The sequence below is a fragment of the Felis catus genome, chromosome B4, assembly GCF_018350175.1.
Source record: "Felis catus isolate Fca126 chromosome B4, F.catus_Fca126_mat1.0, whole genome shotgun sequence".
Classification (NCBI taxonomy): domain Eukaryota; kingdom Metazoa; phylum Chordata; class Mammalia; order Carnivora; family Felidae; genus Felis; species Felis catus.
The window spans coordinates 73,363,839-73,508,017 of NC_058374.1; the positions used below are offsets into that span (position 1 = coordinate 73,363,839).

General features: G+C 40.7%; 2 protein-coding genes across 4 annotated transcripts in view; both read right to left on the reverse strand.

The window, feature by feature from the left end:
- Positions 1-20,795: 20,795 nt before the first annotated feature.
- SLC38A1 (solute carrier family 38 member 1) lies at positions 20,796-90,636 on the reverse strand. Of its 2 annotated transcripts, none has more exons than XM_011283882.4 (17): positions 90,487-90,636; positions 77,692-77,806; positions 73,774-73,987; positions 62,401-62,476; positions 61,997-62,112; positions 40,855-40,928; positions 39,355-39,447; positions 38,967-39,048; positions 37,867-37,949; positions 35,661-35,719; positions 35,422-35,538; positions 33,971-34,050; positions 32,259-32,359; positions 30,062-30,180; positions 28,719-28,860; positions 28,521-28,618; positions 20,796-26,777 (listed from the first exon to the last, which is right to left on the reverse strand). In XM_011283882.4, the coding sequence occupies exons 3-17, from the start codon at positions 73,893-73,895 to the stop codon at positions 26,676-26,678; spliced, it is 1,464 nt and encodes a 487-aa protein (XP_011282184.1). In that variant the 5' UTR covers positions 73,896-73,987; positions 77,692-77,806; positions 90,487-90,636; the 3' UTR covers positions 20,796-26,675. The 2 variants fall into 2 exon arrangements, with proteins under 2 accessions (XP_011282184.1, XP_006933698.2); XM_006933636.5 differs by lacking the exon at positions 90,487-90,636 and adding an exon at positions 90,150-90,423.
- Positions 90,637-139,782: 49,146 nt separating this feature from the next.
- The window catches only part of SLC38A2 (solute carrier family 38 member 2), a 13,859-nt gene continuing 9,462 nt past the window's right edge, over positions 139,783-144,179 (reverse strand). For both annotated transcript variants that reach the window (XM_006933638.5, XM_003988588.3), the window contains 3 exons: positions 144,062-144,179; positions 143,843-143,940; positions 139,783-142,786 (listed from right to left, as the gene is read on the reverse strand). The exon at positions 144,062-144,179 is cut by the window's right edge and continues 27 nt beyond it. In XM_006933638.5, the coding sequence (XP_006933700.1) occupies positions 142,688-142,786; positions 143,843-143,940; positions 144,062-144,179 (315 nt within the window). In that variant the 3' untranslated portion in view covers positions 139,783-142,687. The remainder of the gene's footprint in view (positions 142,787-143,842; positions 143,941-144,061) is intronic.

Genomic DNA, 144,179 nt, shown 5'->3' on the forward strand with positions numbered 1-144,179 from the left:
AAATAATGCCTCCTCAGACTCTGGAGTGGGGAAGAGTAGGAAGTACTACATGAAGGAAGGAGAAGAACATGAGAAAGTAGGAGAGCATGAGAAATGATCAAAACAACCAAGATGGGAGAGGAAGAGACTGCCACAAGGTCTTGCCCCAGACTTCTGTTTTATAATCACTACCCAATTCCATAGACTTTTTAAAACTAAAATTTTCCATGTGTCAAATCCAGATTATGGTATAAAATGTAGTCAAAAGAATCACTGTGAAGATTCTCATTTAATCAGAGTTATGGGGGAGAAGAGGGGAAGGGATGGCTATTGATAATAATCCTAGTAGATAGGATTATAAACTCAGACTAACTTTTCCCTAGGACTTTTTCAAAGTGACAGTTTTATATATATCTTGCTCTCTGTGTAAAAGAACTTGGAATTATCTAAAATATGGATCTGAAAGTATCTTCTATGAAGTGAGGACTTTGTAGTGGGGTTTTTTCCCCTCAATGATGAAAAACTGGATAGAACCATAAACACTTCAAACAATCTGAAATCCTTGTGGGCTGGACTCATAACCAGAGTCCCCACGAGGATCTCTCTCCTCAGAGGATTCTCATGCTCTTCCTTTCTTTAGGGAATGCAATTTCTTAGGCAGTTCAGCCCAAGATGTGCTACAGTTACAGTACTGACTTTGGGGCTCAATGTTAAGAGGCCCAATGAGAATCGATAATACTACAATGCAATGGATACAGAGATTTCCTTCCAGTGTGCTTTCAAATGGGTTATAACAGATGGCCTTAGCTAAGATTGGAATTCTGTGTTTTACTTCTTGGTTAAAATAATTCTTTGCCAAAACGTTTTCTTTACTAGTGTGAAAATGTCTAGCTGAATCAAAATGATGCTGCCTGCATACAGATTTCTTATGTTGGCTGATTATTGTTTTTTTGTTTGTTTGTTTTTTTTCTTTAGGAAGGAGAGAATATTTGAATATTTGTTTCCCTCCATTTTCATTCAGGGATTATTTTGTCATACAGGTTTCAGCATGGTTTACCCAGCCCTCACTCACTATTCATAAAGGATGAGTTTGGTCCAAGGTTTCCTGTATTTTAAAGGGTGCCTGGGTGGCTCAGTCGGTTAAGTGTCCGACTCTTGATTTCAGCTCAGGTCATGATCTCATGGTTTGTGAGTTCGAGCTCCACATTGGGCTCTGTGCTGACAGTGTGGAGCCTGCTTGGGATTCTCTGTCTTTCTCTGCCCCTCCTCTGTTCTCTCTCTCTCTCTCTCTCTAAGTAAATAAACTTTAAAAAATGGGTTTTTTTAATTAAGGAACCTAGTGATGGTCAGGATTCAGGGAGGGAGTGGATTTAATAGACCAGAAGGAGGACAAGAGACTGGACTCCATCTGGGGTCATTTTCAGCCAGATCAGCCAGATTGTTATTAACCTAAAGCTGGCAGCTTTTCTGTGACCTGCACAGTATGAATATACTGAGCTCAGCCAATTCTCAACTGACTGACTCTCATGTTTCTAGGCATTCCAGCAGTGGTTCCCAGAATGTAGATTATATGGACAAGTGCAATTAAAAAAATAAAAGAAATATGGAGATACATAGAAGACCAAAATCTTGGAATAAAAGTCAGCCCTTTAAATTTCAAATATATAAAAATTTTCACTGTAATATCTTCCATTTTCTCTTTTTTTTTTTCTTGACCAATGAAAATCAGATCTTGGGTCAGTACTGAGACACACAAACAGATGTGTGAAAACCCCTGTCCCTAGTCCATGGAGTAGCTTGTAACTTTTCAATCTGCAAATCCATTCCAGATGTTTAAACAGCACCTACTATGTGGGAATATGAAAGTGAACAAAAGCTCTCCATTGTGAATACACTTGTGCAACTAATTACTCAGACCACTTCACCAGTAATGTCTTATTTGAGTTCACTATTCTTTCAAAAATATTTGTGCAATTATAATCACTCAAATAGCTGTTTTTGGCTATTACTTCAATCACAAATCTGAATGATGCTGAGGCGAATAAAAGGCTAATGTTTAAAAGTTAAAAGTTTTTTGGGAGCACCTGAGTGGCTCAGTCAGTTGGGCATCTGACTTCGGCTCAAGTCATGATCTCATGGTTCCTTTTGGCCCTGTGTCCTGCCTGAAATTCTCTCTCTTCCTCTCTCTTTGCCCCTCCCCGACTTGCACTCGCTCGCTCTCTCTCAAAATAAAATAAGTAAACTTTAAAAGACAATTAAGAGTGTTTTTGTATTTGAGCTGATGATTTTAAATATCTGCTTGCTGAAAAAGCAAGAAAGGGGAAGTCTGAAGAAGCATGAAGTATGAAAATGAGTATGTATATCTAAGTGAGCTCATTTCTTTGGTGTTAAGTCTGCGTGCCTAAGAAGCTAGAATTTAGATAAATGAATTGCAGTCTTAATAGCATGCTCCTGGAAAACCAAAACTGCATTTCTCTTTTGTCAGGAATGGAAATATGCGTTGTTGCCCAATTAAGGAAAGGTTAACTGAAGGGGAAGAAGGTTTCACTCTTCTGCCCTTACTGCTCAAGGAGCTTGTTTAACAAGCTAAATGCGGAGCTGGGGTGGGGGGACTGCTTCACTCTCAGTATTATTGGGCAGTTGCCAAACACAGTTTAAAAAATAAACTGAAATAAAATTGCTCAGGCATCTAATGCCGTGGAGTACAAGATTGACGTGTTGGGGCTCGCAGTTTTAGTTACAGCCAACTAATTACCACATACGTAATTTCTAGTTATGGATAAGTGGCCATTTGCACAGCATCTAGTACTTTTCATATTATCTCACCCAGGCATCTGCAAATTAATAGGGGTAATATATTATTATGGGAAAAGATTGAATCTGACGATGATCTCAGGCACTGAAGGAACAGGCTGTCCTACAGCACATGTGAATTTTTCATGTTTCTTGGAGACTAGTGTCCTTAAACTTCCACTGGCATTAATTTTTACTGTTAAGCTTTTGCCCTTGTGGCCCTGTTTCTATGGCTCAGCAGACCACAGATCTGATGTTACAGTGTAAGTCTCCCTGTCCTCTGCCAGGAGTCTCTGCTCTGTGCACACTTTCCCAATAAGATTCTACACTGCTTTGACTTTTGACTGCATCAGTCTCTGCCAATTACCCCTGTGAAAAGAACTCCTTCAAAGCGAGCGGTGTGTTTGGCTTTTATACAATGGTCTAGTCACAAACTGTGACAACTCTACCTTGAGTAGCCCATGTGGGAATCCAGAAGAGCTAGGGCTGCATTTAGACTCTCTTTAACTACAACATTCTTTTGGCTTTTCTTCTGGCCTCAAACATGGTATACACAGTGATTTTGTTCTTGCTGAGTAGAGTTTTCTCACTGGTTTCTGCCAAAACGTGGAATGCAGGCCCACAGATAAGATCATCACAATGATAACAGGTAACCTTTGTTACAGGCTTACTATGTGACAGGTACTGCACTGAGCAATGTACAATGCCCCCTCTCTTCCTCACAACCACTCTGTGGAATGGCTATGATTATTCCCATTTTATGACTGAGGAAATTGAGACTGAGAAAGGTTAAGGAAACCTGCCCAAAATCACATCGCTTGTATGTGGTAGAGGCCTGATCCCAGCTAAGGTCAGTCTGAGTTCAAAGCCATGTACAGTTTCTCCAAGGCAAGACATTTGTCCTTGTTCTGTGTGGGTAATTCTGGAAGAGAAGATCAGGTATCACACTTACACACACACACACACACACACACACACACACACACACGAGTCTAGGTTTGCTCCCAATCCAACATGGGATTAGTACTTGTAGAGTTGACTGAGGGAGAGTCTCCACTCTGCTTAGGGCACCAACTCTCTCCAAAAGACAGTCCTTTCCTGAAGCCTCTGCTGGTGGTGGGTGGCCCTGATACACCATTTTGTTCAGGGCAGTTCTCCACCCCAAGAATGAAGCTTTTCCCCTACCCAAACCACCTAAGGACCACTTTCCAAATGGGAGACCCAAGCCAGTTTTCTAAAAAGCAGGGTCTCATGGATGCCTCTTTGGCAACATGGAAGACATGTTTCCTGTGTTATTCTCGTTTTCTGTAGAGGTTTGATCTAAGGCTTCTTTGGAGGCAGTATTGTAGTACTGATATGTAGGCGACACTGCCTTATGAGGACAACCTCCTTTGTCAATTAACAATTCTCTTTACCAATTTGCCATATAAGATGGACCCTGCCTACCAAATTCCTCTCTGTAGTAACTAGTGTTATGCAACCCTAGATTTAATAAATTTACAAAGTATTCAACCACCTCTCCCAAAGAGAAGAAAATTTTGAGAGCTCACAACTGAAACGTGATACAGAAATAGGGATGCCTGCCTGGCTCAGTCGGTAGAGCATGTAACTCTTAATCTTGGGGTTGTGAGTCAGAGCCCCACGGTGGGCATAAAGATTACTTAAATAAATAGATAGATAGATAGATAGATAGATAGATAGATAAAATACTAAATAAATAGGAATTCCAAAATGGCAAACATTTCAGTGTACTCTTCTGAAATGGTGATTAAGAGAGCTTTTCTTTCTCAAGACAACTGGGTTCTGCAGAAACAGGGTATGTTGAAAGTTTCCTATTCTCTGAAAGAGTTTTGGTATTCTGCTTGATTGCCAGAGGTAGTTGGAGTATGATTTAGATAGTGAGATAACTCAACACCAAAAATGGGTCTGTTTGGAATTATCCCAGAATCTGCTAAATTCTCTTCAGCCTCAAGGATAAGAGAAATGAACTGGGCAAAAAGAGCTTTCTTTGAATGTCTCTTTGATGAAAGCTGACTTGTTTTATTTTAGAGAAAAGCTGGAATGATAGGAATTTTAGTACATAAATTTCTTCTATTGAACTTCTCTTTAAGAAATATTCTGGAGGATCTTAAGATTATCCAATTATTTGCTAAAATAAAATTGAGTGATAGCTTTTGGAGGAACTTTCTTAGATATGACCTTATATCTGTGCTGCTCAGTCCATGGGTTGGTCTGCAAGGGAAGCATAGCCAAGGACTGTGGTTCGTGAATACATTGTCGTAAATAATGGATGATGTCACAGATGACAGGCTGCCTAGCATAATTTGATCTTGAGCTAACTGATATCTGGAGTCATATTTTAGCTTTAGTTTCTTCTGTGTTCTTGTATTTGGTGTGAAGCTGTCCACTTTCTCCAAGAGGCAATCCTTAAATTCAAAGGAAGTATTGGTCTGGAGTTAGGGGCAAGGCAATTTAAAAGTTCAACCAGAAGAAAAGAGTAATTTGTATGCCTGGTTAGTCTATGGATTGGTGCTTCTACTCCTCCACCTTCTACTCCTCCACCTAATAGTAAGAAGAGCAGAATAAAATGGGTCACAGAAATTATTGAATCAAGTCAATTTCATCCGTTAAGTTCCTAACTAATCCCAAACATGGGTTCTTTTCAAAATAAATTCTTCTTTTTTATGTTTTTAAAAGTGAAATAAGAAGTGTGAAATACCAAATAAAAAATTAAACAGCCTAGACACATTAAACTAGGGCAAAATAATCCCCTTCATTTATAGCAGTGTTTCTCAAACTTCAGTATGAATCAAAATTATGTAGGGAGCTTATTGAGTGTACATGTTTCTGGCCTTACCACATGATTTAATAAGTTTGGGAAGGACTCAGGAATTTACATTTTTAAGAGACATCCAACTATTCTGATTCAGGCAACCACAGATCGTACTTTGAAAGACATTGAAATCATTCAAGAAAAGATTAATGTCTGTAGATGCTAATATAGTCCTTCAGGGAGAGAAGCTTCAGGGAGAGAAGGCTGAGCAGAGAATCTTGGGAGCAGAGATTTAGATTCCTACTCTAAACCAGCAGGATTAGATTCTTGGGAACTGTCTTTGGTTCATTCCCTCTGGATTAGATAAACCACATCCAGGAAAAAATGGGAGCAACATCAATACACACACACACACACACACACACACACACACACACCCCTACAATTTCTAGACTTATTAATATTTTCTACAAATATATTCTAAGGTACTTATTTCATCATTAGCAAAGTCTTTCTTTACATTGAATAAACCTTTGACCTTTCTTACTTTCTTCATATCTGGACCGTGTAGAACTCTGCAAACTCCAACCAGGACTGATAAGGGACCTCTCAGCTAACACTTCCACTTCTTCTCCAAGCTTGTGGGGGTGTAAGGGAGCTGCTGACCTTTTTTTTTTTTTCCTTTCTGTACACCTACTCCTTTCTTTTTTTTATAAATTTTTTTAATGTTTATTTATTTTTGAAGGAGAGAGAGACAGAGTGTTAATTGGGAAGGGGCAGAGAGAGAAGGAGACACAGAATCTGAAACAGGCTCCAGGATCTGAGCTGTCAGCACAGAGCCGGACGCGGGGCTGGAACTCATGAACCACGAGATCATGACCTGAGCTGAAGTCAGATGCTTAACTGACCGAGCCACCTAAGCGCCCCTCCTTACACCTACTTCTGCACTGATTAGACTCTCTTGTTCAGATCTGTCAGGTAGACTTCATCTATAAGCTCTGACCTGGCCCAGTTCCCGATCCCATTTTGTCTGAAATAAGCAGGATGTTAACAGATTTAGGTTCCTACTCTAAACCAGCAGGATTAGTTTTTAAATCACTTTCAATTGATTCAACAACATATGAGTGCCTACTCAATATCTGACTGCCTACTATGTGCTAGGCATTGTTCTAAACATTTGGGATACATAGTGAACCCAGCAGAAAGATCGCTAATCTTGTAGAGTTTATATTCCAGTACAGGAGACAGACAGCAAACAACATAATTAAGGCAATAAGTGCTATGAAAAAATGAAAAAGTAGAGCAGGAGGTTCACACATGTGTGTGTATCTGTGTGTTTTCACATGTTTTGCATGGAGTGATGTGGGTCATCCTTATTGAGAAATTGAGAATTGTGCAAGGATTAAAGGATGGGAGGGAGTTAAACGATATTTGTGAGGAAAGCACTGTAGTCAGAGGGATGAGCTAGGGCAAAGACCCTATGGCAGGGGTGTGCCTGGCCTGCTCAAAGAATCGTCAGGAAGCCAGTGCCACTGGAACAGATTGAATAAGAGGCTAATAGAAGGAGACAAAATAAGAGATAATGGTAGGGAAAGTCAAGAAAAACGTCAACTGTTTTCTGCCAGTTGCTAGAAGACTGGAGTTGACATCAGCTGAGGCAGGGAGGGCTATGGGTAGGAGGGCTGACATGGAGTGAGTTTAGGGAACAGGGAGAAATCAAGAGGTTTGTTTTGGAAATGTCAGACCTCCAAGTGGAGACTTTGAGTAGGCACTCGAGTTCTTGAGCTTGGAGTTCAAGAGCAATGTAAATATGGAAATCATTAGCATATAGTTTTTATTTAAAGACATGGGACTGATTTAAATTATCAAGATAAAGATAAAGAAGAGGTTCAAATTCTGAGCTTTGGGGAATTCAAACATTAAGAGGATAAACTAAGCAAAGCAAACAGCAACGGAAAGGAAGAAATCAGAGAGATAGGACACAATGAGAAAATGTGGTATGCCAGGAGAATATTAACAGAGAGAGAGCACCATAAGCTGCTAACGGGTCAAGGTCTGAGGTCTGACCATTGTAATTAACCACATGAAGGTCATTGATAACGCTGCCAAAAGCAATTTCTGCAGAGTAATCGGGGTAAAACCTGATTGGAGGGGGTTCAAATGGAATAAAAGTAAGAAAAGTGGAGACAAATAAATATACACAATTCTTTCTAGGAATCCTGCTACAAATGGAAAGGAAAAGAAATGAGGTAGGAGCTCATATGGGGTTAAGAGAGGTGTTGTTATCACCATTGTTTTCAAGTGGGAGAAATATAAATATGCCTATATGACTAATAAGAACGATCCAATAGAGAGAAAAGGGTTGAAAGTGTGGGTGACACAAAGTAAAATTGCTAGAGTAACATCCTTGATTAGATGAAAGGAGTAGGAATCCCAAAGCCAGAGGGACTGGCTTTGTAAGAGAGTTCACGTAGTTCATCTATGGTAATGGGCAGGAAAGCCAGGCATGTAGGAGATGATGCCATTTGGGCACATGAGATGGTATGAGTTTGGGGAAGTTCTCTTCTGATACTTCCATTTTCTCAGTGAAGTAGGAAATAAAACCATCTGTTAAGAATGAAGATGAGGATGAGGTTTTTGGGGTTTAAGAAAAGAAGAGAAGGTGTGAAAATGTTATCTGAGCGGGAGAATGAGTGATCTTGACATATATGGTATGATTGCCTGTAGGTGTCAAGGGCCCAGTTGTGGTTTCTGGGTATGAAGTTAAAGTACAACTTGTCAGGAATTTGTGGTTTTTCTCCAGTCATATTTAGCTACACAGGTGTAGGCACAGAATAGACTGATGATTGGGTTTAACCCAGGGAGAAAAGGGAAGGCACTTTCAAGAGGAGTTGATTGAAGAAAATGTAACGGAGGGACAGTTTTCAAAGGCTCCAGCAATGTGAAGGAAATCAGCAAGGGTGGTGCAGCACCTCAGGGTTAACAACAGTAGGAAGCCATTACCACCTCCAGGCTGAAAGGGCAAGAGATGAGTAGTTATCTGAACCCTGTGAGAGGTGCAGTTGCAGCAGAAGGACCTGTCAACCCAGGGATGCGGCCTTAGAGAAACACAGCCACTGCTGAACTGCAGCCTGACCTGGAGGGAGCAGAGGATTAATACCTCTTCTCCTTTTTCTCCTCCCCTTTCCTGCTGGCACCTCTCATTGGCTGAACCCAACTGGTAGCTAAAGGGTAAAGGAGCCTCGTGGACCCATCTGTAAAGGGCAGCTCTTAACAGACAGAGCAGAGTGGAGAAGGATGGAGAGTGGATCTGGAGGAGCAAACACAGCTGGACCAGAGTTGTGCTTTCGCTGAATGAGTGCACTGGACTAAGAGAGGGGCAAGTGAGTCAAGCCAATATGCAAGGGAGTGATTTTAAGAGTTGGCTATGGAATTCAGATGGGTAAAGAGGGAAAGGAGGACATCAAGGGCATGAGGAATGGTGAGAATACAGAGGAATTGCCATCAGTGAGAGTAAAAGATAGCTGGCCTCCAGGTAATAGAAGGAGTAAAGGCAGGAAATAAAGGTAGAAGGTGGGTGGCGTTCAAAAAGGTCAAAAGTGAGATCATGGAGGTATTGCAGGTATTGACAATGAGATGGTCTGGATATTGTGCTGTGAGTGAGTGGTTAGGGTAGGGTGAAAGACGAAGTCATCAAGGGTGGGGATGTCAAGGAACTAAGAGGTCAGACCTGGGATCTGGCGTTATATTGGCCACTGGGCTCAAGAGCTACTCCCAGACCACTGCTTGGTATTATCAGATATGACAGCGAGGTCCTCCCGTTGCTCTGCCTGCTTGCTGCCTCAACCAGTGTCACCTGTTTTTGCCTAAGTACTGGTTTCTAAGTTCCAACCAGTACCCTGTTTAGTACTCTGGTCCCTTCTTGGAGACTTGCCCTGAAGTCCAGGACAGTTGACTCTGGCTCTGTTTTCTTTGGAAAGTTTCCTGGCCAATGCCCATAGTTGTCCTGACCTGGGAATCACTTCTGATTTCCTGTTGTAGAGTTGCACCACTAGGAGGAACCTAGCCACTTTCCTCTTGGACTCCGTAGCTTTGACAGATAGCTGATCATGACTGAAACTGGTACAACACTCCTTCTGGGCCTCCCTCACCTCCCCAAATCTTCAGAGTCAGTTTTGGCAGCTTGGGTATGTTCCCTCAAGAGCCTATCCTCACGCAGAACCTCTTAACCTCCCTGCCTGTTCAGAATGCTACCAGGCCATTTTATAACTTGAGTCAGAGGACTGAGTTGTGAAATACTACCAAAGGGGAGATCTATAAATGGACACAGGGAAAATGGCAGGTACTAAACACATAACAGTCTTTTTCAGAGGAATCCTAGATCCAACTCCAAATCCTCCACACCTAGAAATCTTTCTCATAAATATTTGGATCACATAACATTCCTTTAGTCCATGGCTAAAAACTAAGCACTATGTGAAACCTTTCTGGTAAAGGAAAATCATATGAGTTATATATAAAGCACGTAATATAAAGCAGAAATAGCTTACCAAATGTACTATAGATTTTCAGATCTAGAATAATGATAATGCTAAAAAGAAAAAAAATGTCAGTGATAATTTGACAATGCTGGGAATGAGGTGCTTCTAACTGACATAATAAAACAAAGCATCTGGAGTCTGCTAATAATCAGAAATAAGGACAGAAAAATACTCAGTTTAAAATAGTGACAAGGACTATAAAATTCTTAGGAATTAACTTTTTTAAAAAGGAAGGTACAGGACCTATATGAGGCAGACTAGAAAATCCTGCTGAAAGATATAAAATAAGATTCACATGAATTGGGAGATATTTTTGTTCTGGATGGGAGGGAGACTTACTATAAGAAAAATGTCTATTCTTCCCAAATAAATAAGAGTCAAGTATTGGCATTCCAGCTTGAATCCCAGTAAGTTTTTAAAAAGCTGGGCAAAATAATTTAGAGTGAAAATAGAATCTAAAAGTGACCAATAATGTTTTTATTTTTTTCTTTCTTTTTAAATATTTTTAATGTTTATTTATTTTTGAGAGAGAGAGAGTATGCTAGAGTGAGAGCAGGGGAGGGGCAGAGAGAGAGGGAGATACAGAATCTGAAATAGGCTCCAGGCTCCAAGCCGTCAGCACAGAGCCCAAAGCGGGGCTTGAACTCACAGACTGAGAGATAATGAACTGAGCCAAAGTCGGACACTAAACTGACTGAGCCACCCAGGCGCCCCATCCAATAATGTTTTTAAAAGAAGGACTGAGGGGGCATGCCTCACTGGTTATTAAAATACAATATGAAACAACTGTGACTGTAGTTAACACTGTATTGTGCAATTAAAATTTGCTAAGAGAGTAGAAATTAAATATTTTCAACAACAACAAAAAGATAAATATGTGAGTTGATGGTTGTGTTAATTAACTAGATGGGAGGACCCCTTGCGCAAAGTATATACGTATCAAATCATCATGTCGTACACTTTAAATATCCTACCATTTTGTCAATTACAACACAATAAAGAGGGGCACCTGGGTGGCTCAGGCGGTTAAGTGTCCCAACTCTTGGTTTTGGCTCAGGTCATGATCTCCTGGTTCCTAAGATCGAGCCCTGTGTTGGGGGCTCAGCACTGACAGCACAAAACCTGCCTTCAGTTCTCTCTCCCTCTCCCTCTCTCTCTGCCCCTCCCCTAGTTGTGCTCTCTTTCTCTTGATATAAATAAACAGACATTAAAAAAAAAAAGTACATTAAGTCAATTGAAAACCAAAAAATAAAAATTTAAAAAAGACTGTAATTCAGAAAATTTTAGCACAGGACTACAAACATTGATAGGAAGAATAGAGTCCAGAAACAGATCCAAATACAGGAACTTCATAAAAAATGGACAAATCGTGGTTTATATAATAAGTGGTGCTGAGTTAATTACATATTCATCTATAAGAAAAGTTCTAGTCCCACCTCACATACACAAATATACTACAGATGGATTAAAACCTTGAATATTATAAATAAAATGATAAACATGTTAAATGGAATTAGGAGGATATGTTTATTACTACTAAGAGAATTTCTTATAAAGACTATAAATATAGAAACAGGAAAACCAAAATCCATACAGTAAAGGTAGCTTTATTTGACTATGTGAAAGCAAAAAAAAAAAAAAAAAAAGGATTCCAGATATCATAAAGTCCCCAAACAAACATGATAGACTGGGGGGAAAATTAATATTTTACAACACATGCTGTCAACAAAGCATTCCTTTGTCCCTTTTACACAAATTAATAAGAAAGAGACAAACAATCCTATTGGACAATGGATAAAGAATTTGAATAGGCATTTCATAAGAAAGGAAATGAAAATGGCAATGAATAGGGGGACCTGAGTGGCTCAGTCGGTTAAGTATATTCTTGATTTCCACACAGGTCCTGATCTCATGGTTTGTGGGATGGAGCCCTGCATTGGGATCTGTACTGACAGGTCGGACCTTGCTTGGGATTTCTCTGCCCCCTCCCCTTGGTCATGCACCCTTTTTCAAAATGGAAAGGTAAACTTTAAAAAAAAATAAAGAAAATGGCAATAAATATATGAGGACAATGATCAATTTCATTGGTAGTTTAGCAATTTAAAATAAAATAAAAGCAATATCCCATTTTTTGGTCATCACTTGACAAAAACTTTCAAAGTGGCACAACTTCCATTTCTAGTGAAGAGGCCGAAAAAGGGGCAGATTGTATATGATTTGTGGGTGTGTGGATTACTACTAATAGTTTAGAAAGTAATTTGATAATTTCTATTAAAATTCAGTAACAGACCTTTTGGTCCAGCAATCTTAGCTTTGGGATTTTTATCCTAGAGAAATAATACACCAATTTACAAGGTCCTATAGTCATGGATATTTATTGTAGCATATATACTGTAAAAATCTTATGTCTATCATAGGAAAAAGATTGAAAAAATACACATCCCTGGCTAATTCATACCAGGGAATGCTAATGTACCTATTCATAGAAGGAGTTTAATCTGTAGGTACTGTGTTGGAGAGATATCCAAGATCTATTGTTAAATGGGGAACAAACTAGATAATTTGCTTAGCATTTACATTATGATGTATACTATTGTGAGTTTCTGTTCCTATTTTAATTAAGTCAGTTAATCCTCACAGCAATTCTCTGGAGAGGTTCTGTTATTACTTCCATTTTACAAAGGCAAAATCAGGCATTAAGATACTAAAGTAACATGTCTGAGCTTTCAGATCTGATAAATTTGAATCCACGCAGTCTGACTTCAGAATCCGTGTGTCCAACCACCATGCTGAAAGTCATATTTTGGATGTTTAGTATATCAATCTAGTGTTCCAAAAGGAAACAAACAAAGCCATTCCTACATCTATGTACATCTGTATGAGCATAGGGAATAAAGGTGATAATTTTGGCTACCTCAAGGTGTGGGATTATGAGAAGATTATTACCCATTTAAAAATTTTGAGTTGATTTATTTTTCTTTAGAGAGAGATAAAGAGAGTGTGCACCCGTAAGTGAGCATGAGCAGGGAAGGGGCAGAGGAAGAGGGAGAGAGAATCATTAACCATTTCTATTTTATTTTATTTTATTTATTTTATTTATTTTATTTATTTTATTTATTTTATTTATTTTATTTATTTAGAGAAAGAAAGAGGGCACAATCTGAGAAGGGGAAGTGAGAGAGGGAGACAGAGAATCCCAAGCAGACTCTGTCCTGTCAGCACAGAACCCTGTGCGGGCCTTCAACTCCTGAATTGTGAGATCATGACCTGAGCCAAAATCAAGAGTCAGACACTTGACTCAAAATCAAGAGTCATACTGAGCCACCCAGGCACCTGTCATTAACCATTTCTTAATACATCTCTGTAATGTTTGACTTGTTGCAAGGAGGGGTTTATAAGTTTTTAAAACCCTTATAAAGAAAAACATCTTAAAATTAAACTAAAAAATTTTAAAGGCTTTTAATTGCTATTTTGTACACTTGAAACTAATATAACACTGTACATTAACTAAGGGGAATTAAAATAAAAACTCAAGGGGCGCCTGGGTGGCGCAGTCGGTTAAGCGTCCGACTTCAGCCAGGTCACGATCTCGCGGTCCGTGAGTTCGAGCCCTGCGTCAGGCTCTGGGCTGATGGCTCAGAGCCTGGAGCCTGTTTCCGATTCTGTGTCTCCCTCTCTCTCTGCCCCTCCCCCGTTCATGCTCTGTCTCTCTCTGTCCCAAAAATAAAGAAAAACGTTGAAAAAAAAATTAAAAAAAAAATTGGAATTGCAATATTTGTCTGCATATATCTTGCACCCAAAGAATGTATCAATTTATTCTGTGTTCGGAGTGTTCATTTTATGAATAAAAGGCTGAGAATCAAAGATATAAAAGAAGCAATGCTGGTCTGGGTGGCTCAGTCGGTTAAGTGTCTGACTCTTGATTTTGGCTCAGGTCATGATCCCTCAGTCATGGGATTGAGCCCCAAGTGGCGCTCTATGCCGACAGCGTGGAGCCTGCTTGGGATTCTCTCTCTCTCTCTCTCTCTCTCTCTCTCTCTCTCTCTCTCTCTCTCAGCACATGTGTGTGTGTGTGTGTGTGTGCACACATGCTCTCTCTCAAATAAATTTTTAAAAAATCCTTTAAAAAAAATAACCTATGCTAGGGGACAGTGAGTATGGCAATATAAAATATCACAACAGAGATAGGAATTTCACATCCTTCAGATAGTTTCCTTAAAAAACATAATAAGCCAAAGGTAACACACAGCCAACCTGGAGTAAGATGGTGAAACCAATTTAAGGGGCATTTTGAGGAACTGATTGTTTATTGGCCTTTTAAAAGGGGTGATAGAATAAGATTGCTAAAGTAGATACTAAGTTTTTGAGGTTGTATTTCACTTGGACAAAATCATTTGCATCTCTGTTAGACAAAAAACGAGAAGTAAACATTTAACATGCAAAGTACACATCCTAACATGTAATATTTACATAAAAACATATATGTAATTATGTTATTACATATTACAAACCACATATGTAAATATGTAATTACATATTACATTTAAGTATTACAATATGTAATATCACAACATATAGGTTTATCACAAAACCTGGGCCTTTAGTCAATAGTAAACAGTGCATCAAACAAAAGTACATTCCTCTAGGGGCGTCTGGGTGGCTCAGTCTGTTAAGGGTCCAACTTTGGCTCAGGGCAGGATCTCACAGCTGGTGAGTTTGAGCCCCACATTGGGTTCTGTGTTAACAACCTGGAGCCTGTTTCAGATTCTGTGTCTTCCTCTCTCTCTGCCCCTCCCCTGCTCGTGCTCTCTGTCTCTCAAAAATGAATAAATGTTAAAAAAATAATAGTAAGTTTAAAAAAAAAGTACATTCCTCTAGATGATTAAATAATGTATGGGTGGGATTGGTAAATAATGTCCTGGTCCAATATTATATCCTTCCTTTGTCTTATTTTTAAATTTGGGGGTAGTTTTTAAAACATTTCTGGCCATGCCACTAGAGATTATAATTTAATTGGTCTGAAGAAGGACCCTGGCATAATTATTTTTTAAAAGTTATCCTAAATTCATAAAATACATAAAACCCTACCCACCACCATTTTGGAACTGGCTATGAAGAGCCAAGCTGTGGTTGAGCAGGGATCTACCAACAAAAATTTTCTGATGCATAAGGCCAGGAAATGTCTCCAGTTTCTATCTGTGATATGGAGCTAAGCTAACTGGGAGTCTGAGTATGGAAAATAAGGGCTGGGGGCTGGGTTTATGTGGGGGGAATGTTAACATACGGACTGTCCTAGGGCTTATTAAGAGAAGAGATGAAGAAACAGAATAAAGGACAACAGAAACAGTAGAAGAAAGACCGGAGTATGAATTGAGATAAAGAGAGAGGAAGAGAATCTGACAGTATATTGTTCACATATTTTTGTACCTTCTGAGTTAGAAAAATTCACAGACAGAATTGATAGGGCAAAAGTTAAGAGCATTTACAATATTAATAGATTTTGCCAAGTTTCTCTCCAAAAAAGTTGTAACAGTTTACACTCCCATTGGCCAAATATGAAAATGGATGTTTCTTAAATCCTTACCAGAACTATAAGAGCAACAGTTTTGATTTTTGCCAATATGAAAGGAATAATTTTAAAAGGCATACACAGATGTTCTAATTTTCATTGATTTGATATAAACTTTTTTAAATGTTTGTTTATTTTTGAAAGAGAGAGAGAGAGAGAGAGAGAGAGAGAGAGAGAGAGAGAGCAGGGGAGATACACAGAGAGAGGGAGACACAAAATCCAAAGCAGGCCCCAGGCTCTGAGCTGTCAGCACAGAGCCCGACGTGGGGCTCAAACCCATGAGTGTGAGATCATGACCTGAGCTGAAGTTGGACATTTAACCAACTGAGCCACTCAGGTGCCCCCTCTAATTTCCATCTGTTTACCTATGACTTAGACTGTTAGATTGAACATCTTTTCAAGTGTTTCTTTTTCTGTCAGCTTTTTATATCTGTGGATCCCATTTTTCTACTGGGCTTTAAATTGCTTTTTTCTTAGTGATTTTTAAAACTTGATTTATTAAGGAGATTAGCTCTATGCTGTGTAGTCAAGGACTGTGTGGGCAGAACCTTAAGAAGCTTCTCAGTACTTCTTTTTGAAGACAATTTAGTCACTTTTAAACAAGGAAGACTCAACTGAATGGCCCTTCTTAAGTTCTATATAGGAGCCAAACTGGCAGGCATCACCCCTAGGGAAAGATGTAACTGGAACATTTTGTGGTTTAACTATGACTGTCCAAAACCACACATCCCTTGGTGTGTTGACACAGGAACTGTTGAAAGGGTCAGGCAAATTTGCAGAGGCACCAGGAAACCTCCTGGGAAGATAGTGTTGTATCTTCTACCCAATTCCTTCCCTTTTGAGTTTTACTAGTTTTCAAACCCCTCTTATAGATTGAGATGGTCTCAGAAGGGGCAGGAAACAGTCCTAAGAGTCTCAAAGGGAAACTCACCACAAGGAACATTTGGAATTGAGACCTGAGATCAATATCAGGTTTAAATGCCCATGGATTCCGAAAGGGGAAGGGTTGGCTCTGATACAGTGAGCAGCTCTAATTGGAGCCCCTTTTGAGCCAGATGGCCTGGAAGGCATGAACTGGGAGGAGATTTCTGGCAAACTGAGGAGCTATTCATTGCTTGAGCTCTCAAGGTGACAGCTACCATAGCACTGCATGGATTAAAACCATCCTTCCTCCTTCCTATGAGGTGATGGAAGGTGACCTGTGAGGGCACCATTGTTGCAGTAGACACATGTGACAAACTGTGCAGTGCTGGTGTTCAACAGTGACCCCATGTGGCAGCAACAGAAGCTGCACTGCAGTGGGGAAAGGGGCCTGATGTGAACGGATTAAATTTACCAGTTCTCTTTTGCCTGGAATTTGGAAGCAGGCAACTCTGGGATCAAATGCCTCAAGGGTTTTTAGACAATTTGGAGGTAGGAATATCAAGAAAGAGATGTTGAATAATCTGGTAATTTGACCGAGGGAATATTTTGAATAATTTTGACCTTAAACTTGAGAGACGTCTTACCTAGTGCAGCATATGTGTGGCGAATGTGTTTCACCTCTAATCTGGGATTTTTGTTTTTGTTTTTGTTTTTGCATTTTGGCACTTTTATAATCGTAGAGAGTTTTAAAATATTTATTAGTCAGTTACTTCCTTTGTGACTCTTGTGTTTTGTACCAAGAAAGGCCTTCCCTTCTTCTAAGATTTTATATATATGAGATACAGAATGATAGTGCCAGGAAAATTGTGAAAGACCTTGAAATGAGTAAAAAAGATTACTGAATGATCTTTCAGTGGCACATTGCCCGGCTTTTCAAGGTGATGTGGAAGAATACCTATGATAGAATGGATGCCCATTAATTATCATAGTATGTTAGCCATAGCATTCAGTCTCATTATCATATAGGTTTCTGCTTCCTGAAACTTTGCCTGAAGTTCTGTAACTAACTACAGGCCAAAATCTGGTTCTCAAGCAAAGACAGACTCCCCCAGAATCTCATGGAGTTGGACTGTACCAAGTACATTAAATTATTGATGCTTCAAAGAGTAGACCCTTGGGTACAAGCTTGAGCAGCCACAGCTTTGACAACTTTCAGTCTGTACCTGTGGCAGGAGTGTGGACATCCAGGACTCTATTCCAGAAGCGGACAACTTGAGCAGAATGCTGAACCCAAGATCCCACGGAATAGAATTTCACAGGATGAAATGAGCTGATGAGGGAAATTTTATTGTGGTCGTGTTGAGGCTGTTTCAATGCTCTATTTTCTGTGTATATGAGGAGGCCATTCCTCTTCTTAAGAGATTTTTAATCTACAATCCAGTAGACTCAGCTTTTGTAAAGTGACATTAAAATTTTTTTCTGCCTCTCACTGAACTTCTTACCACTCCTAAATTAAAAAGCTCTGAGTTCCCTTACTTTTTCACAGCAATACACTTATTTGCATAGGTTCAACAAGAATATTTTCCTTTCTACTGGTACATAATTGGAAAAAATTGATGGTATAACCATGGCCTTTCTTGGAATGTCATTTTTGAGAATGATGCACATGTAATCAGTTATGTCCAACAACTCAAAGGAACAAAGGTTGATTTTACTTATGGAGCCAATGCCTACAAAACCATTCCAGGAAAACTGGCCTAGTACCGCCCTTAAAGGTGGTAAGAAGTAGGGGGGTACTTTTTTGAGGGACTAAAGTAGAGAGGAATTCACCCAAATTTACAGATACTGCAAGTGAAATATGGTAGAGTTTCTTGGGCTTGCTTCCCAAGTCTTGAGCTAGCAAACAATAGACACTTTTAAAAGTGCAATTAGCTGTGGCTCCAGTAGCTGTTCAATACTGCATTGGCTCTCAGTTTTCAAAGCAAAACCAGGGAATCCTATATGATTAATTAATACTTGTTGCACCTATGAAAATTATCAGGCCAAACCAAATGAGTCCAGCCTTTTTTTATGACCAAAAATAATCGTTGGGATTTTTATGGTCACAAAAGGAGAAGTTGTTAGGAAAATTGGAGACTTTGAAAGGGGCAAAAAAAAAAAAATTACTGGGAATACTTTGATGGTATACCAGATATCTCTTCTGGGTTATCTGATTCTATACACATTTTGCTTTTTTTTTTTTTTTTTTTTTTTTTTTTTTTTTGGCCTTGAAGTTATTTTATAGCCCTGTAAATTACAGAAAATTGATGTAGAAATGAGCATTGCCCAGAGAAGTAAAAGAATTCTGCTGGTGGAGATACAATTGATTTCACTGTGGAGGCCTGTTTTGCATCTATTAGCAAATTCATTTCAGCTCCTGATTGCTTATGTATGTGTCTGTTCTTTGAATTCTCCTTTGAACCATTTTGTTAAACATCTTGTTCCTTCATTAATAATGAGCTAAATAAAATTTCCAATACATGGCCGCTTTATGAGAGTCATAGATTTACACTTGTGAAAAGACATATTTAATGCATGTGTTGTGTTTTAAATATTTTTTTTTCAACGTTTATTTATTTTTGGGACAGAGAGAGACAGAGCATGAACGGGGGAGGGGCAGAGAGAGAGGGAGACACAGAATCGGAAACAGGCTCCAGGCTCTGAGCCATCAGCCCAGAGCCCGATGCGGGGCTCGAACTCACGGACCGCGAGATCGTGACCTGGCTGAAGTCGGACGCTTAACCGACTGCACCACCCAGGCGCCCCAACATGTGTTGTGTTTAAAGTCTTAAATATATTTGAGCTCTTTAGATATAAGGGGTAAAACAGGGACCTAGATTTACTTTTCTTCTAAAAGCTAGTCCTTTTTTCAGTATTTATTGAGTAACCCTTACTTTCCCTACTGATTTAAAGGCCACTGTTCTGATGTTATTTGGGCCATTTATGTGCTATTATGATCCAGTCATTTATTTCCACATCAGTAAAAATCTGTTGTAAATGCCGTAGCTTTATAATACGCTTTGATAATCTGACAGGTTATTTTGATGTTGCACTGAGCCCATAGAGGAAGAAGAGATTACCCTGCCAATTTGGATTAGCCTAAAATGTAAACCATTTAAAGATAAAACATTGGTATACAAAAAGTTGGCCCAGTTATTTGGGCCTCATAACTCCTTCCAGACTATCCTACTCAGACAGAATACAACTAGAGGTCCAGAAGGTAGGCGAACAGGTCTTCTGAGTTGCAGGGTTAGTAAACCCATAGTTTATTCCCTAGGGGAGGTAGAGAATAACTCTTACCCCAACAATTATATATAAAACAGAGCAGACTAGAACGGTAATGGCAGACATTCATGGATAGTGGAAGAAGTCAGAACTATCAAAACCACTAGTGGATTAGACCTTTTGATTTAGAACAAAACCTGTTCGTGCACTCAATGGCCTTTTCGGTGTTCATACTTTTAACGACTGCTTGAGTTTGAAAAGTAATAATTACTTACACCCTTTACCTTTGGAGTTTTGATCAATTAAGACATAGAGACAAGAGGCTCATATGCATAAAAATATCAACTTTATTGTTAATGAAGCTAAATTGGAATGCACAGCTTGGACTCCTGTGCCCCAAATTTCCACCTTGAGATCCACATGTGCTCTGCAGAATTGGCTATCAACCAGGCAGCTCAGGGAGAGTCAAGAAGGGCCTCATACCCAGTCATATGAGGTTGTTTTTGCAGTAACCCTGTCCAAAAAAGGAATTTGGGTATCAGACTCTGGCCATGTTGCTGGTCTGATAAAACTTTCCTAAGATCATGGAGAGGAGGAGTCAGTGATGGACAAAGCAAAGGCCAGGCTGCAGAAGCTTTTCTCTTAATAGTTCCTGGAGAAATGGAAGTACTGATAGAAGTTTCTGTTTTATGGTGGCTACAATATGAGTAGAGGAAGACTAAAGTCTCGATTACAACATACCACAGAAATTAATATTCATAAAGAAGAACCTGAGTTTAAAAAGAAAGAATTATGTTCAACCTACTCTGATTACAAGGAATGGAGAAATATGTAATGTTTCAGATCAGATAGATTTCTATCAGAAGTACTTTAAGTTTGGGGAGGTAAATATAAGCTCTCATGAACATACAGTGTTCTAGAACACTGACAAATGTGTGCAAATCTGTCTCCAACAACCAAATGCCCCCCATTTTAGTATTGCATCCCAAAAGAATGAAGGCAAGTTCAAAAATACTTTTAGTTCACATTTTTAATGTTTAAAAACTATGTTAACAGAACAATTATAGAACAGAACTTCTTATATTTCTTTATTTACACCACATCCTGGGGGGAAAATAAACTATTTGATTAACCATGAATAGCAAAATTTTGTGACTTGTGACATTCACTTCTATCACCCATCTGAAAGTCATTTACAAGTTTTTACATTAATAAAACTGTGGTGTGCTACATATATTGGACTTATATGAAGTCTAAAATACAACTGGACTCTGGAGAGTGGATTAAGTACCAATGATCAAGATTCAAATGTTTTGGGTAAAAATGGCTTCAGACAGTCTATGTTGGCGTCAACACTGAAAATGAAAGGCAGACATGCGAGATTTTCAAAAACTTGATAAAATGGTCCTTCCCCCCCCCCCCCCGCCCCTTCAAATTTGTGTTCATAGTTAATGTGCAGGTTTTTCCCCCCTTTCAAAGATCCCAAAGTTTGGGAAATGCAGCAATTCAATTTTGGAAAAAATTCTCCCCAACTTCTGTTTTTATAAACACTGTATAGTGGTATCAGTGTTAACAGTGAAAGAGCAGTATGAAGAAACAATTTGTCATTTTGAGTATATCTATATGACAATAACTTGGGTTTAAATATTCCTTATTTGTAGCTCAGAGGATTATCTCTTAAATAACTGAGCTTAATACCAGTATAAGAAATCAATACAGCTATTTCTCAGACATTTTGCTTTCTAAAACAATTAAGATTTTTAGATTCCAAGTTTACACTGAGAGAACAATGTTACCTGGGAGAGAAGGTAAATTTGTCTAGTTCCCAAACAAAACCACTAATATCTAGGACAACATTTATTCTTGATATGTAGACTAGATTCTTGATATGCAGACTTCTATTTCAGTGTGGACCAACGACTGAAAAAATATACAGCCTCCTGTTTATTTACAACATATTTACATACAAACGAAGTACTTCCTACAATAAACCTCAGCTGCATAGATTCTTCCTTTTAAAAACACAAATTCAAACTTGTAGACAGCCAGGCCCAGTTCAAAGCCCTTCCTCTGAGAAAACCCTAAAGCCTTCTTTAGAGTGTCTGAGCCTTGTGAATTTTACAATTTTCAAGAACTTTCCCTTTTAGATTTAGTGATATTTTTCAGTTGTTAGCCACCCCATTCCCAATTTGTACCTGAAAGCCCTATGTCATCATAAATAATCCACTGTGTGTATTTTAGAGGAAGTGTGTTCTTCGCTAAAGGATTCTCAGATCTGCCATCCCTAAGGAAAACCATGTATTAGCATTGCTAAATGATATAGTCTGTACCTTCTTTGTTTTGAGAGCAGCTACAAGTTTACACAACCAGAATGGAGGAATTCTATTCTTAAAGCTTCCGCCCTTTCTAAGCCTCAAGCCATTTACATTGATAAACTGAGGGAAACTAATGGCTTTTGCTCTAAGGCATAAAATCAAATCTGATCTTATCAACTTCCTCCCCACTCCAATAAATGTGCCCTTCAGCATTCCGATCTATTGAAATGGAGCTGGGCTCTACACCCTTTTCTGAGCAGCTTGGAGATGCTTATGAAGTGCAGAACTTTCTAGAGAATTCAATTTAAAAGAGGGACAGAATGGGTCATTACACAACGCACACCAACACTGTGGAGAGCTTACTCATGACACGAATTCAGTATCCAAGAATGCATGTACAGAGTGTGTTTTCTTTTCATTCTACACACACACACACACACACACACACACACACACAAACACCTCACCTCCTTCGCAGCTTCAAAAAATGTAATCTTAGCGTGCCTCAGCCCAGATACCCCCGAGTGCAGGCAGCCTTCCTTTATGATTGTACACCTGCACCAGCGTTTCCTAGGTAACATACTCTGAGGTAGGACTAATGGGGAGAACAAGTGAAAGACAAAGTGACCTGGAGTGGTTCTCAAACTTGATGTGCATCAAGATTGCCCAAAGGGCTCATTCAAACCCAGACTGCTGAAGGCTTCCACCTTGACAACTTCTGATTTCATTAGTTCTGGGGTGGGGCCCAAGAACCTGCATTCTGACAAGGCCTCAGGTGATGCTGTCACTGCTGATCTGGGGGCCATACTTTGAGAACCACTGGCTTAGAGGCCTGAGTCCAACTCCAGAAAGAAGTCCGTTGCAGGGCAACTGTCTCACGTGTCCCCTGAGACACTGAGGAATCTTACCACAGCTCCTTGTCCACCCCCAGCCCCATGACCATCACCCATGTGCACCTTTCTCAACACGGTCTGGAAGTATAAAGAAGGAAGGTCAGCAGAGAGCTTTTTTACACCGATCTGATTACTAGGCAGTCAAACAATGGTTTGTTAGCACTAAACCCATTAAAAGTGCTGTGTGCTTCAACGACTGGCATATAGGAGAAGCTAGGCAGCAACATCCTGTTCTGTAATGGGCAGGGAAGGAGACAAACGATAGGAGCAACAGGTCCTACGAACAGGAGAGTCAGGCCAAGCCTGAGAACTCCAGGCAAAAGAAAGGATAGCAGGGGAGGCACGTCCCTGGTGGTTTCCAGCCCACAAGAGGTCCCCTCATCCTCCTTCATCCTCCTTCTACCACCAGGCTCTCTGGTGGCCCTGGATTCATTCTCCCCCTCCTGTGCTGGACACCCTGCTTCAGGCCACTGTGGTCACCACTAACTGGTGGTGGCTCTACCCCCACCACCCAGCAGCTGGTGTGTGGCTGGCGTGGGCAGTCCAGACTTCATTCACAGGAATGACATATTCTTGGCAACTCTGAACAAATACTCCTTAGAAACAATATTATTTTTGGTGGTTAGGCTTTTTAGCAATCATGTTACATTATCCTATTCTGCTAAACCATGGGTCTGATCATCTTTCCTAGCTGCTCTGGGAGCCTAAACACCATGTATAACATAGTTCCTGGAGGAAAATACATTCTGGCTTGCAAACAACCAACTAACAGGGCTTTGTAACATGATCTGCTTATAAATTGGGGACAGCCCGTGTTTAACAAGACTAGATTTCTTTCCTGTACACAGTTTACTACTCCACTCCCAGTAAGTAACGTTAAGTAAATTAGGGATTTACAGTATATTGTGTTATAAGAACTAGAGAACAGTTCTAAATCCAAAGTATGAAACTGGCACTGTTCACTAGTGTTAAGGTTCTATCTACCAAAGGAAAACGTGCTGCTCCCAATGGCTAAGGTATAATATTCTTTAGTCTACTAATTTAGCAGAAAAAACTTCTATAGCACTTGACTGTTGTTTAAATTCTACCTAACATCTGTGATACATGTATTTTTGGCTACCAGTTCACTATTCTGAACAAGTATTATTGCAGTACATTGACAGCTAATCCCACACAAATGATGTAATTAATCAGTGGTATATAACAAATGAACAGTGGGGTCTATTATATTCAGTAGATAATGAACTTAGATCACACACAAAGAAGATTTTAAAAACCCATGGTATCACAGACATCAACAACGTGCCTCCTCTAAATAAATATTTTAAATAATAAAAATTCCTTGTGCTGACACATAAAATCCAGAGATCCAAAAATACCACTACACATCCCAAGAGTTCATGATAATTTTCTAAACTGACTTTGTGAGTGTAAAAGAAATTGTTATAATGAGGAAAATACAAAGTAGCCTAATATTGCTTTGTAAACTAAACTGTGTATTTTTTTATGGAGGGTCAGTCCACTACCTGGCTATTTCACTACTCGGTGCTCTAGACAAGCCTCCAAGGGCCAAAGGACTTGCTTTGCTTTTCATCCAATATGGAAGATACTGCTGAAAGGGACAGAGGTGGCTGTGGATTTTACTAGGTTAGGTATTCATGTATAGGTAGGCATTCATACCTAATTACCTGGACTCTGTCTGCCCTAATGTGGATGTAATTCAGGAGCATTACATTAAAAGCTATAATGATCCTACCAGGAAATGCAGGAAACAACCTTTCCTTCTCCCAAAGAGGATCACAACAAGGTACTTTGATGATGCCTTTTCTATGGGACATTAGTCTGTAAAGGCGGAGCGGACAGTTCCTTGTTACTTCCAATGAATGGTGAGCAGAGGCCTTTGGGGATTTGAGTGAAGGAGGAACAGAACTCAGAGCTAAGTGCTTGGAAATCCTGCTAAGAGTCTGCAGTTAGATTCTGATCTCTGGATAAGAAATCCGTGCTCGGTGAACTTAGGTGTTTGAGAAATTCAACCAGAATATAAATGAAATACAAATCCTGTTTCAAGAGACCAGCTCACAGAACACAAACATTTCTTACTGTGTGATATAGACTGTCCAATCACAGGTGATTGTCCAGCTTAGGGAACATGTGGTTCTAGGTTTCCTTACTTTCCCCCAACTTTCCAAGCTGTGTGACTTGTCCCCAACTCTCTTCTTTTTCAGTCTCTGTGGATTTTCCCTCTACCCTGTTTAGGGGACAGTGGGGCTGGGGTAAGAGTGTGAGGCAACTCTGTCCTCTGTGTGGGTCACGTGAGGCAGGCAGTAATGGCCCACTCCTTGGTTAGGGACAAGAAGAAGAAACAGCACAGGCACCAGAGTCCCCATCTGAGGGAAGGAAGGTACACTGATTTTGTCACAAGTTCTTCTCAAAGGCTATTTCTGAGGGTGCTATGTTTCTTTTCTTTTTTTCGTTTTTTTTTTTTTTTTTTCAAGACTCTGGGTGGATTGTTAATGGAGAAGAAATAGGAATGAGGCTTATATTTAAGGTACAAAAATCTTGTATTTGTAATAACCTAAATTTATAGATATAAAACAAGTCTTTTAAAGACCCCCCTAAAGTACCCAATATAAAACAGGAATTACTTCTCTTAGATCGTCCTTGGCTAGATACACATTATTCCCTGTGCAAAAAGCTGGTGGACATGAGTAAAAGCTGCTGGGTTCATAATTTAAGAAAATGTTTTTTCTCCTTTCAACAATACAGGTGTAGGGTTGAAGGCTATTTGTATCAGAGAAATATTTTCTTAAGCATTTTGGATACTCTTGCTTCTCAATTTATTACAAAGGTGTCATGGGTCTCCCTCAGTGGAAGGTGACTCAGCTTAGAGTAACTTTGACACAATTTGCTAAGAGGGAAACAAAACTTCACTTGCTAGGTAACCCAAATGTGTGGTTTAATATGTTTACCAAGGTAAGAAGTCATTCTCACCCCCTTCCCAGCTGAGAACACTCATTGGAGAATGTCTCTGCATAAAGCAGGATGTAGTACCAATGAGGCCACTGGACTGCTAGAGCCCCCCGGCTGCCGGGTGATCAGAGCCACCTCAAATATTGGGCAGGTTCTGATCCAGCAATGGCACACACCCTGTCACTCTCTTACAAGTATCCCTGTGTGCTATGTTAACCAAAGTAGGCAAAATACTTATGAAACCATTTTTTTTTCTGTAAAGCAAAATAACTATATACAATTCAAGATTCTTTTCTAAAAAGGTACAGATGATGTGAGTGGAACATCGGCAGGAAAATTATTACAGAATCTGGATGTGTAATAAATAAACATGATTGATGATCATGTTTTCAAAGTTTTAAGGGACCAGGAAGTCACAAAAAAATAGAGTTAGAAGAGTGAAAAATAACTGTGAAGAGCACGGAGATACACAACTGCATGAAACTTAAAAAAAAAAAAATATCCACAATCCTTAAATTGATCTGAAATCTTAGAGGGACTGGAACCATTATAGAAACTGGTTTCTGTTTTGCTACCAAAATGTTATTCCATTTTAAGTTATGTTGTGAATTTCTGTTTGCTTCTGTAAACTTGCAAAAGAAGTGATGAAGATTGCTGATGTGGGGTGACATGGCCGAGCAGCGGTCTGGAAATGTCTCCTGTCCTCAGCTGGTCTCAGTGGCCTTCGTCACTATTTGATGAGCAGGCCCAGTCATAGATGACCAATGGGATGCTGACCAGGGAAAACAACACCCCCAGGCCCAAGAAGAGGGCAGCCTGGAGCAACACAAAGGCAAGGGTTATTTTCAGTGAAGCCAACCACATACACCTGGGAAAAAAATAGAAATGCCTTCCCTCTCTTTTTGTGTCCCCTTGTATTTGGGGTTTGTTACAGCCATTGCTGACCTGTGAGAATCATTCCAAGGCTGTATGGATCTGATTCTCCAAGGATGGGGAAACAAGGACTAAGCTATGCAGGGACATCCTCTCCATTCTAGTTCTTTGACTTCATGGTCACCTCAGAATGAATCCATTCTGTAACACACTGGGTATCCTTACAGTTTCTTTCAAACTCAGACTACAACTAAAAGGGAAAAATGGCCTTTAAAACCATACAGGTCATTTTGTTGCTTTTTACCAACCAACCTAGGTTATCGCTGGCAGGCAAACATTTCTGTTTGAAAAAGTGGGGGGAAAAGATATATAAGAGCAAAGTAGATTTGGTCAAGTGAAATAGGAAATGAGTATCCACAACTAAATTAACTAAGTTATTTTAAGGATTGAGGAAGGCCAGCGTGGGGATAGGTTACTAAATCCAGAATCTGAAGAACATGAGGTTAGAAATTGCTTGGCCTTAAAAGTGTCCAATGAGAGCTTTGCAGGGAGAAGGATAAAGCAACAGAAGAGCCAAGGGGCTGGACTGGAGCCTGGAGGACAGAGCTAAGGGAAGGAGAAAAGGTGAATGGTGGAGTTGTACAGACTTCACCGTCAGAGAGCTGGTCTGACTCCCAGTGGGGCCCCACATGGACAGGATCCCTTGTCTAATGCTATCTGGTAGATCCTATGACCAGCTTTAACATGGGAGCAGGGTTGGGGAGGCCCAGCGAATTCATGGGCAACAGGCCTCTACCATTTTCTGATTTAATCTGAGTATATTTTACTGCTGTGCCAAAGTGACTGCTCCTTCTCTGTCCTTGTGAAACCCCTACTGGGAAGGTTTAGAAGGGTTTGGGACATACGGCTTCAGGGATAATCCTGTTGGGGAGGTAGGTGCTGTATCAGCATCAATGCTGCCTCTCCTAAATGTACAAGGATCATCCCTCCTGCCTACATCTCTGCTGACTCTGTAATACGTGCAGTTGGAACGCTTACACTATTTGGGAGGGCAGCTGAGAAGCCTTCTCCGAGGCCAAACAAAATGGTGCTCCAGAAGGTACTCATGTAGCAGCCACTTCACCCCTGCTTCCCTCACTTTCTCCAAGTGCACCACCTCCAAGATGCCTTTGAACTCCACCAGACCTGGAAACAAGAATCCCAATATAGAAAGGTAGTTTCTGAATCCAGGTCTGTTGTTCCAAAGCATTTTTGTCAAATCATAAAAAGGCTCTTTAAGCTAACTCAGCCACCTTAATTAAGGTGTCCCATGTTCCCTGGGTTGTCGGAAGGAGTTGCATGACTAGGAATTCTACAGAAAACAGTGGGCTACATGAAATCTTTGAGTCTCTTTCCCTTTCCTGTCTTGATAAAGACAAAGCATTGCCTTACAGAGAAATAGGATGACAGCTGGCCCTAACCCTAGCTCAGAGCAAAAGCTAAGGCACAGTAAGAGTAACACATTTTGAGAGAATAGAGAAGATTCTGATGTGATATTTTAAATCTCCCAAAGGGGAAAACTATAGGACTGGTGTCCCCTTTTCAGGTCACTAACAGTAGGATTAGGTGGTGGAGATGGACTATTAACTTGGTAAATTTAAATGAAAAACTAATCAGAAAACTTAGAGTGGCCGGCATGAGACATACCCAAATTCTTTGAGTCCCTTTATCTCCATCCTGACTTGTGATTTTTAAATAAAGAGATGAAGGAAGAATGAAAATAAGCATATTAGCAGATGTAACTCCTGTAAAATAAGAAAAAAAAAAAAGTTTGAAGTTGTTACGGTGAAACTGTAGCATTCTAAGCAGCTGTTGTAGAATGAGGAGCATAAAATAAAGCCATACCTACGACTCCAAAAATATCCTTCATGGAGGGTATGAAGATCACCAACAAGTTGATAATAACCAAGAGTATGAAGGTAACCAAGACATGACGACATAAATTAAACTTTGTTTTCTTAGCCAGTTCAAATAAAGATGAACGAACCTACAGGATCAAAAAACAAAGACTCTGTGAGGGCCTCTGGCCCGGCAACCCTCACATTCTCAGCAGAAACGAACATACTGGTGCATGGGAATCTGTGAAGTGTTTTCTAAGACCTTGTGCAGTATTACAACCAGGGGTCTTGATTTCAGGCAGGTATTTTTATTTATAAATAGGTAGTTTTCTTTTGTGGGGAATAATTTCTGTGTGTGTGTGTTTTTTAAGTTTATTTATTTATTTTGAGATAGAGAGAGTAGGGGGAGGGGCAGAGAGAGAGGGAGAGGGTGTGAGCCTCATGAGGGGCTCAAACTCATGAACCATGAAGTCATGACCTGAGCCGAAATCAAGAGTCAGAAGCTTAACTGACTGAGCTACCCAGGGGCCCTGATAAATATATTTTTTTAATGTTTATTCATTTTTGAGAGACAGAGTGCAAGAGGGGGAGGGTCAGAGAGAGAGGAAGACACAGAATCTGACAGGCTCCAGGCTCTGAGCTGTCAGCACAGAGCCTGATGTGGGGCTTGAACCCATGAAGCACGAGATCATGACCTGAGCTGAAGCCAGACACTTAACCGACTGAGCCACCCAGGTGCCCCCCACTTTTTAAAAAAATTTTTTTAATGTTTGTTTATTTTTGATAGAGAGAGAGACAGAGCACAAGTGGGGGAGAGGCCGAGAGAGAGAGAGAGAGAGAGAGAGAGAGAGACAGAGAGAGAGACAGGGAGGGAGAGGTAGAATCCGAAGCGGGCTCCAGGCCCTGAGCTGTCAGCACAGAGCCCAACACAGGGCTCAAACTCACGAACCATGATGAGATCATGCATGACCTGAGCCGAAGTTGGACACTTAACCGACTGAGCCACCCAGGCACCCCTGGGTGTTTTTATCTATGACTAAGTATTCTCTTCTGGTCCTTTTATGTTCTCTCATCATGACAATCAAGATTCAAACATTCTATCTACATTTCTCTGTAAAGGAGGAACAGATTAATTAGAATTAAGATTCATTCCATCAAAGGCTACCCTATCTCACTGATCCTACTTTCTTTCTGAAGAGCCTCAACCGAGTCTCGGGGTCCTTTCCTGATACAGTTTCAGTGACACAGGATAGTTACCTGCAGCAGGCTTTCTCTGGAACAGCCTCCTTAACACAGAAGGAAAGGCGAGACCTCAACTTTTCTCATATTGCACCGAGGCCTTTTACTCACCGTGAAGAATAACACCGGCACTGTGAGGATGACAGCAACAATTACAGCCAGCCGCACTGTCAGGATGAGAATGTCATCTTTACTCTGGTACTTGTGAAGGAGGTCTGATTGCACATTTTCTAAACCGAGGAAAAGAGAGTATTAGAAAGAAAGCACATGGCCGAATGACAGTTTTTCTGAACATCAAAGAATTTATAAACTAAAGGGCAAGGAAAGCAATGTTCTGGGTTTTGAAATAACTATTAAAACAATTTATAAAGTTGAAAAGAAAAATCCCCGGTGTGAGACATGCTCCACCTGTCCATATGTAACTTCAAAAGGAATTTATAGTAATCACTAGAAAGAAGCTACACAGTGTAGGGATGCTTAATTTATACTGAATTCAACCTAGGTGTGAATTGGGATTAAAAATAACATACAGCTGAAGAATAAAACCCTTCTGGAGCACCTGAGTGGCTCAGTCAGTTAAGCGTCCGACTTTGGCTCAGCTCATGATCTTAGGGTTTGTGGGTTTGCGCCCCGTGTTGGGCTCTCTGCTCTCAGTGCAGAGCCCACGCCGGATCCTCTGTCTCCCTCTCTCTCTGTCCCTGCCTCACTCACACGCACTCCCTCTCTCTCAAAAATTAATATTTAAAAAAATGTTTTAAAATGCTTTAAAAACCCTTCTAATAATCTAGATTTTCCCTCCCTTGTTGCCACTCATCAAACAATGCCAAATTGCTGCAGTCTTGCTGAGGGGACTATGGGCTACATAGAGCGTTTTTCAAACCCTCCTCTTTTCACACAACTTCCAGTGGCCAAGCAACAGAGGTTCTAATGGAACTTCACCACAATCAGGAAGTAATTCTCTTTCATGTATGGTTTTCTTATTTAAAAAAAGTATTTAGCTTCGGTACCACTTTGAACTTTTTCTTAACTCTGAGCTTCTGAATGTTATTTCAAAGACAACCAAAGCTAGAATGAACCAATCTCAAGAGTCTGGGGGTGGGATTCCAATTCTATGCTGGGCCATAGACTGGCCTCAGTTTTGGAAAAAGGAGCCTAGGTTGTAATAAAAGTCTCATTGGTTTTAATTTTCTTGATTTAAAACTCATAACCATCTAAAAATAGCTGAGCCTTTCGCTTTAACCTAAGAGCATGAAAGGGTTTGTATTCTACTTTATGTGGAAAAAGAAATGGATTTGCAAAGAAAACTCAAAGCTTGAACAAGATAACAGTGAGACTGTTCAACTAACACGAAGGTCTCCCTCCCTCCCTTTACCACCCCCTCTCCCAGGCCTGCAACTCTGCAGGAAACTTAGAAACACCATTTTTATGCAAAAATTTAATGTGGCATTTATGGATTCATCAGACAATGCTGTCTGCCACTGCTTGTGAAAATGGTAACAATACAACTATATAATCAGGGTAGCCTTTCTCTCCAGGCTGAATTAATCATCTCTAAACATGTTTAAATTTTGAGGCGTTTGTGTTTATGAAAAAAAAAATGCCCCAGAGAAATATTATTTAATAGAGAACAATGTGAAATATATGTATTCAAATTTAAATCAGGTCCCAAATTATAATAATAATGAAACATGTTAAATACAGCTGGAGGATAATTTGAATAGGAGAGGATGAAGACTTAGTAAAAGAAGGTAAACTATTCATACAAGGTCAATAAATTACAAGTGAAATACAGTATATCTCTTTTTCAGGTTTCATTCCTTTTAACCTTCTCTGCCATTCCTTCAAATCTTTGCAGGGCTCCAAATTGCAGTGAACAGTCAGGCGTTTTATTTTTAATTAACACAAGTGTCAGGAGGGTAGCGCCCTGCTCTTTCTCACTTGCAAAATCTGTCTCTGTCTCTTTTCTATTAATGGAATCTGACCCAATTCACAATAGCAATTAAGAAAGCCTCCTCTGGTATAGTTTTAAACTTTCCTCGGTAAAGGTGGAATACTTATAAAATGCAATTTCTTTTAAAGACAGTAGTAGGAGAAAAAAAATACAGTATCTTGTTTCAGTAATTATTCTACTGTGCAGTCTGCACAGATATATAAAGGAGTCATCACCATTTGTATAAGGAAAGACCAGCAAAATCAATGGGTAGATTTGTGGCTTTTTTGGGCTATCACGTTAAAAGTTATTTGGATACTAATTTTCGCTGATTTATTTACAAACACCTCTATTTATGTGCTAACAGAAGCCACTTACCATAGAATGTCAAGTAGCCAAAAATGGCAGTCAGGAAGTACATAACAAACATGGCGAAAAAGGAGATGTTGGAAACCATCTGCATCTTTTTCTGTGATCGACTATGAACAAAGATAAAGGAATTTTAAAAATTAACAACCATGTTACTGAATTTAAGCGCCAATGTTAATACTGAAGAATAATAACAGCCTTCTATCAGGCTAGGACAGATCTGACCAGCTGAAATTACCTCCCTTTCCCGAACCCTCCCCTGCCCCCTGCAATTTCGCCAGCTTAGAATAACTTCTTTTATACCAAATGGGTATTGTGACAGAGAGATTCATGGAACTAACAATCCCTTGAGTGTTCTTCCCCATTCTTTTGAAAGAATATCAGGTTCTCATCTGAAGGGCAGAGAATATTTTTTAGTATTTGTTTTTGATATTATCTCCATACTCAGCATGTACGAGGAAAAGGGCAGAATAAATTCAGATGCTGTTCTCCCAGCCCCAGAGATCAGGGGCAAAGCTGGAACTTGACCTCAGGTGTTCTGTTGCTAAAGCTGCAGTTTAGGTTCCTTTTTTCCCACTGAGTAGCCCAGGATGCACCAGAAAGTCTCCGTTTCCAGAGCGATTAGTACACAAGTGGTCATGGATACGATGATGAAGGGCTCCTAACTCTTAGGTCAAGTTTACCCTGAGAGTTTGGACAAACCTGTAAGTTGCTTTAATGGCCCAAATAATTAATCTACAAGACTTGTGCTCAATAAGAGACCACGACAGTCCTAACTTTTGTTTGTGTCATAACAGGAAATACGGCAAACAAGAAAAATTAAGAATTACACACATCAGAAAATTACAAATTAAAAGCTGGACTATTAAATTTAAAAGATGTTAAAGACATATGTAAATACCCTAAGTATAGGATCATAAAGTATGATTGATGTACATTATGATTGATGTACACATAGGTAGCTGTAGGTATTTCAAAATTTACCCATGTATCAATTAAATATGAAAGAGTCCTGAGTGAATCAATGCTAAATGACATCTATTTTATTCTTGTTTCAAAATGGAAATAGACAGCTATATTGTATACATTTGCTGAGCTTAAGACTATGCCATGATGACTATTTTTGTATGGAAAGTCTGCTGACAGTGGGCTAAAAAGAGAACCCAGGATGGAATTTATAAGCAGGACTTTAATTTTCTCAAGAACAGCAATCAAAAACGTATCTATAGAATCATCTTAAGAGTTTAAAATGAATAATAATATACTTTTGTCCAGTTTGTGGCCTTAACATTAATTTCTTTCTGCCTGATTGAGCAGCCTTTTCCATCTAAACCAAGAGGCAAATCAGACACAGCGCATTTTGCAACCTGATTATTATTATACACTTATAAGATAAGCATAAGTTACGTAAAGCAACACAAATACTTGAACTCGCCTGAGTAACACAGTATCTGAAAAATCAATTTAACAAAAAGTCCACACACTTGGCCACTTCATATATTTATGGTCAAAATATGCTGCAGCTTTCTTATGTTTCTTGCTCTTTTTTCTTTTTTTAAATATACTAGTTGCTCAAGAATGTGAGAAAGTAAATGCTGAAGCTGGGTGATGAGTCTGTGGGGTTCATTATACAAGTCTATTTATTTTAATATAGGATTTTCCCATTAATGAGGGAGATTATGGGGAGAAAAATGATTAAGGGGAGAAAAAAAATCTCTTACTCTTTAAGTTCACTGTAAATCGGCAGGACTGATGGGTGGCAGACAAAAGCAAACGCAATGGTTGGCAAAGCATACACGGTCTATTGGGAAGAGAGAAATAAACATTAAGAAAAAGCATTCTTACCATAAACATTATTCAGCTCCAGTATTTTTTATTATTATTAATATGTTTAGTTATTTTTGAGAGACAGACAGAGAGTGGGTTGGAGAGGGGCAGAGAGAGAGGGAGACACAGAATTTGAAGCAGGATCCAGGCTCTGAGCTGTCAGCACAAACCCGACCCGGGGCTCGAACCCATGAATCGTGAAATCATGACCTGAGCCCAAGTCGGATGTCTAACAGACTGAGCCACCCAGATGCCCCTTTCTGAGCTGTCTTTTTGTCTGATAGCTCTTCAGAATCCCCGGATTATTTGGTTATTAGGAGGGCTTTGATCTCTAAAATAGAAGGAGCTTTTCTAAGAGGTCTTATCTAGCTGGAGACATTAGGCACTTGGCACAGAGGGGTTCAAGGTTCACCTCACCTATAGCATATTTCACATACTTCAGGCATAGCATCGTGCTGGCTGGTCACACAGCATGTTTCCTACGTTATTTCACTGAGTCTCTACAACCACACTGATTAGTAGACAGACCACTGCTTTTCTCCTTACTCCCTCCAACAGGTTAGGTGACATGCCCAGGACTTCCGCCTCTATTTCACTGCTCTTTGCTTTATAGGGCGTGTCAATCAGACATAAAAGATGGCTCTGAAAAGAAAACTACTTCCACATTCACTACTTTGGCTGTATCATTAGAGATGAGAGAGAGAGATCTATTTAGTTTTCTTAGATAAGACTTTTTAAAACTCAAACTCAGTGAGACTTCTTATGCAAAAAGAAGGAAGAAAAGTAACAATATGTCATGCTCCAATTCTGCCCGAGCACTATACCAGGCACATTCTAAAAAATCCCGTAAGATACAGAACAGAATCCTGTTTTTCACAGGGTTTGGTAACTTGCCTAAGGATTTAGATCCAAGCCTGACTGGTTCTATAGTCCACTGTTCCCCCACACTATTAACAATATCTCAACAGTATGCAAGTTTCTTAAGCGCCAGTTTGTGGTGGTATCTGTATTTCTGCCACCAGCAGATAAGGCGCAGTGGGCTAAAGATGTTATTTATCATTTTTCAAGATCTACAAGCAAGAGAGGAGCTGAGACAATTATCCAGAGAGAGATTTTCGCAGAGAAAGCTTAAAGTTGCCCTATGTGTAAACTGGACAAGACAGAGCATGAAATATAATATTTGTCTATTTCCCAAAGGTCTCTAGATTGTGGGAATTTGGAAGTACTGGTATGCTGTTCTATCGAGAATGAATATTTTCATCAAGGCAATTTAACTACAAATATGAAAAATATAATTCCCTCAATAAAATGCTCTTTATTATATTTAAAAGATAGGGAAACTTACCTTTGAATTGAAGGTAACATATTTTGGTGTACACATGTCAGGATTGGTTAAATTAGCACTTGTTGTTGAATTTAGCTCTGGAACAATGCAGGGAATTTGAAATTTCTTGTAGATAACCTGGTATTAAGAAATATGGGAAAAACAATATAGACTTTATCAAATAAAGCCAAACAATGAAAAATTGCTGTGTGGCCTTGTACTATGGCAAAACCAAGCCAACCATTTTCATCAGCACTTACCACTATTAGGAAAAAAACCATACAGCTCAAAGAAAAGCCACTGGTATAGCCAAGATACCCTAAAAGAAAAGTTGAAAAAATTTATTGTTATTATTTCACACATCACCTTGTTTCCTCCAATGCATCATTTCAAGCATAGTTCCAATAATATACAAATATGCTTATGTAAATATAAGACTTATTACTTGAGAGTGCTACTTGATTTGGCAATATAATGGTGACTTTAAATAAAAACATCATATTAATGTTCTGATTCCAGTTTTCGCTGATAACACCAGACAACGCAGATTCCCAGATCTAGGGAAAAAGAGACTCCCAAATGTGGCCATTGCTCTCTTTTGCTATACTCTGATGGATTCCTATTGCCAAATCCATTTACTCTTTGACTCTGATCTACTCAATAGTTCTTTACTATGCACCTATTGTGCACGTACTGAATATCAGCTATAATGCTTCTCTTCTCTGATGAGGGGGATGCACAGAGGAGATGAAGTGATTTCTAGGAATAAACTGAGCATCTGGGGATCTTCACACTGGCTGCCTTGGAATCTCCCAACCCCTATAACCTCCACATGGGCAGAGTTAAGTTGTTTCTGGGAGGATGTGCTATTCTTATCCCTGGAGAAGAAGAGGCCTTCCCTCCTTAAACTGCAAACAGCTATGTGTATATACATAGACAAGCCAAAACACAGACCTCGAAACCAGAAAATTAAGTCACTTTTTAAGAAATATACCTATTTATAGGGGCACCTGGGTGGTCAAGTGGTTAAGCGTCCAACTCTCAATTTTGGCTCTGGTCATGATCTCACAGTTCATGAGATCGAGCCCTGCAGTGGGCTCTGCGCTATCAGCAGATTGGGATTCTTTCTCCTCTCTTTCTGCCCCTCTCTGGCTTTCGTTCTCAATCTCTCTCTCTCTCTCTCTCTCACAACAAATAAAAACATTAAAAAAAAGAGAGAAATATCTGTTTATAGATTTTACAGAACAGCTACAGAGGCTTGATATTTTTCATACAAAACACTATGGTTAGCAATCATTTGGGGAAGAACGTTAATCTAAAAATGTCTGCCTTGAGGGGTGCCTGGGTGGCTCAGTCGGTTGCATGTCGACTTTGGCTCAGGTCACGATTTCACAGTTCGTGGGTTTGAGCCCCGCGTCGGGCTCTGTGCTGACAGTTCGGAGCCTGGAGCCTGCTTCAGATTCTGTGTCTCTCTCTCTCTCTGCCCCTCCCCTGCTCACACTCTGTCTTTCTCAAAAATAAATATAAACATTAAAAAGAAAATGTTTTTAAAGGTAACTGTCTGCCTTGAGTTAGCCCAGAATTAAAGGAAATGCATTTTGGATCGGATAGCAGTTTGGCCACATTACTCAATGTGTAAAATTCCCATAACATCAGGCATGTTTGTCTCTGAATACACACAAAAAAATGTCAGAACCAAATGGATGGGACTTAGTGATTATCTATTGAGTTTGACTTCACTTCTCCCTTCCTCTTCAGTAAAGCAAATAATTGAAAATGGTTAGACTGATAATTTAAGAGTGATTCATAATACTTTTGGGGATAAATATAAGCAACTTTCTGTCTTGATAACAGATTTTTTTTTCTTAAAAATTTTTTTTTAACATTTATTTATTTTTGAGACAGAGAGAGAGACAGAGCATGAACAGGGGAGGGGCAGAGAGAGAGGGAGACACAGAATCGGAAGCAGGCTCCAGGCTCTGAGCCGTCAGCCCAGAGCCCGACACGGGGCTCGAACTCACGGACCACGAGATCGTGACCTGAGCTGAAGTTGGACGCTTAACCGACTGAGCCACCCAGGTGCCCCTTGATAACAGATTTTAAAATCTACGTATCTAAATTATCAGGATATATAAGATCTTGTGTAAGGAGAATTCCATTTTTGGAACTTTTCTCAGAGGAGCCTGTAGGTTATGCTATTGGACATAGCACTGTGTGTGTTCCTGACCCCAGAACCTCCCTTTTCCCTCCACAGCCTGGTAGAGGGATTGCTGAGGAGGTCACATATTGACCAGTGTTTTTATCTCATATTAAAGTAAAGCCTGATTAATACTTGTAATTTATCACTCACTTAATCTTGACCCTACAAGGGAAAGTAGAGGGCAAAGTTGTTCATTTGTATTAGGTTTCTGATTGATCTGGGTTGGGCACTGTAGAGACTATGATCAAAGCAAGATCTTTCCTTACCTAAGTTCTTCAAGAGACACAGAGGGAGGATTATGCCAAAGGTAACTACCACCACCAAAACACGGCCATCCACATACCAGGCTCTGAAAAAGGCGTTTAAGTGGTTGGGTCATATTTTCTTAGAAAGTATTATTTTTTCTCAAATGTAACATTTCACAATTTTACTAATTTTTTTGCTATCATTATTTTCTATTATTGCTATTATTATTTTGCTATTTTTTGCTGTTATTAATTTTTACCATGAATTTCTATCATTATTCAGGCTTACCCAAACACTATAACCCAACCAACCACTCCTGTTTACTACAGTCTCTCCCAAGTGATGGAAGAAAGGGATTATTTCCCGTCACCCCATCCGCTAACTGTGGCATTCCTTTTGAATTATTTACCTGGTTTCAAAGCTGAATGCATACACTGCATTCAGTCAGATTACAACATGTCTGATCAATTATTTAAGGAGAAGTTCCTTTTTGTTGTGTTTGGCTAATTCCATTGAAAAACAAGTCACCACAGGTAGGCATTGCTTTCTCCCTAATCTCTTGTACTTGACCTTGAGCCCTGGTGCTACACCACTAGGAACTCTGACTTCTAGGATTCTCCCTTGAAAGAAAACAGAGAAACTAAGACTAACAAGAGCAGTCAAAGAGAAAGTCAAAACAAGGGATATGTCAGGTGCAGCTGTAGCGTTTTCCAGTTGGCTCATGTAAATTTCGCTCTCCAAGACAGAGACTAGGGTCTTCATGTTGTTACATGTTCCACTTCTGTGTTAAATATACTTCTGTGTTAAAAATACTCCCTATCTGTTCTATTTTCTAGAAACCAGACATAGATTTTAGGCGCTTGGGGAGATGTAGCATCTATTGTTTGCAGCGTGACAGATAAATCTACCTTTTAAATGTTCATATTCAAATAGCTTTTCCTGCTTCTTTCATTTACATAACCCCAGGGAAATTTGTTGGAGCTAGGAAGAAAGAGAAAAACAACCTAGGGAAAGCTAGGGTTTCTGCGGTTTTCAGAAGACACAAACTTTGGTCAGTCCACATTTAAGTTAAAAATATTTTAGTTATCTCACAAAGGGAAAAAAATGGTCCGTAACTTACGAAAATGCCTCTTCCTTTCCCATCAGAAACTTTATGGCAGAGGGTAGTTCATTTTTTACGATGAAGAGGTAGCTCAGCATTGCTAGAGGAAGATGAGAACATTTTTAGAAAGGAGATACTAAGGCTCACGTTGCAGGCTGCATAAAAGGCTAACAGCCTGTTCTTACACTGACCTTCAATAGGACACAAAGACAGTTTTAGATACTCAGTATACTTGGTTTTGAGTAAGTGCTCTCTCTGCTTCACTTTCCATGTGCCATTTAAGCAATGAGAAGGACACTGCTTCCATTTTGTTAAAATTCATGTGGCCACCCAACCACCAGAATTAGAAAAGATAATAATATTCACATACTTCAAAGTTATGTATAGAAAAGCGAGTTCTTTTTACCTCCAGTGTTCTGTAGAGAGGTGGCTCCGAAGATTACGAGCTTCCCTGTGGTGCCAAAGACCTGTTCTCCCAGCTTCTCATAAACCATGCAGCCTATTTAAAAATCATAGTTGAGGACACAAGAAATGACAGTGTTCTAAAAGCTAAAGAAAGCCAAGATTTCATCGTTCTGTTGACTATTCCCCAAGTTATTCTGTGTCTTTCTCAAAATTACACAAATGGCCTTTATGGCTTTGCAAGGGTTAAGGTGTTGCAACCTCTTGACATTTTAAAATGTCAGACATGACCACTATTTCTCCTTTTTCAGGTTGGCTACAAAAGATTCCAATTAAATTGTTAGGTCGTAAGGCTTATTTTTGACTATCTCAAAGAGTCTTCCTACTTTACTGGGGGGAAATTCCTACTCTGACCTCATTCTCAGGTTTGGTGCATATCATTAAAATAAAGATTTGATTTAAAAATAAAAATCCTGATGACTGGGATGAAAGTTTCCTTTTGAATTAATTACATGAACTGATTAGGCTAACAAGGAATTATCTTAATAATATTCCATGAATGCCTCATGTGTCCTAAATAGAGTAACAAACTTAGAAACATAATAGTCAACACCAGAACTTTGATCATTTGTAAAATTTACTTCAAAGATATGCCACTCACAAAAGAGACCAATAGATAAATCTGTCAAAAGAATAATTTGGCTACAGCAAAATCCTAAAGTGTTCAACTGGCTCATCTCAGTAAATACTAAACTGTTAAACCATTCATTAAAAAAACATGTTTATATTTCTTTATGACGGTTCAGCTCATGTTTTCAAAATGTTTACAGAAAGCAATATGGGTCAGACTATAATTAAACCTTTGTTTAATCCTTCATAAGACTGGTGTTTAAACTAGACAATGGTAGATCCTCCATCTATTACAAAATGTCCCAGTTAAATGGAGCCGTCTATGTACAATAATAGCTGGCCAATGTGGTTTTAGCCAATGTAAAAGTCAGAGTATTACAAACAGAATCCATTCGTCCCAGGAATAGAAAATAAACACTTCAGGTAGGACACTGCCCAGAACTTGGAGCCTTTCCACAGTACCCTCACTCCCACGTTGCCTTGGGAGTAACATTTTCTCCTTGGAATATACACAAAAAAAGAATGAAAGCTCTGTTTACTTTTAAAATCGTGAAGGTTATAATATCAAAACATGGGATCCTTGTTCTGAATTTACAAAGAACTAAGGAAAAACTGAAGCCTTTCACATGGAGTCATCTTAAACTAGAAAAACAGGTATAATTGAGGGTTCACTTTAAATGGCAACGCTATTTTCTCAATGTTCATGACAATTTAATTTCTATGGTGCTGTATCTATTTCTCTGGGTAAATACCACTAGAGGTTTTCAAGTGACTGTAGGCCAAAGTGCTCTTCAATAATCAGTGGCTGAACTGGGAGAGTATCATTTGTTCACAGTACCCTGGCTTTCACAAAATAGACGTATTATCAGCTTACCTGTTTCCTTTGAACAGATCAAAAGAAGGTTTATTGAATATATAGACAGCAGTGTCACAGAAGTCAAAAGTATCCTAAAGCAAAGAAAATAAGTCTTGTAATAACTATAAAAGAACATACTCTGACCTTACATTTTTTAGAAGGGCAAAGGCTTGTTTATATTGTTAACACTATTCATTAGTAGCACCCAAATTTTGGGAACTATTAGTCATGCCCTCTTTAAAATCCTGAATAAAAATGTTCTACCCAATAAAGAACTGCTATTTAGAATCAGAGTAGCCCTAACAGTGCAAATCCCCTACATAATTCAAAGTCTAAATAGCTCTCTGAGGTCATTTCAGTTGAGATGACTTTCAAACAATATTATGAAAGATAGCTTTTATGGTCTATGATGCACTTTCCCTTACATCCGAGTGAGAAAGTGTGAGAAAGGGGAGAGGGGATAGGGTGAGGGTGGGGGCTGAGGAAAAGGCTTTTGTGACTCTTAGGTCAATGACCATGTGACTTTAGGCAACTTGCTCAATTTCTCCCATCCCTAGATTCCTTACCTATAGCATAGACACAGGCTCAATGATGTCTAAGGTACTTTTCATCTAATTACTCTAATTACTCTGTGGCTACTTTTGAATCTATACACTGGACCACAAAGATAATCCACTGTTTTTTGCACCTGGTACCTTACTCTTAAAGAAAAAGCACTTCTTTTAACTGATGGGGAAACTTTGATAAGAAAAATAAAAAGACTTTTTTGAATGACTACCTCATGTTTTTGTTTTAGTACATCCGGCTCATTATCAAACCCTCCTCAAGAAAAAGCACAGTTAAAATGATGCAGGAGATTACACAGATTATTTCTGAATCATCTGGTTCATATTTAGTAATTGAAAATAAAGCCTATTTACTAAAAAGAAAAAAAATTCTAGTCCCCGTAGTGAAACCACTCACTTTCCTGAGGTAGGGAAATATAACCTTAGAACCATACGTTACTGCAGTTGATTCAACGTTTGAGTAATTAAGGCAATGATTTTTCTAGCAAGTGCCATTGAGAGGTACTTGGCACATCATGTGTGGGCTCTCTCTTCCCAACCCTTCCCCCACCTTGCACACCCTCTGAACCACTGCCCTTGGGCCCAGCTCAGATGTCACCTCCTTGGGTGCCTTCCCTTGCCCCAGGCAGAAAGACAGCTCTGTGGCTCTCTCTTGTCTTATATCTCTCATGGCAGTTTGCTTCTCTTGTGTGCAGTGTGGCCATCAGGAGATAAGTGGGGACTACAGAATGGTTAACTGCAAAGTAGATGGAATGCCAGAGATTGGCCACAAAACATAAAAGAGGGACAGAGCTCAGTAGAGGTAAAACAAAACACTGGGAGAAATAATAGAAAAACCTAACACTTTGGGTGAAGACCAAACTGACCAGCCAATAAAAAGGGGAATTTAGGTTAAGATAGGATTGTAAGAAAGTGCATTCAGACACAGATTGACCTAGCTAAGATCCTTGAGTAGGAGGGTGATTAAGAGGGTAAGTCCCTTATTATCTATTCTGGCTGAGGGACTCGAGAAATAGATAGTTTCTCAAGAAACTGAGAGCAAGCATTTATTAACCAATCCAGTAGTTTTGAGATATGGTAATGGAACATGATTTTATATGCTCTGTCAGATAGGAAGATATGGGACACAATTGTGGTATGACTTTTCTTTCATCTTGAAGAAATAAACAATATTTATTTTAAAGAAGCAAGCTATGAAATTCACTCAGAGCTCACTCATACTTTTTGGGACACTGAACACACACTGGCAACTCCTACGTGAGCATGCAACAAGCCACAGAGAAATTCTGTGTGACACAGAATAGCATGGACTTCCAGTTGGGGACAGGATAGATGTCATTTTAGGAATCGCCATGGAGTGACCGACATGTCCCCCATTGAGTCTGTTCTCCCGCAACTGACCTGGGGAGGAGAGGGGATATTGCCACTGAGCCCCAGGCTAATGAGTAAAGAGCATGGCCTTGCAGGAACTATGTGCCTAGCAGGCGAGAGACTTACCAACGTCTACATAATGATTAACCAAAGGCCCTAAGCCTAGAAGAACTGGGTATTTATTAGCAAAAGAAACATTATCAGGAAACATCGGTTACTCAGCTAAGTAGCCCCTGGGACCACATGGTTCTCACACATGGTTGCCTCTTAACATGTTCTACTTGGTTGAATCTCTTTGTAGGCGATGCTCGGCTGGCCTGTGGCCCTTGGCAAGAAGAAAAGAATTTCTTCATAAACTCCTATCACCTCTTTTTCTTTTGCAAGTGGGAGAAAAGTGTTGGTCAGGGAAGATATTAGCAGGGAGTTCACCTATTTTTTTCCCCACACTGAACAGCAGCACAGCGAGGTCCTCCCATGGTGAAGGAAACGACCCTCCCACTCCCATGTTTAAGAGACATAGCATTGCACCCCCACAAAAAGACCTGTAGTAAGAGCCTGACAACCTCTGCCTTTAACCACCCAGTCTCTAAGACTATCTTCTCCATTCCTCCCAAAATATAAATCTTCCCTTCGAAAACTGAAAACTAACATAAAACAAAGCCCTTTTTCTATCAGGTCATAAGAGACAAATTCTGTATGTAAAATGTTAAGACTGCTTTAGGCTGTAAGAGAATCTGGTGGTATTCACAGAATTAAAATTTAGAGAAGGACACCTTCTTGTCTAGATTCTTAGAAACACTAAGTTGTATAACTGGCTGTCATAGATCCTAGAATAGTGTAAGGGGATCCAGAGATGTCAAAGACACAAAACATAACATCAACAAGAGTAGGAAGAATGAGTTGGGAGAGAATGTAATGACTTATTTGAACATTTCTCCTGTCTTGAGCATTGTGATTGTGCCTCTGTTTGTCCAGTTAGATATTTGTATACAGTTGTGGTTTGTTGGAAGAGAAATATAAGCTGGAATTCGTGTTCTGAGAGGAACATGTGATGCATTGTTTTCGTCTCATGTGGATATCTAGACACACTTCTCATATTGACCAAAAGTTTTAACATGGTTATGGCAAAAGCTGCATGCTGAAAAAGGTGTTCCGGTGGGAACTAAACCTCAGCAATAGGAACTGAGCTGTCAGTGTTGATATTTCAGTCTTATGTTTAGCCTTGAAGAGAAGGGGATTCAGAACATGTGACTGGCTGGACATGGGCACTGGGGAAGCAGTGGCAGGAGAGTTCTCTTGTTAAGAATGTGGTCAGGAACTTCTGAGAACCCTTGTGTCATTAACACTTTGAAGATATGTATGGTGTGGGGACATCCTCGGAGAGTTTGTGTCCCCTGAGAAGAAAGAGGCCTGTTAGGAAACAATTCTAGACTCCTGGATCAGGGAGACAGCTTAGAGGCCACCCTGTCCAGCTTTGCACCCAGCACAGGAAACATCTATGCTCCATCCAACACACAGACATCCAGATCTATAGAGTTATCTTACAGGGGACACATATGCAACCCATCGTGTTTCTGGAAAGTGCCATGCACGGGAACTGAGGCTGAGCTGAAACTACCGCTGCTATTTCCACCCTTGGGTCCTCATTTCATCCTGTAAACCTACTTGAATCTGCTTGAAACCCTCTCCCACCAAACGGTCCATCTGATGGGCACTCATTTTAAGACTGTACCCTTTGACCCAAACCTCTCCAGTTCTTCCAGCTTTTGTCCTGTGATGGAGTGCTCAGGCTCTACATCTCAGTCATGGTCCAGTTCCTCCACTGTACTTTTTAATGGCTGTATGCCAAGAAAAGCACAATGCTGTCACCTCAGTTTCGGGCCCAACAGTACAAAGCATGTTAAGATTATTAACTTGAGTTGGACATCATGCTTTCTTTAAGGCAACCTATTTCAGTGTTTGTTTTTATGGTGGCCATGCCACATTCTTCATTCTTGAGCTTCTGCTGTAAACTGCTATTAGGCTACTCTTCCTGGTTCTATCCTATGTACTTTTTTTGAAAGCTAAGTGCAGGACTCTGCACTTATTTCCACCACATTTTAGCTTTCCAGTCTTGTGACATCTTTTAGAATCGTTGATCCTTTCTCCTTATGTGCCAACTACCTCATCAAGCTTCATATCTTGAATTTGCCTTCATCCAAGTCACTGGTACCAACTTTGAATAGAACAAGACCATCTAGAAAATGGCCCACCATCCAGTCAACTGCTCAAGCCAGAAACCTGGGAGTCACCCTTGATCTTTTATCTACCCTCTTATCCCTCATACCTAATTCACTGGCAAATGTCCTATCACTTCTACCTCCAAAACATATCCTAAATCCATATGCTTTTTCCCCCCAATCTCCATGGCCACTACTCCAATCCAAGTCACTATCACCCATAATTTCTGGGCAATTACAGTAGTCTCTATCTGTCTCCTGTTTCTTCCCCCAATGATCCATCCTCTACCCAAGCACCCAAGTAATCTTTTTATTTCATTGCTTTATTATGTTCCTCCATTACTGGACAGGCCATGACAGTTTAATCTGGAGTCATGGCCTATCCTCTTTGCCTGTTTACATACAATACCAAACGAAGCACACTCTCAGCTAAGAATAAGTGCATTTACAAAATATTAGAATCTCATTTGTAAGTCATGTGAGATTATGCCAAATGTCCTGCTAAAATCAAGATACACTTTGCCTAAGACAGTCCTGTGACCTACTAGTTCACTGTTGTCTCAAAAGATGAAGCTAGTTTAACACAACTATTTAGGAAAACACTACTGGCCTCTGTGGAGCAATATTTTCTGCGGTATTTGCACATAAACAAGCTATTTAATAAATTGCCCTAGAATATTACTTGGGATCTACTTTTTACCACTTCTGAAAGCTGGGATGAAACTTGCCTGTTTCTAGTTCTCTGGCAATACTACCGTTCTCCATGGTCCACGATATATTTACTGTATTTGGTGCAAGAAAATTTTGACTCCTACCTTAAACAGTAACATCTAAACATCTATTTCAAAAACATTTATTGATTGTTTTGAATCACATTGATAAGACAGTAATTCTTTGTTCTTCCATAACTTACCCAAAGATTACATGGGTGACCTTATAATAATTTCATTTCTTAAAGCACTGTATGCTTAGAAAATGGAAAACCATGAGAATAAACGGAACCAAAACATTCAAGGCAATTGAAATGTTCTATCCCATGACTGTGGTGGTGATTTCACAACTGGATTTGGGCAAACTTATCAAATCCTATCCTTTAAATTGGAAAATTTTGTTGTATATAAACTATACCTAAAACAAAACAAAACAAAGGACCAACGCCACATCACTTTAAGGATGATGAGATTATCTTTTAAAAGCCTAGCTGAATAACAAGAAATCATATGACACACTCCCCACCCAGCACCAGAGCCCTGGAAAGAGGTGGAGATGAGGCAGCAGTCACTGCTGCGGATCCAGAAATAGCACTGATGGGGGTGTGCAGAAGGGGGTGTTCGGGGCTGCCGTGCAGGTGAGCGCTTTCAACTCCTCCAGGACCCACCCACTCCTCTTAAAACATAAGGGAACCCTTCCCAATTACTCTCCCCACATTACTCTCCCTGTCCTCTTCCCTTGCCAAAGTTTAAGGCAGCTGTCCTGAGACTTTAATGCTCTATACAGATCTCCTTAGGATCTTGTTAAAATGAAGGTTCTAACTCAGTCGGTCTGGGGTGGGACCCGAGATTCTGCATTTCTCCCAAGCTACCAGGTATTGTGGATGCTGCTGGTCCAGCACGTATCTAAATCTGCAAGCTCTGGCCCTGTGGCATACACCATTCAGCGTTTCTGTTTCTCACAACCGCTGAACTGGTGCTGCATCGCCTGCCACACTGTCTGGGTGAGGGGCCATGCCAGCACCACAACGTGATTAGCTGTAACACGGACCCCATGGCTGTCCAGGTGAGACTGCAATGAAGGGAAGCATTTACAGCTGAATCATTATTGTTCCCGTGGGACACTGACTGGCTCTCAGTGTGAATGCAAGGTCTGGTTGACTTCCTCAGGGCATTAGGGCACCACTTACTTGACCAACATGTGTATTTTTAAGTGATTTTCAATGCCAGACCTCTCCCCCCGACCCCACCCCCCAGCCAGGTCTCTTTCCTTCCAAAAGGGATCTGAGGCTACCACACTTTTTAATTCTTCCTCTTCTAAACCAGGTTAAAAGTATAAAACTTTTGGGGCACCTGGGTGGCTCTGTCGGTTGAGCGTCCGACTCTTGATTTTGGCTCAGGTCATGATCTCACCTTTTGAGTTCGAGCCCCACATCGTGCTCTGTTCACTGACCATGTGGAGCCTGCTTGGGATTCTCCCTCTGCCCCTCCCCTGATCGCACTCTCTCTCTCTCTCTCTCAAAATTAATTAATTTTTTTAAAAAAGCTTAAAACTTTTACTGTCCTCATGGCTAGAACAGTCCATATAAAAACTCCCAGCACTGGAAGAAAAGTAGTCTTTAGAATTAGTCTTGCTTTTACCTACCATCATCTCCCGCCAAATCCACAGCCCCTCTCTCCAAAACTCAGAGACATGTAAGCTGGTTGAGGCAGAATACTTACAAGAAAATTTAAAACTCCAATACAAGGGAATTGGACAAACTGTAGGAAACATATTGTTTTCTGGCCCGCCATCTTTCTCCAGTCCTTATCCTTATTACTGGTCTCTCCCTCACTCTCTTCTACCCCTTCCCTTGGTCCTACCTTTCCAAACTGTCTCCCCCTTCCTGTCTTCCCCCTCTCCACTTTTCCCTCATCTCTAATCTCCACTAACTCTCCCTACTCTTCCATCCCCTCCCTGCAAACTCCTCCGAAGGGAAGTATCAAAATGAGGTGAGTAAGGATTTAAAAACACAGAGAGCAGAGCGCTAGCTGGGGATGAGGGAAGGGTTGGGCAGCATGGAGAACCCAACTGAGGAGGAATTGAAAGTGTTACCCATCTGTGTGGTTAGATAGAGCTCAGTTTCGGGGGGTTTCCAGCTAGTGTGACAGAGAGCCAGTGGAGAAGGGAATTTTAGCGTGTGGGAAAGAGAGGGGTTTTCAAGTGAAGGGCTTGTGACAGCTACATGGGACAGGAAAAGCAGCACAGTCCAGAGGTTCTCCATGACAGTAGAGGACAGGCACAGTGGCAATATCCAAGGGAGGAGCCTGGAACTGGAGGGGGCTGTGGTCAGTAGTAGGATGTCCGGCGGGTAACTGCAGAGGTAGGGTGGTGCATGCCAGCAGAAGGAGACAAGAGGAAGGATTGTCTATTTAATGAGAGCCCAGATGGAAGGAGACATCCCTGAAAGTGAGGAGAGAAGAATGAGGTGTCTGAGTCCCTAATTCAGTGAAAATTTTAAATATTTTGGAAAATTCAAAATTATCTTTCGTATACAAATGCATTTCCTAGAACTTTAATAGGGACTCAATATAATTACTAAAACACTTCACTGATCATTACCAATAATAAATTTAGCATATTTCCACTATGCCAGGCCTACACTAAGCCCTTTTTTTATTAAATATTTCACTTATGGGTAGTACTATTACTACTTTACAGATAAGGAAATCGAAGTTCAGAGAGGGTAAATATTTGTCTAAGGTCACACAGCTGGCATCAGAGCCCCAAACCCTCATAGTCTGATTCCAAAGTCCTTACCCACTATGCTATATTGTCTGCCAAAGTCAAATGTCCACAGAAGAATGAGAGTATAAAAGGTAAAACCTGGGGCGCCTGGGTGGCTCAGTCGGTTAAGCGTCCGACTTCAGCTCAGGTCACGATCTCGCGGTCCGTGAGTTCAAGCCCCGCGTCGGGCTCTGGGCTGACGGCTCAGAGCCTGGAGCCTGTTTCAGATTCTGTGTCTCCCTCTCTCTGCCCCTCCCCCATTCATGCTCTGTCTCTCTCTGTCTCAAAAATAAATAAACGTTAAAAAAAAAATTAAAAAAAAAATAAAAGGTAAAACCTAAGCAAAGACAAAAAAACTTGGAATGAAATATGCCACAATGTTACCAGAGCCTGTTCTAACAGTGAGACTCTAGGTGATTTCTTTACACTTAATTTATTTTATGTACTTTCAAAATGGTCTTTTTTTTTTTATTTTTTTTTCAACGTTTTTATTTATTTTTGGGACAGAGAGAGATAGAGCATGAACAGGGGAGGGGCAGAGAGAGAGGGAGACACAGAATCGGAAACAGGCTCCAGGCTCCGAGCCGTCAGCCCAGAGCCTGACGCGGGGCTCGAACTCACGGACTGCAAGATCGTGACCTGGCTGAAGTCAGACACTTAACCGACTGCGCCACCCAGGCGCCCCCAAAATGGTCTTTAATGATTATCTTACTTTTACAGTAATAGTATTAAAATGAAAAATATTTCAAATGATAGTATTATTATTCGAAACTTTTTTTGCGAGGGAGGGGGAAGAGTTGCATTTGTTTAAACCCCCAAGGTCATTCATTAATATTGTCCCTATTTCATTTAAAGAGCTCACAAAATACTTTAAAGGAGCAGCGGGGCTCCTGGGTGGCTCAGTCAGTTAAGCATCCAACTCTTGATTTTTTCAGCTCAGGTCATGATCCCACAGTTCATGAGTTCGAGCCCTGCACTGGGCTAACAGAATGGAGCCTACTGGGATTCTCCCTGTCTCTCTCTTTGCCACTTTCTTGCTCATGTGCTCTCTTTTGTTCTCTCTCTCTCAAATTAAATACATAAACATGAAAAAGAAAAGGAAGGAAGGAAGGAAGGAAGGAAGGAAGGAAGGAAGGAAGGAAGGAAGGAAGGAAGGAAGGAAGAAAAGAAAAGAAAAGAAAAGAAAAGAAAAGAAAAGAAAAGAAAAGAAAAGAAAAGAAAAGAAAAGAAAAAGAAGCAAAAATGTAAATATTCAATCCCAAAGTGCACTTTTTATCATTAGATCCTGATTGACTTTCAACATTCTAAGGAGCAGAGGACCAGCACACCAGGTCTGATAGCATGCAACTATTTGTAATATTTACACATTAAACTAGGGAATGAAAGGGATGGTTTTTAAAGGCTGAGCCAGGAACAGGCAGGGATAAATTCTTTGTACAATTCCTTCCATTTATTTCCTCGTAGGTAAGTCTAAATTGGTACAAAGTTGCTCTTAAACTAACCTCACTGCTGGTTAAGTATTTTGTTTTGTCTAATGAAAGAAATATGTCTCACTGATGACCAAATCAAATAATATCTAGTAAAATCCTAAAAAAAAAAAAAAAGAAGTATTGAAAAGAGGTATGCAGATAGAACTTGTTGGTTTAGTTAGTGCTTTAAGAGGTAAAAAATTTAGGAGGAGGTCTGACTTTAAATGAGGAAGCTGTACTGGTAAGAAAGAAAACTGTGCACCACCACCACTTCCTGTTTTTGCCTCCAGTCCTTAGAGGGGGTTGTGGGTTTATGAGCTCTCCCTTTATAACTTGACATGTCCTCCTTCCTCTTCTTCCACTCCACAAGAAAAACTAGCTTCCTTTCCCCTCAAACCTAGATCCTTACTTTTCAAAGTGATGCCCTCTTTATCACATTCTTAAAATGTATCTCCTGAGTGACAGAAAATGCCATTAAATAAAGGTGTGTGCTGTTTTGGGTGGGTATTTTGGACTTCCACTCCAGCAGGAATGGTGGATCTGGAGCTTCATTCATACTTTCCTACTCTTTTTTTTTTTTTTTTTTTTTATGTTTATTCACTTGAGAGAGTGAGAGAGAGAGAGAGAGGGAGGGAGAGAGGGGGAGGGGCAGTGAGAGGGAGACACAGAGTCCCCAGCAGGCTCCAGGCTCTGAGCTGTCAGCACAGAGCCCAACATGGGGCTCAAACCAATGAACTACAAGATCGTGACCTGAGTCGAAGTCGGAGGCTTAACCTACTGAGCCACCCAGGCGCCTCCCTCTCTTTTTTTTTTTTTAATGTTTATTTCTTTATTCTGTAAGGTGGGAGTGAGCAGATGAGGGGCAGAGAGAGAGAAAGAGAGAGAATCCCAAACAGGCCCCACATTCAGGGCAGAGCCCTATGTGGGGCTCTATCCCACGACCATGAAGTCATGACTTGAGCGGATGTCAAGAGTCAGACCCAAGGGGCGCCTGGGTGGCGCAGTCGGTTAAGCGTCCGACTTCAGCCAGGTCACGATCTCGCGGTCCGTGAGTTTGAGCCCCGCGTTGGGCTCTGGGCTGATGGCTCAGAGCCTGGAGCCTGTTTCCGATTCTGTGTCTCCCTCTCTCTCTGCCCCTCCCCCGTTCGTGCTCTGTCTCTCTCTGTCCCAAAAATAAATAAACGTTGAAAAAAAATTAAAAAAAAAAAAAAAAAAAGAGTCCCAAAATAGACTGAGCCCCCCGGGTGCCCCCCCATTATTCTGTTTCCTTGGTAACAATTCACATTTAAGGAGAGATGGAAGAGTTCAGAGGACTACACCAGGGGCTTGTTCCCCTCCCTCCCCAGCCCCACCACCAATCACACTGTCATCCTAACAAGTTCCTTAGCCTCGTGAGTTCTTAAGTTTCTTTACCTATAAAACAGGAATGATAACTAGGGGTTGTTCTAAAGATCCCATGACACACGTATACTTTATAACTAGCTTTTTTTTTCTAACTCTTAAAAAAAGTAAAAGCTATTCTCAGTCAGCAAGCCACGCAAAAAAAAGAGGCTGCAGGTCAAAAGAGGTTTTGGTCAGTATGTTGTAGTTTGCCAACCCCTGGTTATAGACGTAGATCACTGATACGAAGTACCTGATGTGAGGTGAAGCTTGTGGTCATAGAACAAGGCAAAACTAACTGGACCCACACCAGGGCGGTTTTCCACTCTACTAAACCAACTACCACTCTGAGTAGTAAAAGTTCAAGCTAACTCGGAAATCCCAATTTCTGAACTATGCTGACCTGCAGTGCGGGTACACATCTGGGCTACTGCAACCCAGGAAAGTGAATGAAAAGGCCGTGTGCATCATGAAGGTATTCACACCGGTAAGACCTTAGAGAGTACACTTAAGTTGCCTCTTGCAGGCTACGAAAAACACAGTGCTACAAAATAGAGGCCATGCTCTTCTCCTTGGGTCCTCGTCCTTGCCCGACAGCAGGTGCAACTCAGCGTCGATAGGACGGAGCCCACTCTCCGCACATACTCTTGCGCCCGCGTGCTGCACACACACGCCCACCTCTCTGGGGCCCCGAGAACTGCCTTCTCGGAACCCCTTATCAGACACATCTTAGATGACTCACCAACTAAGCATAACTGCTCAACTTTTAAAAACAATGGGTGGGACTCCTCTCCTACGCTTGCCAACGCTCTCCGTTTAGAAAAGAGGCACTCGTTTTAAGCACAACATTAACCACTTTCCTATTTCCCTATTTCTGAAAAGCTTCTTAATGCAGTGCATTTCAATAGAGTTCAATGGCACTGCCACTGTCCTTTCTACATGTATTTCAAATGTTGGCAAGCCTGAATGTGCCACTTCGCCCCTTCCAGCATTATTATTCCCAAACAAGAGGCTCTGATGCCAGTGATTTTCCCTGCCAGCTGAAGGGCAACAATTTTCTCTTCAGATCATTTCTAAGGAACGGTGACTATAACTCAAAGAATTTTAAAAACAAGTAACTGATTGACAAGAGGGTAGATGAATGTGACTATACGGATGGGCCTCCCAGGATCACTGGAAGAGCAGAGCTTCCCTATTGACTTCCTCTTTAATCGCATCATTTTTGTATCACAAGATCCAGCGTTGTCTCTCTCCTCAAGAGGCAAGGAACTGCCGGCTTAGGAGCGCACAGGGGAAGACAACTTAACATTTACAAGGAAGAACCTGATAAATAGCCACACAGACCATCTTCATTACTGCTAAGAGCAAAGTGACCCTCTTGGCGAGTGTGATTCATACTTTTGGGAATCTACATAAAGTAACGAAGCAATGGCGGTTCTTGAACGTGCAGAGTACATATTTGTGAAGCTGTGCTGCAATCTCACCCGACCTCATAGAATTTGCTGGAAAAGATGCAGACTTCAGAGCTATGCTGAGGCACTTATGTAAGCCTTATGCAAGCCTCCTGATATCAGGAGAAGCCCATTTTTGGTGACAGGATAATAATGATGAAACACCTGTAAGACATGAACAGGACTTAGGGCACTGTGCTGATGGGTCTCTGGTTCCAATTCCATTTCTGTCTTCCTTTATGTAGGCGAAGGCCCCTGGAAGTCTGATCTTGGTTTACAGAGATCCTTATATTTTAGATTTACCCTTACTGGCATGGCTATTTACTGGTATGTTTGTAAACACTGTAATTATAGGTAATACAACGTTGCATCTTTTTGGTGGAAGGATAATGAAAAAAACGCTCCACAAAGGTAAATATTAAGAAATAGACAGAGAGAATTCACCTACAATTGAGGCAAACACTCAACCACAAAGTGAAGGTAATTGCTGTAAACTAAAAATGACAATTACTGTCCTTTTTGCAAGTAGCAATTTAACAACAAATGCCCTTTTAGCAACGCAATACCAACCTCTTACAGTATTTAACAGCCTCTGAACTATTTAGAATTTTCACATGAAGGAGGCAATCCCAGGAAAGTAACCAAGTAATCACTTGTGGTGAGTCCCATGCTAACCTTGTTATTATCATTACATCTCCAAAGCCCATTTCAAATTTGAGGGTGAACTAAGGGTTTTGGTTGATATTTTCCCTCTGATAAGTCTGCAATAATTATGAGAGCCCTTGTTTTGCCCTAAAGCCTTGTTTTTTGTTTTGCAAAATCTAATTCTTATATATTCATTCATTCATTCATTCATTCATTCATTCATTTCAATGAAACTTTATTGAGCATCATCTTATATGCAAGCAACTATTCTAGATCTTGTCGGGGCAGAGGGGATGTTTGAACAAGGAAGAATTAGACATTAGTCCTGCTCTTGTAGGGCTCAGAGTTCAATTGGGAAGGTAAAATATATGCCTAATTAATGGAAGTAATACTTGTAATTAGAAAGGTAGAGATTACACTGGAAACACAAGAGAGGGAGAGCTTCCCCTACACATAGGAGGATCAGGAAGACATTTCTGGAGATAGCATCCAACTGGGCTTTACAGGCCTGCCTATTGGCATTCAGCAGCAGAGACGGGCACGGGAATAGGGAGGTGAAAAAAATCAAGGTGACGAGGACAGTGCAGGTGACCTTTACAGAAAAGAAGGGGATTAGTGTAGCTGAAAGGGAGGCAATCTAAAGGGAGATGGGGTTGAAAATATAGTTTGGAACGGGTGGCACAGCACCAACGGCTTATTCTCGCTCTCGTGGTCTAAACATCAACACTGAAAATCTGTTTTTCCTCAAGTTTTCTGTAGGCAAGAGGGAAGAAAAAAAGCCTTATTGCATTGGTTTTAAGTTCTCTAAAACACAAAGTTTTTTTCCAACTAGATTCGTCCCCCAAAAACACATGGTAGAAAAGAGAATACAGGGGCATCTGGGTGTCTTAGCTGGTTAAGAATCCAAATCTTGGTTTCAGCTCCAGTCATGATCTCATGGTTCATGAGTTCAAGCCCTGCATCAGGCTCTGTGCTGACAGCTTGGAGCCTGCTTGGGATTCTCTCCCTCTGTGCCCTTCCCCCACTAGCATTCTCTCTGTCTCTCACAGGATAAATAAACTTTACTTTAAAAAAAAGAGAGAGAGAAAGAAAATACAAAGAGTGTAAACTTTGCACTTCTGCTCCACCCTAGACCCCGTGTCACTCTCCAGAAGTATCCCCTGTCCACAGCTTGCTTATGTGCCCTCCCGACTAGTCTGTAAGGTATATACGTATACAGTCTCCCTCTCTGCTCACTTCCACCCAGCATTCAGGTTTTTTCACATAATAATATTCCGGGGAAATTTTTCCACACCAGTACATATAAATCTAGTTTACTCTTTGACATAGTAGCCTAATATTTTATTTTATAGAACTACTATGATTATGTAAGCAATTCCCTAATAATGGACTTGGCATCATCTGACATTGCTAGTCCTTGTGTTTTAATTCTCAGGAAGAAAATTTAAATCTTTGGAAGGAATTAAATCCAAGGGCTCATGAAGACAGTGGGGAATCTTAAATAGCCACATGAGACCAAGTCAGGTGTAGATATGACAAATATGAAGCAGTTCAGAAGTTATATTGGTTTTATAATATACTTTAGGCATATATTTTACTGGCTGTGACCAGGAACTTGACCACTGCTGACCTATAATTTGGTGCATTTGATATTACAGAACTATTTCCATTACAATGGTTCTTTTCGAAACAGTAAAATAATCCAGGAATACTGACAGATTATACAAGATGACTTTATTTTTTTTCTTCTAAGATTTTATTTAAATTCAAGTTAGTTAACATATAGTATTGGTTTCAGAAGTAGAATTTAGTGATTCATTACTTACATATAACACCCAGTGCTCATCACAACAAGTGCCCTCCTATACAAAGTGATTTTAAAGCTAAAATATTAACTTGCTAGTATCTATTGATAAGAATAAAATTTCTCTTGTGATGTACAGTAATAATGCAAATTTGGTTATGGAAGAGGCATCACTAAAAGGCAGTATAGTGTTTTGTCCCTTTTTGTTTTTAATGTTTATTTTTGAGAGAGAGAGCACACAAGGAGAAGAGGGGGGTGCAGAGAAAGAGGAGGACAGAGGGTCCAAAGCAAGCTCTGTGCTGACAGGAGAGAGCCTAATGTGAAGCTCGAACTCATGAACCATGATATCATGACCTAAGCTGAAGTCAGACACTTTAATAACTAAGCCAGCCAGGCACCCAAGCAGTATATAGTTTTAGTTTTATAGTATATAGTTTTAGATCACACAGGTTCTAGAGTCAAGAAAGCCTGGATGGAACCCTGGTTCCCCAACTTGCTAAGTAGTTATTAAGCCTCAGTAAAATGGAGCTAATACTTCTGAGTGGTGATGAAGATTAAATGAGATAATATGGCAAGTAGAATAGTGTTCAATAAATGTTAACCATTATTTAGTGACTACCTAATTAATACTTCAGCAAATACTTACTATATAGTGCTACTGAATACCAGGTGTTACATTACTGGTACTCTCTTCGTCTCTTTCTCTCCCTCACACACACACTCACAACATACACACCCACACCCACACACCCACACACTCTCTCATAGCAGCCCTATGAGGTTGGAACAGTACATAATCTTCTTGCATGCCACTTTTCAAAGTGTTTTTAGCTATTTATCTTTTGTATCCTTACAGCCATAGAAAATAGAAAACAAGACTCAAAAAAGTCTGGAGTTGTAATGAACCATACTAAAATTTAAACTATTGTCTACATAGATTGTTATGTTGTTTTAGAATTATATTTCAAACAGATGGTTTAAAAACGCACTGTTTACAATAAATGATGACATCATTGAGCTCTCAGAAGTATCATGAATTACATTCTCCTTTTTCGTGGTTTTATACCTAAGGGCTACATTATTAAAATAATAATAAACAATAACACCTGCTAAGAAGTTATGGGAAAACATAAAGCATTTATTGCTTTGTCAGATTCTGTGTAGTTTAATAAACCTCTCATTTACCTACTACTATGAGATGATACGTTCTAAAGACATTAACTTTCTATATAATGTATGCCTTTAATAGATATCTTTAGAAATGTAACTTTCCCGTTTTGGGCCAGAGTAAGGGAGACGGTAAAGTGAAATAAAAACAAAACCTGCCATTCTTACATGCCAATATTTACTTTTGATGCCACTTTGTAAGGAGAAACTATGTAAAAAAAAAAAAAATCAGTGGTAGAACAGGAAGTTACGGTGGAAGATTCTTCAGCACCCATTGCATTTTCCTAGGATACCCACTCTTAGGAAAACTCAATTCAGTGGGTGCCTTTTACCCTGAGATACTTGTGCCTCAGCACATCCCCAAACGGCTGCCTCTGGGTACGGCCCCGTTTTGTTTCCAACAGAGAACACCTACTGTCAGAACAACGGTCAGCTGAGATTCCCCATTCCCATACCTCCTGTTCCTCAGATGGAACTGTATTCTTACAACAGGGCAGAGTTCGCCGAATCCAACTGAATCAGATGTGTGTTAAACAGGGATGACAGCCATTATGGTTAGGTCAAAAAAAAAAAATGAGCCCCAAACTCATCCAAGAAAAAGAAATCACTCCCGCAAGTTTTCAGATGACTCCAGTGAAGAGCTCCGCACCCAGCCTCAGGGAGACTCGGAGGAGCCTTCCGGGTGCTTTTCTAAAGAAGTTTGGACAGGCTTGGACTCTTTTTCCATGTTGGCTAATATGAGTCTGGAACAGGGCCTTGTACCAGATGAAATATCTTGATCCTGCCAACTGCTTCTTGGCTTTGAGCAGCTGTAGGAGCAGCTGGTTTTACAACACAGAGTGAGTCCTTGTTCTACATTTTGTGAAAAACTTTAAGTTTGGGTCTTTATACAGCTACCTTCGTGAGCTTTCACTTGATGATTTGTTGCGCCCGCTTTTCATGCATCTTGCAAATAACCAAATGATCTATAATAATTTTATGTAGGGCAAGTCTTCCTGCAACCATAAGAGTCAAGTTTTTCCAGTTCTTTGCTTCAGTTGGAAACTAAAGAGTCATGAGACAAGAGATCAATTATCCCTGAATCACTATAATTAAAAGTCAACTGAATTCTAGGAATGGTAGATTGAATACAAGAACTTACTCCTGCTCCCTCCTAAGAGCATGAGAGGACAATAATAACAAAATTTCAGAACTGGAAAGCAGACAAAGCTGAACCTTAAATTAGCAGTGGAGAAAGCCAAGACCAATCTAATTTTCACCACAGAATTCTCAAAAGGCCCTGAGGGCATTACTGGAAATAGGGAACACTGGAAGGGATGAGCTAGAATAAAGGGGATCCTCAAGAGATAGTGAGATTCCCCAGACCAGGCCCCTGTTCTGTAAAGCTATGATTGCTCCCCCTCCATCTGGCAGAAGTATATACGTGAAGATACATTCTCTGGAAAGTATAAAATATAGGTCTCTGGGTGAGGGACTCAATACAACTTGTTGGGGAGTGGGTACTGTCAGGAAAGCTGGGATTCGGTGAACACATGCAAGTGAGATATTCACCACAAGCCCTACCCCCACCTTGGTTCCCAGAAAGATGGCAGAAATGCTCAGACCCTCCGGCAGGAGACAGGAAGATGCTGGGCAATCTGAAACAGCCAAAGAGTTACTGACACTGGTGGTTCCCCAAGTAAAGGGCTGTAGACAACCCCTTTAAGTGAAGCTATTGCCAACAAGCTCCCACTCACCTGTGCCGGGCTTGAATTAGGCTGGTTTCCCCCATCCCTTATTTTTAAATATAACAGACAAAGAAGGACCACCTGATATCTGAGGAAGGATTCCAAAATGAAAGATAGAGTCCAAAGCCAACAAACAAACCAAAAATGAACTTGCAACAGAGATACAATCAGCACAATTCAGACTGTGGGACCTCTATAGGACAAATGGCCCAGTTTCTTCAACAAATATATGGAATAGAATACAAAGGAGAGAGAGAATTGGGGGAACCTATAGATTAAAAGAAATTAGAACACATGTCAACCAATTGCACTATATGGACTTTATCTGAGTACTGATTTGGAAAATCCAATTGGTTTTTTTAAAATGAGATAAACAGGTGATTCAAATATTGTTTGGCTATTTGATGATATTAAGGAACTGTTGATAATTTTTAGGTACGACTATTATGGTTATGTTTTAGTAGTCCATTATGTATGTGTGTGTGTATATATATATATATATATATACACACACACATACACATATACATATATACACACACACACATATATATGCAATACATATATATATATGCAATAAATATACATATGTATACGTATGTAATACATATATGTAATACATATATATATATATAATGAGAAATATACTGAAATATTTATGGATGAAATGATATGAGAGCTGGGATTTGCTTTGAGAGAATCTAGGTGAGGTGGATGATTAAATAAGTGAGGCCAGGAGATGACGGGAACATGGGAATCTCATACTATTCTTTCTACTTTATGTTCAAAATTTTTCGTAAAAGAGGAAAACTGTCATTAGAATCCTTGGAGAATACACTGAAATCATAAAAAAAAATAACAGAATATCAAAAAAGAACATTCCAAGAATTTTTAAAAAGCTCCTATAAATAAAAAAATAATAGCAGAAATAATATTCAGTAAAGAGCTGGGAAAAAAATTTTCCAGAAACTACACATATTCCAGAAACTACAGAGAAAAATTATCGAAATGAGAATTTAAGAAAAGAATAAAAATTAGAGGACAAGTCCAGAAAGGTCCAGAATCTGGGGAGTAGTTCCAGAAAGAGTAAAAAGGGGAAAGAGGAGGAAGAAATTCATTAACACAATAGTGTATAAGAAAATGTCCCCTGGGGCACCTGGGTGGCTCAGTCAGTTAGGCTTCCTACTTTGGCTCAGGTCATGATCTCACAGTTTTTGAGTACAAGCCCCATGTCAGGCTCTGTGCTGACAGCTCAGAGCCTGGAGCCTGTTTCAGATTCTGTGTCTCCCTCTCTCTCTCTGTCCCTCCCTCCCTAGCCTCTGTCTCTCTCTCTCAAAAATAGATAAATGTTAAAAACATATTAGAAAATGTCCCCAAACTGAAGACCATGAACTTCCAAAAGAAAAGGATGTACCAACAGCCTGACACAATGGATGAAAACAGGCCCACATCAAGACACATTACTGTAAAGCTGCAGAACATGGGGGACAAAGAGATTCAACAAATTTCCAGAAACAAAATAAAATAAAACAAAAACCCTGGCTATACAAGGACCGGGAATCAGGAGGATATGGGACTTCACACCAGAAGAGACCGGAAAACAAGGGAGCAATACGTTCAAAATTCTGAAAGGAACTTACTGCCAATATAGAGTTCTATATCCAGCCAAACTGCCAATCAAAGGTGAAGTCAGAATAAAGTCATGTTGCAGACATGGAGGCCTCAAAAAATTATTTCTATTCATCCCTTCTCAGCAACAAAAGGAAGAACATTCAGAAAGAGGAAGAAATGGAACATGGGGAACAAGGGAAGGGATCTAGCAGAGAAGAGAGGTGAAGGGGATTCCCAGAATGGTGACAAAGAGAGATTCCAAACTAAAAGTCTGTTCTCTCTGTCTTGGTTCCCTCACCATCAAGCAGGGAAGTACTAATAGGACCTATCTCACAAACTTGCAAGGATTCAGCAGAGAACACTTAAGAATAGTACCTGCTACAAAGTAAGAGCTGCAAGAGTTGCTGTTGTTACCACCATCAAAGAATGGATCCTTCACTATGTTAAACATAGAACTAACTACTTGATATACTGCAGTAACTAAAAAAAAAAAAAAGTAAATCAATGTAAAACACATTTCTGAGCTGAACATATTTCCAGCTTTGGAATAACTAAAATTAGTCACAGAACCATAGGGTTTCGGAGGTTGGCAGGGTTCTGAGATTTTTCTAGGGCAATTTCCTTGTTTTACAGAATAGGAAACTGAAGCTCAGAGTGGCCAAGTCACTTGCTTAAGACTACACAGCCATTTAGAAGAGGAATTGGGACTAGCAGTCAGGTGTCTCCTGCCACTGCTCTGAAAACCACAAGCGCAGCTGCACAAGCCACCCCGTGGCATCCTCAGAGGGTCAGAATTCCACAGATACCAATAAAAAAATCGCCAGAGAAATATTTTGTCCAACTCTTATCATTTTACCCTAAAACCTGGCACCTAGCTCAAGATATACATAAACAGAAAGGCTACATAGAAAGATCCACCCAGGGCAATAAAGAGAAGAAGCTACAGTTGGATTTACTGAGTTGGATGGACAATAAAGAAGAAATGCATTGAATTCACTGTCCTATACAGAGTTTTAAGTCTAGGAAGGCCATCTTTAGTGATTTACACATAACAGTATTAATCACTAGAGGCACCTGGGTGGCTCAGTCGGTTGAGCGTCTGACTTCGGCTCAGGTCAAGATCTCGCGGTTCACGAGTTCCACGAGTTTGAGCCCCGCATCGGGCTCTGTGCTGAGAGCTCAGAGCCTGAAGCCTGCTTCGGATTCTGTGTCTCCCTCTCTCTCTGCCCCTCCCCAGCTAGTGCTCTATCTCTCAAAAATAAATAAAAACATTTTTTTTTTAATTTATAAAGAGTATTAATCCCTAGTGCTACTGACCAGTATGGCACAGCATGGCTGGACATCACTGATCCCTGAGTAATGGAATGGGTAACAATGTACTTTCACTGCAGTTTTCTAAGTCTTTCTAAAGGTATATACACAATTTGTAGGATTACTAGCCATTTCGGTCACTGCTTCCAAGCATAGATGATGCTCCTATCTAAACGACCCAGGGATACAGACTACTCAGCAAGGCCAACAAAGACGTGAGTGTAGTCTTGTGGGGAAAAGACTGGAAGAAGAGAATGTCCTCCTTGCCTCATCAGGCAAAACACCCCTGACACTCCTTAGAGGTTTGAGAAGGGAATCAGGCTGGGTGAGAATTTTCCTGGTATAAATTCTATGTCTGTTTTCATCTTGTTCCAACTAAAAATAAGCTCTCTGTACATTTGCAGAAAATCCCATTCAACAGTGTGAGAAAAAGTTATTTAAAAACAAAATTGCCTAATTTCTTTTAACTAACTCTCAGAGAAAAGTACATGCTAATTTCTCATCTGTGCTTCTTGGCTATTTATTACAAACAAATTTACAATCACCTTTGGATATAGTACATGTTCCACTGCAATCCAAACACCAAAGTGGTGAGTGGTTGGATTAAATACCTCTTAATATTTTGACCTTTTAGCTGAGATTTAAAATGACAGATAAAGAATCCAAAAATACCAAAAAATGCTATCTTGAAATCTTTTAATCCTTTTTATAAATGCTTATTTTGGTGTTTTTGATTAATGAAAAGATTTTCTCCTTCCATTTTCTTATAAACATTAGGTGCAACTTGGAAAATCATTCCAATAAACAATATAAAAGTATGTACTCACAACTTAGCCAAGTTAGTAAAAACATAAAATGAAATAAAAACTACTTGGAAATATTTCCAGTGTCTTCTGTACATGAACAGGAACATACAGAAAATACAGTTTTAAAATGGAAATTACAGCACTGTCAACACTCACAGAAAAAGTAGAATTCCGGTGTTTGCCAGGGCAAAGGCGAGTCCCAAAATCCCACTGCCCATAATGGCATTGCTTAGGTTAAAAACAGACATGCCTAAGGAGGTTGTTCCTGGAATCTAAACACAGAGACAAACATAAGCAAAACCGTCCCCAAGAAAGTTCATCATGTCAAAGTCTTTAAAACACTATTAGGAACCAGTGCAGAAATAAAATTCAAGAAATACTTATTTAGTGGTCTGGTTATTTTCCAAAATGGGTTTCAGGAGAAAACACACAGGGTCCATGGAATATCCTGGGGAATATAAATAGCTATACTTTTGGTAGGATGCTACATGCATTAAAAACATCTGTCCCAATTTATGGGATTCAAACAAATAAGCAAACTTCATTATAATGACACTTACATAGTCATCACATTTCTTTTTTTCCAAGTGGCTGTTAGTGAGACTTCTTCTACTTTCGCGATCAGAAATAAATTTGCTGTAAAGACATGCAGAATAATTTAATTTCACAATAATGATTGAAGGTTAACATTATTACTTATCAAAACATCACACAGGGAAAGTTATCAGTCAATTACTTAAGAATTTACAGCCCTATTCAACCACCTTTCTGTTTTATTTTGCTTTGTCCCTTGCCAGTATTAGTTGTTTACACTCTTGTTTTACCAAGTGAACTATGAGTGTCCCAAGGGCAGATACTTTGCCTCATTTGTTTTTAATTTTTTTTTAATGTTTATTTATTTTTGACACAGAGACGGAGCATGAGCAGGGGAGGGGCAGAGAGAGAGGGAGACACAGAATCTGAAGCAGGCTCCAGGCTCTGATATGTCAGCACAGGGCCCAACAAGGGGCTCGAACTCACAGACCACGAGACCATGACCTGAGCCGAAGTCGGACGCTCAACTGACTGAGCCACCCAGGGGCCCCACCTCATTTTAATATCCCTCACTGTACTTAGTACAAAACACTATTAACAGCAGGTGCTCATCCTGAGATGAAGTGAAAGACAACCCTAAATCAAAAAGAACTATAATCTCGAATCATTCAGATTCGAATCATTCAATACTAATAAATGACTATACACAATACAAGTTAACTTTTATGTAGATTTTTCTCTAACTGAAAATTAGGTAATGTCAAGGATACTATAAAGCTGGCATTTATTTTTTTAAATGATTATTTATTTTTGAGAGTGGGGGAGGGGCAGAGACAGAGAGAGAGAGAGAGAGAGAGAGGGAGAGGGAGACAGAGGGTCCAAAGTGGGCTCTGCACTGACAGCAGAGAGCCTGATGTGGGGTTCGAACTCACAAACCATGAGACCATGAGTTGGATGCTTAACCAACAGCCACCCAGATGCCCTATAAAGCTGGCATTTAAAAGAATACTGGAGCGGCGCCTGGGTGATTCAGTTGTTAAGTGTCTGACTCTTGATTTTGGCTCAGGGCATGATCTCAAGGTTTGTGAGTTCGAGCCTTGTGTTGGGCTCCTAGCTAACAGCCTGCTTGGGATTCTCTCTCTCCCTCTCTCTACCCCTCCCCCACTTGCACACACACACACACACACACACACTCTCAAAATACATAAAAACATTAAAAATAAAAATAAAAATAGGGGCGCCTGTGGGGCTCAGTTGGTTAAGCGTCTGACTTTGGCTCAGGTCATGACCTGGCAGTCCAAGGGTTCAAGCCCCATGTCAGGCTCTGTGCTGATAGCTCAGAGCCTGGAGCCTGCTTCAGATTCTGTGTGTGTCTCTCTCTGCCCCTTCCCTGCTCATGCTCTGTCTCTCTCTTAAAAATAAAAAAAAAAACTTGACCCTCCCCCACTCATGCTCTGTCTCTCTCTGTCTCAAAAATAAATAAACGTTAAAAAGTAAATAAATAAATAAATACAACTTTAAAAAATTAATAAATAAAGTTTTAAAAAGTATGTTTTAAGAAATTGAAGCAGGAATTCAGAAAGCTCTAAGAATCATCAAATATATTCAGGGTTAATATGAGAACTTTATGGCCTAAATTTCTAATTAAAAAAGAAAATTCCCCATTAAGAAAACAAATGTTATTGTCAAAGAAAGGGCCATTCATAGGTAAACTGTTGTATGTATTAGTAAAACACGTTAGGGATGCTTTTAGGCTCTTCTTCTGAAAATGTCATTGTCCGGTCTCAGCAAGAACTAGTCACAGTGAATTTTTTCACTAATAAACATGAAGCCGCTTGAACTGGACTATTTTCAAGCAGGTATCTTTAAACCGTACACTAGATTTTCATAAGCTGTTTTGAATGATGTGGTATTTCACAATAAAACATTTTTAAACGAAAGACAGATATCGTCAATGTTGGTTTACTATAGCTACCTACCTTTTTCATCTTTAATCTAAGAGGTCTGGCTTCTCCCTGGCATTACTTCTCCAAGTTTGCTTCATTTTGCCCTGACAAACTAAAGACAAGCAATATACATACTATGAACTTCCTCTGGGACCATCACCTCATATAAGCAGCACAATCTCTGGCTTATTCCCTTCAGCATCTGCCTGTGTCTACAACCTGTCCAGTTACCGTGAGAGCGAAAGGAGGTAGAAGGAAACCTCGGTCTCCTGAAACTCAGGAGAAACTGTGCCACTAAAACCAGAATAGGTTTGACTGTGCAAACCTGAGATGAGATCAGGAATCCAGAGAAGGAAACGCTTCTTCTATTGGGTGGGACTAGCCAGAGGAAACTTAAAGGCAGACGCCTGAGAAATAGTATTGCAGGCTCTTAGCAAGAGAACGACATAATGAAAGTATCTTTGGAGACCAATCTGGCAGCTGGATAGCATTGTTATTAATGATTGGTGTGGCCCTTCTTTTGCCCTTAACATTTTAAATCTTTACACAGAACTGAGGTTTACGGATCTGGCTGAAGAGGGGCAAGGGAAAGGTGTCTTCCTTTTCACACGGGCAGCCCAAAGAAAGTGGGTGCTGGACTTGCCAGGGTGAAATGGACTCCTATTTAGCGTTGCTATTAAGTAAAAGGCTCTATTTAATCAGGTTAATTTTAATAACTCAATTCTAACCAAATCTTCATCTAGAAGCTCCCTCATTTGCCTTTCTTGTGGAGGGACCTGTTTTCCAAATAGAATTTCCATTATTTTTTTAATGTTTACTTATTTATTTTGAGAGAGAGAGCGCGCGCACGTGTGCGCAAGTGAGCACACAAGCAGGGGAGGGGCAGAGAGAGAGAGAGAGAGAGAGAGAGGGAGAGAGAGAATCCCAAGCAGGCTCCGTGCCATCAGCACAGAACCCAATGCAGGGCTTGAACTCACAAACCATGAGATCATGACCTGAGCTGAAATAGAGCCGGATGCTTAACTGACTGAGCCACCCAGGTGCCCCCAAGAATTTCTATTATTTTTAAGTCAAAAGAAAAACCCCAACATTTTCAAAGAAACCAAACCAAACACCAATAAAACACCTGTGACAGCAGATCTAAGTTCCTAGCCTGGCGGCACTCAGAGCTGGTGGCAGAGGACTGGTGGGCAGGGGATAGGCCGCAGACACCTTGACACCAGGGGCCTTCAGTAGGGTCAAACATTGTGCAACGTAAAAGGATAAAGAATAAAGTCCCTGCATGATTGCTGGGTCTTTCTTACGGAACTTCTACAGGGGGAGTATGATAAACTGACATACAGTAGCAAGTAACCATTAAAAAGCACATTAGAAAACATTGTGTATCTGAGGCACCTGGGTGGCGCAGTCGGTTAAGCGTCCGACTTCAGCCAGGTCACGATCTCGCGGTCCGTGAGTTCGAGCCCCGCGTCGGGCTCTGGGCTGATGGCTCAGAGCCCGGAGCCTGTTTCCGATTCTGTGTCTCCCTCTCTCTCTGCCCCTCCCCCGTTCATGCTCTGTCTCTCTCTGTCCCAAAAAAAATAAATAAACGTTGGAAAAAAAAAAATCAAAAAAAAAAAAAAGAAAACATTGTGTATCAAGTGTCTCCCTGATTCTGCCTCTTCCAGTCTACTTTCTGCGGAGGTTAGGCTTAACAGGTTTTCCCAAACATCTTCACTGGCTCCCCCACTGAAAAAGCTTCAAGTACGGATTCCCTGTACTGCTTAATTTAATTTTGTCTCAATGTCCCAATCTTAGCTCCCCCCGCTTCTCAAAATGATCTTCCCAAGAGAGGTGAGGCCTGAGACAAGACCAGTGCATTTTCAGAACAGAGACTGAAAACTCTGAAAAACAAGTACAGGTGACCCTTGAACAACACAAGGGTTAAGAATGCTGACCTCCTGTGCAGTTGGAAATCTGTGGGGAAACAGGTTTTGCTTACATAAATGGGTTAGAAGTTTAGGACAGAAAGCCGCCACCATGGGGTGAAAGCACCCAAGGTTAGCTAGCAAGATATTATAATGGGATCTTGAGTAATTTGTTATATCACTTGCAGGAAATTACTTTCCATCTGATGCCAATATACTATTGTGTTTTGATCACAAACTCCACTTGCCCCCCAGACCCTTTGCTTCTTACACACATAAGTTAATGATTACTGTCTGACTGTTTTCTCCATGCTCACGTGTGTAATATCTGGTTTTCTTCATGCTCACCACGTGGGTAATATCCTGTGAGCTCAATAAATACAGAGACAAAACACCTGTTTGGGGCTCTTGTCTCCTCCCTGACATTAGCCTCTCTTGTATTCAATTCTGCATCTGCTCTCTTTCTGGACAAGAGAGCACTCCAGATTCATAGTCTGCAACAGAAATCCACGTATCACTTTTGACTCCCCCAACACTTAACTAGTAATAGCCTACTGGAAGACTTACCGATAACACAAACAATTGATTACACATACTTTGTATGTTACATGTATTATATACTATATTCTTACATTGAAGTGAGCTAGAGAAAAGATAACTGTATTAAGAAAATCATTTCCAGGGGTGTCTGGGTGGCTCAGTCAGTTAAGCGTCCGACTCGTGGCTTTGGCTCAGGTCATGATCTCACAGTTTGTGAGTTCGAGCCCTGCATCAGGCTCTGCACTGACAGTGTGGAGCCTGCTTGAGATTCTCTCTCTGTCCCTCTCTCTCTGCCCCTCCCCTGCTCTCTCTCTCTTTCTCTCAAAAACAAATAAAAACTTCTAAAAAAGTAAAAAAAAAAAATTATTGCCAGTACTGTACTGTATTTGCTAAAAAAAAATTGGACCTGTGCAGTTCAAACCTGTGTTGTTCGAGGGTCAACTATAGTCGGAATCCACTCTCTCTTCAGGAGACCCTCCTCTTAGCCAGTGCAGTTCTGCCTGTCCAAAATACATTTTTTTTCTTTTTTTAAGATTTTAAAAAGTTTATTTATTTATTTACTTAGAGAGACAAAGAGAGAGAGACTGCAGAAGGGGCAGAGAGAGAGAGAGGCAGAGACAGAATCCCAAGCAGGCTCTGTGACACAGAGCTTAAACTCAAGAACCTTGATATTGTGACCTGAGCCGAAATCAAGAGCTGGACACTTAACTGACTGAGCCACCCAGGCACCCCTGTCCTCCCAGTTCAAAGCCCTCATCTTCCATGAGTCTTCTTATACTCTGGTCTGAATGGAGTTTTCTGGCTCTGACCTATTTACTATTTTTCTGTGGCACAGACTGAGCCATGAGGTCACTTTGCATCCCGAGCAGTTATGTGGTGTCCTCACTCCCTCTCCTTCCAAATGGACCTGCCCATGCAGTAGCAACTCAGAAGACCCTCCACAAACCAAATATGCATCTTCTTTTCAGGAATTATGGAGTAGCTTAGGCTGCAGGGAAATCTAGCTCAGTAAGAATGAAGTACTGAAAGAACGCCTCTTTATTCTCTTTGTGTTGTTCCAAAATGTTCTCCTCTTTATATCTCTTTATATCTTTGTATTTCTGTAAACTATTTTCTAAAAACAAATAAAGCCAACCTTTTTTGTAATGGAAAAGTCTATTCAAAATAACTAGGTCATGCAGCTTATCACAAGTTTCTGTTATCTCACCATTTAAAAAATGCAATTGTGTGTTAAAAAGCACTGACCTCTGGCAAAGAAACTGAAATAAAATTTCTATTTACTGACTTAAAAATGGGCTATGGGCAAGGGTGCCTTTGACATGTGGTCTCAGATGATAAAGGTATTATTAAAAAAAGAGTTTCCACAGGGTCGTTCTGTACCCACAAAGCAGAATTCAACCAACTCTTAGGTAGCCAATTGTTCTGCAAACAAAACAAAACAAAACAAAAACCTACAGTGTCTGTCGTGGTGACCTTCAATAGACAAAGCCTTAAAGAGGATGTAGGCGTTATACTGAGGTAGTGTGAAAGGAGGAGAGAAACATAGAACAGTTATTTAAAACCAAAAATAAATCAGCAACAACAATCCAGTTAAGGATGGGTTGTACAACAAGAAGAAAATCTTCCTATTGTAATCTCCACCAATCAGGTTCTTACTAGATTATAGTGTTTCATTTGAAGATTCGTCACACAAAAGGGATGAGTGGTTGAACTTAAATGACCTTTGTGAGTTCCTTCCCTGAAATGTTAACAATCTATTAAAAAGGAAAAGGAAAAAAGAACAAGAGCAAAGAAGCAGGTAACAAAGAGACTGGAAAACATGAAAGAATGAAAGATACAGGAAGGCATTTCAAGAGAAGACCGATACAGATGGTCAACGACACATGGAAAGATGATCAACATCACTCATCATCAGGGAAATGCAAATCAAAACCACAATCAGATATCACTCCACACTTGTCAGAATGGCTTAAATCAAAAAACACAAGAAACAATAAGTGTTGGTGAAGATGTGAAAACAAAGGAACCCTCTTGTACTGTTGGTGGGAATGCAAGCTGGTGCAGCCACTGTGGGAAACAATACAGAAGTCCTCAAAAAGTTAAAGATAGAAATACCATATGATCCCCTAATTCCACTACCAGGTATTTACCCCAAGAATATGAAAACACTAATTTGAAAAGATATATGCGCCCCTATGTTTATTGCAGCATTATTTATAATAGCCAAATTATGGAAGCCACCCCAGTATCCATTCACAGATGAATGGATAAAGAAAATGTGGTATATATCTACAATGGAATATTTCTCAGCCACAAAAAAGAATGAAGTCTTGCCATTCACAACAACATGAATGGACCTAGAGGGTATTATGCTAAGTACAATGTCAGTCACTGAAAGACAAATACCATGATTTCACTCATATGTGGAATTTAAGTAACAAAACAAATGAATAAAGAAAAAAAGAGACAAAAAAACAGACTCTAAAGAACAAACTGATGGTTACCAGAGGGCAGGTGGGTGGGGGGATAGGGGAAATAGGGGACTGGGATCAAAGAGTGCACTTACTGTGATGAGCACTGAGTAATGTACAAAATGTATACAATCGTTGAATCACTATATTGCACGCCTGAAACTAATATTACACTGTATGTTAACTATACTGGAATTAAAAAATAAATTAATGAAAAATTAAAAATAAATAAAGAGAAGACTGAGAAGTAAACAACGCTTTACTTGATGGGTAAACTACTGAAAAGAGAAAAAAAGGAGAGGAAGGAGACTTTAACTGGAACAGGATCCATTAAAGAAAGGAAAGAATTTTCTGACATGAAAACTGAATTCAAGAAGTTACGGAATCTCCTTTCCTAAGGTTTAGACAAGATAATTAAATTTTCAAGGGTCCTTCCAAGTGATACATATTTAGTACATAAATTCTGAAAGATACAGAGGGACCAAAACAAAGGCTAGTACAGGGCATAGTGACAAGAGTTGTCCCAGATTCTTTTAAGAAAAATCTTAGTAAGACACTCAAATTTTGTTAGATGCTTCTAGGGTCGTAACAACACTAACTCTACATCGAGATGAGAACAGCAGTAGATAGATATTAAAATACATGAATATGTGCATGGACACAGAATAATCTACTAATATTTCGACAACTTTAACATTTCAACAGCTTTAAGGTAACAATAACCGGCCACCATGCAAAACCTTAAGCAATGCTATTATTCCTTGGGGTGGAGAAGACAGACATGCTTACCAAAGAAAGAGGGTTGCACTGTTATTGATACATACTTTTCTCATACTAAAAGGCTTACTATTGCCGGACACTGCCAAGTACTTTACATGGGTTTTCTCATCTGTTTTCACAATAATTACACGGGCTAGTACTATTATTAGCTCCATTTCAGAGAAATTAAGTAACTTGACCGAAGTCACATTGCTAACAACTAAAACTGTTGAGCCAGGATTTGAATATGAGCTGGCTGAATGCAGAGCCTGAATTTTAACCTACAAACAGTATAACAGTATTGCATTTAATATTCCCCAACGATCCCATGAGGTAAGGTATTATTATTATCCCTGTCCCACAGGGATGGCACTAAGGTTCGAAGCACCAGACCACACAACATCTATTGATGGAGCCAGGATTCAATACAAGTCTAAATCCAAACCATGCACTAACTGTTCTGTGTGTGTGTGTGTGTGTGTGTGTGTGTGTGTGTGTGTGTATGTCTTTGTCTGTCTCTCTCTCATTTAACAGATATTTTGTAACATCCACCCTGTACCAGGCACTATTATCATACCATATCATACCATTACAAGGTATAAGAAATAGAAAGATGATTAAGATGGCTCTTTCTCTTAAGCTTACACCTAGAAAGTTTAGAGCTTGCTACTACTAAAGTGTAGTCCATGGATCAACAATAAGGCATCACCTGGGAGCTAGCTGGAAATTAGAATGTCAGGATGCATCCCAGACTTCCTGAACCAGAATCTGCATTTTAACAAGGTTTCCAGGTGTTTCATACGCACGTAAAAATATCATTTTTCACTACTGGTCTAGTGGACATTTTGAAAGGATTTGCTGTTTCAGGTATAGTTTTCTATGACTACAATCCAAAAATTAGGGCACGAAAGAAAACAAATGAACTGGAATAAGGGCAGGTGTCCTAATACCAAAATGGCTCTACTCTATTTTTAACTAAACTTAAAAAGACTAGTCTTTTTTTTTTTTAAGTTTATTTTTTTTTATTTTTTGAGAGAGACAAAGACAGTGCTAGCTGGGGAGGCACAGAGAGAGGGAGGAGACAGAGAATCCCAAGCAGGCTCTTCAATGCCAATGCAGGGCCTGATGCAGGGCTTGAACTCATGAAACCATGAGATCATGACCTGTGCCAAAACCAAGAGTCGGATGCTTAACCAACTGAGCCACCAGGTGCCCCAAAAAAGATGATTCTCATAGTATCCTAGTGGGGAGTTTCTGGGCAAAGTTACCAGTTACATGCCAGGTAAGGAGAGACCAACATTCGTTTTCCACATTCTCTCTAGCTTCCTAAAAAGAGGCAGTGTGACCTAAAAACTCACTCCTTTGGGAGTTGGCTCTCTTAGATTCATATAATTGAGCCTACTTTCCTCTCACCAATGTGAAAAAGCCACAAGAAGTGTGAAAGGTATTTAGGTACAGCTTTTGCAGGAATCATGATGGGTGTCTTTTTTGTTTTTTTGTTTTTAATTTGCCTTTTTTTTTTTTTTTTTTGGCTTCTCGTTGTCATATCCTGTTTTTAATTTGAATTGTCCTAGAGCCAGGAATGAAGCAAGATTCATGAACTGTGTCAGTGAAAGAGAGGATATTAAAGAAAGAAATGCCTCACACTGTATTTGCAGCAGCGGAACCAAATTCCACAAAGCAAGCGGTCAGCACCAGCCAGCTCTCCCGCTGTAGCTGCTTACTGCCTGAGTCACAGCCTGTGAGGAAGTGAGCTCACCCAGGCAAGGTGCCCAAGCCACAGGCGAGAATGGATATTTCCAGTCACTGCAAGCTGTAACCTCCTCAAAAACTTAGTATTTTCAGTTTAGTAAGTACAACATTTAAAGATCTGGCTCAGATTCTAAACTGAATATTATCAATGACTCACTTGAAGGTCCTCCAGGTTTGCACTGCTTTGGGAATGAAGCTTCATTATCAATCCCAAGTGTCCTAGTTGTGAAATGGTTAGAATCCCATGCACCATTAAGTGGAGGTCAGCAGTGACTGCGGGACGCTCCAGGTATACAGAGCTTAAAATAGCACTGGTAGAGTTAAATAAAACCAGTAAAGACGATCTTTTTCATTAATGCCCCAGCATTATAGTCAGAGGCGGCAGGAGAGGAGCAGAAGGACAGGGATTTCTCACAGTTCTGCATGTGCCCTTGGGCAAGTTACTTTATTTCTCGGAGCCTGAGTTTCCTTATTTGTAAAACGCATTTTTAAACCATCCTTATTTGCAAAAGAATGCATTGCATGATGTTATAAGGAAAAATGGCAATATATGTAAAAACACCTGGCGCTCAAGAAATGGTAATTATTATTGATAATTACTGAGAAGAGGTGCAAGAAGCAAATTTGCATCCAACAATAAGAAACATCATAACACAGTGAACTTGGATAATAACGAGGAAGTGTCTGGGTTGCAGACTTAACCTCTAAGAACATTTAAGGAAGGGAAAAAGGGAGATGAGGCAGGGTCGGAATTTCTGAGTTTGTAAATGATGGCAGCTGAGTCCTTTGCTGGACTTCCAACTGTACACCGTATCAGAACACAGAGCAGATTTCCAGAAACACTTTCCACAAAGATGCCTGGTGAGCTGACATGTTTTCATTTTCCTCAATCCCAATTTCCTTCTGACCACCCCCCAAATGTATAGATTGGTGGTGATCCCAATTTCCTTCTGACCACCCACCCCCCAAATGTGTAGATCGGTGGTGTTCTAATAAGGGGTCGCGTCTGCTCTCTTCCCCTGGTCTTTTAGGAGGGCTGCATTCTTCAAGCAAACCACAACACTGAGCCCCAAGCTGGAGAGCGTCCTGCTAAGGGATCTACATATGCTGGCTATAAAATCAGTATGTCAGAAAATGCCTCAGATCACTTTTTTTTAAAAAGACACTGGTCCTGGGACACCTGGGTGGTTCAGTTGGTTAAGCGTCTGCACTCAGGTCATGATCTCACAGTTCGTGGGTTAGAGCCCTATGTCAGGCCCTGTGCTGACAGATTCTCTCTTCTTTCTCTGCCCCTATACTGCTTGCACTCTCTCTCTCTCTCAAAATAAATAAATAAACAAACCAAAAAGGAAAAAAGACACTGGTCCTACTCTTCTAACTTAAGAAACATAGGACCCGAGAGCTGCAAGGACACGCTGAGGTCACAACTGGGACCGAGAACTCTGAGGGCAGACTCTTCCCATCTGCCTCCCTACTTTCTCTCACTCGTGCTCTGTTTTCTTTCTGTTTCATGTACTAATTCTCTACTACATTTTCTCAGAGAGCCACTGGGGCTAACCCATTGTTATTATTATTTAAAAGCTGTGTCATAAATGATGCTTGCAATAATGTGTTTGCAGTTTTAAAATGGGAACATTGGCAAATAAGACGTGGACCATTGTTGATTAGTATGTGGGTGAGGGCAGACGAGAGTGTTACACACTCAGATACGGGATGCGGCGAAATTCCAATAGTCTGTCTAATTCACAAGCACAGAGCTTTGAAAAGTTAGGGCTGGTTGGGGTCCAGTGTATTGACATTTTTTTATTAGACTCAATTGAAAGGATGAATAAATTACTTTCCTATTTGTTTCATCTGCTATTGCATACTGTGCCCAACAGATGTCACATAAGAAATTCAGATTAGATTTTCAAATGGAGCATAACTTTAGTAATGAATAATTCAAGGGAAAAACTGAAAACCAGAATAATATTTTAGAGACATTTCTTTCATTGGATAGAAAGTGTTAGTGGAAAAATACTCACCTATTTATCTGACCATTTTCTACTTCAGTGAAGTCATTGGAATCGTTGCTAATGTTATCATCTTCGGGCACGGTCATGTTTTGCAACTCTGTTAATTCGAGTCCACTTTTGAAATGCATCATGTTTAGAAAGTATCTGTGGTCAAAAAATTAGTCCAAATTCTGCTCTGAGTGTATTACAAAGGGATAGCAGCAAAAATAGAAGCTTGACACCCCTAAAATACAACACAAGAAAACATTATTAAACATATGAATACCGCCACTGATTAAAGATAAACTATTACAAGCAAAAAAAAAAAAAAGTTTACCGATAATTTAACACATTTTGCTATCTAATGCATTAAAGCAATCTTTGTACATCTAGTTATAGAGGCTTATCTCTAAATTTTATGCCTGTCATAAATCTCTCTCCATCTCAACTACAGAGGGAATCATGTGCTGTAATCTTTGTGTTCACGTTTATAGGAACACCATGTCAGCTGCAGGCAATACCAATGCCCTTTTATGAAACAGTGTGTTTAAAATGAAAGCGACTCAGTTATTTTAGTGCATCTGATCACAGGGCACACACATAGTGGGTGCAGACGACAAAGACACAAAAGCACCTCTGATTTAGCAATCCCAGTTTAATAACAATGCAAATCCTCAATAAATGGCATCATGAGGGATCAACTACCCAACCTGGAGGTCAAGCAGCAAAGGACAAATCTGTGTTTTGAAATTTAGCAAACACTTTATCCATCAACTGCAAGAGATTAAATCAATCTCTTCAATGAAATCACTCCATGTCAGGGAATTAGGGAATTAAAAACTCATACTCTGGGGATTTAGGTTAATCCACCTAAAACTATATTTCCTCTCCAGAAACGAAAGACTTGCAGAGTTCATATTCTCCCCCACATGGATGAGCAGAACTTACATTTCAATGGTGTAGAAGAAGGAAAAGAGTTTCAGACACACAACATCACAAATTAAGAAGCAGATGGCAGAGTGCCTGGGTGGCTCAGTCGGTTATGCAGCCGACTCTTGATTTCAGCTCAGGTCATGATCTCGTGGTCCACGGAGTCAAGCCCTGTGTTGGGCTCTATGCTTAGGATTCTCTCTCTCCCTCTCTCTCTGCCCCTCCCTCGTTCACTCTCTCTCTCAAAATAAATAAATAAACGTTAAAAAAATAAAAAAAAAAGAAACGCAACCTAAAAAGCCAGGTCTATGCACATAGAGGAGCCTCAGCAGGATCATCCCAGTGAGGGGATAGAGACCATGGAATGAAGCAGAATGCCAATAAGTTTGTTCTTCTTTTTACCTCCAATGGTAAACCCTTTTGGACGACATTCTGTCTGATCCTGAAACCTGTAAGATGACGGTAGCCTAGTTAAGAGTCAAAACTCTAGGGGCTCCTAGGTGGCTCAGTTGGTTCAGCGTCTGGCTCTTGATTTGGGCTCAGGTCATAATCTTGCGGTTTGTGGGTTTGAGCCCTGCATCCGGCTCTGCGTTGACAATGTGGAGCCTGCTTGGGATTCTCTGTCTCTCCCTCTCTCTCTCTGCCCCTCCCCACTCACACACATACTCTCTCTCAAAATAAGTAAATAAACTTAAAAAAAATAAAGGGTCAAAACTCTAATGTGCCCAGCTAAGCATCCTAGTATATCTCAAGAAGCATTTTGCGAATTGAAAAAATTTTCAGGACCCATAGAAAGTACCTTAGAATGATACCTTTTTTAGAAACTTTCTTCTTCTCTTTCCCACAACCAGGCCACACAGTATTCCCGTTTGTTCATGCAGACTCACATCTAGAATGAAACTTTCCTGGCTCCAGAATCCTTTACAACTTCCAGCAGGGAGATTCCCCTAGTGCTGGGGACCTTCTGTTCCCCTTTGTACCTGTCCTCTTGAGCCTGGACCCCCAAAAGGATGGGGAGAACCTTAGACACCAGGCATGGATGGGGATCCATGGGGCCAGGGTAAATGGACCCCGGAGTGGAGGCCTGGAGCTTCCTCCCACGCCCCCAGAGAGAGGGGGACATCTTTGTCCTCTGCTTGTGAAGACACTCTCACTGCCCACTAGCAGTGAGACTGGGGAAGCTAGGCTTCAAAAAAAAAAAAAGGAAAAAAACATTTCCTAATGCCTCATGTTTTGAGAGCCTCACCTGCCTGCAGGGCAGGGCCTCTCCTGGAAAACAGGAAGCCAGGACAGGGAGAGTTGAGTGCCATGTCTCCTGGGCTAAGGCAAACCTGGCAGCTCAGGGCTGATTCTTCTAGCCAGCTAGCAACAGGGCCTCTCTGTTTTCTGTGCCTTCACACAGCAGCAATGTTTACAACTGCCTTTACTTCATAAAAGCTGAAGTGCGTTAACATGTGCTCTTACTTGCTGACCGCCTTAATGAAAGCTGCACGGATGAGCTAGACTGGGCACTTCCCAGGAGTCTTGCCACACTAGCTGTCTCCTGTGCAACTTCCTCAGAGTCTGAAGTGACATGAAGTGATACCGATTCAGATACTGAAGTGACACTACAGGGCTGGTAGAAAGTTGATTCACTGGATAGCGTTTCCAATTTGGGTTGAGTCCTTTTCTCTCTCCAAATTGGTAGAAAACAGGACACTGGACAAAAATTTTCTGGGGACAGGAAAGATGGACTGATAATAGATCTAAGGTCTCCTGTTTGAATTTCAACTTTCATATCAATATATGTGTGTGTGTGTGTGTGTGTGTGTGTATACAAATCATTTAATAAATGGGCATAAAAGCAAAAGAATAAAAAGACTAGAGGAAGTCCTGGCCACGAAAATATGTATTAGGCAAATCCCAGTACAAAGTTAATCACACAGAATTAATTCCCCCCCACACACACCCCTTTGGCTTAAAGAGAAAATATTTTTTCACAGTTCTGGAGACCAGAAGTCCAAGATTAAGGTGTCAGCAAGTTTGGTTTCTCCTGAGGCCTTTGTCCACGGCTTCTGGCCAGCTGCCTTCTCTCTGTGTCCTCACGTGGTCTTCCCACTGTCTGTGTGTTGTCTGTGTCTTAATCTCCTTTCTTTCTTTTTTTTTTTAGAATAAATTTTTATTGTTATGAAATAACCTATCTGAAATCTAACTTGTTCTTGAAAGTGAAAACTGGAAAATGGGGTAAATTAACAAAGTTAGTGACACCTCTCCCAAGGCTGAGGTCACATTTAGAAATTACTCTCTATTCAGTTTATTTATTGAGGCTAGATGATTAAGGAATTTAAAAGGTTGAAAAAGGTCAAATTCAGGGATCTGAGGCAGCTTTGTAGAAAAGTCACATTTGGACTGCCTCTTGAAAAAGAATTTTTTTTTTCTGATTCTAAAACTAATACATACTCACTGTATAATCTTTAGAACAGAACTTGCAAAAGAAATCCCACCTGCGGGGGAGCCTGAGTGACTCAGTGGGTTGAGCATCCAACTCTTGATTTCGGCTCAGGTCATGATCTCACAGGCTTGTGAGTTCAAGCCCCTCTGTGCTGATCTCTCTCTGCCCCTCCTCTGCTCTCTATATCCCTCTCTGCCCCTCGCCTTGCCCTCTAACTCTCTTTCAAAATAAATAAAAATAAACTTAAAATAACATTAAAAAAAAAAAAAAAGAAATCCCACCATCCAAAATTGGGCCACTGTTAGATACTGGTGTGTTTCCTCTCTTCTTTTCTTCTTTTTTATTCCCCTTTCCTTCTTTTTCTTTTTCCCTCTCTAGCTCCCTCTCCTCCTCTTTCTCTTTTATTAACATTGGGATTTTAGACTCTTTTTAACCTACTTTTCTTCATGTAGCATTACATTATAGGCATTTTGGAGAATAGAAATGTTTTTTTAAAAACATTACTTCCTTCTTAACGAATAATATAAACCTTTATAGAAAAATTAGAAAATACATGTTTGTAACACAAGTAAAAAGAAAAAAGTCACCTCGTATCTCAGCAAACAGAGATGATCACTGTACATATACAGGAGTATGACCTTCCAGGGCTTTTCTATGCACATAGATACAGTGCCTGGCATACAGCAGGCACTCAATAAATACCTGTGAAATGAAAAGAATGAATACAAATAAAAAATAGGTATACATTTACAAACATGGAAATTGTACCAGAGTTTTTAAAACATATTTTTTCACTTAACAAGATATGATCTCCTACCCTGAGTTATGTCGAGAAAGTAAACACGGCCTACACCATTACTGCAAATGCTTGCTTATCTGCTTGACTGTGCCATAAACTGACATCCAACCTTTACTGCTGGACAGTCACACTGCTTGACAGACAAGTGACTGACTAGAGATGGGGCCTGAGCTGGGACGTCTCAGTAAAGGAGAACATGGTCAATGGCACAGAGGCAGGAAGTGCAAGTTGAGCTCAAGAAGCAAAAAATTACAGTTTCACTGAAATACAGACGCGATTATCAGATCACATACAATTAATTAAAAGACCTAATAGGATCATTGTGTGAAGATCATGATGTTAGCCCAACCATAATTACTATCTCTCAACTTTTATAATAGCTTATAAATTAAAATTTACTCAGCACAGAACATCTTTTATCCTTTACCACAATCTTGTGAGGTACTCTTAAGCAAGCATTATCTTGGTATACTTATTGGTACATTTTACTAATAGTACCAACATAAAATACATAAACTTATTCTCTATTCTTTATAGTGTTATATATCAAAGGAGAAGATCTACAGAAAAACTTGTCTGGCCTTACATTGCTTAGACCCTGTTTAAGCAAGCAAGACCATCCCATATAAAGTGACAGTATACTATAAAATATCTGCATGATAGAGACCAAACTATATGGCAGAATAAAGGAAAAATCCAGAAAGATTTCAGAGATATACAGACATACCGATGTACAGAAGGAAGGAAGGAAGGAAGGAAGGAAGGAAGGAAGGAAGGAAGGAAGGAAGAAAGGAAGGAAGGAAAGAAGGGAGGGAGGAAGGAAGGAAGGAAGGAAGGAAGGAAGGAAGGAAGGAAGGAAGAAGGGAGATGGGAAGGTGGGAAGGAAGGGAAGGAGGGAAGGACACAGGTATGAAGGGAGGGACGGAAGGAGAGAGGGATGGAGGGAGGGAGAGAGGGAGGGAGGGAGGGAAGGAAGAAGGAAGGAAGGAGGGAAGGAAGGAAGGAAGGAAGGAAGGAAGGAAGGAAAATAAATGGTTGCCTGGAGAAATTGCTAAGGTTTTACAAAGAGTTAGAACTTGAACTATGTCTAAAAACAGGTGGATTTAGACCAGGGGGTTGGGAAGGCATTGCTTGTACTGGGAACAACACAGGCCAAACGTACACACAACAGCCCTGAGTGACCATTTAGATGAACCTACCTAGAGTAAAGGGAGCAAGGTACATGTTCTTAAGTAGTAGAAGTTTTATAGGTTTGGTAAAAGCCAACTGAAAGAAAACCAAACCAAAGAATATATTGTAACTTAAACAATGTCCAAAATCATTTTTAGGGATAAACACAATTTCAATTGCTCATGTACTTTGTGGTGGATCCTGCTCAATATTTGCTCCTACTTCTTTCTAGTCTAGTTCTGTAGATGATGGAAAGTTGATGGCATCCATTCTGCTGGTACAATTCTAACAGGTGCAGCAGAGAGTTCTGGAGCCAACAGTGTGGCTATGGATTCCTGATCATTGGATGTGGCTCAAGCGATGTGTTCCTGGAGCACGCAGTTCAGACAATAAGAAACTGGCTTCATGGTTTCCTGCCTTCCTGACAGAGGCACAAGTAGCAGTTCCCTTAGCAGACTGTTGTTAAGTGGTGGTATTCTGGTAATTATTTCTAAAGACCCAGCCTCAGGCCATCTGCCATCTCTTCTAACCATCTTACAGGTATTTAGTTGTCTGTATTAAATCTCTTTCACTTAACATACATAGGAAGATCTCTGTTACATGCGACTAAACCCTAATTGATATTATTTTTATTTCCCCCCTTTCAAACTTTTATGATGGGAACTTCTAAATACATATACAGAATAGTAGACAGAATAGAATAATGAACCTTCATGTACCAACTTCAACAATTATCAGGTCAGGCCAATCTTACTGAAGTTTTACCCCCAACCATCACATAGAATTATTTTAAAGCATTCTGATATCATATCATCTGTAAAATATTTTAGCACATATTTATAAAAGAATGCTTTTATAAAACAATACCAACAGATCACTATCAAACCTAAAAACTAACAATAATTCCTTAATATCACTAAATGTCTGGTCACACATACTTAATTCTAAAATTGTTATGAATCCCTCTTGGTTTTTTTATTATTATTATTCTGAAAAACTAATAAGATCAAACCTTTCCTAGTTCAACTCCTGAGAATCAATTATAATAACTGGGCCAATAGTTTTGAGAGAGTGTTAGGCCTTCAGGCCAGTGATGGTCCTCTTCCTCCTGCCATCTCTTCCCAGGCCTGAGCCAGTTTACCCACCTGGGATCCTTGGATCACCTGGCTCTTAGCTGGTAATAATGCGAACCCATGAGCTGCTTTTGTGTATCTCAAAAGGCCTCAAACATGCCAAACAGGTTGACTAAATGTCAGGTATCCTTGCTTTTAAGTAGATTGCATTAACTTGGTGTGATGATCCTAAATTCTAACTGGCAATTTTATGTTTCTTTGAATAACAAAAATAGGAAATAAATTCATATATTAAGGTTGTAGTCAAAACCCATTAAACGCTATCCTTAAGATCTAGATATTGTATCTCATATAAATTATATTTCAATTAAAACAAAAGCTTAAAGGGGTGCCTGGGTGGCTCAGTTGGTTAAGCGTCCAACTTCAGCTCAGGTCATGATCTCATGGTTTGTGGGTTCGAGCCCACGTCAGGCTCTGTACTGATAGCTCAGAGCCTGGAGCCTGCTTCGGATTCTGCATCTCCCTCTCTCTCTGCCCCTCCCTTGCTCGCACTCCGTATCTCTTTGTCTCTCAAAAATGAATAAATATTTTTAAAAAATTTAAAAAAAGAAAAGCTTAAAACTGATAGAATCTTTGAAAACCTGTGATCTTTGGACCATGGGGAATAATACAAGTGCCTTTTGGTAGTGAACAGGCTGGGAGCCAGTAAGCAATCTCAAACTGTAGATGTTTTCTCTCTTTCTTACTCAAGACTCACGTCTTAACCAAGTGCAAGTGGCCTCAGCCGTGCCAGCACTTTGAATCACCACTTCCTCTCCGCCGGTTTCCCTGACTTCCGCCAGTTACTCTCAGCTCCATATCTGGGAAGTGACTTTGTCTATAACCTTGAAATACCACCCCCACCCCCTTTACTGCCAACAGTCTGAACAACTTGCTCCTGTCTTCATCACTCCCCTGAAACCACACTCAAGTGGCAAATTCTGGCTCTACCAATTAGGAGCTGTGGACCCTGGGCAAGTAGGTTTTCTCTTTGCCTCAGTTTCTTCATCTGCAGACGGGAGACGCAGAATACCCACCTCATTAGGTCGTTATAAAGATTCTACAATCGGCGGGGGGGGGGGGGGGGGGCCTGGGTGGCTCAGTCAATTGAGCATCCAACTCTCGGTTTAGGCTCAGGTCATGATCTCACGACTTCATGAGTTCGGGGCCCACATCGGGCTCTGTGCTGAGCGTGCAGAGCCTACTTGGGATTCTCTCTCTCTCTCTCTCTCTCTCTCTCTCTCTCTCTCTTCCCCTCCCCAGCTCACACTGTCTCTCTAAAAATAAATAAGTAAACTTAAAATTAAAAAAAAAAAAAGGAGATTCCACTATCGGGCACATGGGCAGCACATACACCAGTACCTTATATATCTTAATAGGCCTGGTGCCTACAGGCTACTGTGACTATGCTTGCTACCACTGCTATGACTTCTAGTCAAGGCAGGTGGCCTTGTCTCAGTCCTCATTTTCCTCAACTCCTTCCACGACAGGGAGCACTGCTTCCTGACCTCCACCAACATGCTCCGGAGCACTGCCTCCAGGCCTCCTTTACCAGCCCCCTCGCTCCTCCCTTATGCGGAAAGAGGGGTAGCTCTTCGGGCACACGCTCCAAATTCTTTCCTTCTTAAGGTTTCAAGCTCGTAGTGTCAGGCTTCATCCCAAAAAGGCATCTTTCCGATTTCTTTCCCCAGTCTTTTTCATCTTATAAAACTAGCATTCCTTTGCATTACGCAATAGGATCTCCCTTGTAAATACTACTTGATAATGATCGAGTCACTTAACATGTCACATGTTTCTTCATCTGTAAAATGAGAAGGCTGGAGGGAAAGTGGATCTCTCAAGCTCCTTCCTGCTCAGAAAAATTTCCACAAGTTCTTTGTAGACTCCAGCTGCCCGCTGGACTTCTCCACGTGGATGTTTGCCATTACCTCAAACTCTGCATGCCGAGCTGAACACATCACTGACCTCATGCATCAGCTGTCCTATTCCTGTTAAAGATAACGTTCCCTCTCCTCATCACTCAGACTTGGAGTCTGGGTATTACTTTAATGCTGCTGAGTATCTAATCAGTCACCAGCCCCCATCAACATTCTTTCATACGTGCCCCCATCCTCTCTGCCCCTCATTCCTCTCCGCCCACAATCCTAACTTGCAGAGTTCAGTGCCTCTGTGCTACCTGCTGACTCTACCCTCTCCCTGCTGCAGACACACGTTCTGGCCCACTTCTCTTCCCCTGTTGCCAACTGTAACTTCCCAATGTCTGCAGGATGAAGTCTAATCTCTGGACCCTTACAATGCAACACGGATTGCTCATAACAATCTTTTTAATTTTCTCTCCTGTGATGTTCCTCCTGAACTTTCCGTTCCCCACCGCGGATCTAGTTGTACGCAGTCTTCTGCTTTGTTCACACCATTCCTTTGGCCCTGAACATGCTTCCTTCCCCCTTCCCGTGAAGCCCATGCTTACTTAAGGACAACATTTCTTTCAAAGCCCAGCTTGTTGACTTTCATGCTTTTTTTTTTCTTTTTAATTTCAAACCAACCTTCTCTGTGATATCTTTTTCCCATGACCAACCCACGACAGATTGTTTACCTGTGATAAACTCTTTCAGGACTTTTGTATAGATTACTCATTGGCTTACACAAGGATTCTTATATATCTTAATAGTCTTCTTGCATTCTATCATCCTTCCTAATTATAATCTCAACTCCTTGAGGCAGGGACCATAAACCTCACAGCTCCCTAGCACATGGTAGCAGCAAATATGTTAACAGTAATAATGATAACTAAATTTAAAAAGCAAGCTATGATCATCTGTCTGCAGATAATGTATCAGTGATCCCCACAAACACACTTTCTCAGGAAAACAAAATAACAGGTTGACCCCTGTGCATCCTACCTTGTTCACAGTATCCCAACCCTGGCTCTCATGGCTCCCAGAATTCCTCTTCTGTTCTGGTTCCTATATGCTCTTTCAAATGTCTGTTATCAAAATGCCCAGCCTATGATGTCCGGGAATTAACCTAATCCACATTCAGATGTTTTGAAACTACTGTGATTTCTCTAAGACAGAAAATACTGATAAACTTCAGAAGTCAATGAAGTCTCTGTATTTAACTGTAACGCTGGATTTAAGAGGACAAACTGTATGTTACATTAAGAAAAATCCACTTGAAACTTAATTTAATGAGAACAGCGAGTGTATCTGAGCAGTGTGTATACCACAAAATTAAAAATCTTCCTCAATGGGTTCCTGGGTGGCTCAGTAGGTTAACATCAGACTCTTGATCTCTGCTCAGGTCATGGAGATCAAGCCCCGAGTGGACTCCATGCTGACAGCACGGAGCCTGCTTGGGATTCTCTCTCCCTCTCTACCCTTCCTCCGCACGTGTATTCTCTCTCTCTCTTAAAACAAATAAATAAACATTTAAAAAAATCTTCCTCATCTACTGAAAATTCATAGATGTAAGTAATTCCTAAAAACACAGAGTTGAAAGCAACCTGCAATAGTTCAGCCTTTGAGAAAATTCTCTTTCTTTGCACATGTATATTTTTGCTCTAATGATATTTTTGATTATGGTTGAACTAAAAACACTGGATGGGATTTTCTTTGTTATTAAGGCTTAGCTAAGCTATGACAGCTAGCTCCCAACAAAAATACTCAAGAAATAATAGAAATAAGGAGAATTTTAAAGCATCACAAAGTGGTACATGTAAAAAGGATCATTTGTAAAAGAAAAAAAAATTTACAAATATGCCTTTACATGAAAATAGAAAATGGAAAACACACTATACCCTAATACCAAATGATGTAATAATCCTTGGACAAGTTTTTCTTCCCTCTAGGCCTGTTTTCTCACTTTAAAATAGGAAGATCACATTAACTGATGCTCTCTCAAAGATATCCTCCAGTTTTAAAACCCCCTGGATTTATGATTCTATAATGTTTCTTAATGGATCACTTTCAGAGATAAGAAATGGGCTTGTGGACAAATCTTCTGAATAGGTGACTTAGGCTAGAAGTTGTCAGTTCTAGACAGAAAGGAATCACCTTGGGAGTTTTTTTTTATTTTTTAAATAACCTAACACACACCAGTTTCTGATTTAACTGGTCTAGGGTGGGATCAAGCATGGATATTTTAAATGCTTCCAGGAGAGTGTAACGTGCAGCCAGTACTAAGGTCTACAGATGCAGACCAAGGGTTGCAAATGCAAACAGTGCCCAGGTCCACGAGAAAATGGGCAAGACAGACTGGCATAAGGAACTGGAGAACATGTACCCTATCTAGTTCAGTGGGAATAAGCCAGATCGTCCCTTTTTTTTTTTTTTTCCAACAGATGCAGATTTTAAGTGAAAATCTGATGTTTAAATACTGACAACTAATTCCAAACAATTTTAAGAGAAAGTGTAGGTCACACAAAATGTACTCACAGACTTTATTTGGCTTTATAGTCACCAGTGTACAACCTCAACAAAATGAGTCCCATCAATCAAACACAACTTTTTCTCTGCACTCTGTCCTGTCTCTCCTGCTCAGAGCCTCTTCCTCCTATACCTGGGTCAGAACCTATCCCTTTCCTTTTCCTTTCCATTGTCTCTTTCTTTTCCAATCTTCTTCATCACTCCTAAAACAAGGAAACTGAGATCCACACATTTAATCTTTTATGTGTGGCCCTGGCTGTATCACTGGACAGGATTTTGTGCCTGGGAAAATTCAGGTTGTAAATTGTAACCTAAGGCTATGGTCCCATGATGTCAAAACTGGTTGGGTTAGTCAAATCAGGGAAAAAGTCAGTCAAGCTCACAATTCTGCATTACTTAGACTTTATCAAGCAACATACGGAGGTCTTCATTTGATTTCTGACTTTGTTTTGTTTGCTTTAAAATCTAAGCCACTCAGTCAACTCAGTCAGTTGAGCATCTGACCTTTGATTTGGGCTCAGGTCACGACCCCAGGGTCGTGGGATCAAGCTTTGCGTCAAGCTCGCGAGGAGCATGGAGCCTGCTTAGGATTTTGTCTCTCTCCCCTCTGTCCCTCCCCTGTTCGCGCATGCATTCTCTCTCTCTAAAATAAAAAAATTTAAAAAAAAATTAATAAAATAAAATCTAAGCCACTGTGATTAGAATCATCCTTGGTGCTTTTTTTTTTTTTTTTAATTTTTTTTTTCAATGTTTATTTATTTTTGGGACAGAGAGAGACAAAGCATGAACCGGGGAGGGTCAGAGAGAGAGGGAGACACAGAATTGGAAACAGGCTCCAGGCTCTGAGCCATCAGCCCAGAGCCCGACGCGGGGCTCGAACTCACGGACCGCGAGATCGTGACCTGGACCGCGAGATCGTGACCTGGGTGAAGTCGGACGCTTAACCGACTGCGCCACCCAGGCGCCCCACATCCTTGGTGCTTTTAAAAAGCTCGTAAGTCTGGGCTCCACCCCAGGTCAACTAAATCTAAAGATCTAGAAATGGAATCTGGGCATTCACTGGTAGCTTTTCAAAGACCCCAAGTAGGTCTAATATGAAACCAGAGTTGAGAATCACTAATCTAACTCATCCCCTAAAGCGGTGGATTAGCAGCACATTTAACTCCAGATAACTGGTCATCTTGGATGACATCTTGAATAGATCTTTTAACTTGTTCAAGGGTTTCCTCAGCAATATTTTCATTGTTATCTTCACAACTCTGCCAGGCAGGGAGCTCAAAAACTATTACTAGCATTGGAAAGATGAGAAAATGAGGCATAAAAACGTTAAATGATTTGTCCAAGTGTGCCTAGCTAGTTAATTGGCAAAGACACATTGTAATTTTACTTGAGGCAGAGTTCCTGGATTGTGAACTTGGTGCTCGCTAAATTTCCCCAAAACATAGTGCCTTCCTGATCACCAAATTCCTTCACTCTCAGTAGGTAACCCTAACACATAGGTGGGCACTAGAAAGTCAGTGACTATAATGTGGTCCGATTTCAGAAATAAGTATAACAACGTTTTTAAAAGCCTTGATCTAGGGTCAGTGGTCCAAGGTGTCTTTTTCTGAAGTCTATGATGTGATTTTGAAAGTGCTTACTTCTACACGCACCCTTCCCCCACCCCCACATCCCCTCTCAGAGTTTCCATTAAGGTATTATTTTGAGAAAAGCATTTTGAATGATTAACTATGCACACAATTTCAGAGGTAAGGGGAGCTTTGCTGATCAACTTTCCCAGCACCTCTGATAGATGACAAACCGAAAGTCTCTTTTAATTCAATACATACGCAACACTAACATGGTGCCAAGCACTTCATACCCATTATCTTAACTACGTCGTCAGGCTAACTCAATGAGATGGGTACCACTACCACCACCATTGTCATTCTCTTCATTCCCATTTAACAAACAGAAAACAAGGCGGAAACCCTGAAGTTTAGAGATGCTAAACAAGCTGCCCAATATCCCTGGGCAGGTACGTTGGGATCTGGAATTCGTATCTGACTCAAACCCTCTGGCCTCATCCCCTACCTTCCATCACCAGGAGTGACAAAAGTGCAAGAAGTAAAAGATAAATCCTACGTAAAAAGTAAAAGGAAATGCTAAGAGATGATCAGTGAACACTTATTTGAAAGGGCAGAGAAGTGGTATTTGGGCTAGGCCTTCACAGATCCATAGGATTTTAGTAGGCATTCCAGTCCAGAATCAACACCGATATTGAAGCAGAAAAGCAACAGGAAGAGCATTGGTGGACTGAGAGAAAGAGAGCGAAAGATTCAAGGAGTCAGATCATGGAGAGTCCTGAGTGTCCGGCTAAGGAATTGAGACTGATTTTAGGCAATGAGAACCCCCTGAAGGTTTTTTTTTTAATTTTTTTTAACGTTTTATTTATTTTTGAGACAGAGAGAGACAGAGAATGAACAGGGGAGGGGCAGAGAGAGAGGGAGACACAGAATCGGAAGCAGGCTCCAGGCTCCGAGCCATCAGCCCAGAGCCCGACGCGGGGCTCGAACTCACGGACCGCGAGATCGTGACCTGAGCCGAAGTCGGACGCTCAACCGACTGAGCCACCCAGGCGCCCGGAGAACCCCCTGAAGGTTTTTAGAAGCAAAGTCATTAGGAAAGCAAACTGAGTTTTAGAAATACAGATCTCATGGAAATGTGGAGATTGAATTAGGGGAGCAGAGCTTGGTACTGGAAGAGAGCAACCAGAAAGCTGTTAACACCTCATTCATTCCCTGCTTCACTCTTAACCACGTGTCGCACTTCCATGAAGCACTGGCTTCAGGGCACCTCCACATCTGTTTCATGGTCCTCATATCCCAACACACTACTCGAATTGCCATGTCTAGGTCAGGTGACAGGAACCTGAACTTGGGCAAGTGGGAATGGAGATGAGAAGACAGGTTGGAGAGGCATTTGCAAGGGCCTGGTAACCCAGGGGATAGGGGAGTGGGTAAGAAGTAGGGAGACGGTAAGAAAGAAGGAGAAGCAGGGGAGCCTAGTTGGCTCAGTTAGTTGGGCATCCAACTTCAGCTCAGGTCAAGATCTCACAGTTCGTGAGTTCGAGCCCTGCGTCGGGCTCTGTGCTGACAGCTGGGAGCCTGGAGCCTGCTTCAGATTCTGTGTCTCCCGCTCTCTGCCCCTCCCCCACTCACGCTCTGTCTCTCCCTCTCCCTCAAAAATAAACAAACATTAAAAAACCTTTTTTTTAAAGAAAGAGAAGCAGAGTTTAAAGAAAAGAAGAAAAAAAATCTCTCATATTTAAACTTGGGAGAAAAGGGAACAAATGAGATAGAAAAAGGAAGGGATGGTCACCAGTAGCATAAAGAAATGAATGAGGGGGCTAAGGTCTCAATCCAAGAGGCATATATTAAGCTGCTGCTCTGTGCTGGGCACTAGGGGAACAACAGTGAGTAAGATTGGTTTTTGTCCTCAACTATCACCAGGAGGGAGGACAATATAAAACTAGAATAGCCAGATGCCTGGCCTCCTAGTCTCTGGACAAATGTCACCCTCCCACACAGGCCCCGCTAGAGGGTTATCTATTTCAAGCACCCATCCCTATCATGTGATCCTGTTTTACTTCTTCAATGCCCTAACAAAGATCTGAAATTCATTGTATGTGCGTTTATTGTATGTTTCCCCCACAGAAGCAGGAACTTTATACAGTTACAAATAGTTAAGTCCTCAGTAAGATATATTTATTGAATGTGCTGGGGGGTGGGGAGAGTCAATAAACCTCATCAAGGTTTCAAGACCTCAAACCAAACTAGGCAAGCCTCCTAGATGCCGAGAATCGAAGCCACTCTGAAGAGTAAAACCCGTTTTGAAGTTGGGACCCACAACCGGTCGGTGCCCCAGCTGGACTGTTTCACATAGCTTTCAACCCACCCCGCGTGAGATGTTTAAGAATGAGGCCGGCCGGTCACCTAGCTCAGGTTTTATTTCCGTTGTTCCTCTGACGTCAGAAAAAGCACGAGTTGCCGCACAGTTTCTTCTATCAAGGTGACAATTACAGCCTCGCTGTGCCCCGCAGTCTGCAAACCATACATTTATTCTCTCCTCCCCCTTATGTTAAAAAAAAAAAAAAAAATTTTTAAACTTCACTGCAGAGATGTCAAATCCCCATTTGCGTGTAAATAAATACCGTTTCTTAGTGCTGGGGGTCTTTTTCACTCTTAACTACCTAATATCTCCACGGATTCGTCAGAAAAAGTACGTGATCCTGGCGGCTCTAAGGTTTCCACGGGAGAAGCAGTGCTATAAAAACCGGGTCCGCGCCGCAGAGCGAGACACAAAGGACTCTCAACTATAGCACCACCTTCTCAAGCCCCAGACAGCCTGTGAAAGGCATCCCGAAATGCGGTGACGCTGTGACCGCGAAATTCCTTTTGCCGCCATAGGCTCTTGTACACCCTGATTACAGTTCACCCCAAACCCAGGGGCGGACGATTCCGCAGGGAAGCAGCGCCCATGCAGCCCCGTAACCTGTGGGGTCGCAGTGGGTGCTGAGCAGTTCGACGCTAGGGAAGCGGATTATGGGGGGGTGGACGGGCGCCCCAGGGCGTGCATTAGGACCGAGGAGCGCTTTCCTTCCGGCACCGACGCGGCGAGTTCAAAGGCCTTTTGTGGCAACATTTAGGAACGCGAGCGAGGTGCCGGGGACTGCGGGGAGGCGGGAGGAGAGGAGGCGAGGGCAGTCCGCGCCCGGGCCCCGCGCGAGCGGTGGCCTTTTGTTCGCCAGCGGAATCCAGCTCTCAGAACAGCACTTCTCTTTCTCCCCTTCTTCATTTAGGAAAGCACCTCTTCGGTGCGGGAAAGGGCAGTGAATCACCGCCGGTGATTCGCCGGTAACCTTCCCCCCGCATCCTCCTACTCTAGTCTCCCTACAGAGAGAGGCAGACCTGGAGGAGAGACTGCAAACGTGCTCCTGTCTACTCGCGCTCGGCGGCTTGGTTCCCCGGCGGCGCCCAGGCCTCCAGCCCCAGCCGGACGCACGCATACCCCCGGGGGCATCACCTGCCCTCCTCTGGGCCAAGCGGACGCAGGAAATTCCCCCCAAAAGTCCAGGATTCGAGCACTTCTCGCGTACGCAGCAGCGCCCTCACGCCCGCTATACTCCTCTCCTCCCTCCCCCCCCCACCCCCCAGACCCGCGTGGTCCCTGACCCCTCGTATCGTTTAACTACATAACTAGATCTGGAGCCACACTCTCCCGCTATGAAAACAGACCCAAAAAGTAAGCCACAGCTCACGCAAAGGTGAAATCAGAGGCCCCTGCGCCTCCTTACGCTGCCGAGTGCGTCTGAAAGAACAGAGGACCTGGACTTTTCCTAAAGGCAAAATCCGAACGCATCCGGTAGAGCCGCACACTCATTCCTTCCATGCCCGCATGGGTGCCTTGTACGTTACCGCCTCCTCTCTCGCATCTAAAACATCCCTTTCCTTCCCGCTGCCGCTCCCTCAAGCTCCCCTAGAAAAGCAAAATCGCCTTACCTCGGGCAATAAAGGGAAAAGTGGCCAAAGGAGACCAGGTGTCCGCCCTTCCGGGATTCCCCCCCGGCCGTGTGATGTCCTTTGTATCAAGGTCTGGCTGTCTCGGCCGGGAAAAGGTGGCCTCCGTCAGCGAGGGCTGGGCGGGGAAGCTTGGCGTGGCGTGGCGGATTTCCGAGGAAGGTGAAGGGCGGAGGTTCCCGGCGACCTTCAGGCAGAGCGGCGTGGCCACCCCAGCCCGCGCTCTCTGGCTCTCCTCCTCCTTTCTGGGCCGATTGCATCAGAGTCTCCCCCCACCGCCAACCCCCACCCACACTCTGCTCGCCAGCCTCGCACTTACATCCACACGCTAGGGCGCGGAGGGTCTCGAATCGCAGTCATTCTCCTACTGGGGGGCGCGTCGCCTTTGCGCATCCATGGCTCGTGATGGTTTAAAGGGGGAAAGTCAGGCCATTCCTCCGCGTCCCGCGTCCCGCCGCCTCCCCTCCCGCGCGCCCGCTCTTTAACCAAAGCTGCGTGTCACTGAGCGGTGCCCGTCACATGGTGTCTCCGCTGGCGGCCGCGCCTGGAGACCTCCCTCTTGCCGCTCTCAGAGGATGCAGCGACTGCGACTGGCGGAGACCGAGCATCGGGGAAGGGGCGAGGGAGGGGTTGCGGGGCGTGCGTGTGCCGGGCGCACTGACGGCGGCACCGGGAGCGGAGGCGGCATGCAGCCTGGACACCTGCCCCACGCCCCCCTGGGGCCTGGCAGCTGGCCCAGAACCCGGCTGCGGGGCCGGCTGGAGACCCGGAGCCCTTGGGAATGGAAGTGGGGGCGGCTAAGAGGGCGCCGGCGGAGGAGGGCTGTGTTAGGGGGCCGCATTTCGGGGTACGCCAGAGAGCAGATGGGCCGAGGGAGCCAGGGGAGTTGCATTGTGGGAAGGGCGCAGCATGAGGATGGCCGCGGGAGTGGCTGGTCCGCGCGCAGCCCTGCAGGCGGCTGGCAGCGTCTGGAGCTGCGGGTGGCGATGGAGCGGTGTGTTGGCTCGGGGGACCGCATCGAGACGGGCCGGATCGGCTGGGGACGGGGGTGGGGGGCAGCAAGGGCACCTTTGGAAACCCTTTGTCCCTACCCCGCGGTGGGAGGCGCCTCCCCTCTTCCGGATCCAGCACCCGCAGACCTAGCCAGTCTTCCCTGAGACCTGTGCTTTGGCGCTCTGTTTGGGGGTCTGGGTGTGACGCGACCCCATAGATTTGCCGAGCTCGCAACGCGCACCTGCCTGGGCGCGAAGGGGCGCTCTTAATTCAGGGGCAGTGGGGAGCGAGGGATCAGGATGCAGGGGAGTGGGCAATTCGGCCAGTTTCCCTTTCTTTTGCTTCCTCTTTGTTTCAGGCACAGACCCTTTTAACTGGGCACTTCCCTGCAGGGGAGTTGTGTTTCCTTAAAATGGCGACAGGAAATCCCACCTGCGTCCCAGCCAATTAGGCTGTCATTATAGAGCGAAGTTGTGGGGTGGAAACTCGAGCTTTTTATTGACAGGAATCGTTCAGTCTCCGTGTTCCATCAAAACAGGAAAGGGAAGGTGAATCATAATTCAGAAATTAATCTACCTGGAGCGTTTCAACCGGGCAGACTGAATACGCCCTTATAGTAGTGGAGTGGCTATCACTTTTTTATTTTTTATTTTTTAATCACTGCTGCAAAAGTGAGAGGACAACCAAATTTCAGACTCTTGACAACTAAAATCCTTTTTCCCTTCGAGCGGCAGTAAATGGGTTTCGTTAATATAGCAGTAGCCTCCTGAGAACCCTATTTCGAAGGTAATGTTCTTGCATAAACCCGAGAAATTGAAAATGCAGTGCAAACAGAAGGGGGCAGAATGATGGCCGCTTACCTCCCATGGACCTGTGTTCAAATTCTGCCTCTGACAGTGCTGCCCTCCCAGGCCTCACTTTTGTCCTAGCCCTGTTTTCCCAACTTGTTGACAGAGGGTTAATTGTACCCACATCATAGTAATGTTCTACAGGTCCTCAAAAAGTTGATTTCTTTCCTACAGGAAGCTAATTTAGTATGGACTTACTAATTTGAAGTAGTGTGTGCATCTTGCCTGGCAAAATAATTCTGATAAATAAGGAAAGAAATCCGAATGGGCAAGATAGGTTAAACCGTGACCATGGTTCTATAAGTCTCTTGAAATCTTTACTGTATGGGACAGAAGGTATATTCACCAGTATTTGTTCGGAGAGCATATGATCTCAAGCTCATCCTTTGATTAACTTACTTGCCAGTTTCAGGGTACCAAAAATGCTGCAATTACCTGGCATTTTTTTGAATTGGATTCAAGAGTGATGAATTGAATTCTACTCCTTGCCAGCTTCTGTGCTATGCACTTTACACATAAATATTATCTCATTTAATCCCTTCAACCACTCAATTAATTGGGTATTATCCTCTTTGTGTAAACAAGAAAGCAGGTTCAAAGAGGCTGAATTGGCCTTGTTCACTGAAGGCAGAACAAGGTGAAGGTGGAAACCGGGAAGTGATCCCTGGTCAGGTCTCAACTGAAAGTCTGTGCTCGAGTCTTAGCCTTTTGCAACTAGACACTCTTGGTCCTGGAGTTGAGAAAGATCTTTGGCCTCATCTGAATGTTAGTTGACAACCTGGAAGGGGAGTGCAAGCATCAACATGGAAGCTGAAGTGAAGGACTTCTGCTGTGTGGAGAGCTTGGGGAAAGGAGGGAAGAGGTAGTGTTCAGGACAAGGAGTCACTGCAGTTAGTGTGTTTTTCTTCAGGACTGCTTGTAGGTGAAACTTCCTTTGAGTAGCTTAGCACTTAAACCCAAAAGCTGTGGCCTCAAATGGGGACCAAGGGTGTCATGGGGACAACTCCCCCATTCACTTGATGCTTACTGAGAGATCAGCATCAGGATAAGCACTTTACAGATGGTTTCTTATTTAATCCTCGAGACATTCCTAAGACGTACAGACCATCTGAATCTCTGATTCAGATGTTCAGCAAATCATCGCAAGTTCACACAGGTCTAATTGGCACATGTAGCTCTAGAATCCCAAGCTGACTCCAAAGCTGATTCTCTGTGTGTCTGGTTCTAACATGTTCCCCGACGTGTGAACAACTTTCTTTGGAGGGCCAGGAGGTGGGACAGGCCCCAGGCCACTCCACCTTCAGGTCCTTCTGACGGCCCTGTTTCCGGAGAGCCCAGGGAGTCAGTTTGCTCTGTGACGGCTTTCTGAGTTCCAAGGGCATTGTTCCCAAACGGTACTAAGGTGGTCAGGACACATTTACGGTTGTATTGTGGGCTGCCCTATGCAACTGAGAAAATAAAAATTCTCTGTCTGCCCTGAATGTAATGCCGGAGAAGGAGTCTATACAGTGAAGGGAGAGTTTCGTCCTCTCGGGTCACCTGGGAGTTTTCTAGTACCCCATGGATCCTTTCTGGACGGTTCCAGGAAGGAGGGGTGGGTTTGTGAAGAAAGATCCCCAAAGGAGATTCAGCCTGAACTTGAGTCACATCTGCTCTCAATCCAGCTTCACCCCGTACTCACCTGGGCTGCAGGTTGCCCAGGAGGACAGTGGGAAGGGTCACCACTAGCTGCTCACTTACAGAGACACTATGCCTTCCTCCATGCATTTCCAGAGCTTTCCAATATTTCTTGTGGATGAATTTTGAGTAATAGGATAAAAACTGTCTTCTGAATATGTAGTTTTTCTTTTTAATCTATAAAGAACTGTTCTAGGACAGTCTGAATTTTAAGAATGGCGAAACCAGAAAAGTCAACTGGTGAGGTTAATTCAGTCTAAGCGTCCTGTACTTTTTCTGCTTGTAACAGAAGCAGTACAGCCATCTGTGAACAAACCTTACCTTGTTAGAAAATAAGTTATTTATTCTGAAATCAGTTTTTTGTTCCTATGTATAGGGTCCACTCTAAAATAACAGATGGTCCTTAACATTACTGGTCTTTCTTTTGACTGATGTAATCACATTTCTTTGCCTCATTAACCCTTTTTACCATCGTTGGTCTTTGGATCTTATCCATAGATGACAATATTTTGACACTAGAAATTAGTTAAGCAGCCACAGCAAAAAGCAATTTGCAACTGAAGTTCCCAGTTGTCTTAGCCATCTTTCTGCAGATACATAGCACTGTGTGTTCTAACCCCTCTCCACAGCACTGTGACAGGGCCTGCTGTCACCTCTTCCAGCAGTAAAATGAACATTCTACCTCATTGGATTTGTAATTGATTGGTCCTGGCAGGAGGTCAACAATCCCCCTGACTCTAAACTGAATTTAAATTAAAATCTCTGAGTGGGCCTCTTTCAAAGTGTGTATTGTCTCTGATTTTGGCCCAGGGCACCTTAGGGGGGGTCCTTTGTTTGTTTGTTTGTTTGTTTATTTTGGGGAAGCAGGGAGTAGGACTCATTAAGTATTGTGACTGTATGGCAAGCTGATAGAGAACCAGGGCTGAGATCAGTGTAATTGATGTGTAATTTATCTGACACTTATGCATCATTGTACAGGTCAGCCTTGAGTGTATCTCCCTAGCTTGTTGCCAAATGGGGTAATGATACCCATCTTATGGTCAATGCATCAGTGTGTACAGAGTACTTATCACGATGCTTAGTACATAGTAAATGCTGAATAAATGGTATCTGTTATTTTCACACTTTGCAGAAAAAAGCATGGAGCAATGACTTTTCAAAGCCTGAGTTTAGAGGCACAAACTATCAAGCCCACACCTCTACGCCCATTTGTCCCACTGTGGGAATGGGGAGGCAGACGGTGTCAGAGAATAGTTAGCCCTCCGTTTCAACTCTCAACCTTATCTTTAAGGTGAGAAAGCAAAGTTTAGGATCTACCTAATAATGCATTAATTAAAAAGTAGAAGTGTTCCCAAACAGTATGGTCTCTACTTACTAATGGTGCCAGTGTAAATTGGTACCACTTTTTGTAAGGTAGTAAGTTAGGTGGTTGAGGGTAGGCTCTGGGCCAGATTTCCTGTGTTCTAATTCTGACTCCATAGCTTACTAGCTCTGTGGCACTGGGGAAGTTACTTAATGTCTTTGTGCCTCAGTTTCCTCTTCTTTAAAACAGTAATGAACAATAATACCTATCTCACAAGGTTATGTGAAATTTGTATGTTAATAAGTGTAAACACTTAAAATAGTTCACCAGATATCTTAAGTATTCAACAAATAATGAAAATTATTAGTGGAAAACAGTATGGCAATAAATAGAACTTGGATTTCATTGGTGTCACTTCTGAGACCCTGTATCCTAAGAAAAATGCACAAAGATGTTCACTACTAGCACAGAGGGCACGGGCACAGGCAAGTAAAGGTTAAAAGCATGTTTATAAATATTCATTTAAAGCAAGGGTGACATAGGGACGCCTGGGTGGTTCAGTCGGTTAAGCAACTGACTTTGGCTCAGGTCATGATCTCACAGTATGTGGGTTTGAGCCCTGCTTTGGGCTCTGTGCTGACAGCTAAGAGCATGGAACCTGCTTCCGATTCTGTGTCTCCCTCTCTCTCTGCCCCTCCCCCTGCTTGCAGTGTGCCTCTCTCTCAAAAATAAATAAACACTAAAAATTTTTGTTTTAATAAAATAAAGCAAGGATGACATAAATTCATAAATGACCTATTGAAATAAAATACTCTACTGGCTAGGCTTGGACAGAGCTATAAACCCTCCATAAGCCCTTAGAGATACTTTGGGAAAGAGGATACAGGGCTGACCTGTCCTTTATCCTGATCCAATGTGATCCTTCTTTCTTTCTTATCAGTTTGGGTGCCCAAAGGCAATAGACCTAGAGAGAGGATCGGCATCCAAGAGTGAGGGTTGAAAGGCATCAGGGAAAGATTAGAAACATAAGAAAATGAGAAAATGAGTGACAAGATCAGGAGACGGGAATGTCTGAAACAAGTCACGTGGCAGGGCAGGACTAGAGCTGGGCTCATCTCAGGATGTTGGAGGCTTTCATGCTGCTATTTGATGCTACAATCTTACTGGGGAGAAATAAGGGTTTTTGTCTTTTCTGATGACAAGATAGCTTTGAGAAGGAGGGGCTGTTTTTGTTTTTATTTTATGTTATTTTATTTTTTACTGCTGGCAGTACTTAGGGGGAAGAGTCCTATTCATTACTTGAGTAGAGTAACACGCTTTACTAAAATAAGATTCTATTCTAAATGATTGTTCTTAAAATAGGAAATACCCAGAAATATCCATTTTGAAGGACTCTTTATTCAGTTATATTTTAGGCACACGAAGCTACTTCATAATCACAAAGGGGATAATTTTAACAAGAGATTTAAAACTGATAGTCCTCTGTTGATAAGTATTTATAGTTTTATACCAACATATATTTATGTGCTTCTAAAATAAAATGCTCAAGGTTTTTATTCAAATGTAACATGTCCGAGATTGAACTCATCACTTCTTTCCCTGACCCAAAGGGCCTTCTCCTCCTGTAGACGCCACCTTGGGAAACAGCACCACCATGGACACAATCACTCAAGCTAGGAGAAGGGGAGTATCTTGGCTGTCTCCCTCACTCTTCATGTTAAGTTAATCAATTCTTCGAATTAACATTTACTAAGTGTCAGGCATTTTGCTGGTCTATCATGGAGCTTGGAGTTAGAGTGGGAGGCCAATATTCCTGAGGTGGTTTTGGCAGTGGATGTGAAAATTACAGATGGAAAGGAGTGCTCAGAGGAAAAGAGCATGACCCTGTAAGCGTAACAGCCTGGGAGTCAGGGAGGCTCCCCTGAGGATATGAGCCTTCTTGGATTCTGTCCTCTTCTTACTAAGGTGGGTGGTTTTTTTTTAATTTTTTTTAGCGTTTATGTATTTTTGAGAGAGAGAGAGAGACAGAGCATGATCGGGGGAGGGGCAGAGAGAGAGGGAGACACAGAACCTGAAGCAGGCTCCAGGCTCTGAGCTGTGGGCACAGAGCCCAACATCGGGCTCGAACTCACAAACGGTGAGATCATGACTTGAACCGAAGTTGGACACTAAACTGACTGAGACGCCCATGCACCCCTTTACTAAGGGTTTTAATAGGGAAGGGGTGATGAACATGGTCCAGTGTGCATTTTCAAAGGAATAATTGCCAGTCCCATTGCTCTGCTGCCTAAATACTTCTGGCATCTGTTCCTTTTTCTCTATCCTCATGGCCATCACTAGCGTGAGCTTCCATCATCTCACTCCTGGCCAAGTTCCTTCCAAAGAACATTGATTATGTACTTAATCATTAAAAAGATCTGGATTATACTTACTCAACACAATATGTACATGTACGTATTTCTCAATAACATATATGTATTACTGTCCCATTTATTATGTACCTTAAAAACGTTCCCCCACATTTTTAACAATTAAATAGGATTTTATTTTTTTGTATTTATTTGTTAACAATATTTTATTCTATTACTAAAAAGATTCCTAATGGTCATTAAAACATTAACATTTAACTTTAAAATTTTTTTTTCAATCTTTATTTTTGAAAGACACAAAGTATGAGTGGGGGAGGGGCAGAGAGCAAGGGAGATACAGAATCTGAAGCAGGATCCAGGCTCTGAGCTGTCAGCACACAGCCTTACACAGGGCTCAAACCCATGAACCGTGAGATCATGACCTGAGCTGAAGTCAGACGCTCAACTGACCAGGTGCCCCAAAATATTAACATTTTAATGATGTAAATTGATTTAGTATACTTTATTTTTATTTTTTAAATATTTACTTATTTTTGAGAGAGAGAAAGCAAGCAGGGGAGGGGCAGAGAGAGAGAGAGGAAGAGAGAATCCCAAGCAAGCTTCGTGCTGTGAGCACAGAGCCAGATGGAGGGCTCAATCCCACAAACAGTGACATCATGACCTGAGCCAAAATCAAAAGTCAGATGCCCAACTGACTGCACCACCCAGGCACCCCAGTATACTTCACTTTTTAAATTGTGTTTAACACTCTGTGATACAGCAATTCACAAGTCTGGTTCCAGATTTGATTTATTTTGACTCTGAATTTAGTGGCTGTGACAGCTAGAAAAGAAACCTCATAGACACATGTGGACCCAGTGGAGACAGTGCAGAGATGGCTGCACTTACCAGATGAAGCCAGTCATTTCTTCATCCCATCCGCTAATTTACAAAGATGTATTTTATTCATTGGTCATCTACAAATGTATGCTTAGATGAGGGTCATCATTAATAACTACGGAAGTGAGCCCATAAACCCTACTTGATACTTCCGTATTGGTTTTGATGGACTTCTTAACACCTTTGTTTAGATGGGCATTTCTTTACCTTGCAATGTGGCCAAAGAGCCCTTATGAGAAGTGAAAGTGTCAGCTCTACTTTTTCTTATTTCCTTATGCTTGTATTGTCCATTTTTGGAGGACAAGTTAAACTAAAACGTAATTTAAAATTTTAATCAATTAAGCACACAGAAATGCAATACATCACAATATGCCAAAAGGTGACAAGTTAACAAGGGCATCATTGTCACCCCCCTGGGTTCCTTCCTCAAGATACCCTGAGTGCTGCAAGTGACAGGGGCCATCTAATGTGTGGGCTAAGGGAGGGTCACCAATGATCTATGTATTAATCTAAAGAGGAGTTCCAATATTTTCTCCCTACAGTCTACTTTGTTACTCCATGTCAGCCTTCCCCCAGAGCCTTCTAGCAACTCCCTCTCCCCTCTCTTGATCACCTAATCTCTCCACTGCAGTTTAGAAGCTATTGCCATTTCTGAAATCCAAACTAGCTTAAATGCTTCTCTGAAATTATTTATTCAAAGACCACCTTCCCCACTAGTTGACAAGCGTCATAAAGGCAGATAGCATGTTTTCAACTGTTTCCAAGTTCCTCAGACATAATGGAAGTTCAATACATATTATTTGTCCAATTAATGAATGTATGAATGACTAAATAGAATATCTCTATAGCTAAATAGCTCTAATTCTTTCATATTAACTTTAAATGTCAGGTCCCTAAAAGGACAAGGAATATAACAAAAATACAAAATATGTATCAAATGTACATTTAACTAAGTTTTGAAAGTTTAGCAGTCTGTATATGTGTATCAAGTGAATAGCCTTATTTATTTATTTAGATTTATTTATTTTTATTTATTTTTGAGAGAGTGAGCATTCAAATGGGGAAGGGGCAGAGGAGGGTGGGGACAGAAGTTTCAAAGCAGGCTCCGTGGTGACAGCAGCTAGACCAATGTGGGGCTTGAACCCACGAACTGTGAGATCATGACCTGAGCTAAAGTTGGACACTCAACCAACTGAGTAACCCAGGCGCCCCTGAAGAGCCATTTTTAGAATCTTGTGATGAATAAATTGCAATTTTAAAATGCCAAGGGTGTCTATTGAATGTCATTCTTAAAAGGGAAAAAAGAAACCTCAGCCTATGTTTAAAAAAATAACATATTTAAGGGTACCTGGGTGACTCAGTCGGTTAAGCATCCGACTTCGGCTCAGGTCATGATCTCACAGTTGGTGGGTTCAAGCCCCGCATCAGGCTCTGTGCTGACAGCTCAGAGCCTGGACCCTGCTTCATATTCTGTGTCTCCCTCTCTCTCTGCCCATCCCCCACTCATGCTCTGTCTCTTTCTCTCTCAAAAATAAATAAACATTAAAAAAATTTTTTTAAGTAATATATTTGGTTTAACAGGTTTCTAGTTTATGTGAATTATCTGGGAAATTCAGAACCCCAACCACTTCCTTAATAATAAGTATCGTTTTTACTTCCAGAATTTTCTGGATATGTGCCAGTGTTCTCCAAGTCACATTCTCTGCATGATATTAACATTTGTAAACGCAGTCTAATTAAATTTTGTGCTAAAAAAAAAACAGTTACAGTTTGTTCTGTTTTTCCTTCTTGCTTTTCATATAAAAATGAGAATTTAGACATAATCCTATAGTTAAGATAGAAACCATTCAGCAATATCAATTTAATGATGAATATGATAGTTCTTTGTCTATATTCAGATTCTCATTTTTAATCTACTGATCTCAATTTTGAAAAGGAGCAGAATTATAGAAAACAGTCTTATTACTGCTTGGCATTCGTTCGTTCATTCATTCGTGTGTTCAATGGATGTGTTCAAAGTTACTTCCTTTTAAAGGCAGCATTCTTTATTGGGTTCTCTCACCTCCTTTGGAAACTTGCTCCTGAATTTATTTTTTTACTACTGTATTTTCATTCCCTTCTCTACTGAGAGGGTAAAATATTCAAACCTCTCATCATTAAAAAAATAAGATAGAAAAGAAGGAAGGGCGAGGAAACAAGACAGGAAGACAGGGAAAAAGAAAGGGAGTAAACGTCCCTGGATTTTACTTCTCTCTAGGTACAGCTTTTATCTTCCTTCTCTTTAAGAACAAGTTTCCCCCAAGAATAGCTAACAATATGTTTCCAAGTTTTTACCTCCCATTCATTCTTTAAACACACACACATAGGGGCACCTGGGTGGTTCAGTTGGTTGAGCGTCCGACTTTGGCTCAGGTCATGATCTCCTGGCCTGTGAGTTCGCAGCCCACTTGGGGCTCTGTGCTGACAACTCAGAGCCTGGAGCCTGCTTCGGATTCTGTCTCCCTGTCTCCTTGCCGCCCCCCCCCCCCCCCCCCCCGCTCATGCTCTGTCTCTCTCTCTCTGTCAAAAATAAATAAACATAAAAAAAAAATTAACACACACATGTACACGCACAAAATTGCAAAATTGTTTCTCACTGTAAAAAAGTTGGAAAATGCAGTAAAATCTCAAAAAACCCAAACTCATCTCTAAGTTCATAGACCACTAAATAAACACTATTGATATTTGGTTAATTTTGTGTATGTGCCCATCTTTTTAAAATTCAGAATCATGTCCAGTTTTGCGTTTTTTAGCAACATTAAATTATGATGATTTTACTATATCATTAATGATTCTTCAAAAACATAAAGTTTAATGACTACAAAATATCCTATCATATGGTTTTTGCATTCTCATTAACTTCAGATTTTTATTTTATTTTATGCACATAATACTTTTCCCCCATCTCTGATTATTTCTTTTTTATGTTTATTTATTTATTTTGAAGGGGGGATGGGAACATGCGCATGGGCAGGAAAGGGACAGAGGGAGAGGGAAACACAGAATCCCAGGAAGGATCCATGCTGTCAGCACAGAGCTGACACCAGGCTGGAACTCAGGAACTGTGAGATCACAACCTGAGCCAAAATCAAGAGTTGGATGCTTAACCTACTGAGCCACCCAAGCACCCTTGACTATTTCTGTAGATAAATTTCTAGAAGTAGAATCAAAGGATTTAAGTGTAGCAATATTTTAAAATATTTGATATAAATTTAAAATCACTTTCTAGAAAAAGTATGCATTAAAACATTGATAGTATGTGAAGGTGCTTGTGACGTTGCATCTTTAGCAGTCTTGAGTATTATAATTTCACTCATTTTTATTAACTTAGTAAGTGAAAAAGAATTTCTGGATTGAATTTGCATTTCTTTTGTTACTGATTTTATTGAACTTTTAAAATGTGCTTATTAGACCTTTTATTTCTTCTATGAATTGTGTATCATATGCTTTACTCATTGTTCTAATATTTTGATGTTTTTAAATCTATTTGTGCAAGCTTTTTATACTTCAAAAGACATAATTGTAGCTAATTATACATCTTTTCAATTTTTGCTTTTTATTTTTTATCTTCAGAAGTTTAAACTTTTTATGTCAATGAACTGTTGAATTTTTTTCGTACATCTACAAGTTTATTTCTCATACAGACACAATATTCACCAGAATTTGGCCTTAGTTCCTATGACTTGGGTTCCCTTCCCCCATTTGTTTCATCCACCTAGGAGTAAGAGTTAAGAATCTAAATTGATTTGTTCCAAATCACTAACCAATTATTCCAGTACCAGTTGTGAAAATTCCTTCTCTTTTCCCCTCAGCTGTGGTGCTTCCTTTATCAGATTTTATTATATTTTAATATATACATATATATATATATATATATATATATATATATGTAATAAGGTTCTACTCCTGATCTAACTATTCTGTCTGCTGATCTGTCCACTCTTTTATCACCTATATGTATTTAGTAGACCCTTCTTGTGTGTTTTAATATCAATTAGGGCACAAGTCTTTTTATATTTTTCTTAGCTCTTCTTCTCTGTTTATTATTCTGGGTGAATTTTAGGATCATTACGAAGACAATAAAACAAAACCCCTAGATTTGGACTTTTATTATGTCTATAAGTCAATGCAAACACACACATAAAACATTTACAATAAAAACACATAAAAATCTAGGAATTCCCTTGAAAAGAAATGTGTAGGCTCTCTTTCTGTAATTTTGAACATATAGGGGTGCTGGCTGGCTCAGTTGGTAAGGCATGTGGTTCTTGATCTTGGGGTTGTAAATCCTGGAACTCACATTGGGCCTAGAGATTACAAACAAACAAACAAATAAATAAAATACACTTTAAAAAGTGAACATGAAAATTGTCTAATATATAAATGAAGTACTGCATACATTGAGAAATATACCATACAATCAGAAGGTAACGAATTTTCCTAAATTAATTCATAGAAAATTAACTTTGCACCAAGATACTTTTTATTTTTTTAAGATTTCATTTTTAAGTGATGCGATACTCAAAGGTGGGGCTTGAACTCACAACCCGGAAATCAAGAGTTGAGTGCTGTACGGACTGAGCCAGCCAGCACCCCCCCTCCCCCGCCCCCAGCCCCATAAATACTTTTAAAAAATAATAATAAAATGAATTCTGTTAACCGTTCTCAACTAAGGCAGCCAGTTTTAGGTAAATTACGTTTCTATATTAGGAAAGCATAAATCATAAATAAGAACCTTATGTGCATGGGTTTTTTTCTTTTTGGTTTTTGAGTTTTTGGATTTTGGTTTTGTTTTTGTTGCAAAAAGCTTCATTGTTTCCCCTCAATCCACGGTTGGCGGGGGGGGGGGGGGGGCTCCAAGTGGCTGAAAAGCTGCCTCGCGGCCGCCTAGAGAGGCTCGGGCAGAAGCCCCGGACCCAGGCAGAGGCCCGAGGGGCCCCCAAAGGCTGCCGGGCTCCTCGTCGTGCTTGGGGGCGCCTGGGGCAGGGCCCCGCGCCAGGCCCGCGGTCGTGCGGGCAGCGAGGAGCCGGGCGCGTGCGCGGGCGGCCCCGGGCCTGCACGAGCCGCACGAGGGCCTCCGCGGGCGCTTCTCCGGGGCCGCGGGCGCTCCCACGGCGTCCAGGCTTCGGGCCTTCGCGGCTCGGGGAGCAGGGGGCTTCCGCACGCCCTCCGGGTCTGCATGCTGAGGTGCCGCGGGCGCCGTCGGGTTTCTCCCGGGCCACTCGTGGGACGAGGCGCCCGCCTTCCGGAGCCCGGGCCTGGCGGCGGACGGGGGCCCGAAGACCCGTGAGTAGGGGGCCGCGAAGATGGTGGCGTGGGTTGTGACCGGAAAGGAGGTTGGAGGGTGGCGGGAGGCTGGATGAAGGGGCGTCCCTGGGGTCTGCTGACCCAAGAGACAGATCCGGGACTGCCAGGGGCATAGCCCTTAAATATGCTTAAGTTTTAACCATCTACAATACATTTGTTGCCATTCTTACTATATAGGTTGAAATGAAAGACACCCCTTGTGTTTGCTGTATAAAGAGAATCTTGGTCCAAGTTACCAAAAATGTTTAATAATCAACCAATTAGGTTATCTGTCGAGGGTTGGGTTCTCTGGGGAGGAATCCAAGACCGAGATTAATGAGCAGAAAGTTTATTAGGGAGTGCTCTTGGGATCCACATTTGAAGAAGGTAAGGAAGCAATACTAGGGAACAGATAAGTGGGACTATGGCACAGTCTCAGAGAGGGCCTAAGCAACCCCTTAGGGAGCCCTGAGGTTGTGATGGCCCTTCAGAGTTGTGTTGGGTTAGGGTGAGGGGCTATCTTTTTACCCGCTTGTGGCCCAGTCATTGGATGCCGAACGTGGCGGGAACAGAGTGTGACCTTGGGAGAATCCGCTTTCTGTAGCTGAGCTATTTCTGTAAGACAGCAGATAAATGAGGGCTTCTGCGGGCCTCTAAAGGGGGACATGGACAGTGTCCCATGGTGTCCTCTGCAGTACGGACTTAAAGTAGGCCTTACAATTCCACATCATGTATCAGTGCATACTCAATAAATATAAATATAAATGCAGAAGTAGAAAATCCTTGGGAGAATTATTTTTAAATACAGCCCAGTGTGCTTCATGTCATAAACAGGAAGGAATATAAAAGGAAGGATTCTAGGGTTCTCATCGTTCTGACTTGTCTGACTCTTGAGCTTGAAAAACTAGAATGGAAGAATTTGAATCTCATTTCCTTTGCTTTCCAGTCATTCCTTTCTTTAGTGAAGCAGCAAAATAAAAAGAAGCCAGGAGACATAGTGAGGGATCAAAGTTCACCATACATTCTTAAACAGGCGGGGAGGGGTTGGGGCAGTCAAGATTTCCTAGACAGCAGCTAAGCTGAATTCAAACTCAGACCCGTCTGCTTGTACTGCCTGTGTTTCTTTTTCTGTATGCTATAAATATTTGAAATAGAACAGGACAAAACAATTAGAAACTATTCCTCCATTCTAGCATAACTCCGTTTTGTCATTCACTGGTTTAATAAATGTTGATGGAGTGCTTACCAGGCACTCTACTATTTGTTTAAAAAGAGATATAGTAGGCACTTTACTGCTTGATTAAAAAGAGATGGATGAAATACAGTTTTAGTCGTGAAGATCTTCCGAGCTTTTAAGTCCCGTTAATTATTAGAGTGTTTGTTTTGCTATTTTGTTCCTATGCAAGTGGCAAAGTGACTGAAATAGTTATCCAGTTAATTCCTTTGATAGCTTGCCCGAGTTACCTAAATCCATGTTGAGTGGGCATCTGAAAGCCATTAAAAACATAAGGTACACGTTGAAGTAGATTTTTGGAGATGAAAGGTGGATATGCTAGCATGGGGAGGGGGGACACAGGCAACCCATTTTTTAAATAGAAACAAAGTAAAAGAATGTCCTATAATGGGAGTAAAAATGCCAGCGAAGAGGGGCATTCCTGAATTGTTTGTTGACTTTAATGAAGAACCTAAAATAGTAAGTTAGATGCCATTTATTCTTTCTTTTTGTATAGGGTCCTGCTTACAAGCATGGGCTTTGTTAACTAAATATACCCAAATTCTAGTCTTATCCACGCAAGATGCATGTGTGGGCAAGTAACTTAACCTCCTCAGTCTTGTATCATCACTTGTAAGACAGGGATGATAGTACCAATCTCATAGGATTGTTGTGTGGATTACATGAGATACAAGCTTAAATAGAGCCTGGCACTTACTGCTTACTACTTCTTAGCTCTTGTTAAGGATTCGTATTCTTGGGGCACCTGGATGGCTCAGTAGGTTAAGCGATGAACTCTTGATTTTGGCTTATGATGGTCTCATAGTTGGTGAGTTCAAGCCCCACTTCGGGCTCTGTGCTGACAGTGTGGAGCCTGCTTGGGATTTTCTCTCTCCCTCTCTCTTTGTCCCTCCCCTGCTCATGTGCTCGCTCTCTCTCTCTCTCTCTCTCTCTCTCTCAAAATAAATAAACTTTCAGCCAAAAAAAAAAAAAAAATTGGTATTCCTTACTTGAACACCTATTTAACTCTGTTTGTAGTTAATATAGGAGATGGTAAAGCCTGATGGTTATAAAAATGGTCTCTAGAACCAGACAGCCAGAGTTCGAACCCAGTTTCTGCCTTTGGCAGGCTGCATGACTTTGAACAAGTTACTTACCCACATTGTTCCTCAATTCCATTGTCTGCAGAGTGGAGATTATACAGTTCCTACTCATAGTGTTGTTGTGAAGACTGAGTGAGTAAATGTCTGTAAAGCCTAGCATACTACCATGTAGAAAGAGCATGTAGAGGAGCCTGGGTGGTTCAGTGGGTTAAGTGCCTGACTCTGGGTTTCAGCTCAGGTCATGATTTCACGGTTTGGTGAGTTCAAGCCCCACATTGCTTGGGATTCTCTCTCTCCCACTGTCTGCCCTGCCCCCACTCTCACTGTCTCTGTCTCTCTCAAATAAAATAAAATAAAACTTAAAAAATTTTCAAAAAAAGAAAGAGCCACGTAAATATTAGCTATCATCATCACCGTCATCATCATCATTATCACTGCTTGGGTTGTTAAAGACGTGTGCTTCTCTAAACAATAAACAAAACTAAAAGGCAAACGATGGAATGGGAGAAGATATTTGCAGAAGCTATATTGGATAAAGGGTTAATATCCAAAATCTATAAATAACTTATCAAACTCAACACCCAAGAACAAATAATCCAGCGAAGAAATGGGCAGAGGACATGAATAGACACTTTTCCAAAGAAGCCAGATGGCTAACAGACACATGAAAAGGTGCTCAACGCCACTCATCATCAGGGAAATACAAATCAAAACCACAATGAGATATCACCTCACACCTGTCAGAATGGCAAAAATGAACAACTCAGGAAACAACAGATGTTGGCCAGGATGTGGAGGAAGGGGAATCCTTTTGAACTGTTGGTGGGGATGGAAAACTGGTGTAGCTACAGGGAAAACGGTATGGAAGTTCCTTAAAAAGTTAAAAATAGAACTACCCTAGGAGCCAGCAATTGCACTACTAGGTATTTATCCAAAGGATACAAAAATGCTGATTTAAAGGGTCACATACCCCAATGTTTATAGCAGCACTATTGACAATAGCCAAATTATGGAAAGAGCCCAAATGTCCATTGATGGATGAATGGGTAAAGAAGATGTGGTATGTATATACAATGGACTATTACTCGGCAGTCGAAAAGAATGAAATCTTGCCATTTGCAACAACGTGGATGGAACTTGAGGGTATTAAGCAAAATAAGTCAGAGAAAGACAAATATATGATTTCACTTATATATGGAATTTAAGAAACAAAACAGATGAACATAGGGAAAGGGAAGGAAAAATAAGATAAAACCAGAAAGGGAGGCAGACTCTTAAATATAGAGAACAAACTGAGGGTTGCTGGAGGGGTGTTAGGTAGAAGTTGGGCTAATTGGGTGATGGGCATTAAGGAGGACACTTGATGGGATGAGCACTGGGTGTTATATGTAAGTGACAAATTACTAAATTCTACTCCTGAAACCAATATTATATGCTATATTATATGATAACTGCAATCTAAATTCAAAAAATAGAATTAAAAATTTAGAAAAATTTAAAAAAAGACGTGTGCTTCTCTAGATTAGTTGATGTTGCAAGACACACAGCCCTCAGACATCCACCAACACACTGGAATGCACACAAAGGCAAACACACCCCAGCTACAAATAGTCCAAGCTGCTACACACCGTTCTCTGGGGAGACTAGCAGAGCACTTATCCTCTACTGAATTTCTCTGGGAAAGGGAACCAACTTCTCTAACAGTGTAAGGGCAAGATAAGACAGGAGGAATGAACTGCCAGCCCTGGGGCAAAGGGTAACCCTGGTGCCCTTCTCACCTCCTTTATCAGCCTCCTTTCCTTCCTTCTGCCACTCCCACCCTCTACTGCCCTCCCCCCCCACCCCCCCCCCCCCCAGGGCCTCTCCTGTGTCTAGTCCTCAGTTTCAGTGACTTTCAACAATGAGCTCTTGCCAAAGCGTGAACTCTAATGTATTTGCTGAGAACTTCAGGTACAAAACCTCCCAGAGGGCCTTTTCTTTTTTTTACAGGAGGAAGGGGCAGTCCCTGCTTTGTTTCTTTCACCTCTCCAACTCTCCCTCTTCGTAACATCTGTTAGGGTCTTAGTGAGAGCCCACAGCAGGTGGAGCAGTGGAACTGTTCATTCAGAACAGTGCCGGAGGTGTTGGGTTATGTGTGCAAGGTTTGCTGGACACAACCCACGTCAGCTCTTCCACTCCCTTACCAGATTATGAGTCAACGCAGGGGTTCCTACCTTTGGTTCAGAAAATGTTGTCATCAGTCAGTCTCTCTGACTTGTCTCCCATAAGAAACGTTCCCACTTTTAGTTGGAAAAAAGAAGGGAGCCATTAAAAAGAGGAAGGAGAAAGAAGTTTAAGCGAGGGCTTTGACAGGTTCCTCAAACCAGCTAGACCTGCCTGAGTATGCCAGTGGCCAAGCAGGTGTCGCTAAATGTGTGAGCAGACAGATCTTGGAAGCATCATAGAAACACAGCATTCCAAGCTGGGACTCTGGAATTTCCTTTATAACATCCCTGGTAAGTGGATAGGTCTAGCCAGTTGGGTTATTTATTTTGTTTTCAGGTTATTCTGTTTCTCCTGACTCTGTCCTTCACCACCCCACTCCCCTCTTCCCTCTGCCACATGACAGACACTAGAGCAGCCTCTCATGCATTCTTTCTTTAGCCACCATCTCACCCAGGCCAACCCCACCCCAATCTGTCTTGTCTTCTCTTCTTCAGCATGAGTATTTCTAGTTCCCTTGATCATCCCATATATGTGTGTTGACAATATGTTCTGCACTTAAAATTTTCCAATATGTGATCTGTGCTCACTTTGGCTATTCCATTGTCAGACTTCACATGTTCTAAATATTGTTTGGAGAAGATGTGGCTCTGGACCGCTAGGCTATTCCTCCAAATCCTCTACCTCTGACTCCTGATCTTGCTCTCTTCCTCTCCCTTCAACACATTACAGCTTCCTAAATACTTTGCACAGGTACCTGTAAAAGTTGCTGATCCCTAAAGAACCCTAAACATTATCTGAAGGTAGTGGTGCATGTGCAATTCAGGAGTGACCAGGATGTATTAGGAGGGGTACAAGTAAATCTTAGATGGTGGAGGGGAACACAGAGTTAGGGTCTAAAGCTCATATAAAAGAAAAAAAAAGGACATCTAGTCAAGCTTATACTCCCTTTAAACTTTGGGTCTTTCTGTTCCTTAATAAATATTTGCCTTTTGTAAATGATTTTTGTTTCTTTATCTCTTTATTCGTTGATAGTTTTCTATGGGCTTCAATTAATTCTTCATTTTCTTCCTGGAGAATATCTACCCAGCCCTTGCTACACAAGAATCAACAATGTGGGCATCCCATGGGAGTTTGTTAGAAATGCAGAACCTTAGGTTCTTCTTCAGACCTATAGAATCAGAGTCTGCATTGTGAACAGATCCCTAAGTGGTATTACCTTGCACACTGAAGTCTGAGAAGCGCTGTACTAAGCCATCACAGCCACCTGCAAATATACTACTGTTCTTTGTCAGTGGCTGGAAAGTCTTAAAATAATGATACTTTGTCCCAAAATTCCACCAGTATACACTAATCATTTTATCCATGATACATGCATTGGTTTTTTTTTTTAAAGGCGAGTACAGTTAAATTCAGGGCCTTCACTATAATTCTAGGAAACGATAGACATTTAAATCCTTGCCTTTTGATAAAAATGGTGATGAGGAAAGAAAGGGGTATGAGTAGAATCAAAAGCAACCTCAGGACTGGAGCTGTTTTCAGGAGTAGACCTGGGATGACCATGTTTGCTTGCAATGAGAATGAGTTAACGGGCACTAACACAATCCCCGTGATTGGAAAGCTGAAGCCATGTGGGGGCAGTTAATAGAACATCTTGTGGACAGTTGAGCAAAGAAATCATGTGACTAAAAAGGGTTTTGCCATTTTTTTAGGGGGCTGTAAAGGATGAGCTGGAATTTCTCTAAGCCTTAGTTTCCCCATCTGGAAAATGGAGGGTAATTTCCAGTGTACAGATTGTTGTAAACCATGCAAAGAGCTTAGACCAGGATCAGCACATAGGAAGCCCTCCACTGGCACAGAGATGGTTGTAATTATTCAGGCATGGGGGACGAGAGACTGAAAGCAGAGAATACATATGGGAGGCTCCTCCAATAGTAATAATGATAGCAACAGTGCTTAGGTGCTCCCTGTGGCAGGGCACTATTCTAAAAGCACTTTACAGGGGTGCCTGAGTGGCTCAGTCGGTTAAGTGTCCAACTTCTGCTCAGGTCATGATATCACAGTTCATGGGTTCGAGCCCCACATCGAGCTCTGTGCTGACGGCTCGGAGCCTGGAGCCTGCTTGGGATTCTGTGTCCCTCTCTCTGCCCCTCCCCTGTTCACACTCTGTCTCTGTCTCTCTCAAAAATAAATAAACATTTTAAAAAGCGCACACATACTTTTCACCATAGTCCTATGAGGTGGAGATTGTTATTCCCATTTGTCGGATTGGAAACTGAGGGACAGAGAGTCTAAGTGACTTAAGTTTCCGCAGACAATTCAAATGCACAGTGTGACTTCACGTCTGACACTCCTGACCACCGTGCTATTCTTTTCCTGGTGTCTCCGTGAAGACAAGGAGGAGGGGTGTGATGGGAGAACTAGAAGAGAAAGGGAGGAGCAAATGCCCATCAGTGAGGAGAGATGGCAGTGTGTGAGCAAACAGCCCTGGATGAATAAAGTCCAAAATAACTCTGAGCTGGTAAGCAGAGCCGGAAGGAAAACGGCACCAATGCCAGAGATGGAGGCTTGTTTTGTTTTTGGCTTACTCTCCTTGAAATGTTTAAGGTTTGATTGAAAATGCTGGGATCCTTTTGGAGCTATAAAAAATTATTCCTGAAAAATAGCATTGCTTTTGTTTTTTGAACAAAGAACACTTCATTCACCTGAAGCCTGTGTGTTCAGTGATTAGTTCTGTACACAGGTGAGAATTTCTCTCAAGTAGCTTATATTTAAAGAGCATAAGTGGCTTTTTTTCACACCCCATTTAATTTACACTGGTTTTACCTTCCTGCACAGATGGCCTGCTTTTCCTCTTCCTGTGCTTAATTCTCACTGAAGCCAGAGAATGCTAAATGCCCATGAGGATTCAGCGGAGTTAAGGAATACAGGAAAAGGAGTCATATAGTGCTAATATTACAACACAACTGCAGGGAATGGTCCCTAACGTTCCGATCTTATGCATAAAGCATTGAAAGCATTTTTGCCACACAGTCAGTAAAATGGCAGAGATATAAGTAATGTGAAATAAAAGAGAAAACTCAGTAGTATCTGCAGTATGATTCTCAAATGGTAAAATTAAAAAGCGTTTATAAGTGTATGTATTTTTTAAAGGCCAGGAGTTTATTTCAAAAAACCATTAGTGGTAATTTTGGTCGAAAAGACTTAGGGTGATTTTACTTTATTCTTTAAATTCATTTTCAATTTTCCATGCTGAGTATGTATTCATTTTATAATCAGAAGAATCCCATATTTTCAAAAAAAGAAAAACGGCATTTAGAATCTGTTTTTACTGTTAGGTGTTTGAATCTAAATTAAGGCTGCAGTTTCAGCTGAGTTTCAGCTGAGATTTTTGCCTGGTGGGGGCAGTATTGGTCCCCAAGATTTCTGCAGTTACCACGTTCTCCGTGCGACTGGGAGAGCCCGAAGTGCAGGGAAGAAATGAGGCTCCTCTTCCATCACCAGTTGTTACTTGATTAGCAGCGCTAAGTAGAATTGTTCTTCCTATTAAGGGGAAGAGTCAGCCCAGAAGAACAGAAAGAGGGGGTGGTGGTGAAGGAAGAACCTTCAGGAGAGCTTCCTCTTCAGCATTTTTCAGTGATGATTACTCCAGGGTCTCAGCCAGCTGCAGCATGCAGCTGTGTTTCCAGCTGTGCCTAGTGGGGCTGGATAATGTGTTTGGCAAATGCCCCAGTGGCCCTTGTCAGGGGCATGTAGACCAGCCAGTAGCTATGGTAGAGCTGTGACCACACTGAAACTCTAGGGAGCGAGCTCTCCGGACAGCCCTCATAAGGTTGAAGGTGTACCTTTCAGGTGTCAGAAAGATCAAGTGAGCCGATATACATAAAATTGAAGCTTACAAAGCACAATTGTGATGTGTTTGTATGAGGTTACAATTATTTCTCTCCTTAAGCTCTAAAACTTTAAAGCTTAACCATTGTTATTTTCATAAGTGGAATAGACATCATTTTTTATTACTAAGCATATTTTAAAATTCCGAAAACAATATTATAATGATCATAAAGAATGCTTGAGAACAAGAAAAGGATCCATGATTTAAGAATCCAATTAGTTTGGGGCGCCTGGGTGGCTCAGATGGTTGGGCGTCTGACTTTGGCTCAGGTCATGATCTCACAGCTTGTGAGTTGGAGCCCCGCGTCAGGCCCTGTGCTGACAGCTCGGAGCCTGGAGCCTGCTTCAGATTCTGTGCCTCCCTCTCTCTCTGCCCCAACCCACTTGCATTCCATCTCTGTCTCTCTCAAAAATAAACATTTAAAAAAAAAGAATCCAATTATTTTCATTTGGGAGGGACTTGAAGTATTTATATGCTTATAAGAATAATGAAACTATAGGGGCGCCTGGGTGGCTCAGTAGGTTGAGCGTCTGACTTTGGCTCAGACCATGATCTCAAGGTTCCTGAGTTCAAGCTCCACCATGGGCTTGCTGGTGTCAGTGAGGAGCCCCACTCCAGATCCTCTGTCTCCCCTTCTCTCTGCCTCTCTCATTCAAGTGCACGGTGGGTGCGCATACGTGTTCTCTGTCTCTCAAAAGATAAACATTTAAAAAAAAGAATAATGAAACTATATTACAGAAAATTTGGGGGAAAAATGTTATCCCCCTGAGATTATACTACCCTAAGACAGCTGTCACCAATTCTGTGTATTATTTTTTTTAATGTCTTTTTATTCATTTATTTATTTGAGAGAGAGGGAGAGCATGCGTGAGTATGTGGCAGGGGCAGAGAGAGAGGGAGACAGAGAATCCCAAGCAGGCTCTTCACTGTCAGCACAGAGCCCCACGTGGGGCTCGATCTCATGAACCATGAGATCATGACCCAAGCAGAGATCAAGAGTTCAATGCTTAACCGACTGATCCATTCAGGCTCCCCCAGTTCTGCCTATTTTCTTCCAAGTTTTTTTGTAGAGGCAACATCTTTAAGTTATAGTGGATATAATAATTTTGTAACCTGATTTCTTTTTGCTTTTCTGTTTAACACGATATTAAATAGGAGATAGTTTAGGGTAATGGTTAAAAATGGTTAAAAATCCATGCTCTGAAGTCAGGTGAGACCTTCTTTAAGGAATTCTCTGTTAAGTAGAAAGGGAAGTCAGGGTGGAGAGATAATTGAAAGAAAAGGGGGGATAAAAAAGAACCTTCAAAAGAACTTTCAATAGGAGTAATACCTACATCACAGAATTATTGTGAAATAGAAATGATATCCACAGTATAGCTACTATATGGCCTGGGACATACTGAGTATTCAGTGAATGGTAGCTATTGTACTGTACGTATATTGTTTTATAGACTTCATAATTATTTTAATACCAATATCATTATTTTAATTTCAATATGGAATTTCAGCAGATACATAATATGATAATATCTTTATTGGTAACCATTAATTTTCTTACAATTTTTCAGCATAATAAATAATGCAAGACATGGCTTTTTTCACATTTTAGATTATTTTTTGAGACTGTATATAATTTAATAGAATTATTGTGTCAATGAACATTTTTATAGTTCTCATACATTTTGTTTTATTGATTTTTAAACATGTTCCAATTTACAATGCCATCATCAATATTTAAAAGCAATAGTTTTAGCGTACCGTTGCCAGGATTGAATATTAAAGTTAATGTATGTGTGTGTGCGCATGCTTGCATGCATGAGCACACATTGTGTGTTTGTGTATGCTTACTAACATGGTGAAAAGCTAATGATGATACAGGAGTATTTTTGCTAAGCCACAGCAAAGCCTCTGATAGGCTGGCACGTGGAATTAGGAAGCACTATTCCCCTAAAGGTACTCTGCAGGATCTGGGTGAATTAACTTTTTAACTGCATTAGAAAGTTACAGAAATTTAACTCCCACAGGATATGTGGGACAGATGCCCAAGTATATTTCCCAATTTGCATTGGTCCAGGAATGTAATGGGAATGAATTAAAATTTAGCTTACAAATGGGGCTCAGATGTAGAAAGTTTTAATGGTAAAAGAGAGATTTTCTGGGGCGCCTGGGTGGCTCAGTCGGTTAAGTGTCTGACTTCGGCTTAGGTCATGATCTCGCGGTCCGTGAGTTTGAGCCCCACGTGGGGCTCTGTGCTGACAGCTCAGAGCCTGGAGCCTGTTTCAGATTCTGTGTCTCCCTCTCTCTCTGACCCTCCCCCATTCATGCTCTGTCTCTGTCTGTCTCAAAAATAAATAAACGTTAAAAAAAAGAGATTTTCCAAAAAAATGAAAGATATATCACAGTTCAGGAAGATGCAATGGAGAGTTTGAGGAAAAAGTTTCTTTGAATAAAGATATATTCTCACAAAGTGGCTCGGGTTCAGCAGCAGGAACTAACTGCTGAAAGGAGCTGGCGTGCTTCTAAGCTCTTAGAAAGAGAAGATGATAATAAAAAGAAAAAGTATCACCTAGTGTACAATATCTCTGCTGTGGCAACCTTTCTCTGAAACAGCTGGTTAGGAAAAGCAGGTGTGTCCCACTAGCTGGAGAGTTATAAAAGCCCTAGAATGGAAGGAGAGGCAATGTGTATGTGAGGGGGAGCAGAGCAGTAACCATCAGTGGAGCAGTGATAGCTGAGACCCCAAACACTGAGTTGGTTGGGGGGAGCAGCAATGTTTTGGCACCACTGAAGATACGTTAGACTGTGGGCCTGCCTGTAGCTGCTCACTTTCCTCTTTCTAAATTGCTGCTGCTTATCTACTATGGGCTTGGAAACCAGATACCTAGTCTTGTCAGAATTGTGGGTAAAATAACAATAAAAAGTTTCTGGGATGATGGTGGAATACCAAGTGCCAGAAATCTGTTTCCCTACCTAGACAAAAATTGTACTGGCAGAATCTGTGTGATGTAACTATTTTGGAACTGTGGAATCTGTGGAAGGCTTGTAACTTTCAGAGGAAGGCTTGGATGGTAAATTGCAGTAAATTTTGGTCACTTTCAGCTCTTAGCACACTATCAGCTACCCAGCCCTCACCCCCTAGATCCATGACAGGCAGCCATGTATGCATTCCAGAAGAAGTTTGTATGCAGCTTACAGGAGCCAGGGTAGGCAAATGTTGGGGATCTGCACTCCAATTGCTAATTACTGCTCTGATCACACAGATGCAGACAAAGAAGGTGATGGCCATTGTTGTTGCACCTCCCCCCATTGTTGCAAGCCCCTCCTCCTCTGGCTGACATGACTTCCAGAGAACTTAAAGGGCCAGTGACCTTTTTTGCCTTCATTTTTCTTTTTCCCCTTCCATGAGCCAGACATTAAAAACCAAGACATTAAAAAACAAAAAAGACCCCAAGATTTTTCAAAAGCAACTGCAGGGGTGCCTGGCTGGCTTAGTCAATAAAGCATGTGACTCTTGATCTTGGGGGTGAGTTCAGGCCCCACGTTGGGCATAGAACTTACTTAAAAAAAAAAAGGCAACTACATATATGGGGACATTGGAAAGTCACTGCACACACCGAGGAAAGAGCACAAGCTCAGAAAAGACCTGAGAAGACATTACTATTACTCCTCAGGTCGATCCTTGGTATAGAAATAGCTCACATCAATCGAAACAAAAACAAAAACAAAAAATAAAAACAAAACAAAACTGAGCAAACCCTGGGCAAAGGGGAGAATTTGATCTTCAGAGTTACTATATTATTAGATTCAAATGTTAAGTTTTCAATAACAACAAAAAAATCACAAGACTACAAAGAAACTGAATAAGGCCCATTCAAAGGGGAAAAACACATAAATCAAAGAAAAAATTGTCCTTGAAAAAGCCCTGATGGAAGATCTTCTAGACAAAGTCTTTCAACAACTGTCTTAAAAGGCTCAAAGAACTAAAAGAATATGTGGAGAAAGTCACAGAAACAATGCATGAACAAAATGAAAATAAATCAAACACAGCAACATATACATTGTGGGAGTCCCAGAAGGAGAGGAGAGAAAGAGGCAGAGAGAATATTTGAAGAAATAATAGCTAAAACTCCCCAAATTTGATGAAGGCATGAATATAACCAGCCAAGAAGCTCCATGACTCCAAATAGGATGAACCCAAAAACACTCACACTAAGATACATTATAATGAAACTATCAAATTATCAAACTATCAAAACACAGGTATCAAAACCCAAGAGTGAGAATCTTGAAAGCAGCAAGAGAGAGGTGACTTGTCACATATAAGGGATCCTCAATAAGATTATAAGCAGATTTCTCCTCAGAAACTTTGGAGACCATAAGGCAGTGGTCTGATATAGTCAACGTGCTAAAAGAAAAAAATTACCAACCAAGAATCCTATCCTGTCCAGCAAAACTATTTGTCAGAAGTAAGGGGAGAAATTAAGTCATAGCCAAATAAAATCTAAGGGAATTTGTTACCACTAGACCTGCTTTACTAGAAATGTTAAAGTGAGTCCTGCAGGTTAAAATGGAAGGACACTAGACAGTAACTCAAAGCTGTATGAAGAAATAAAAAAGTGCAGTAAAGGTAAATACATGGACAATTATAAAATCTAGTATTTTCATAACAATGGTATGTAACTCCATTTGTTTTCTGCGTGATTTAAGAGACTGATATTTTAAAAAAACAATTATTAGTCTAAATGCTAATATCATTGTGACTTTGCTCTATAACTTCACATTTTGTTTTTTACATAATTTTAAGAGACTAACACATTTTTAAAAATTGTCAGTTTATGTTTTGGGACACACAACGTATAAAGATGTAATTTTATGACATCAATAACTGAAAGGGCAGGAGCAGAAATGTAAAGGAGCAGTTTTTGTATGTTAATGACATGCTGTTATAAATGCAAATGTCATAAATGCTGTTAAAAATGCAAATAAATGACATTATGCTGTGTTGTAATGTTAGGATGTTAAATGTAATCTCCATGGTAACCACTAATAAAATAAAACAATTCAAAAATAGGCAAAGGACCTGAATAAACATTTTCCCAAAGAAGATATACACATGGCCAACAAGCACTTGGAAAGATGCTCAACATCACTAATCACTAGGGAAATGCAAATCAAAACTACAGTGAGATACCACCTCAACTCACTAAGATGGCTACTGAGAAAAAAAAAAAAAACAACAGAAATTAACCAAGTGTTGGCTAGGGTATGGAAAAATTGGAACACTTGTGCCCTGTTGGTGGGAATGTAAATTGGAACAGCGGCTATGAAAAACCATCTGGCAATTCCTCAAAAAATTAAAAATTAAATTTCAGTTTGATCCGTTAAACCCCATTTCTAAATTTTTTTTTTTTAAGAATTCAATTACATTTTATTCCACTGGTGGTTTCATTCCCCCCCTCCCTCCCCCACCCGCTCCTTCATTTCCTCTCTAATTCTTTGCGGCACTGCAGGGTGTACTGTGTCTTCCAAAATGATTAAGGAGGACTATTCCATCCATCCCCAGACTGGCAGAGTCGGAAGGGATCTTGGAGGTGATGTCAGGCTGCCATTTACAAGTTCTAGTAGATGAATCAGTTGTACTTCAGAACCACAACTGGAAATTCTGATTGTGTGGGTCTCAGCAGGGCTTGGGAATCTGTATGTGCCTCTGTGAGTTTCTCTACCAGTTCCTGTTCAGTCCCTGTTCGGCCTTGCTGTCCCCTGAGTTGTCCGATCTCAGTTACTCCTTGGTAAAAGTGATGCACCTGAGGTACCCAGAAGAATTCCCCGCAGGGCTGTGACCAGGACCCGCCTCTCTCCACCCTGATAGCAGTGCTCCTGGCCTTGGAGCCCATTTCTAAATTTGAAGGCCGAGTCTTGAAGAGATGTTTGTTCACCATGTTCATAACAGCATTATTCACAATAGCTAAAATGTGGAAACAAACCAAGTGCTCATTGACAAATAAATGGACAAAAAGAATGTGATATATACATACAATGGAATATTAATCAGCCTTAAATGGGAAGGAAATTCTGACGCATGGTGCAACATGCATGAACCTTGAGGACATTATGCTAAGTGAAATAAGTCGGTCACAGAGAGACAAATACTGTGTGAATCTATATATGAGGCACCTAGAGTAGTCAGATCATAGAAACAGAAAGTAGAATGGTGGTTTCCGGGGCCTGAGGGGAGGAGGGAATGGGGAGTTACTGTTTAATGGGCATAGAGTTTCAGTTTTGCGAGATGAAAATAGTTCTGGAAATGGATGGTGGTGATGGTTGCACAACAGTATGAATGGACTTAATACCACTAGGCTGTACACTTAAAGATGGTTAAGATGGTAAATTTTACACTATGCATATTTTAGCACAATAAAAAGTCTCTGAGAACCTGAGGAATTATCATATAAACAATGTGTGTGTATTTTAGTGTACAAGGTTTATAAATTCAATTTTGACTACTTTTTTTGGTTTTTTCCTTGATTCTCTGCTCTGTTTTATGCAAAAGAGTTTGTCTAATAGCTGAGTTCGATATAGGTGAAGTCCTTTGACAAATTTTATATAGGGTTTTTTTGCCCTCATTCAGGTTCATAATATATAAAGGCACTTTAACAGAATGGATAAAATTTTAGGCTCTGGAATCAGAAAAAGGAAGACCTGGGTTTGAATCTGAGTTCCACAGTGACTACTTAAGTGACTTTGGGAAGTTATGCAGCCTGTGTCAAAGTTTATTCATTCATGAAATGGAGATAATAAGTTACCTGTGGGGTCCCTTGGGAAGATTAACGAGAAAATGGTTGTGTAATGGTACAGTGCATGATGCCAGATACCAGTCAGGGTCAAGGTGTATTAACACTATACTGAGAAGCTCCAGCAGGATGAGGGCGAGGTGGGGAGTCTCTCTTGTTCATTCTGCTTGGTGGTGAGTGACCATTTCAGCCAGTTCACTTTACAATGTGGAGGGGGAATTACACCCAGAGCATTGCTTTATTATTAGATGTTATCAACAATATGCGGATTTGTAATGATAAAATTTGTAAAACTTCTTTTATAAAAGAAAAAAATGATTTTTCAATTAAATTTAGAAAATGGGCAATGAGAAAAAAACTTATTTCAGATGAGTTTACCCTATGATCACAAAGTGGGCCTGAGTGAACATATGGCCTCTTAGAATAAGGGTAAAATAAAGTCTTTCAAGACCCAGTGGGGCACATTGGTTTTCCCTAAAAGGCCTAGGGACCAGATATTCAAAAGAGACATAACCATATTTAAGTTTGAAAGCCTTCTTTCTCACTTTTTATTTGCCTTTTGGATGGAAGCCTTTATACATACACATACAGGTGCACGCACGCGCACACACACACACACACACACACACACACACACACTGTGTGTGTGTATTCTTAGTTTTCCTACTTGTATTTCTTTTTACAGAAAAAAAAAAAAGAAACATACAGTTGCCGGATAACCTTGGTGAATACACTTCTTCATTTGGAACCAGGAAAGGGATGTTTGGGGTTCCAGGTCACCCTCCTTTTACCTCTCTTACCTATTCTCTTCTTTATTCAGACTTAAAGACAATGTGAGAGCATAATTGATGATAAAGTGTCTTTCTTTCAGAAGCAGGCACGCAGAAGGAAAAAAGCATATGTCAATAAGCTATACAGATGTATACTGGGATTGAAAGCATACGTCCAAAGACTTGGACATGAAAGTTCACAGCAGCATTATTCATAATAGCCAAAAAGTTGACATAACCCAAATGTCTATTCCCTGATGAATGGAGAAAATGTGGTGTATCCGTACAATGGAATATATCTGTGTATATATAAGTATATACATATTTGTATTTAGTTTATTCAGCTTTGTTGTATTTACCGAGTTGTATACCTTAAAAGTGTAAATCTTAACAGTATGTGGATTATATCTCAATAAAGCAGTTTTCAAAAAAGGAAAAGCCTCAAAAAAAAAAAAAGGAAAAGAAAGGCATGACTAGATTCTCATAGAACTGTTGGTTTTATGACATCTGTATGTAACTTCACCATAGCAGAGTTATAACATTTTCATGAATAACCTGAAGGTTATTTACATAGAGCCAATTTATTCTGAAAAAAAAAAAAAAAAAAAAGAGTTTCCCAGGAAAAGCAGGCAACATTAATGGTAAATTAGCTCCGACTCTCTTGGAGGATTATGGAAATATTTGCACTCTGTATTCACATTCATCAGTTGAAGCTTCGGAGGCAGTGTTTGTTTTCTGAATGTTTCACGCTTCCTGGAGAGGTTGAAAAATTCTTATTATTAGGAGTAATACCAAAACAGCATTGCGCATTTGATGTGAAAAATTCAAGAGAATGACTAAAAAAGTTCTAGCAAAGCTGCTTTTACATTCTACCTCTGTTCTCTGCTAATGTGTGTGTAAGTCTTGTTTTCCGATGCCTGTTTATTTAAGCAATGAATTTCTTCCAGAAATGGAAAACCCAGTAAGCAATGATAAAGTCCACTCTAAAACAAAGTTGAGAAGTTGAGTTTTTCATTGCTTTTCCATTTGATCTTCTTTAATGATTAAAATGAACAATGTCCTCAATGTGCTAAAGTAAGGAATTAGATGGAAATAATATTACAGGCTTTAAGTTGTGCAATGCTTTTAATCTTATAGGTATGGCAACTGATATTTTGGGGCTAGGGATCATTCCTTAACTATCAACAGAAAAATTCTTTTATAGAAGAAAAGTACATTATGTGGTTAGATTTAGAGCTTATTTGGATCATACATTTAATTATGCTTTTTGAAAAAAAAGAAATTCTAATCTATAAAACAGATTAGAAATAACAGTGCAAATCCTTTTAGCCTGCAAGCCAGTTTTATTGTCAGTTATTATCAGAAATTATCTATAACATTCAGTGAGCCAGTCCACTGCCAGCTCCTCTAAGAGCATAGATTCCAAAATAAAACAAAAATAAATTAAATGAGAAATAGAGACAGAGTCTTTCATTTGCAACCTCCTTAAAGTCAAATGAAATGATTCCTCCCTGGGTCCAAACAGCTTTCTTTTCAGCTGATGTCACTAAAGAATTCCACACCCAGCAATGCCTGAGGGTTATAGTGGAAGTGAAGGGCAAAGATACCCTGGTTTCCAGGGACAGCTTCCTGGACTAGAGACATTGGAAAAACTGCCCCCTAACAAGTCTTTATTACACATTTTTAAAGTTCTGAAGTCATTCTTGGTGGCCCTACTCTTGATATGACCCATCCATCAACGAGGCGCCCATGGCATCTGATCAGGAAGTAGGGACCACTGCACTCACATCTGATACCTTGGGAATCACTACAGTAGACTTACGTTTTCATCAGTGTCTCTCCCATACCATTTTAAAATCTGTAGCTCACCAAAGTGATACACTGTTCCTCTACACAGCAATCCCATTTGCCTTAATTCTCACTACCTCTGCTTTGCTTGTCAAGGCATACATTTTCTCTCCATGTAAACAATCTCTGTGCATGCCAATTTTGGAAAAAATTCCAAATCTCCACTGAACACTCACCACCCACAGATTGGTGGAGCATATTAAGCTGGACCTAGCAGAACAGCTCTGTCTGTTGCTAGACATTCTACAGACAGCTGGGCTAGCAGAGTACTGAGCCACTGTGGTATTTACAAACAAGGTACCACTTCTTCCACAGTACATCCACTTCCACACCAATTGTCTGTTCTCCCCACCTGACTCCTGAGCTTCCCTGCACCATAGTTTCTCCAGCACCTGGCTAATGTCTGAAAGAACGGCAGGCAAGTCATGAGAACTTTCAGAAGAACTTCCAGTGGCCCAAAGAGCACAAAGAATACAACAACTGGCTGAGAATGTCCAACTGGGAGAGACTATTAGGTTCTGCTTCCAGCACACATGTCCTCTGCATATATCCTGCATTGGAAAACCAAAGCATGGAAGTCATCAGATTCATCACCTCCTCGAGTCATCTATCCCAGGCTATTTGTAGTGACCTCTCTGCAGGTATTTTCTCTCTGCAGGTACCTCTCTGAGGTATTTTCCCCACCAAGACCTCTATCCTTTCATATCCCAGGGCCCACTTCAGTAATCTGATAGTAGAAACCCAAGTACCTTATCAAAAAGATTCTGAAAGAATGGAAATAATAAAAAACATGGACAACAAAAAGTGTTGCTGAGAATATGGAGAAATCGGAACTGTGCTAATGGTGTAGCCACGTTGGCATACGATTTAGCAGTTCCTCAAGAAGTTAAAAGTAGAATTGCCATATGACCTGACAGTTTTACTCCTGGGTACATACCCCAAAGAACTGAAAACATATGGCCACAAAAAACTTGTTAACAAATGTTTACCACAGTATTATTCATAATAGCCAAAAGGTGGAAACAACCCAATCATCCATCAGCTGATGGATGGATGGATGAACAAAATGTAGTAAGTCCATGTGATGGAATATTATTCAGTCATAAAAAGGAATGAGGTACTGATACATGCTACAACATGTATGGACCTTGAAAACATTATGCTAAGTGTAAGAAACTAGTCACAAAGGACCACATATTGTAGGATTCCATTTATATGAAATGTCTAGAGTAGGCAAATTCATGGAGACAGAAACTAGATTAATAGTTGCCTAGGGTGAGAAGAAATGAGAAGTGATGGGCTCTGGGATATGATAAGATAGAGGTCTTGGTGGGGTTAATGCCTCAGAGAGGTGTTAGCGTTAGGGTCATTGCACATAGCCTGGGGTAGTTGGCTTGGTGAGGTGATGAAGCTGATGACTTCTATACTTTGGTCTTCCAATGTGGGATATATGCAGGGGAGCAGGGATATATATGTGTTGGGAGCAGAGCCTGATAGTGTCTCCCATCTGGATATTCTTAGGGTGATGAAAACATTGTAAAACTAGATAGTGGTGATGGTTATACAATGAATTACTTAATTGTATACTTCCAAAGGATGACTTTTGGGGCACCTGAGTGGCTCAGTCGGTTAAGTGTCCAACTTCGGCTCAGGTCATGACCTCATGGTTTGTGGGTTTGAGCCTCACATTGAGCTCTGTGCTGACAGCTCAGAGCCTGGAGCCTGCTTCAGATTCTGTGTTTCCCTCTCTCTCTGCCCCTTCCCCAGTCATGCTGTCTCTCTCTCTCTCTCTCTCAAAAATAAATAAGCATTTAAAAAAAAAAAACAAACAAAAGGATGAATTTTATGGTATGTGAATTATATCTCAATTTCAAAAAGATACTAGATTCCTGGTGAAATGTCCAGTTCTAACATCTGGTTCACTGAGAAGCATATAGGCCAGAAGAAATGGGAACTTGCCTTCTACCTCAGGAAAGTCTTAAGTCTAATTTATTAAGACTGTCCACTCATGATGAGATGAATCAGAGAAGTGCCAGTGCAGACAGGGCAGAGGTTGCATTCATGTAAAGCCAGCTCCTAGCTGTCTTTGCCCAAGTTTATCTTCCTCTTTGTTTCTTCAACCCACCTATACTTGTTAGTCTGCATTTTCCCCACCCCCAACCTCAGCCCATTATCTATTCTTTTCCACCCTGAACTGTGCTTTTCCAGATTGACCTTCACTGATGCAGCTTCTGGGTTTTTGGCTTTTTGGAGTCTAGTTGGATTTGGCCAATGGGAGGCACCAGAAGTTAGATTGGAGGGCGAAGGTGGAGAGGATGGGATATTAATTCTTTTGGTCTTCCTTTCTCCCCAACTCCCATTCTTTGCCTCCTTGGGATCCTGGTAATGGCTTCATCCCTCTATAGCCATAGACCCTTCTTCCACATCTCCTGCTCTCAGTAGGCATTTCCCTCCCTTTGCCTTTTCAGACCGCGTTGTGATAATGGCTTCCTGCTAGTGCTTGCTGCAGATGCTTCATCTTCCCTTGTTAGTTTCTTTAATCCTGCCCCAACTGTTTCTTGTTGGGACAGTGGCTGGTATCCTACTCCTTTCCCTGTGTATCTCCCTGATTTCTAAGTCTGAGGCTTCTTGGTGCAGCTCCTATTTCTGAACGCCTTCCTTATTCTCTAGGAATAGCCACATTGGTGATGGGGAGTGGAGAAAAAATTGCAGATTTATAATTCCCTTCCTTCTATTTTATTCTCCAAGTATTATTCAGAAATGGCAGCTACCTGTAACACAGTGCAGGGCTTTCCTGTATCCAGAACATTAGTGTCTTAGAGGGATAGGGACAGAAGGGGGCTCAGTGGACAGTCTGGCTGTGCACCAGGGGAATTTTTAGAGACAGCCTGGGACCCAAGTTGCCCTGAACCCTTAAGGACTTCATCCATTTTTATTTCTACACTCCGCAGCTTTTGAATGAGGGTTTGTGTTATATAGACCCTGGCTTCATTTTTCCAGGAAAGGGGCAATCTTTAGAAAGTTAAGATAGTTTTTAGAGTCAAGGTAGGGCCTGACAAGAACCTCCAATTGTTTCATTATATAAAATACAGATCTTCCAATGCCAAAAGCTTATAGTGAGTTGAACATTTTCTCTTAGTCCGATCAGCTCCAAACCACTAAAATCAAATCCTTTATTAGACAAATCAGGGTTTTTTGACCCATTGCTACGGGGCAAACTACAAGGCATCTCACTAAACAAAGGAAAAAGAGTTAGAATTGATAGAATTTTGGAAGAGTAGAGTTTAGGTAAAATTTAAATAAATCAGTGTTTTGATGGGTTCCAAGCAAAGCAAGGCTGCATGAAGTGATTAATATCAGATCCCGAATGCAAAGTAGACCAAGGGCCTTATTTCCTTGGGGGGGGGGAGGGGCAGGGGGAAGTTGAGATAGATGTGGAATGTTGTGTGTTAAAAATCCTTATCTGAAGGTCTGCACCTGGGCTGTAAATCCAGATTGCTTCTCTGTGTCCAAGTAACTTACCCCCAACCCTGGGCAAGTGGGTTGTTTCATTCTTACTGACATCATTTCAAACAATTTAAATCAAAGTATTTAAAATTTCGATAGTCTCTGATTGCAGGCAATAGTTTCTCAGTGAGTGAGAAAGCAGTAGTCTTTTAAAGGAGGAGGGTGTTATGACAGTTTACAGCTGCAGTGTGTCCTCGGGGGAAATATTGTTTCCTGTTAACTCTGCAGCTGGCTTTATCTGTGTCTTTTATTCCAATCTGATGAATGGTGGACAGATTTTTACAGTCCTAGCTATTTTTACTTTCTCATTACCTTGATGAACTGCACTGGACACGTAGCATAAGAAAGAAATAAACTTTTGTAAGATTAAGCTGCTGACATTCTGAGGTTTTTGCTTTGTTTTGTTTTACCAGAGCATAACCTAGCCTATTCGGGATGTTATAGAAATTTCTATTTTAATTAAATTTCCATAAAATGAAGTATTGGCTTAGGGGTTGGTAGCAGGTGGTAGAAAACTATTACTGGAAAATGGAAGGATGTATATCCATATTATGCAGGAGCAAAACATTTGGTACAGTTGTCAGCTGAAGTAATTTGTAAGGCACATTGAATTTCTAATAATTTGAGGTTTGAGAAGAAGAGGTTGGAAAATAGAATGTTTATAGCCTGTGTTGGTTGCTGATGATTATGTTTGGCAAAGTGTTATAAGAAATAGATAAGCTCAGGAAAGAATTGGCCAGTTTGCAGACGGGAAAGGGAATAGTGTCCACAAATTTGGGAATTTATAAGGGTTGCAGAGGGCAACCATTTTGGAACCTCAGACAGCAAAAAGCATTGAGAAATGCTCTAATGACAGAGTCTGATTAAAACTCAAACCTGTGGCAAGGATCAAATCAAGGTTAGCCATGGGACATATTGTTAAAATCTCTGTATGGGTCGAGGTGGCACTTGGTATATCTTTTCAGTTGGACAGATTAGCTCTGGGTAAATGTGGCTGTCCCACCAAAGACAGGCCCAAAGTAATTGCAATTGAGAGCAAGAGAGAGAGACACAGAGAGAGAGAGAGAGAGAGAGAGAGAGAGAGAGAGAGAAGCGGTGTGTGTGTGTATGTGGTGGGGGGTGTCAATAAAACAAAGAAATGTGGAAAATTCAAGAAGTATGACTAAAGAGAAATGAAAACATATGTCCATTCAAAAACTTGTACACAAGCATTTATAGCAGTATTCTTCATAATAGCCAAAATGTGGAAACTACCCAAATGTGTGTCATTTAATGAATAAATCAAATACATGTATCCATACAGTGGATGGATATTATTCATTAGTAAATTATTCATTAGTATTATTCATTAGTAAAAAGAATTCATTAGTAAATATTATTATTTATTATTCATTAGTAAAAAGAAATGAAGTACAGATACATGCTACAACATGGATGAACCTTGAAAACGTGCTACATGGAAGAAGCCAGTCACAGTAATTGACGGTCCACTTCTTTTTTTTTTTTATTTAATTTTATTTTTTTAATTTAATTTTTTAAATTTACATCCAAATTAGCATATAGTGCAACAATGATTTCAGGAGTAGATTCCTTAATGCCCCTTACCCATTTTAGCCCATCACTCCTCCCACACCCCCTTCAGTAATCCTCTGTTTGTTCTCCATATTTGTGAGTCTCTTATGTTTTGTCCTCCTCCCTGTTTTTATATTATTTTTGTTTCCCTTCCCTTAATGTTCATCTGTTTTGTCTCTTAAAGTCCTCATATGAGTAAAGTCATATATTTGTCTTTCTCTGACTGACTAATTTCACTTAGCATAATAGCCTCCGGTTCCATCCACGTAGTTGCAATGGCAAGATTTTAATTCTTTTTGATTGCCGAGTAATACTCCATTGTATAGATATACACCACATCTTCTTTATCCATTCATCCATTGATGGACATTTGGGCTCTTTCCATACTTTGGCTATTGTTGATGGTGCTGCTGTAAACATTGGGGTGCATGTGTCCCTTCGAAACAGCATACCTGTATCCCTTGGATAAATACCTAGTAGTGCAATTGCTGGGTCATAGGGTAGTCCCAGTTTTAGTTTTTTGAGAAACCTCCATACCGTTTTCCAGAGTGACTGCACTAGCTTGCATTCCCACCAACAATGCAAAAGAGATCCTCTTTCTCCGCATCCTCGCCAACATTTGTTGTTGCCTGAGTTGTTAGTTAGCCATTCTGAGAGGTGTGAGGTGGTATCTCATCGTGGTTTTGAGTTATATTTCCCTGATGATGAATGATGTTGAGCAGTTTTTCATGTGTCAGTTAGCCATCTGGATGTCTTCTTTGGAGAAGTGTCTATTCATGTCTTTTGCCCATTTCTTCACTGGATTATTTGTTTTTTGGGTGATGAATTTGATAAGTTCTTTATAGATTTGGGATACTAACCCTTTATCTGATATGTTGTTTGCAAATATCTTCTCCCATTCTGTTGGTTGCCTTTTAGTTTTACTGATTGTTTCCTTCGCTGTGCAGAAGCTTTTTTATATTGACGAGGTGCCAATAGTTTGTTTTTGCTTTTGTTTCCCTTGCCTCCAGAGACGTGTTGAGTAAGAAGTTGCTGCGGCCAAGACCAAAGAGGTTTTTGCCTGCTTTCTCCTCGAGGATTTTGATGGCTTCCTGTCTTACATTGAGGTCTTTCATCCATTTTGAGTTTATTTTTGTGTATGGTGTAAGAAAGTGGTCCAGGTTCATTCTTCTGCATGTTGTTGTCCAGTTTTCCCAGCACCACTTGCTGAAGAGACTGTCTTTATTCCCTTGGATATTCTTTCCTGCTTTGTCAAAGATTAGTTGGCCATAGGTTAGTGGGTCCATTTCTGGGTTCTCTATTCTGTTCCATTGATCTGAGTGTCTGTTCTTGTGCCACTACCATACTGTCTTGATGATTGAAGCTTTGTTGTATAGCTTGAAGTCCGGGATTGTGATGCCTCCTGCTTCGGTTTTCTTTTTCAAGATTGCTTTGGCTGTTTGGGGTCTTTTCTGGTTCCGTACAAATTTTAGGATTGTTTGCTCTAGCTCTGTGAAGAATGCTGGTGTTATTTTGATAGGGATTGCATTGAATATGTAGATTGCTTTGGGTAGTATCAACATTTTAACAATATTTGTTCTTCCTATCCAGGAGCATGGAATCTTTCCATTTTTTTGTGTCTTCTTCAATTTCTTTCATAAGCTTTCTATAGTTTTCAGTGTATGGATTTTTCACCTCTTTGGTTAGATTTATTCCTAGGTATTTTATGATTTTTTGTGCAATTGTAAATGGGATCAATTCCTTGATTTCTCTTTCTGTTGCTTCATTGTTGGTGTATAGGAATACAACTGATTTCTGTGTGTTGATTTTATATCCTGCAACTTTGCTGAATTCATTAATCAGTTCTAGCAGTTTTTTGGTGGATTCTTGAGGGTTTTCCATATAGAGTATTATGTCATCTGCAAAGAGTGAAAGTTTGACCTCCTCCTGGCCGATATGGATGCCTTTTATTTCTTTGTGTTGTCTGATTGCAGAGGCTAAGACTTCGAATACTATGTTGAATAACAATGACGAGAGTGGACATCCCTGTCTTGTTCCTGACCTTAGGGGGAAAGCTCTCAGTTTTTCCCCATTGAGGATGATATTAGTGTTGGGTCTTTCATATGTGACTTTTATGATCTTGAGGTATGATCTTTGATCCCTACTTTCTCGAGGTTTTTTTTTTTTTTTATCAAGAAAGGATGCTGTATTTTGTCAAATGCTTTCTCTGCATCTATTGAGAGGATCATATGGTTCTTGTCCTCTCTTTTATTGATGTGATGAATCACATTAATTGTTTTTTGGATATTGAACCAGCCCCTGCATCCCAGGTGTAAATCCCACTTGGTTGTGGTGAATAATTTTTTTAATGTATTGTTGGATCCGGTTGGCTAATATCTTGTTGAGGATTTTTACATCCATGTTCGTCAGGGAAATTGGTCTATAGTTCTCCTTTTTAATAGGGTCTCTGTCTGGTTTTGGAATCAAGGTAATGCTAGCTTCAATGAGTTTGGAAGTTTTCCTTCCATTTCTATTTTTTGGAACAGTTCAAGAGAATAGGTGTTAACTCTTCCTTAAATGTTTGGTAGAATTCCCCTGGAAAGCCATCTGGCCCTGGACTCTTGTTTTTTGGGAGATTTTTGATTAATAATTTGATTTCCTTACTGGTTATGGGTCTGTTCAAATTTTCTATTTCTTCCTGTTTCAGTTTTTGTAGTGTATATGTTTCTAGGAATTTGTCCATTTCTTACAGATTGCCCATTTTATTGGTATATAATTGCCCATAATATTCTCTTATTGTTGTTTTTATTTCTGCTGTTGGTTGTGATCTCTCCCCTTTCATTCTTGATTTTATTTAATTAATTAATTAATTAATTATAATTTATACCATGGGCTTTTGTTTTCTTTTCAAGAAAACAACAACAAAAACAATTTATAAAATTGTTTTTCAGATTATTACTTTACTCTTGTGAAAAGTCCCTTTCCTTTTTCTTTTTGATCAAACTGGCTAGTGGTTTATCAATTTTGTGAATTTTTTCAAAGAACCAGCTTCTGGTTTCATTGATCTGTTCTATTTTTTTTTTTTTTTTTTTTTTGGTTTTGATAGCATTAATTTCTTCTCTAATCTTTATTATTTCCTGTCTTCTTCTGGTTTTGGGTTTTATTTGCTGTTCTTTTTCCAGCTCTTTAAGGCGTAAGGTTAGGTTGTGTATCTGAGATCTTTCTTCCTTGTTTAGGAAGGCCTGGATTGCTAAATACTTTCCTCTTATGACCGCCTTTGCTGCATCCCAGAGGTTTTGGGTTGTGGTGTTATCATTTTCATTGGCTTCCATATACTTTTTAATTTCCTCTTTAACTTATTGGTTAGCCCATTCATTCTTTAATAGGATGTTCTTCAGTCTCCAAGTATTTGTTATCTTTCCAAATTTTTTCTGGTGGTTGATTTCGTAGCGTTGTGGTCTGAAAATACGCATGGTATGATCTCAATCTTTTTGTACTTGCTGAGGGCTGATTTGTGCCCCGGTATGTGGTCTGTTCTGGAGAACATTCCATGTGCACTGGAGAAGAATGTATATTCTGCTTCCTTAGGATGAAATGTTCTGAATATATCTGTTAAGTCCATCTGGTCCAGTGTGTCATTCAAAGCCATTGTTTCCTTGTTGATTTTTTGATGATCCACTTATCTGTTATCCTCACCAGTCTGAGTTCTTTAAGGGCACTATATCTTTGTATTCCCTGCTTCTGCAAATAACAAATAATCAATAAATGATGATGACAACAAGTGTAACTTATGGAAGGCTTACTATCTATCTGTGCTAAGGTAAAGGCTTTACCCACATTATTTCATTTAATCCTGATAAGTCATGTGTAGGTCTGTTTAACACAAATCCGGTTGAATGAACCTCCCCAAGTCTTCCAGGAGTCCGGGATCTTTGTGTCGTTAGCACACAAGTCAATATCATGTGAGCCCTTACCATAACTGTCTTCCCCAGGATTTCTGCGCTCTTCCGAGAGCTTGTTTTTTTTTTTCATAGTGTCTTCTTACTTTTATTTTTCCATTCCTCCTGAATTCCTGACCTCACTTGGATCTTTCCTCTTGCCTGTGTCACCTCTCAGCTTTATATCAAACATGGAACATAGGCCTTTTCTTTCGCTTCACCACACTCATTAGCATAAGGTAGTTGCAGGTAGCAGATTTTTTACCAAAGTCTTGAGAAAAATAAAGTGGCATATTGCATTGCAACACAGCATGCACTATAAAATTGATCATTATGCCAAATATCTCTGAAGGGATGCACAAGAAACTGCTAATTGCAGATGCCTAAAGAGAAGGGAACTGGAGGGTTAGGGCTCAGGAGTGAAAGATGGGCTTTTAATTTATACCATGGGCATTTGTTTTCTTTTCAAGAAAACAACAACAACAAAAAAAGCAACTTATAAAATTGTTTTTCAGATTATTACTTTGCTCTTGTTAAAAGTCCCGTAGCCATTCTCATCCTCAGAACATGTCCTCTGGCTGCCTCTTGTAGTACCTCAGCTTTCTGAGGTGGACTCTCTCCTTTCTCCCAACTCCCTTTACTCTCAACCCTTCCTTTATTCTCCACTTCCACACCTCTTTTTTGGTTCTCCCTTAATTGTACCTTTTTTTCCAATTTTCCAGACTAGGCCCAGAAGGATAGAGAAGGAGGAGTCCTATCTTTCATGTCCAAAGAGACCATCTAGCTTCTCCATGAATCATGCATCAAGTATAGGAAGCTGCAGTCTGTTCTTATTTGAAGTCACACCTGCTAAAATGACTATAATTTTTAAAAAATGAAAACAACAAGTGAAGATTGTGAAGATTAGAGAAATTGGAAACCTCGGGCATTGCTCACAGGGGTGTAGAATGGTACAGCCACTATGGAAAACGGTTTGACAGTTTCTCAAAAGGTTAAACTTAGAATTATCATATAACCCAGCAATCCCACTCCTAGGTATATATCCACAAGAATTGAAAGCAGGGACTTAAACAGATATTTGTATGCCCATGTTCATAACACAGTAGCCAAAAAGGCAGAAACAACCAGTATCTACCGGATACAGATAAACAAAATGTGGTATATATGTACAATAGAATATTATTTAACCATAAAAAGGAATGAAATTTTGTTATGTGCTACAACATAGATAGACCCAAAAAACATTATGCTTAGTGAAATGAGCCTGACACAGAAGGACAGACATTATATGGTTCCACTTATATGTGGTCCCTAGAATAAACAAATTTATAGAAACAGAAAGTGGGATAAAGGTTACTAGGGACTGAGGGGAGGGGATAGGGAGAGCTATTGTTTAATGGATACAGAGATAATGAAATGGGGATATTGAAAAAGTTTTGAGTACAGAGAGAGGTGATGGTTACACAACATTGTGCATGTATTTAGTGGCACTGAATTGCACCCTTAGGAATAGTTAAAATGATAAATATTACGTTATGTACATTTTACCATGGTAACCCTCCCTCCAAATACCATATTTTCTATACCTGCTGTGTACAATTTCCCCCATGACAGAGATGCTGACTCGGGCTGAGGAAAATAACATTGTCAAGGACACACACACCTAGGAAGTGCAGATTGGAATGCAAATCCAGTTGTGGACTCAGGCCTTCTTTTAATCCTAAACCACTAAATCATTATCTCTTATTTACTGTACTGGTTTGTGATAACACTTTTAATGTTAAATTGCAGTTAACTGTTGGTTTGTTCCTCTGGCTTGATTGTGAACTTCTTAAAGGAAGGAAAAGCTTTCTCCATATTTGAATGCTTAATGATTAACTCAGAGGTTGACACACGGAGTCTTCTGGAAGCTGAAGGCGTTGCTAAGGGTTAGGCCAAGACCCAGCCAAGGACTTGATCTGAAATGGGGCTGTGATGGGTTCTATTAAGGAACTCTGCAAATGTGAACATAGCACTTATGCCAGGTACTGTTAGATGTTGGGGTGCAGGGCCAAGGAACACAGTCTCCGACCTCAGGAAACTTGAGTCTAGTGGCCCAGGTGTGAACAGTGAGACAGTCTTAGAGAACCACCAGACACATGCTCAGAGAGCGCATAAGGTACAATGGAGGAGGCAGCGCCTGATCTGAGTCTTGAGGAAAAGACGGGGAGAAGAAGAACAGGAAACAGTGTTCCAGGCAGAAGACAAAGCAAGTGTGAAGACATGGAGTGTATAAAAGCATGGTGGGTACTGGGAATAATTCTTTGTGGCTGGGATATGGAGTAAGGGGAGGGAGATGTGCTATGATCCAAAGCCGGAGAGGTGGAAGAAGTCCCAGCCAGGAAGGGCCACTGAGATTTGGGACTTCGTGCTGACGGATGGTTGTAAAAAGAGAACTGACAGGGCAGCTCAGTTGGTTGAGTGTCTGTCTCTTGATTTTGTGTCAGGTCATGAGCTCATGGTTTGTGTGATCAAGCCCCGAGTCGGACTCTGTGCTGATAGTTCACAGCCTGCCCGGGATTCTCTCTCTCTCTCTCTCTCTCTCTCTCTCTCTCTCTCTCTCTCTGTCTCTCTCTCTCTCTCTCTCTCACTCTGTGCCCCTCCTCACCTCAAAATAAATAAATAGACATAAAAAAAAATAAAAAAGAGAACCGACATGATCACATTTGTTCTGTGGAAAAATCAGTCTGAATGCAATGTGGGGAATGGATTGGATGGCGACAGACAAGGCTGGAATCCCAGGGTGGATTCCAGAGATGCCAGTGGCTTGAAACCATCCGAGAAGGCTTACAAGCCAAGAGTTACAGGCAGGGCCCTGTCACTCAAGGGATGTAGCACAGATGTCAGAAATAGGGACTGACAGCCAAGCCTGACAGTCTAAGGAAGCTGCTGTCAGAGAATGGCTGCAGAAGTCAAAGACGGAGTCCCAGGAGCCAGGCTGAGTCAGAAGGCAAGAAAGCAGGTGCCAGCATGGGGCATGGATTCCAAAACTGGGATCTCAGGGACCCTGAAGAGCCTTCAACATTACACAGGAAATGTCAAAGCAGCAAGACACATCCCCTTGTTATGAGAGGCGGGATGACCAGGAACCAACCATTCGGGTCCTGAGATCTGTTCTGATTCACTTCTCTGTGCCCAGTCCCCTCTACTTACTCTCCACACAGTGTAATCTTTTTCTTCTCCCGTTGAACTGCATTGAGATTTTGAGTGACCATTAATTCAATGATTATTCAGCACCCCAAATGAACTTACCACTTTGACAGAGTCCTTGGGACACAGAGGCCAAAAATTGGTAGTGGGATGGAGACACCTGTCTTCCTTGGAGCCTCGGCTGAGGGGCACTGATGAGTTCAGGGTGCTACAGTCTGTGTAAGCACCTCATCATATTAAGCAAGCTCAAGAAGGGATAAATAGAAAAAAAACCCCAATATTTATTGATTAGATCTTTTTAGTTCAAAACTAATTTTGAAATTTCCAGTTGTGAAGGTGAAAATTGAGAAAAAATTGACAATTTCATGTAGTTCAGACATGTAAAAGTCACCTTGTTGTGAGCCTCAGAAACACATAATTGACTTAATCAGTCACATTCACCATTGGTTCAAGTTGGCCACCTGTTGTCTGTCAGTTTTCCCACCCCCCACCCCCAACACCAAAGAACTAGAGCACTGACCACAGCATCCATCTCTCTGCATACTTGCCCCACCCTGCCCTTTCCAGAACCCTCCTGAAACAACCACTGTCTTGAATGTTGCGTATATCACTCTCTCTCTAATCGTTGTATCCAGCACATAGGTAAGGCTGGTCTAGATACTGTTTAGTTGTTGTTTTGAAACTTATGAAAAGAACATAATGCTGCAAATATGTGATATTCTGAGGCCTTGCATTTTTCATTCAAGGTATTACTAAAACGAACTGTAGTTTATTCATTCTCAATGTTTACAGTTTTCTGTTGTGTGATATACACAGTGAAAGGCACTTTCTGGGTTATTTCACTCCATCTCCAAAACAACCCTAAAAATGGGCGTATAATATTCATCCTTACTTTGGGAGCAAATTAATTAATGGCACATCAGGACTGAGGCTTGAGTCTCAACTCCCTCACTTTTCTGGGCAAGTTACATAATCTCTTAAGGTTGAGACTGGATTTGTAAGCCTCACTTTCTTCTTCGGTAAAATTTGGATTGAAAAAAAAAAGCCCCTCCCTTAGGGGATTGTTGTGATTATCTCAGCATGGCACCTGGCAGGTGGTAAGTACTAAATGATGTGAATTACGTTAGATTTTATTACAAAGTGAGGCAACTGGGCCATTGGCAGGTTAAGGAGATCTTTCTGGAGATCACATAGCTAGCAATGGCAAACCAGAACTTGAACCTGTCTTTGCACAACTACAAGGTTATGCTTTTCCCCCAGACCTTTAAGTGTAGTGTGTGTGTGTGTGTGTGTGTGTGTGTGTGTGTGTGTGTGTGTGTGTGTTAAAAAAAAAGGGTGCTTGTTTAAAATGCAATTCACTAGGTTCTCTCTCACAAGCAAGAAGGAATTTCTCTTGCTTCATTGCCTTTAGTACAGGCGGTAAGTACTAAACATTTCTTTTTGGAACAGTTTATGAGAGAAAAATGTTTTCAAATTTATGAGGCTCTCATGCATTTTGAGAAGAGATTTTCATATTCCACATATTTCCTTCTTTGGATCTTTCTATTTAGGGATCAGTTTAAAAATACAATCCCTCTCTCTGGAGCAAAAAGGTTGTGAACCCTGAGTTTCATATCTCTTGAGATTTTCAGTCACTTTAAAGGAGAAATACAAAGAAAATGAAAGGAAATAAAAAGAAATATAGCTTATTTTTGGCTTGGAAAACAGCACAATTCCATGATAGGCTGCAGTAAATTGGAGACACTGAAAGAAAATTCATCATTTACCAAAACTTATGGGATGCTTTTCCCCTCAAGAAAAATAAACAGTTGCGTACTGGAATCACATCCTTAAAATAGGCCTCTTCAATATATCTGGTTCCTTTTACTGCCTGTTGACCAGATGCCTCTCTTTACAAAATTTTATTGATGTGTGATTTTGCCACATTTTTAGTAACAATGTATATAGCTTTAGAAGCTTAAAGCTCTACTTTGAGGACCTAGAAGTAATGTCCCAAGCCCCTAAGAAACAGATGATTCACAGGATTTGTTTGTGCTCAGTTGTCCATTTAAAACTAAAGACCCCTAGAACTAGATCAAACCAGAGTTCAGTTTTGTTTTTGTTTTTTTCAAAGATTTCTCTCCCTACCTTTTTGAAAAGACCACACCTTCTTTCAGTGAACTGAAGGCAATTCTTGGCAATGGCATCATTGTTGACTCAGGGACAGGAAATGGATTGTTCAACATCTATGTCTGTTTTCTACTTTGATTTCTTTACCTGTCCCACATTAGAGATACCTGGAAGGACATGAGTGTTTCCTCAGCAATATATACATATCAAGGAGACTTGGCCTCTGTGTGACCCAGTGTCAATCGTGAGATTAGTGGGCTGTTCCGAGGTAAAGATGATCGGGTTGTAGACGGGATGCCTGGGCCACCATCTTGTCAACAGGGGAGAAAGAGACTATTAGAAAATGGTGACTCGGTAGTTGAACTTCAGGCCAGCAGGTTCTTGGTATCTCGGGGTCTTGTTCTTCTGAAAGAACTTAGACTCATGTTTTCAAAGTATGTTCATGGGGCTTTAGATTTTAAAGTAGCTCCTTGTGGGCCATGGTGGAGAGATGAAGCAGGTAGAAAGGGTTTGGGAGCCAGAGCCGTTAGGCTCTAGACCTCACCCCTCACCATTTCAACCCACACAGCTCTGCTTTTATCTCATTGATAGATTGGACCTTACATCAGATATATTTTTTTAATGTGTATTATTTATTTTGAGAGAGAGAGAGAGAGAGAGAGTGTGTGTGTGTGTGTGTGTGTGAGCATGACCTGGGGAAGGGCAGAAGGAGAGGGAGAGAGAATCCCAAGCAGGCTCCATGCTGTCAGCACAGAGCCCTACGTGGGGCTCCATCTCACAAACTGTGAGATCATGACCTGAGCTGAAATTGTCAGATGCTTTACTAACTGAGTCACCCAGGTGCCCCTACATCAGATATTTTTAATATAATCATATAAGGAAGTTGAACTTACCAGAAATTCTTCAGGGAAAGTAAGTGGTTAGGAAGACTGCTAAGATGAGTCCAGTAAATATGTGTCCAGTAAAATGCCATCTCAGGAAAGTGAGTCTTAATGACTTCAAAACTTTTGTTCGTTTGAGAAGGATAAGCAGGTTTGAAGACAGAGTTGAATTGCTCAAAGACAGAGTTGAATTGCTCATGGGCATCAAGGACAGGCTGTGTGTGTGTTGTGGGAGGAAGGCCAGACAGAGAATCTCTTGTGCACAGCACAGCCAAAGGGACTTGGGAGAAGAAATGTGTCAAATGGTGTTTTATGAAGTGGCACACAGTAGGACATGTAATGTAAAAAATCTCCTTTACTGTCCAGTCCTCTGAACACCCACATTCCAAACAATATTTAGTCAAACTTGCTCAGTGATGCTTTGAGGCTTTCATTGTGAGTAGATTCTTCGTGGAGAAGGCAAGAGATACTGAGGTTTGTAAACTGATGGTGTAGACAAGAAACAGACACCATACGTGTTTCATCCGGTGATTCACCAGAAGGACTCCCAAGACTCAATAGCCGGTAATACTCACTACTGAGATTTATTACAGCAAAGGGTACAGAGCAAAAGGAAGAGGAAGATGATACGTAACATTGGAATCCAGAGAGGTCCGGCACAGGGTCCTAAGGACTTCCTTGTCTGAGGCCACACAGGAATGAGTGCTTTTTTCCTAGCAGTGAACTACAGGCACGTGTGTGGAATGTCTCTGCTCAGGGAAGCCAAAATGAGTCTCAAGGTCTAAGGCTTTTATGGGGGACTGGTTACGTAGGCATATTCTGCTTGGCAACCAGTCTTGGCAACCAAAACTCAGGATCTCAACAATGAAACCAGGTGCATGTCATTAATCTTGGTGTCTGTGTAGAGCAACCTGAAAAGCCAGGATAGCATGGTCCATTGCTTTAGGTATATGTAACAATACCATTAGTCACTAGCATAAAAAACTTTCTGAGGTCCACATCCCCAGGAGTTGGCCAAGAGACATTCATGGTTCCCTTGAAGACATAAGTAGTAAGCAACCAGACTTACTGTGTGAACTTTTCCCTCACAATATGTGGAACACAACCAAGTCTGACTAGGATTCCAAATAGATTTCACCACCGCAAAATCACATGTATGTAGTAGAGGTTAAAGATGGCTTCTGCCACCTGGAGGCAGATCACAGGCTAGGCAAGAAGCCTTCCTGTCATAGGCTATTGGTTGAAGATGAAGAAACTATTATCTTTTAAGTCAGTGTTTAATTTCATGGTACTTGCTGTATTTATTTTACAAGCATTTAGTAAATTTTTGCTTAAAACTTGGAGCCTTTTCTCAACTTATGTGTGATGTGCTAGATTGTTGTGAATGTTGGGGATATACTAATGAAAAGACAGGTGTCTGCTCTTATGAAACTTACAACTCATGGGGGGGAATCAGAAAAAACAAGTAATTTGAGGAAGATATAATCCATTGATTTGGGGCAGAGTTGTAAAAGAAGACTGGTGTTCTCCCTGGGAGGCTAGAAAAAGGAAATTAGAGAAAATGAGATTATCAGTACTGCAAAGCCGTTTTATCACTTTCCTGCATGCCTTGCTAGCTAGGGTGACCAACCATCCCAGTTTGAATGGACTGAGGGGTTTCCTAGAATGCAGTACTTCTAGTGCTAAAGCTGTGACAGTTGGTGACCCTATTTCCAGCCCATGACCATTTCACTCCTCCTCCTCCTCCTCCTCCTCCTCCTCCTCCTCCTCCTCCTCCTCCTCGGGGAACTGTTCTCCCAACCACGGGGCTGGGTCTTGGTAGCCCTGTTTGTCCTGTGTCACCCTGCCAACCTGGCTATAGTAGAGATCAGGACCCAGTATTAGCCAATGTTTATCTAGAGAAGTTGGCTGAGGAAATCGCTCACAATCTAACTGCAGAGTTCTGTAGTGAAGTCTCACATGTTTCTGTCACTGAGGTCTCTGGAACAAATCTCGTGTTTGACCTTTGGGAAGCCTGTTTTTCTTTTAATTCTCTGAGGTACCTGATCTCCTTCTGAGTTCTCTTCCTTTGCCACCATTTTTGCTTAACCTAATTTAAATGGATTTTCTTTACTGTTACCAGAAACTTAACTAAGCCAATTGTCCAGGAAAGAGTATTTCCAAGTCAGGACAGACTACTCTTGTTCTTTAGTTAGAAGTGTTCCTAGAATATTCCTCAGGTTTACTGGAGAGATCTTTTGGGAATAGCTAACTACCTGGTTATAGAACTGTATTTTCATCTCTTGAGTGGACCTACCCACCAAATATATTCCTAGTTTCAGATTAATTAAATTGGTATTCTGCTTCATTTTGGTATCCCTTTTCTTTTTGGAATGGCTCAAAGTGTCTGGATTCTGTTAAAACTGGAGTGTGACACACAACCTCATCATCTTTCCCAAGGGCATGTTATTTGTATGCAGTAGGTGTGCAAAGAACACTCAGATGAGTAACTGACACCTCTAAGCCTTTTGTTAATTCGGAGGTATTGCATATTCTGCTCTACTTTCTAACCACAAATAATGCCCTCCCACTTAACCATTGCACTTGAAGAAAAATTGTGGCCTTTGCAACCACTCCCAAGCACACCTGGTGCTGTATCTTCTTTTGTTTTGGCCTTGGATACTTCACTGCACATGCTCTAAGCTTTGAAGGCTATCAGTAGGCCATACCTGAACTACCGTTGTGTATCTTAGCAACCCCTCTCCCATCTAGTGTCACTCAGATAAACTTCAGCCTGTCTGCGGATTCATCTGCAGCCACAGTGCTGATGCTTTCCTGGGACCTCACCTAAGCTGAACTCCACGGGACTTCTTCCTAGGCCTATTTCAGCACCCCTTAGTTTTATCTGTGCCTCAGCATCAGCTGGGGTAGGTTTCTGGGGTCGGGGTGGGGGTGACCTGTGGGCTGCCCTCCAGACCTATGGAATCAGACTGTGTAGCTGCACTCATAAAAAGCTCCCAGGTGATCCTGATGCACTACTGGCCTACCCACAGCAGGCCCAACTCTGGGTCCTTGGGAGGCCTTTCAGCAGGTTCTTCCTTCCCTCTTCACACTTTTAGGAACTTGAAAACTTTTTTCTGACCATTCTCTTCATCATACTCCTTACCATTATATGGACACCTCAGTAGGTCCTGATGTAAAATACACCAGACTGTTTATCCCATTACCTCAAAGAAAACACGGACTACTCAGGATTAAGCATGTATTTATTTTAGTTCAGTTAAAACAAACATACATTGTTTCATTGAAACGGTGTAGCACTCTTTGCCAACAAGTCCTAGTGGAAGTGTTGGCCTCTAACAGTACAGTGGGGGTATTTACATTATATACATAAAGCTAACACACCCAGGTTCTCAAAGATCTTTCATTACACTAGATCACATTTGATTTCATTACACTAGATCACATTTTGAAACTACTGCATTTTGAAAATTAGACCTTATTTAAAATTTAAATAAGAGATCTGAATTTGCACCAAGTTTTCATGAAAAAATGTGATGTTCATCCAGTCTGTTTATTGCAAATACAACTTAAAGAATACTTTAAGGTTTTAGTGTTTACATAATTTGTCAATTTGTTTATATTGAAATCTCTGTACAGGTACTTTGGGGACAATTCTTATAGATACATAATGTGAATTCATCAAAATGCAGTTAAGAAACTTACAGGAATATATACACTTGAACCCAGACCCAAACCTGACATTATATACATTATATATTACAAATACATATGGACAGACAATGTATGTACAGATTATCATAAATATTGAAAAATAGGTTAGCTTTAATGGATTAATGCTGTTCTATAAATAACATTACAGTTATAACTGAAACATCCACGGAAGACAGTAATGCAAAATGAGGTGACAAGACAGTGGTTTTAATACTGAAGACTGCTCATTAATGGGAATTCACGGTTTAGGAACCTCAAGGCAGACAAGATAGCTCCAAGAATATCATGCAATGGAATTTACTCTAGGCAGTTCATTTTGAACCTCAAACAGCCAAAGAGGATTGAAGGAGCCTCCCCACATCAATTCGCTGTGAGAAGAAAATTCTTTTTTCCATTCCTTTCTGGTTGCCATGGTAGTTTCTCCCACATTGAAAGGATGTAAACTGTAGAAAACAACTCTACTTGGTATATTCCCTGGCAGGTCTCAGATACAAAGTCGGCAATCCTTCCAGGAACTCAAGTAGAAATGCCAATTCTCGGTCTGAACTAGAGGTGAGGTTCTGGATTTGAAGGGAGTGCCAAAGCCCAATTAAATGAAAGCAGTGCTGTAGAATCCATCTTCTCACTGCCTTTCTAGATGGTCCCCAATTACTCAATTTTTGTAGAAACAAAAATGGACCATTGGTTTCACCCAATGTAGCACTACAAGACGTCTTCCAGTTCCATCCACAAGGGTCTTTACAGACACATCCTGTCTGCAATTTACTCACATATAATACAAGAATGTGTAACAAAAACCATGTCTGCCACATTTCTGGCCCTGGCCTACAACTAGAAATGCTTAGTTCAAGAGAAAACCTTAAGAGCCAGATGACCAATTAATGATTCCATTATTTGCTTCCCTCAACCACTAATGGAATTATGTATATACTGGATTTTAGACATTATGCCTGATGAGCAAAGTACCACATTATTTAATATATTCACCATACACCATAACGTACAATAAATGTGCTCTTAAAGCCAAGTAATTTTTTTCACTTGTAACTGGCATTGAAATGGCAGGGTGCACATGCAGTTGGACCAACTCCTTACACTCAGGTTGCACTGGTTTCCCTAGCTAACCACTTGTTGGATGTAAACAATTCTGTGTTGTACAAGAATGAGATGACAATCCAGTGCAAATGAGTTTTTAAAAAATTACTGCATGAGAAACCCAGTGGCCTATACAAAGAGAACTTATACCAAATATCGGTGTAACCTGTGAAATTAGACCTCTACTGTAGACAAAACATGAACACAACTAAGCCATACATTATCAAGTAATTCACACTTCCAGGAGCAGATGAGCATTTTGAAAAGTTGCACTCTCTGGATACAATAGTTTTGGCCTGTAGCCATCAAATGCTCATTTTCCACTGCTGGAAGCAATGTCAAAAAAGGGCTGGCCCAAAAAACCCAGAGCTGTCAATACAACTCTGGAGACAGATGCAACTGAATAAACCCTGTTTTACCCAATTGCACTATTTGGTACCTCAAAATTAGTTATTTTACTTTCCACAGAAATATTTGCATTATATCTTCCATTCTAACAGACTGAAGCCATAAATATCTCAGTCTGAACGAAGCAAATTATTTGGGGCCACAGAAGAAAAGTGATGAACAAGTTCACCTGATTTGGTATAACAATATTCAATTATTCTTTAATGGTGAAGTCTGAATGGAAAAAACTATGCTCCTATTCATGGTACAATTTTTCATTACATCATTTTCTCTAAAAATTTTTTGGGTAAAAAAAGTATTTGGCTTATTATGCCTACAAAAAGGCAAATCATCTCATAATACTAACATTTGTTTTTAAATACCAATGAGTTTTTCTTAATGGAATTTGTTGACAGTTGTTTTTGGAGAAGGTTTAAAAAAAAAAGCAATTTTTTTAAAAGTAAAATAGTGCTTCTGAGGTCTTTAAATATTTTTGGTACAAAAACATAATAGTGTTTTCCTCAATGGTTATTTCAATACTTTGCTGTAAATTAATAAGAACTGTTTCTCACATCGAATGGTTCCATTAGGCACATTCAAGTAAAATCATAAAATATCCAAGTTAAACAATGACACAGCCAAACATGTGGCTTGATAAAAGTTAAGAGTTCGTCCATTCTCTGGAATGGAATAAAATTGTCACTTCCATTAACCCGAGACTCGTGGTTTTGTTGTTAATATCCATTTCTAGTATACAGAATAATTTCTTTAAAAAGAAAAAAAAAAAAAGTTCACTTATTCTGCACTCAGAAGAACCAGCGAGGAATCTGCACTTCAAAAGGAAGTGAAACTGAAAACATTAGGTGAAATTTCATAGTGAGTTGAGTTGACTCAACACTGGCATCAAGTGGACTACGGGAGTTTCAGTGGTGCCAGTTAATGGCCACCTCCATGGGCATTGTGCACCCAATCCAAAACAATCAAGGCCATGCTTCCGGTCATCACCACTATGCCACTTAATAGGAAGAACACGGCCTGCAATGAGCAAAGAGAAACTGATCAGCAAGCAGAGAAATATATCCACTCAACATTCCTTCTTTTAAAAAACAGTCTTGTAATTACTAAAATTACGCTGACAGCATTTCAAATACCTTGCTAACTTGCTAAAGATACTTAAACTGTTGTTAAGGTACCAGGGGGCTACCTGCAGTACAAAATAAGTCTACTTTTGAAATCTTCCAAAGTTTTGCTTTTTCATTCCTTTGTCTCAAATGAAAAGGTAAATAAATGTTCTTTGCTTAATAAACTCCTTCATGTAATAGAATGGGACTGATTTTTTGTTTTGGGTTTTTTGCATTTTTTAAAGCAAAAACTTCAATCACAGAATCAAACCGAAGTCATCCTAAAATGCAGCCTGCATCAGAGCCAGAAGTTTTCCAAAGAGACAGGAGTAACTTTACTCCTAATTCTACCCCCTTCAATTATTGCCACTATATATTCTGAATGAAACAAGATGGCAGGTTTTTTTTTTATAAGCAATTCTAGTTTTTTAATCAGACTCGAATTGTAGCAGAGTAACGACTAAAAAGCAGTCTTCTCCCTAAATAGCCCCACCACCAGTTAACATATCATATTCTTTGTAAAATTAGTTGTTATTCCACTTTAAAGTACATTATGGCACTTTGAAGTGTTGTGACAGCTCCCCACAGCTTTGCTTTGAAGATGGTTAGTTCTGTTCTCTCCTTTAACAAGAAGGCCTATTTGAGTGTCTGTCACAAGGGGCACTCCAGCAAACACCAGTTCAACTACTACTGAAAGCTGAGTCAGTATCTCCACTCTTTATCTCTATTCCTCTCTCTAAAATATCTCAACAGCCTTCCTGCAATTAACTTAGGCTTGTATTAGAAGCAAAATGGTCTTTCACCGCCCGTCCCCCAACCTTCCACCTGTATGCAGAATATACCATTATAGAACTATTTGCTAGAAACTCAGAAGTATAACCACAACAAACAGCTAAGAGACTAAAATTAAAACCAGGTGAGGAAATTCTGGTTGGATTACAGTTTCTGGTAGTCAGGGTATCTCACTCACCCCAATCTTCTGTACGGATTTCATAGGTTCTTTCTTCACTAGCTTGATATAAAAAGCAGATGGAAGAATAAAAATCAACATAGCAGCTGCAGATGCACCTGTAAAAGAAAATTTTCTTGACAAATTGTCTTGACAAATCAGTGAGTCGCTTGTCATTCATTTTTTAAACTTTAAAATCCCTGATATGTGAAAAAACTTCTGACACTTGCTCAAACTTACCAATGAAACCAAAGATGTCTCTAATAGTTGGGACAAAGATAACAAGCAAATTGGTAAACGCCAAGATAGACACTGTAATGAGACTATGACGCCACCAACTGAAATCTTTTGCTGCACA

Bases quoted from the DNA above. Each gene is read 5' to 3' on its own strand.
- SLC38A1 (XM_011283882.4), bottom strand. From the start codon at position 73,895: ATGATGCATTTCAAAAGTGGACTCGAATTAACAGAGTTGCAAAACATG. The intron at 62,477-73,773 runs GTGAGTATTTTT...ATGTCTTTACAG, and splicing joins GAAAATGGTCAGATAAATAG to CAAATTTATTTCTGATCGCG. The intron at 28,861-30,061 runs GTGAGTAAAAGG...TTGATCCTGTAG, and splicing joins TGCCGGTGTTATTCTTCACG to GTTCGTTCATCTTTATTTGA.